Source organism: Bos taurus, chromosome 29 (genome assembly GCF_002263795.3).
Source record: "Bos taurus isolate L1 Dominette 01449 registration number 42190680 breed Hereford chromosome 29, ARS-UCD2.0, whole genome shotgun sequence".
NCBI classification, from domain to species: Eukaryota; Metazoa; Chordata; class Mammalia; order Artiodactyla; family Bovidae; genus Bos; species Bos taurus.
This window is the reverse complement of record NC_037356.1, coordinates 49,563,777-49,701,011: the sequence shown is the minus strand read 5'-3', so window position 1 is coordinate 49,701,011 and position 137,235 is coordinate 49,563,777. Positions and strand designations below refer to the sequence as shown.

Genomic DNA, 137,235 nt, shown 5'->3' with positions numbered 1-137,235 from the left:
GGTCCCAGATATTTGGTTAAACATGTGTCAGGGAGGGTGTTTCTTGATGAGCTGCTGTTCAGTCGCTGAGTCGTGATTGACTCTGAGCCCGTGGTCTGCAGCACACCAGGCTCCTCTGCCCTCCACTGTCTTCATGCCTGACCACTTGAGCTGGGACTTGGGTCCACACTGCCGCAGACCGGAGCTGCGCTGCCTGCTCTGGGGCCTCCAGCCCGGAGACCCTAGACACTGGGACTCAGCCTCCGTAATCGGGCGATCAATTCATTACGAGAAAGGAAGGTAGATTGGGATAGTCAGATATCCTATCGGTTCTGTGTCTATTGAGAGCCCTGAGCTGTACAGCCTCTGGGTCCCCAGCACCCGGGGCTGTGTGACCCCATGTGGTAAGGGGACGTTGCAGACATAATCAGCAGAAGGATGCCACGCACCTGGGGCTGTGTGACCCCACGTGGTGAGGGCACGTTGCAGATATAATCAGCGGAAGAATGCCGCCATGTGGCAATGATCTTGGATGAATGGGGGCGCCCTAAAGGTGATCACAAGGGTCCCACAAGAGGAGGGCAGGAGGGTCAGAGTCCGAGAGAGTCTGGAAGTCTCGACGCCGCCACCTTTGAAGATGGAGGAGGCCATCCAGGCTGCAGGCCAAGGATGCGGGACCTCTAGAAGCTGGAAAGTCAAAACGGGTTTGCCCTTGGGGCCTCCAAGAGAAGCCAGCCCGCGAGACCTGCGCTGGATGCCCTGCCCTGCTGTAAGGTGTCGGACCTGTGTTAAGCCTGACATTGGTGGTAACTGGCTCAGTCCCTGCAGCAAAGTGACCCAGAACCCCGGGCGGGTGACCAAACACCCAGTCAGCCGGGGCTTTTCCTGCTTTAAAAGCGAGAGCGTTTTCTGGAAACCGCTCAGCCCCGGGGCAGCGGGGAGGCGGTCACCCTCACTGGCCCCTCACCCGCGAGTCCACAGGCCGAGGGATGAATGCATCCCTGTGTGTTTACCACGCCAGGGCAGAAGGTGGCCCAGAAAGCTCACGTAGGGAGCATCCAGCCTCTGAGATGCTTTGAGAGATGGAGCCATGATACCATTTCACAGGCGTCGGAAATTTCACCCCACAGGCCGGCAAGCCCTGTGCCTGCCCCGCTCAAGACCCAAGAAAGAGCCCAGAGTCAGTGAGAGAGAGACGCGGATGGTTTAATGGACTAGGGGTTGTCCCGGAGCAACCGGCCACATGCAGTGGGCTGTGGTGGGGAGGTTACAGGTCACGTACCTGAAGCTGACGTCAGGCTGGCTCCCGGGTTAGAGGGAGACCAGCAGAGGGGCGTGACCCCCCTGCCCTTCTGACGATGGTCGCAATCGAGATAGTCCTGGCCTGTTAGTGAGGATAGCTCAGGCCTCACTCACTGGCCCCGGGGACAAGTATGTAGACCTGCACCAATCAAGCTGTATGATCTGAAGATGAGACCAGTCCTCACTTGCTGGGGCCAGGGCCAGGTAGACCTGTAGGGATCAGACTCTATGACTAAGAGGGAAGTTCAGTGAGGTGAGTGGGTGAAAGTGAGGTGGTGACCGGTCAGCAGGAATGTACTGAGGGCAAGAGAGCGGCCATCGTGGGCAGCCCGAGCGCCCGCCACGGGAAAGGACGGAGGCTCGGACAGGTGACGTGAGGAGCTCCTGAGCGGGGGAGTCAGGACTGTCACCCCGGCGTCTGGCTCCCAGGGCTGAGCTCCCCAGGACAGAGGGGCCAGGGGCGTCTGTCCAGCCTCCGTGCCCCTCTCCCCCCACGCAGGCCGGGGACAGGGCCTTCAGCCCGGAGCCCTCCTGCTGTGGTCCCCGCATCAGAAGCAGCCTCCCAGCGTCAACGAGTCCTCCTGCCCCTCCTTGGATGGACTCATGCTTTTGTGTTACCAGCTTTATGCCCCTTGTGATGAAGGCCAAGGGTGCTCAGAGGTTGTTCAGTGAGCGTCAGTGTGGGTTCCCTGGACGGAACCACAGCCTGTGGGCTTACAGGGTGAACACTTCCTGTCTCCCGTCCTGGAGGCTGGAATCCGAGACCCAGGTGTAGGCTGGTCCTCCTGAGGCCTACCCCCGGGCGTGCAGACGGCCGTCTCCTCCCCGCGTCCTCACAGGGTCGTCCCTCTGTGAGTGTCTGTGTCTTTGAGGACTCCAGTTCTGCGGGATTAGGGCCCAGCCCAGTGACTCCATTTTACCTTAACCCTGACTTTAAAGGCACCACCTCCAAATTGTCACTTTCTGGGGTGCTGGGGGGGTCAGGACTCCAAACGGTGACTTTTGGGGACGCGTCTCAGTCTTTCCCCATCTTTCCTCCCCCGAGGCGCCCCGCTCTGTCCTTCAGTAGATTCTTGCTATGCTCCCCTCCATGTTTCTAAATAACAGCTTGTTTCCAAATAGCAGCTATTTCTAAACAGCAGCTGGTGTTCGTGCTATTTCTGTCTGGGTCATGTGCTGACTTCCCAGGACGGAAGACAGAGCTGTGCGTTCCTCCCCGCAAGTACTCCCCTGCGCCCCTTCTCCCAGGCCCACCCGGGGCCTGCCAGTCCTCTGCTGTGCTCCCTGGACCCCCAGACTCGGGGGCTCGTCAAGGGTGACTCCGCCTCCTCCCCCTTCCCCAGCTGTCCTGTCCTCCAGAAACTCCCCAAGGACTCTAGAGTACTTGGAAACAGAGCCAAGTTCTACTTGGCTCTCCCCAGGCCTTAGGGCCGGGCCGTCCCTGCAGACCCATCCACCCCAGAGACCCTCCCCCTTGGGCCCGGGGGTGCTTGCCCCGCCGCCCTGCCCCACTCCTGTCTGCAGGTGCCACCTCCGATGCCACTCTCGCAGAAGCTTGCTCACCCTGTGAGGATGCCCTCGCGTTCCTCCTAACCGTTCCCACACTGCCTCCCCTGCACCTGCTCGTGACCATCCAACAGGCTGCACCGTGTCCCCCTCCCCGTTTTATCTGGTGCGCTTGGGACCTGCAGGAAACCACATCTTTTTAAAAACCCTTTTACCCTTGAAATCCTTATCTTCCTTTGTTTTTCAAAAGCCTTATTTATATATTTTTTCTTTTTTTCAAAATTATTTCTAATTGCTTATGGAGCTGCACGGGGTCCTTGTTGCAGTAACGCAGCCTTCGAAGCAGCCTGTGGGATCTAGTTCCCCAACCAGGGATTGCAGCCCGACCCCTGCAGCGGGCGTGAGGAGTCTTAGCCACTGGACCCCCAGGGAAACGCCTGTTTATTTTTTAACTGGAGTACAGCTGCTTCACAGTGCTGTGCTGCTTTCCTCTGCATAGTGAAGGGAATCAGCTCCAAGTGCACTCAGATCCCCTCCCTCTTGGACCGCCCCTGCCCCACCCTCCCACCCGCTAGGTGAGCGCAGAGCCAGCCGCTGTGTTGGACAGCAGCTCCCCTGGCTGGCTGTCTCCCTCACGGTGCTGCCTGTGCGTCAGCCCTGCTCCGTCAGTCCAGCCGTCGTCTCCGTCTCTCCTGGTGCACAAGCCTGTTCTCTTGTCTGTGTCTCTGGTCCTGCCCCAAACCACGTCTTCCAAGCGCACACCTGAGCATTTCCTTCCGCGGCTGCTCTGCGGGCCCACCTTGGGTCCCATGGTGTGACCCACCACAAGCGTTCTACCGCCCCGAGTCCCCTCTCCCCTCCAGCGTCCCCTCCAGCCCTGCTGGCTCCAGGCCTCCCCGGGGTGGCCTGGACTCCCGGCCCTGCAGACACGCTCCTGTCCCAGAGGCGGGCGGGACGGGGGTCAGCTCGGGGCCCTTCCTCTGCTCCCTCTGTTTCCGCATCATGACTTGGAGATTCAGGTGCCCGCCCGCCTCCGTTAGGGAAGGAGGTTCCTGCTGCTGCAGCAGCAAAGCCCCGTGTACCGAGCGGCCCGAAACAACCCAGATCTAGGACTTTGCGGATCTGGAGGCCAGAGGTCTGAATCGGGTTTCACTGGGCCTGAATCCAGGGGTCACAGGACCAAGCTCCCTCCGGGGACTCCAAGAGAAAACCTGGATTCTGGCACTTTCAGCTGCTGGGGGCCCCCATTACTTGGCTGGCGGCCCACCTCCACCCCTAAAGCCACCACTGGCGGCGGCCAGTCCCCAACCCACAGCAGTCAGGCAGTCACACGTCCCCCCCATTTCCGTCTTCTCTCCCTTACCCACTTGTAAGCCCCTCGTGATCACATTGCTCACTTGAGTAATCCAGATAATCCCCCATTTTGAGGTCAACTGCCCAGCAACCTCAATTCCCCTTTGTAACTGCATGTGATCACAGGTTCCGTGGGTTAGCATGTGGGTGTCTTTGGGGAGCATTGTTCTGCCCCCACGATCAATCTCATTAGTTTTAAAACATTTTTATTGAAATATCTTGGATCTACAACGCTGTGTTAGTCTCAAGTGGACAGCAAAGTGATTCGGTTATATGGATTCTCTTCCATTATCGATTATTGCAAGATGCTGGGTATAGTTGCCTGTGCTGTAGGTCTCTGCTGGTTATCTATTTTACATATAGTAGTGTGCACGCTTTAATACGAAACCCTAATAAATCTGTCCCCCACCCTTTTCCCTTTGGTAGCCATAAGTTTGCTTTCGATGCCTGTGACTCTCTTTCTGTCCTAGGAATAAGTTCGTTTGTATCATTTTTTTAGATTCCACATATAAGTGATATCATACACTATACATTTGTCATATATCATATATAATAGATCATATGTTTGTCTCTTTCTGACTTGCTTCACTCAGTATGGTAATCTCTGGTCGTGTCCACGTTGCTGCAAATGGCATTATTTCAGCCTTTTTTGTGTCTGAGCCGTGCTCCGCGGTGCACAGGGCACGTGTTCTGCGTATGTTCTTTGGCTGATGCTTGCTTGCGTCGTCTCCGAGTCTTGGCTTTTATGAGCAGTGCTGCCTGAACACTGGGGTGTGAACGTGTATCTTCTCAGATACGCATTTGTCCATGTCCACCACCAGGAGTGGGACTGCTGGCCGTATGGTGATCCCATTTTCAGTTTTTTTGTGGAACATCTATACTTTCTGCACAGTGACTGCACCAGCTTCCATTCCCGCCAGCGGTGCAGGAGGGTTCCTGCTTTTTGTTGACGTGTACTCCCCTATACTCGGGGCTCCCCAGGTATTGCTAGTGGCAAAGAACCTGCCTGCCAACGCAGGGGACATAAGTGATGTGGGTTCAGTCCCTGGGTCGGGGGGTCCCCTGGAGAAGGAAATGGCGACTCACTCCAGTTTTCTTGCCTGGAGACTCCCATGGACAGAGGAGCACGGTGAGCTACAGTCCTCAGGGGACAGGACTGAAGCGACTGAGCATGACTAGCCCCTATAAGAAGTTGCTGTCCTTCCGGGTAAGTGTGGCGGACCCTTGGTGGATTCCAGCTGAGGGCCGCGTCATCCGAAGCTGCGGGGACGCTTGTTGCGGGCGTTTGCGGGCACGCCTGCTCTGGGTCCTGAGTAAGTACGCAGCAGTGGGGCAGCTGTGTCAGATGCTAAGAGTGGGTAGTTTTTAAAGACGTCTTCCAGCGCTGTTTGCAAAGTGCTCGCTTCATCCTCCACGACCACTGGCCTGCGCGAGGGGTTCCGTGGCCCCACAGCCTCACAGCCCTTTTTGTGGCGTGCAGTTGTCATCTTAACTGTTCAAACAGGTGTTCGGCGGTTTCTCCTGCGGTTCCCGTTTGTATTTCCCTGATGATTCAGGAACCAGGGCATCTTCCCAAGTGCTCACCAGCCATTCCTTCTCTGTGAAGTGTTCACTCACATCTCTGCCCTGTTTCCTAGTGGGTGGTCTTATTATTGAGCAGAAAGACTTCTTTATGTATTCTGGACACAAGTCTTTGTGTTTTTGCAAAAAAAATATATGCATCGTAAGTATTTTTCCCCCCATGCCTGTGGCTTGTCTTTTCACTTCTTGAACAGTGTCTTTCAAAGAGAAGTTTAAAAAAATTAATGTCAAGTTTATTGGTTTTTGTTCCTCTTATGCTCTTTTTAACACGTTTTATTCAATAAATCTTTCCTGACCTTGAGGTCAGTAAGATTTCACCTATTTTTTTCCTACAACTTTCACTACTTTCTGTCTTGTATTAGGTCCATGAATTATTTCTCGTTTACAATGTGAGGTAAGCTGTGTTGTCTACCTTATGGCGACCTAGCTGTTCCAACACCTTCTGTCTAAAAGGCATATAATCCATTCTCTATTGAACTTCCTTGTTAGCCATGTGTGCCTGGGATTGGTTTTGGACATTAATCTGATCCATCTACCTATGTGTCTATTTTTATACCAATATCACATGTTTGGCCTTTACTGAAGTTTATTTTAATAAACCCTACTATTTTACAGGTAGGGTAAGCTGTTCATCAGTGTTCTTTTTCAGGCTTATTTTAGTCATCTTATGTCCTTTGCATTTTCATATAAATTTTGGAATCAGCTTGTCAATTTCTACAAAAAATATTCTCCTGGAGTTTTGACTCAGATTGGGTTGAATCTGTAGATCATTTGGGGAACAACACTTATTTCACTTTTTTTTTCTATTCATGAATACTGTATATCTCTGTTTATTTTATAATTTCTCTTAAATATTTTATGGTTTCAGAGTTCAAGTCTTGGTCCTCTTTAGTCAAATTATAATCTAAATATTTACTATTTGCTTTCTCTTGTGCGTGGCATTCTGAAACTCCCGTTTCTGGGGCTTCCCTGGTGGTCCAGTGTCCTGCCCTTCCGACGCAGGGGGCATCCGTTTCTGGGGCTTCCCTGGTGGTCCAGTGTCCTGCCCTTCCGACGCAGGGGGCATCCATTTCTGGGGCTTCCCTGGTGATCCAGTGTCCTGCCCTTCCGACGCAGGGGGCACAGGTTCAGTCTCTGACTGGGGAACTAACATCCCATGTGCCCTGCGAGGCAGCCAAAAATTAAACAAAATAAAAAACCCAGCCAAACCCCTTTGATTTCCAAGTGTTCATTATTAGTGAGTGGAAATGAATCTGAATGGGGCCCTGGGAGGCTCCCAGGCAGAGAGGCCTTTCTGTTCCCCTAGTTCTTGTAGGCAAGACTCCAGTCTCCATGACCTACTTTCCCTGAGTTCGAAGTGCAGATTTGAACAGTTGCTACTTGAGGGAAGAGCAGCCATGAAACCAACTGATGAGAGATAAAAGGGAGAAGAGAAGGTCATCAAGATTGGGAGACTGACCGCCTGATAAGAGATGAGTCTGTCGTTGCCAAGTCGTGTCTGACTCTTTGACATGGACCGCACGCTTCCCTGTCCTTCACTATCTGCCAGGGTTTGCTCAGACTCCTGCCCGTCCAGGTGGTGATGCCATCCAACTGTCTCAGCCGATCAGTCAGCTCTTTGTATCAGATAGCCAAAGTATTAGAGCTTCAGCTTCAGCATCAGTCTTTCCAGTGAGTATTCAGAGTTGATTTCCTTCAAGATCGACTGGTTTGATCTCCTCGCAGTCCAAGGGACTCTCAAGAATCTTTGCTAGCACCACAAATAGAGAGCATTCATTCTTCGGGGCTCAGGCTTCTTTATGGTCCAACTCGCATCCATGCATGACTACTGTAAAAACCATAGCTTTGACGATGCAGACCTGTGTCAGCAAAGAGATGTCTCTGCTTTTTAATACTCTTTCTAGGTTTGTCACAGCTTTTCTTCCAAGGAGCAAACGGCATCTAATTTCATGGCTGCAGTCAGAGGGGAGCACAAGCCCAGTTCACACCCCGATCTTTTTAGACCCCACCTTTGACCCACTGTTATAAAAACCCTCACCAAGTTCTGTGGAGTTGAGACATAGTCTTTCAAGGCAGAAGCCTGGTGTGTCTCCCTTTGTCTTGCGAAGCAATAAAGCTATCCTTTTCTACTTCATCCAAAACTCTGTCTCTAGGATTTGATTCGGCACCAGTACACAGACCGTTTCATGGCCAACAGATAGGGAGAAAGGGGAAACAGTGACAGATTTTATTTTCCAGGGCTCCAAAATCACTGCAGATGATGAATGCAGCCATGAAATTAAAAGACGCCTGCTCCTTGGAAGGAAAGCTAGGACAAAGCTAGACAGCAAAAAAACCAGAGACATCCATTTGCCGACAAAAGTCCATACAGCCAAAGCTATGGTTTTTCTAGTAATCACGTACGGATATGAGAGTTGGACCACAGGAAAGGCTGAGTGCCAAAGAATTGATGCTTTCAAACTGTGGTGCTGGAGAAGACTCTTGAGAGTCCCTTGCACTGCAAGGAGGTCAAACCAGTCAATCCTAAAGGAAACCAACCCTGAATGTTCATTGGAAGGCCTGACGCTGAAGTTGAAGCTTCAATACTTTGGCCACCTGATGTGAAGAGCTGACTCGTTGGAAAAGACCCTGATGCTGGGAAAGATTGAGGGCAGGAGGAGAAGGGGACGACAGAGGATGAGATGGCTGGATGGCATCACCGACTCAATGGACACGAGTTCAAGCAAACTCTGGGAGGTGGTGAAGGACAGGGAAGCCTGGCGTGCTGCCGTCTGTGAGATCGCAAGGAGTCGGAGACGACTCAGAGACCGAACAGTGCAACAGCGGTGTGCAGAGAGGCCGAGCTTTTGGTAACAGAGACACAGTTGATTTTTGCCTAGTGACTTTCTGTCCTAAGATCCTGCTCAATTCTCACATCAGTCCTAGTCACTCTTGTAGGATTTCTACAAAGATATTCATGTCTTCCCCTGATAAAGCCAGCTTTATTTCCTTTCCGATCTGAACGTGCTTTTCTCCTCTCCCTCATCTCACCAGCTGAAGCCCTAGGCCTCGTGGATCAGCGATGGTGTGTGCAGGCGGTCTCACCCTCCTCCTGGCCCCAGGGGGAAGCATTCAGCTTTGCACACTAAGGGTGATGCTGGCTGCACATTTTTGTTGCTGCTGTTTTGGGGCCTTGGGACTTGCGGGATCTTACTTCCTGGATGAGGCATTGAACCTGGGCCTCCACGCTGAAAGTGCCGAGTCCTGAGCCCTGGACCACCAGGGAATTCCATGAGAGTTTTCCATAGACGTCTTATGGAAATTCCACAATTCTGTGGTAGAAATTCCCTTTTATTCTGTTTTTGGGATGCTTTCCTCATGCATGGAAGTTTGATTTTGTGCAATGCTTTTGGTGCACTTTTGGAGAATTGCATGGTTTTGCTTGTTGGTCTGTTAACATGGTGAATTAAACCCACTGGTTTTCAAATGTTTAAACTACCTGGCATTCCTGGGATATGCCCCACTTGGTCATAATATGGTACCCTTTTATAGACTTTGGAATTTGGTTTGCTAACCTTTTGTTGAGGTCTCTTGCCCTCGTGTTCACCATCTGCTGCTTTCTTTCCTTCCGATATGCTTACTGTTTGTGGTGTCAGGGCAACGTTGGCCTCAGAGGATGAAGCAGGAACTGCTTTCTTTCTTCTCGTCAGTTTTATGGAACTGTTGGTGTCGAGTTAGTACTACTTCTTCTTTTAATGTGTGGTAGAATCCAGCAGTGAAGACATCCGGTCCTTGAATTTTCTTTGAGGGAAGGCTTTAAACTATAGTCTCAATTCTTTGACAGATATGGGGCCGTGAGGAATATCTGTCTGTCTGTCTGTCTCTTTTTTTTGTTGTTTAATCTTTATTTAATTTATTTGACTGTGCTGGGTCTTAGCTGTGACATTTGAGGTCATTTAGTTGCAGCATATGGGATCCAGTTCCCTGAGCAGGGATACAGGAGTCTTAGCCACTGAGCCCCGGGGACGTCCCCGTCTGTGCCTCTCTCCATGAGCTTCGGTGGTTGGTTCATTTCATCTGAGTAGCTGAATAGTTGGTTGTCGTTCAGTCGCTCAGTCAGAACTCACTCTTTGTGACCCCAGGGACTGCAGCACGCCAGGCTTCCCTGTCCTTCACTATCTCCCAGAGTTTGCTCAAACTTATGTCCACTGAGTCGATAATGCTATCCAACCATCTCTTGCCCTCAATCTTTCCCGACATCAGAGTCTTTTCCAATGAGTCGGCTCTTCATATCAGGTGACCCAATTTTGTAACTTCAGCTTCAGCATCTGTTATTCCAGTGAATATTCAGGGTTGATTTCCTTTAGGATTGACTGGTTTGATCTCCTTGCAGTCCAAGGGACTCTCAAGAGTCTTCTCTAGCACCACAGTTTGAAAGCATCAATTCTTTGGCACTCAGCCTTCCTTATGGTCCAGCTCTCACATTTGTATGTGACTAAAGGAAAAATAATAGCTTTAACTAGATGGACCTTTGTTGGCAAAGTGATGTCTCTGCTTTTTAATAAACTGTCTAGGTTTGTCCTAGCTTTTCTTCCAAGGAGCAAACATTTTTTAATTTCATGGCTGCAGTCACCATCCACGGTGATTTTGGAGCCCAGGAAAATAGTCTGTCACTGTTTCTATTTTCCCCATTCATTTGCCATGAAGTGATGGGAACAGATGCCATAATTTTAGTTTTCTTTTTTTTTTTTGATCTTAGCTTTTTGAATGTTGAGTTTTAAGCCAGCCTTTCCACTCTCCTCTTTCACCTTCATCAAGAGCCTCTTTAGTTCCTCTTTACTTTCTGCCATAAGGGTGGTGTCATCTGCGTGTCTTAGGTTAGTGGTTGAATGTGTTGGGTGGTGTCATCTGCGTGTCTTGGGTTAGTGGGTGAATGCGTTGGGTGGTGTCATCTGCGTGTCTTGGGTTAGTGGGTGAATGCGTTGGCATAACTTGTTCATTCTATCCTCCTTTTTGAGGTAAGAGCAGCCATTCTGGGGGGCCTAAGCCTGGCCACAAGGCTTACCCTTGAATGGGTCTCAGGAATAATGATCTAACGGGAACAAAAGCAGAAACTGTAGCCTGGCAAGAGAAGTAACAACATCAAAGATGAAAATTCAGCTGTAAAAGCTCGGTTCTGTTTCACTGGTGACGCTGAGCCTAAAGTCTCAGCCGCCAGACCTGCTGGTCCTAAAGGGGTGGAGATGACCTCCTCTGACCCTCCTGACTTCAATCACATAAGCCTTGGACTCTGGCGGGAGACAGTGCTTTGGGAAAGGCCACCGGTGTTCTCCTTACGTGCTCTGAATAACAAACCCTTTCTTCTCTCCATCATTGGCTTGGTTGTGCCTTTTGGCTCAACAGCTACCATGAGGCCAACCCAGTTTTTCAGGCAACACCCTTATTCTTCTCATTTTCGGAGGATCTCTTGTAACCACCACTCATTCCGGATATTCCTGATGAGTTGCGTCTTCTCTCCTTTTCTGGATCCATCTGTCTAGATTGAGTTTTATCAATTTTTTTGATCCTCTAAAAAATATCAGCTTGCACTTCATTAATTTTCTGTTTCTTACTTCATAGATTTGTACCATTTTTCCCCCTTACTTGTTTTCTTCCACCTATTTTAAATTTAGCATGTTTTTCTTTTTCTCTTATTTTCTTAAAAAACTTGAACTATAGTTAATTTACAATGTTGTGTTTGTGTAAAGTGTACAGCAAATAATTTAGTTTTATATGTATATATACATTCTTGTTCTTTTCCAACCCCAGCAGCCACACACATCGAGACTTTTACAAGAAAAATAAATCTACTTCATTAACCACTGTTCCTTGGTCTTCTGTTATTTGTATTCAAAAGCAGTTCCAACCAACCTATAACTTTCTTTTCATGTGTGTCTTCTGTGAATAACGTCAATTTGGTTGTTTCAACTTAATCCAAAAGTCTGAAAGAAGAGAATGGCTATCCACTCCAGGATTCTTGCCTGGAGAATTCCATGGTCAGAGGAACCTGGCCGGCTACAGTCCATGGGGTCACAAAGAGCTGGACACGACTGAGCAACTAACACTTTGACTTGAGAGATGTCTTCCTTTCTAACGTCACTGAAAGCTCCTGCTCTGTGCACTGGTGCTGAATCAAACTCCGGAGACAGGGTTTCGGGTGAAGCAGGAAAGGACAGCTCTATTGCTTTGCCAAACAAGGGGAGACTTCTACCTTTAAAAACTACATCTCAACACAAGAAAAAGTGAGAAGGTTTTTATAACAGTGGGTCAAAGGTGGAGTCATGGTAAATACCCTCTTCCAACACCACAAGAGACAACTCTACATGTGGACATCACCAGCTAGTCAATACCAAAATCATATTGATTATATTATTTGCAGCCAAGGACGGAGAAGCTCCATACAGTCAGCAAAAACAAGACCGGGAGCTGACTGTGGCTCAGATCATGAGCTCCTTATTGCAAAATTCAGACTTAAATTGAAGAAAGTAGGGGAAAACCACTAAGCCATTCAGGTATGACCTAAATAAAATCCCCTGCGATTATACAGTAGAAGTGAGAGATAGATTCAAGGGATTAGATCTGATAGATAGAGTGCCTGGTGAACTATGGATGGAGGTTCATAACATCGCACGGGAGGCAGTGATCAAAACCATCCCCAAGAAAAAGAAATTCAAGAAGGCAAGTGGTTGTCTGAGGAGGCCTTTCAAATAGCTGAGAAAAGAAGAGAAGCAAAAGGCAAAGGAGAAAAGGAAAGACATACCCATTTGAATGCAGAGTTCCAAAGAATAGCAAGGAGAGGTAAGAAAGCCTTCCTCAGTGATCAATGCAAGGAAATAGAGGAAAACAACAGAATGGGAAAGACTAGAGATCTCCTCAAGAATATTAGAGATACTAAGGGAATATTTCATGCAAAGATGGGCTTAATAAAGGACAGAAATGGTATGGACCTAACAGAAGCAGAAGATATTAAGAAGAGGTGACAAGAATACACAGAAAAACTGTACAAAAAAGTTCTTTATGACCCAGATAACCACGATGGTGTGATCACTCACCTAGAGCCAGACATCCTGGAATGTGAAGTCAAGTGGGCCTTAGGAAGCATCACTATGAACAAAGCTAGTGGAGGTGATGGAATTCCAGTTGAGCGATTTCAAATCCTGAAAGATGATGCTGTGAAAGTGCTGCCCTCAGTATGCCAGCAAATTTAGAAAACTCAGCAGTGGCCACAGGACTGAAAATGTCAGCTTTCGTTCCAATCCCAAAGAAGGACAATGCCAAAGAATGTTCAAGCTACCACACAATTGTACTCATTTCCCTTGCTGGCAAGGTAATGCTCAAAATCCTTCAAGCTAGGCTTCAATAGTATATGAACCATGAACTTCCAGATGTTCAAGCTGGATTTGGAAAAGGTGGAGGAACCAGAGATCAAATTGCCAACCAGAGATCAAATGGCAATTTTTCTCATAGAAAAAGCAAGAGAGTTCCAGAAAAACATCTACTTCTACTTAATTGACTATGCCAAAGCCTTTGACTGTGTGGAGCACAACAAACTGTGGGAAATTCTTAAAGAGATGGGAATACCAGACCTGTCTCCTGAGAAACCTGTATGCAGGTCAGGAAGCAACAGTTAGAACCCACATGGAAAAATGGACTGGTTGCAAACAGGAAAAGGAGTACGTCAAGGCTGTATATTGTCACCCTGCTTATTTAACTTATAGGCTGAGCACATCATTCGAAATGCCGGGTTGGATGAAGCACAAGCTGGAATCAAGATTGCTGGGAGAAATATCAATAACCACAGATATGCAGATGAGACCACCCTAAAGGCAGAAAGCAAAGAGGAACTAAAGAGCCTCTTGATGAAAGTGAAAGAAGAAAGTGAAAAATCTGGCTTAGAACTCAACATTCAAAAATCCAAGATCACGGCATCAAATCCCATCAGTTCATGGCTAAGAGATGGGGAAACAATGGAAACAGTGAGAGACTTTATTTTTGGGGGGCTTCAAAATCACTGCAGATGGTGACTGCAGCCATGAAATTAAAAGATGCTTGCTCCTTGGAAGAAAAGCTGTGACAAATCCTTGTTGTTGTTCAGTTCCTCAGTCGTGTCTGACTCTTTGTGACCCCATGGACTGCAGCAGGCCAGGCTCCTCTGTCCTCCACTGTCTCCCGGAGTTTTGCTCAAACTCAGGTTTATTCAGCCGGTGGTGCCGTCCAACCACCTCATCCTCTATTGTCCCCTTCTCCTCCCGCCTTCAATCCTAGACAATTCTGACAAACCAGTGTATCCTAAAGGAAATCAATTCTGAATATTCATTGGAAGGACTGACGCTGAAGTTGAAGCTTCAATACTTTGGCCACCTGATGTGAAGAGCTGACTCATTGGAAAAGACCCTGACGCTGGAAAAGATTGAGGGCAGGAGGAGAAGGGGACGACAGAGGATGAGATGGTTGGATGGCATCATGGACTCAATGGACATGAGTTTGAGGAACCTTTGGGAGATACTGAAGGACAGGGGAGCGTGGTGTGCTGCAGTCCGTGGAGTTGCAAAGAGTCAGACACTACTTAAGTACTGAACAATGAGAACAACCAAATTGAATGAAAACTGTTTTAAGACCCCAATATGGTCTCTCTCGGTAAACACTTTGTGTGTGTTTGAAGAGGCTGCGCGTCCTGCCGTGCGGTAGAGTGCTCTGTGCAGGTCCTCGCACTGCTTCCGTCGACAGCGGTGATCGAGCCTCTTAGCCATCCTGATTTCTGCATAGTCGTGCTCCGTATCATTGGCAGAGTTGCTCAGATCTCCTAGTATATGTTTGCAGAGTTATCTATTTTTCAGGGCCCTAATTTTTGCTTCATGGATTGGGAATGACCGCCCACTCCAATATTCTCGCCTGGAGAGTTCCACGGACAGGGGATTGTGTGCTTTAAAGCACTGTTATTAGGGGCATTCACATTAAAGATGCTGCTCTCTTGATGAATGGACCCCCTTTATCACTATGCAATGAGCTTTTTTAAGTCTGGTGATACTCTTTGCTCAAAATGTTCTTTGTACTAAGATAATACAAGCAGCTCTGATACTTTCCCACTCTTTTACTTTTTTAAAAATCAATTTTCATTGGAGTGTAGTTGCTTTGTGATTTTGAGTCAGTCTCTCCTGTACAGCACGGTGAATCAGCACACGCACACACCCGCTCCCTTCCGGGCTCCTTTCCGGTCAGCTCGCTGTGGAGCGTCGGGTCGTCCCCAAGCTGTACAGCCGGCTCTTGTTACTTGTCTCTTACACACAGCGGTGTACACATGTCAACCTGTCTCCCAGTTCATCCTGGCTCCTCTCCCTTCGCCCTCTTGGTGACCGTATGTTTGTTCTCTGTATCTCTATTTCTGCTTTGCAAACAAGATAATCTATGCCATTTTCCTAGACTCCACACGTATGTTAATACATGGTATTTGGTGTTTTTTCTTTCTGACGTACTCGTATGATAGGCTCTAGGTCCATCCACATCTCTGCAAACGGCCCAGTTTCATTCCCTTTTGCGGCTGAGTAACAGTCCACGTGCAGGCACCGTGACTTCTTTCTCTTGAATTAGTTTCTGTTGGAGCACAAAGGTGCTGGCAGTGCCGTGTTGGCTTCTGCTGTGCAGCAAAGTGAATCAGCTACACGCGCGAGTCCGCTTGTTTTTGAATTTCCTTCTTATTTAGTGTACCGCATCTTCTTTAGCTATTATGCGGATGGACACCAGATGGCTTCCAGGTCTGGGCCGTTGAAATAGTGTTGCCGTGCGCATTAGGGTGCTTGTGTCTTTTGAGTGATGTTTCTCTGGGTGTGACCCAGGCGTGGAATTGCTCGGTCACACGGCAGTTCCACTTTTAGTTTTTAAGGGGCCGCCGTAGCGTTCTCCATGATGACTGTACCAGTTCACGACTGTTTTCTCCATAGAGACTGTACGTTCTCGCTAACAGTGTAGGAGGGTTCCCTTTTCTCCACAGCCTCTCCAGCATTTGTTGTTCATACATTTTTCAGAGATAGCCATTCTGACTGGTGTGAGGTGGTACCTCGTTGTAGTTTTGATTTTCATTTCTCTAATAATCTGTGATGTTGAGCATCTTTTCATGTGCCTCTTGGCCATCTGTATGTCTTCTTTGGAGAAATGTCTGTTAAGGTCTTCCTCCCATTTTGGGGTTGGGTTGTTTGTCTTTTTGATCTTGAACTGACGAGCCATTTGTATTTTTGGAGGTTAATCCCATGCCAGTTGTTTGGTTTGCAAATATTTTCTCCTATTCCAAGGGTGTCTTTTCATCTTATTTATGGTTTCCTTTCCCTGGTGGCTCAGAGATTAAAGCGTCCGCCTGCAATGTGGGAGACCTGGGTTCGATCCCTGGGTCAGGAAGATCCCCTGGAGAAGGAAATGGCAACCCACTCCAGTATTCTTGCCTGGAGAATCCCATGGATGGAGGAGCCTGGTGGGCTACAGTCCACGGGTCGCAAAGAGTCAGACACGACCGAGCGACTTCACTTTAATGAACTTTTCTCTGCAAAAGTTTTCAAGTTTAATTAGGTCTTACTCCTTTATTTTACTTTTGTCCTCATTAGGAGGCAGGTCGAAAAAGATCCTACTGTGATTTATGGCAAAGGGTGTTCTGCCTGTGTTTTCCTCTAAGAGTTTAATAATAACCGGGCTTACATTCCAAGTCTTTGATCCACTTTATCTCCGTGTAGGTGTTAGACGGTGTTCTGCTTTCATTCTTTCACTGTAGCTGTCCAGTTTTCCCAGCACCGCTCACTGAAGAGACTGTCTTTTCTCCATTGTGTCTTCTTGCCTCCTTTATCTCAGACCAGGTGACCACAATACATGGGTTTATCTCCCATTCATTCACTTTTAATGTAGTAGTGTCTTATGTTTGAAGCAAGTTTCTTGTATGGAGTATATAGTTGAGTCTTGATTTTCTTTTTTAATGTAACCTGACAGTGTCTACCTTCTAATTAAGATTTTTAGATCATTTACATTTAATGTGATTATTAATATGGTGAATTTAAATCTATCATCTTGCTACTAGTTTTCTATTTGTTCCATATGTTCTTTCTTCTTCTTTTTCTCGTCTTCTTTTCTTTTTTTCTGCTGAATCTACTTTATTTCCTTCCATTATTTCTTAGTTATAATTCTTTGTCTTGCTATTTTGCTGGACAAGTCGGGGCTTATCTTGCGTATTTTGAATTTTTCTCTGTGTACCCCCAAGTGATGTTATGCTACTTATATGTAGTATAAGAGCTTTACGATAGCATGCGTGTCCTTGCCTCCACTCAGCTTTAGTGCTAATGACATACATTTTACTTGAATCACATTATAAACCGTACATTATACTGTTCCAATTTTTACTTCGAACGACCAATTCTTTTTTAAAGATATTTCTGCCTCCATGTATATCATTTCTGGTACACATCATTGCTTCAGGTGGATTAGATTTCCATCTGATGCCACATTCCTCCTGCCTGAAGGATTTCTTTGAAAATTTCTTGATGTTCAGGTCTGCTGCTTAGTAATCCTTTCAGCTCTTTGAAGTCTGAAAAAAAAGGGCTTTTCTTTGCCTTCATTTTTAAAGGAACTCTTGCTGAATATAGAAATTCAGGTCTACAGCTTCTTCCAGAGCTTGCTCTCCTGTATTCTAAGTTGAATTGTCTCTGGTAATGATACCGAGCAGGACCCTGTGGGGCTCCTGGGCACAAAGACTTTCTGTGTCCCCCTCATTCCTTTGGTTATAGGAAATAGGCTTCCTGCAGCCTCCACGACCTTCCCTAAGGTCCAAGGGGCAGACTCAAGCAGTTTCTGTTTAGGGAAGGGAGGGGATGTGAATCAATGGAGAAACAGTCCAGAAAAACAGCAGTTGCACTTCGGGGCAAGGTCCTGGTTCCCCCTCGAGCGATACACCTAGGGATATCTTTGAGCTGTTTGGCTGAGACCGAAAACCCCTCCAGGTGGGAGAAGTTAACTATTAACCATGGCAAGCTGCCCGCAAGCATGTAGACCCCAGGCCACTTGGAACCTGCAGGTTAATGGCTGACGCCTACTTACCTCACCACCAACCCATCAGAGGAATGCGAGACTGTCACTGCTTTGATCTTTGCCACCAACCCCTGAGCATGAGCCCTGACAGTGAGACCGCTCCCTGTTCCCCAGGGAGGGGCACAGTTTCCGAGGCGCTAGCCTGCCGTGTTCCCTCTGGCCTGGCACAGACATAAGGCCACTCTTTCCGTTTCCTCCAAACCTCTGCTGCTGTGTTCCTACTCAGCATCAGTGCGCAGAGGCCAACGTTTCGGCAGCAAAGCCTACTCGCATTGTTACTTTGTCCTCCTACGTGCATTTTTCTACAGATGCTTTGAAAACTTTCCCTCTACTCCTGGCTGCTGGTTTTAATCATGAGAAATGGAATATTTCCTGCCACATTAGTAAACAAAGGACGGCACAGTCATCGGCATTTGTAGCCACCACTGGAGAGCCCCAAGGAAACTCGGGATGTGGAAATACAGGATTCCGGTGGATGGGAAAGGAACGACTGCGGTGAGCCCGGAGTCCACGCCCCCGCATAGAAAAGTGCTAAGCTCCTCAACTGAAATATCTGGTTTTCTTTAATTCATAAATACTTTAGGAGTTCAGAGTCCCTGCCCTTTATTGAAAACGTCTATAAACCCTCGATCATCTCCTTGTCTCCCGGGAGAAATCTCTCAGTGTCACTTGAGATACTGTCTCCTGGGCTTGAAGTCCTAAAAATTCCCACTGAGCAGAACAACTCTCAGCTTTCAGGTTGTGATTGTTTTTTAAGCCATCGCGGGTCAAGGGTGTCTGGAACGCTGCTCAGTAAGGACACAGGCTGAATGGAGACACGGAGCAAGGTCAAGGTCGTCCCGGTCGGCTGGTCTGCAGGGGCTGCTCTTCTCCTGGATCTCACTCAGAGGTCTGAGAAGCGATGGAGCGGACCCTGGGCGGAGCCCTCATGCTCCAAACCCGGTTTTGTGTTTTACATGAGACCTGCTGATGGATTAGGTGAGGGTGTGTGGGGAGGGAGGTCAAGGTGTGTGGCCTGAACACCGGAAACGGTGGAACTTCCGTTTGCTGAGCTGGGAGATGCCGGAGGGGAGAGTAGGTTTGCTGGTTGGGGGCATGTAGGGTTCAGAAGGAGGCATCCCAGGGGTGATGTTGACCAGAAAACCGGATTTGTGAGTCCAGCTCAGGAAAGAGGTCTGAGCTGGACTTCAGCATTTGGGGGCCGGTGTGTCATGGAGTTTGAATCAGCTCCCTGGGGACTGAGGGTTGCCGACTCGTAAGACATGCACAAGCTAGAAATTAAGAGTTGTTTTATTCGGTGGGAATATTTAGGACTTAAGCCTGGGAGACAGCATCTCAAGTGACCCTGAGAGAGCTTCTCCGAGGAGGCAAGAGTGGGAGCCGGGTTATACAGAGGTTTTGCAACAAAGAGCAGGTAGTCTGAATGTCAAAAGTGTGTTGTTAATTACAGAAAATCTGACATCCCAAGTTAAGGAATTCAGCGCTTTTCTCAGTGTGGGAGATGCAAGCGTCTGGGCTCCCTGAAACCTCTCCTTTGATTCGCACCCCAGCTCTCCAGTGCCCGGATCTGTGCTTTCTCACCCTGAGTTCCTCAGGACTCACCAGCTCGGACATCCTTGGTTTACCAATGTGGCGGCAAATATCCTGCTTCTCAGGTGCCCAGAGCAAAGGTGGAGGCTGGGTTAAAGTGTAATTTCAAACCAGGGGACGGTGGGGTGTTGGGGGAAAGGACCACACACTACTATTTCACCCCGAGAGGAGTGGGGTGGGGAATGAGCCTGTATCTCCCCGCCCCCAGTTAAATGCCAGAGGGATCCACGATTTTAACAACAATAAGCGAAACTGCGAAAGCTTCCAGCGGACGATGGTGACCGCGGAGCAGAGTGGGTGAAGCTGAGGCTCTGAGGCCATCCCGGCTGAAGCAGGTGCGAGTGACCTCTGTGACCCTGTGAAGGTCACTTAGCCTCTGCACCTCCTGTGCTTGTTTAAAATGAAATGACGGCAGAGCGAGCTGGTAGCTTAAACAGGTAATAGGTGTTAAGCCCTTACAACGGCTGGCACTTACGACTCACCAGATGGGAGTGAGCTGTCGTTATCGCCATTATCCTCTCTTCTTATTGTTACTTTAGCATCTTGATGTGGGGAAGGTGTGACTAAGCATGACACTAAACCCAGAATTTGGTTGCCTTCATTAAAAAAGTTAAATTAGTTAAACATTTTTTTTCAATGTTTTATTGGGTAAAGCCCTAACTGTTGTTGTCGCTAAGTCCTGTCCGATTCTTTTTCGACTCCATGGACTGTAGCCCACAAAGCTCCTCTGTCGATGAGGTTTTCCAGGCAAGAATACTGGAGCAGGTTGCCATTTCCTTCTCCAGGGGATCTTCCCGACCCATGGAAGATCCTTGCCTTTGGCAGGCAGATTCTTTACTGCTGAGCCACCAGTGAAGCTCCAAACCCTAACGGGCCATGTCACAGGCTTCTGATGAACTCTGAATAAATAGCAGTCACAGAGAAAGACTCGTTGCTCTAATGCACGAGGAGCTCCTACAAATAATAACTTAAAAAAAGAACCTGACGTATCACAGAGTTCAAGTTCACTCCACTCACCACACCACAGGCCAGTTGAGGCAAGGGATGCAACTGTATTCAGAGAGCCGGCTGACTGGGAAGACGGTAGACTAACGTCTCAGAACAGCCATCTTATTCAAGTCTGGATGTCAGGTTCTTTTATAGAACAGAGAGGCAGAGCAGGTGAGGAAGCAAAGCAAAAAGGCCAGTGGTTTTGCTTGCCTTGGCCAGCATCATGGAGGGGATGGATGTGTGTAATCCCTTCTTCTCTGCAGCCATTAACAGGTGGGCAGTGTCAGAATGTCTCCTTGTGAGCCGAACAAAGGGACTTTAGTTTAACAGTCAGAGGGGCAGGGTTCCCTGAGGCGGGCCATTGTGTACCCTCATAGCTTATAAAGACAGCAGCCTTTTAGTGATTTCAAAAACAAAAGCAACGGAAAGCAAAGGTTAAAGTAAAAGAAACAGGGAGTCAGATTTTGCTTTTCTGTTACAAATTGAGACTCATGGAGAGAAGCGAAAATTCAAAAGCAACGTAGTACAATTGACCCTTGAATGACGATGGGGTGGGGGTGGCGGGGGGTGCCCTGACCCTTCTTGCAGTGGAAAATCCATGCATCACATTTTATTCCCCTAATCAATAGAATTAACTACTAATAGCCTATTGTTTATTTCCTATTTTCCAAAATCTGAAAGTATGATAACTCATTTACAGGAGACTTGGAAAACACAGGACCAATTGTCAACTTAAAGATATAATCACAGCCTGAAAGTAGAGAGGGATTTAGTTTTGTGGGAATGTTTAGGACTCCGGGAGACAGCGTCTCAGTAGCTCTGAAGAAACTGCTTCAAGGAGGCGGGGGCCGGGCGGGGGCAAGTCAGGCTATACACAAGTTTGCAACAGAGGGAGCAGGCAGTCTGACACCAAAGATAAGGTATCAAGTTAGGAAATTTAGCGTTCTGTGTGTGGGAAAATGCACGCCTCCGGGCCCCCAGCTCCTCAGCAAACACCATGGGGGGGCAGCATCCGCTGGATCGTGTTTGGAGAGCCCTCATTCACATTTAGAGGCTGGAAATCACCAACGGCAGTGACGTTTCTTATTTATTAATACGGCAGGAGATATTTTCATTTCACTATATAATTCCACTATGTATTACAATTATTTTTTTAAGTAGATAAATTAAGGTTTTTTTAACTGGAATTCCCATATCAAGCTCTCAAAAATTAATAGAATGAATAGACAGAAAATTAGAAGGATGTAGCAGACCTGAAAAGCACTGTGAACAGATTCAATGTAATTAATATTTATACAATTTCACACAGGCGGAATACGAATTCTATTCAAGTTCCCATAGACGATAAACCAGGAGACATTGGGACATGTCTAGGGACATGAGAATAGCCTGCTGTTGACCGGAAACCTTATGGACAACAAAAACCGTCAGTTCCGTGTGGTGGGGGGCGGGGGGGAGGATAAAAAGCTCTCACTCATTGTGCCCTCTCTGTAGTTTATACCCTGTGAACATATTATTAAGTCAAAAACAGTAAATTAAAATTTAAGCAAGTTTCAAGAAACTCCACTAACAGCCACTATAGAAAACAGTATGGGGAGTCTTCAAAAAATTAAAAATAGAGCCACCATGTGGCCCAGTGATTCCTCTCCTGGGTGTTTATCTGAAGATGATGAAGATACTAATTTAGAAAACTCAGCAGTGGCCACAGGACTGGAAAAGGTCAGTTTTCATTCCAATCCCAAAGAAAGGCAATGCCAAAGAATGCTCAAACTACCGCACAATTGCACTCATCTCACACGCTAGTAAAGTAATGCTCAAAATTCTCCAAGCCAGGCTTCAGCAATACGTGAACCATGAACTTCTGGATGTTCAAGCTGGTTTAAGAAAATGCAGAGGAACCAGAGATCAAATTGCCAACATCCGCTGGATCATCAAGCAAGAGAGTTCCAGAAAAACATCTATTTCTATTTTATTGACTATGCCAAAGCCTTTGACGGTGTGGATCACAATAAGCTGTAGAAAATTCTGAAAGATGGGAATACCAGACCACCTGACCTGCCTCTTGAGAAACCTATATGCAGGTCAGGAAGCAACAGTTAGAACTGGAAATGGAACAACAGATTGGTTCCAAATAGGAAAAGGAGTACGTCAAGGCTGTATGTTGTCACCCTGCTTATTTAACTTCTATGCAGAGTACATCATGAGAAACGCTGGGCTGGAAGGAGCACAAGCTGGAATCAAGATTGCCAGGAGAAATATCAATAACCTCAGATATGCAGATAACACCACCCTTATGGCAGAAAGTGAATCTGCCATAAAATCAAAAATTTCACTCTTGATGAAAGTGAAAGAGGAGAGTGAAAAAGTTGGCTTAAACCTCAACATTCAGAAAACTGAGATCATGGCATCTGGTCCCATCACTTCATGGGAAATAGATGTGGAAACAGTGTCAGACTTTATTTTTTTGGGCTCCAAAATCACTGCAGATGGTGACTGCAGCCATGAAATTAAAAGACGCTTACTCCTTGGAAGGAAAGTTATGACCAACCTAGATAGCATATTCAAAAGCAGAGACATTATTTTGCCAACAAAGGTCCGTCTAGTCAAGGCTATGGTTTTTCCTGTGGTCATGTATGGATGCGAGAGTTGGACTGTGAAGAAAACTGAGCACTGAAGAATTGATCCTTTTGAACTGTGGTGTTGGAGAAGACTCTTGAGAGTCCCTTGGACTGCAAGGAGATCCAACCAGTCCATTCCGAAAGAGATCAGCCCTGGGATTTCTTTGGAGGGAATGATGCTAAAACTGAAACTCCAGTACTTTGGCCACCTCATGCGAAGAGTTGACTCATTGGAAAAGACTCTGATGCTGGGAGGGATTGGGGGCAGGAGGAGAAGGGGACAACAGAGGCTGAGATGGCTGGATGGCATCACCGACTCGATGGACATGAGTTTGAGTGAACTCTGGAAGTTGGTGATGGACAGGGAGGCCTGGCGTGCTGCGATTCACGGGGTCGCAGAGAGTCGGACACGACTGAGTGACTGAACTGAACTGATGTACCCCGAAGTTAACGGAAGCATTATTAATCATAAGTAAAGTCCGGAAGCCCCTGAAGTGTCCGCTGGCAGATGAATGGATGGAGGTGTGGCACACACACACACACACACACAATCGAGGACTACTCAGCCACAAAGAACCAATGTCTTGCCACTTCCAAGCATGGTTGAAGTGGAGGCCATCATCCTAAGTGAAATACGCTGTGGGAATATCCTAGGTGAAGTTAGAGACAAGCACCGCCTTGTATCACGTCTATGTGGGATCCAAAAACAAGATGAACAAACAGAATTGAAGCAAGAGTCATGGATACAGACAACACACAGATAGAGAGAACAAAGCAGGTAGTTGCCAGAGTGTGTGGGGATGAGGGCAGGAGAGAAACAGGTGAAGAGACCGAACTGGCGTGAACTGTCAGTTACAAAATAGGTGAGTCACAAAAGAAAAAAAGCAGTGAGTCACGAGATGAGCCGGACAGGGAATGTGTCCGTAATTATGTAATATCTCCCCGTGCTGACAGATGGTTGCTAGACTTATCTTGTGATCATTTTGAAACATATAGAACATTGAATCACTGCATTGTGTAACAATCACACTTCAGAAACAGGCGAACAGACTCACAGCGAAAGAGACTGGATTGGTGGCTACCTGAGCTACCTCTGGTTCTGAGATAAGAAGCTGCCAGGGATGTAAATACAGCATGATTAGTGTAATTGGTTCTGCTGCATGTTATACGTGAACCTTATTGAGAGCGTCAATCCTGAGTTCTCATCACAAGGACATTTTTTTATATTTCCTTCATTTTGTGTCCATATGAGATGATGGATGTTCACTAAACTTACTGTGGTCATAACCGCACGATACGTGCAGATCAAGCTGTGCTGTACACCTCAAACTTCTACAGGGCGGTGTACAATTCTATCTCAATAAAACTGCAAGAAAAAAGTAAGCAATATTGCAACAAATTCAGTAAAGACTTCTTTAAAGATAGAAAAAATAAAGTTTTTTTTTTAAAAATATATAATTGTATTATTTATTTACGGCTGTCCTGGGTCTTCACTGCTGTGCGTGCTTTACTCTCGCGGCGAGCAGAGGCTACTCTCTAGCTGCAGTATGCTGGCTTCTCATTGCGGAGGCTTTTCCTGCTGCGGCATGTGAGACCGAGGGTCCCAGGCTTTGGTAGTTGGGGCTCCCAGGCTCGAGAGCACAGGCTCAGTAGTTGGGGTTCATGGGCTTCGTTGCTGCACAACAGGCGGGATCTTCCTGCATCGGGGATCAAACCCGTGTCTCCTGCATTGACAGGCAGATTCTTTACCACTGAGCCACCAGGGAAGCCCTAGAAGAAAGGTTTAACATTAGGTACGTAAATTTCCACCTGACGAAGCTGAAAACAAGGAGAACCAATAAAGCTGACTTTGGTAGAAGAGCTAAAGCTAAGAGCAGAAATTGACAAAAGGCAGAAAAGCGAGAGAATAGTTAAGAAGCGTATAAAATTCCCAGCTCAATTAACCAAGGGAAAGAAGAGAGAGAGAATACACATTACCACGGGCTGGACTCTGAGAGAGGGTGAGGGGAGACCACCCTACGTGGGTTCTCCCTTCTTTTTTTTTTCTTTTCTTCTTGTATTTTCGCTGCATCAAGCAGCTTGTGGGATCTTAGTTCCCCAACCAGGGATCAAACCTGGGCCCTCTGCAGTGAGAGTAGAGTCCTAGCCACTGGCCCGCCAGGGAATTCCCAGGCCTCCCCCTACTCTCTGCACACTTTTTGTGTTGTTCAGTCACTAAGTCTTGTCCGACTCTTTTTGAGCCCAGGGACTGCAGCATGCCAGGCTCCTCTATCTTCCACTATCTCCTGGAGTTTGCTCAAATTCATGTCCATTGAGTCAGTAATGCCGAATAATAATGTCATGCTCTGTCATCCCCTTCTCCTCTTGCCCACAGTCTTTCCCAGCATCAGTCTTTTCCAATGACTTGGCTCTTCGAGTATTCAGGGTTGATTTCCTTCAGGTTTGACTGGTTTGATCTTGCAGTCCAAGGGGCTCTCAAGAGTCTTCTCTAGCACCACAACTCAAAAGCATCAATTCTTTGGCATTCAGCCTTCTTTGAGAGCTTCTTTGAGCCTTCTTTGAAGGGCTTCTCAGGTGGCTCAGTGGTGAAGAATCTGCCTGCAATGCAGGAGACCCCTGGGTTGGGAAGATCCCCTGGAGAGGGAAATGGCAACTCACTTCAGTATTCTTTCCTGGAGAATTCCATGGACAGAGGAGTCTGGTGGGCTACGGTCCGTGGGGTCACAGAGAGTCGGACACAACCGAAGTGACTGAGCATGCATGCATGCAGTCCAGCTCTCACATCCAAACGTACTATTGGAAAATCCATAGCCTTGACTAGACGGGCCTTTGTTGGCAAAGTAATGCTTCTGCTTTTTAATATGCTGTCTCGGTTGGTCATAGCTTTTCTTCCAAGGAGCAAGCGTCTTTTGATTTCATGGCTGCAGTCACCGTCCACAGTGATTTTGGAGCCCCCAAAAAATACAGTCTGACACTCCCACCACCTTTTCCTTTTCTATTTGCCATGAAGTGATGGGACTGGATGCCATGATCTTAGTTTTTTGAGTGTTGAGTTTGAAGCCAGCTTTTCGACTCTCCCCTTTCACTCTCATCAAAAGGCTCTTTAGTTCTCTTCGCGTTCTGCCGTAAGGGTGTGCTAGACTATTCTTCTAAGATTCTTTGTAGAGCAAACAGCCTTGAAGATAGTGCCTCCCTGTGGGGCAGAAGGCAGATTGTCAGAGGAACACAGATACTGTCTAGCTGTAGGGTTTTCTAGGAGCTCCATATAAAATACTGGGGTTTCCTAAACTTAGAGGCCTCAGCTGGGATGCAAACCTATTTCATTCATGAAATGGTGCCAAGAAGGAAGATAAAATCTGCAGAAGGAAACAAGAGACCTAAGTGGAGAGATGAACCATCGTATTCAGTAACTGGAAGTCTCAGGGGTTGTTCAGACGTCAGTTCTCTTCAAATGCATCTATAGATTTAAGACAATTCCAATAAAAATATCAGCAGAATTCTAAAACACATGGAGAGAAAAAGGAGCTAGAAAAGCCAAAATAAAAGGTAAAATTAAATAAAAGCCAAAAGGTAAAAGTTGGAGGAATCTTACGGGGGTGCCCAGACTCGCTCCAGGGCCCCTGGGACTGAGGCCACGTGGGTCTGTAGTGGACGCACCCCCCGAGGTCCGTGGGCTAGGGACACGTCCGGAGCAGACCCACGCGGGGACAGTCGACTGAGTTTTGACAAAGACACAGAGTAAGTCAGTGGAGAAAAAATCATCTTTCCAAACAGTGGTGCTGGAAACACCGGGCACCACCTTCAACCAAAGCAAATCAACAGCTGACCTCAACTCACGCAAAGATTAAGTTAAAGTGATCGCGGACCGACATGTAGAACGTGGCACAATTTTTACACTTTTTGAAGTGTAAAGCTTTCCAAAGACAGCACAGGAGGGAAACCTCGTGAACGTGAGTGAGGCAGATCTGAGAGTCAAAGTGTAATTTGTAAATGAAGTAAGTGTTGTGGACTTGGAGAAACCGCCGCAGACTGCGTCTCCAACAACGGATTCATATCCAGGGTCCCAGAAAGCGCTCGCATCTTAAAAAACAAGCAAACGACAAAGATACCAAAGGATGCTCAACCCCGTTCCTGTCCTGAAGATCCAAGTTAAACCCTGGTGAGTCCCCACCCCTGCACGCCTGTGAGAGCAGCTGAAATAGTTAGAAGGAACACAATACCAAGTGCGTGAGCTCTCACACACTGCCTAGGAGCCTGGACACTCTGAGGCTGGGATGAGATGAGGGTCAGGCTCACACAACTTGGGTGGGAACCTTTACAGCTGCATCGTCTTCATCACGAGATGCTGTAAAACTCCCAGATGCCTTTCAACATGGGAAGCAATCAGTATACTGAGATATATGCGCAAGGGGACCACCCCACTATGTAAGGAAGACCTAGTGATCCGAGGACGAACCTCAGACGCACCAGTGAGAAAAGCCAGATGCAGAAGGCGACACGTGCTGCAGGCCGGAACATTCTGGAAGTGACCAACCTGGGGCCTGAGGCCTCAGTGGGTGCTAGGGGCTAAAGAGGGAAGGATGGACAGCACACAGGATGTTGGGGACAGAATGGTCCTATCTCTGGATTTTGGTGGTGGTCATACAGCTCTTGACCAAACTCACAGAACTGCACACAAAAAAAGTGCAATTGGCTGTTGTAAAATCTAAAATGCATTAAAATACGATCCACGGGCTTTACAACGTTGCCTGTCAGTCAGCCTCCAGCAGCCTTGAACCTCGCTCTCTCTCCTTCCCAATGTGTTATCAGCAAATATTCTATTTCCACTTTTTGAAAATCCCTACAGATAAGCTCTTTATTATTTTAACATTTGCTTACTTTTACCTCAGTGTTCACCAGTTAATTAACCCATCATTTCTTCTTCTTTTTTGTTTTTTACTTACTATTTTTTTTGCTTATTTCTTCAGCTGTACCAGCTCTCAGTTGTAGCACGTGGGATCTTCTTTTCTTCTTTTTTTAGATCATTTTATTCATTTGTTTGTTTCTGGCGGTGCTGGGTCTCTGCTGCTGCGTGCGCCCTCCCCCGTTCGCAGCGCACACGCTCCTGAGTGCGGCAGCTTCCCTGTGGAGCACAGGCTCAGCAGAGGTGGCACACGAGCTGAGCTGCTCTGCAGCCTGTGGGGCCTGCCCGGGTCAGGGGTCAAACCCATCGATGGTACAACGGATGAATAAACGTGGATATTCGTACAGTGAGCACTCCACAGCAGTGAAATGGATTACAGATGCAAACAGCATAATGGGGTATCAAACAGGCATCTGTGGGTGTAGGATGTGTGAGCTGTGTAGACGATGTGTATCCACATATGGACACGTGCACATATGAGTGTGCATGTGCGCACATATGTTATCTACTCACTGCAAATGCATATCCAGATGCATGTGTGCTTATGTAGGCGTTTTATATATTCTGTACACCCACATGTGTGTGTACATGAGTGCACACATATATGTACACACATGTGCATATCTGTGCACACACGTGCATGTGTCTTGTGTGCCCGAATGCACATGCATGTACGAATGTGTGCATGCACATGTGTGTACACGCATGGACAGACGTGTGTGCATTGCATTATGTACACATGTCTACCAACGGGCATGTATGTCAACTAAAGGGCTTGTATGTTTGTGTGCCTGTACATTCATGTATACACACGTGTGCATTTACGTGTGCATGTTGTATATGTAGTGTACACGTGTGTGCATGTATACACACATAAATGCACATGTATATGAAATGATCAACACTTCACAGAATCTGATGTACACAGACAGTATTTTAACAAGGCCAGTGGCTTTCCCAAGTGGATGCACAAATTAGCACACTCCCAGCCACATATGAGCCTGTCTGAGATTCCCCACCCTTCCCAGCACGTGGCGTTTTCAGGCTTAAATCATCATCAGTCTGATGAGTGTGTAATCATTCATTGTTGTAGTTGATAGCACTTTTCCCTACTGCCAGTCAGCACCTTTCCATGTGTTTACTGGGAATGGTGTTGTTTAGTCGTGAAATTGTGTCTGACTCTTTGCAACCCCATGGACTGCAGCCTGCCTGGCCCCTCTGTCCATGGAATTTTCCAGGCAAGAATACTGGAATGGGTTGCCATTTCCTCTTCCAGGGGATCTTCCTGACCCAGGGATCGAACCTGTGTCTCCTGCATTGGCGGGTGGATTCTTAGTCGCTCAGTCGTGTCCGACTCTTTGCGACCCCATGAATCGCAGCACACCAGGCCTCCCTGTCCATCACCAACTCCCCATCAGGGAAGCCCGTTATTGGGAATGTGGATGTGCTACTCGACCAATATCCAGAATTATCTGCCACTGCCACCTTGGTTTTCAACAGAACTTTTCAGTATACACATGTGGAGTAGTATCTTCTCCAGAGCCATAGTCTCTTTTCAGTGTTCATGAGAAATTACTGTATCAACGTTATCAGCATAGAATTAAAATGAACACAACAGTACAACTAATTTTAGAAATGTATACACTCGCTGAATTCTGCATTAGGACACAAAACCCCCCTTTTCTCTGTAAAATCCTCCATCCGTTCACACTGAGGTGTGACTATCGTCCTTAACGCTGCTGTCAACATGGGCTGCAGCCCCTGCCCCAGATCCCATTTTGACTTCCCTTGGATCTGCATTCAGAAGAGGGCCTGCTGGGGCATATGGCAGCTCTAGTTTTAATTTTCGGAGGAACAGCCGTACTGTTTTTCCTAGCGGCTGCATCGGTTTACATTCCCATAGAGCTCTTCTGTTCCTTTCTTTTAAATATTTTATCTTCCACTTGACTAATTTTCTTTTGAGCTGCGCCTAATGCATACCGCATCCATCTAACTACCACTGAGGTCTTTGTATTTCCAATTCTAGAATTTTCTTTGTACGCATTTTTTGTAGTCTTCCTGCCAAGTTCCTCCATCTGGTTGTTAGATTCTTAAACATCAGAATCGAGCTCTTACTAAAGAGACGTGAACATTCCAGCACCTGAGTCCTTGTTTTCACTCCGCTTGGTTCTTGGGCCTCTGCTCTGGCCTCCTGTTTTTCTGGGCTTGCTTGTTTCTGATTTAGGAGCAGACCTGTTACACAAACATGCCGGGAGATGGTCAGAAGCGCTGGACGACGTCACTCTCCAGAGCGCGTTTCCTCCTGTGCCTGCCAGGTGAGCAGGCCGACAGGGTGGTTACAATTCACTCGAGAATGAAGTGGGTTTCAGTCTTTACGAGGCAGGTGGCTTTCAGCTCCCCTTCCCCACTCGAGCGTGGGACTCCTGGCTCCCACCCAGACCTCCTGGGTACCCGCTGTCCTTCCAGCGGTGGGAGACGCAGAATGTCCCTCAATTCCTCCAACTCTCAGCTGCTGACATGGCTTTGCTGCTGCTGCTGCTGCTAAGTCGCTTCAGTTGTGTCCGACTCTGTGCGACCCCATGGACTGTAGCCCACCAGCCTCCTCTGTCCATGGAATTTTCCAGGCAAGACTACTGGAGTGGGGTGCCATTGACATGGCTTTAGGAATGTCTAATCTAGGCCGGAAGGGACAAACATCTGCCCCCACCACGCTTATCTCCTCTCTGAATCTTAGACAAATAAATCCTCAGGTCCTGCTAAGCCCCTATTGTCTTCAAAACCCTTTTTTGATCTTTTGATGTTTCCTCCAGTTGTTCTCATCAGGAGAGGTCAGACAGTACAGCCCGTCACTCCCAGGAGCCCGAGTCCTCCTCCCCTTTTTATTATGTGAAAACTATTATTATTTTCTGGAAAACTCAGAGGACTGTTTTACAAGCTCATTGTTGGGCATGTCTGACTGTTTTTACGGGGGAGATAGTGAAGCTTTCTATTCTCCAGGTCCCTGTAAACTGGATCTCTGTCTCTTTCTTAATTGCTTCCCGGAAGAAGGCAGAAAAGATGTTTACACAGTGCTGGGTCCCTTTGGGAGAAGGACAATCAGGGAGACATGCTGTCTCGGGGGGTCAGTCTGGGTGACAGGTCAGCACGTGCGCCGGGCGCCCTTGGAGCCACTGAAAGCAAAATTTTCTCTTTTCACTTTGACCTGAGTCTGAACGCAGTCCTGCCTGCCCTCTACTTGGCCACAGGTGCCCCCATCTGGGGATTCCTCTCCAACCCGGAGACCAGGGAGAGCAAGGCTCCCAGCACTGAGTGGAGCAGGGCCTGGAGGGGCGGGGGCTCCGGTTGAGGAGCGGGGAGTCCTGACGTCAAGGCTCCCAGCACTGAGTAGAGCAGGACCTGGAGGGGCAGGGGCTCCGGCTGAGGAGCGGGGAGTCCTGACTTCTGGGCACACTGTCCCGTGGACCCTGGTGCTGGAGAGCCCGCCAAGTGCCAGTGACGGCCACAGCTGGATGGGGCTGCGGTTGGGCTCACAGGGCAAGTCCCGGAGCCCGGGGCAAGGCGAGGCAGCCTGCGGCCGAGTCACAGGCCTGTGCAGCAAGAGTGCCCGCGCTTCCCTGGGCTCTGCCCATCACTCCTGCCACGGGGCACTCGGTTCTGCTCTGCGCGGCCTCGTGGCAACAGTGCCTGGGGCCAAGCCCAAGCAGGACCAGGATGCACGTGCTCATGGCACAGCCAGCTAGTCCAGAGCCCCGTGTGTCCTGGCCGCTTGTCGACCCCCGCCCCGGCCAGGCCCACGGGAGTGTCCCCGGGGACCAGGTAAGCGGAAGGAAGAAGCTTGTGCTCTGCTTCCCGAAAGGCTGGCTGCAGCGCACCCCAGCCACAGGTACCTTTGAAGACACTGAAGGACAGTCACCGCATGGGGAGGCTGAGAGCCGTGCACCCGCCTGCTCACCTGCGTAGGGGGGGAGTGGCCCAAGCTGAGAAAATGCAGATTCCAGGGCATGGACTGGTGGTCTGGAAGGAAGAGCCCTGAAGGTGGGAGATGGGAGCCCCTGGGGAAGACGCGGGGAGGGGCCTGAGCATGGGGCCCGCTGGCGGTCAGGCAGTCCACGGCGTGGAGTGCGGGGGGTACCCTCGAGGCGCCGTGGAGGCCTGCCTGGGGACAACACGGAGGAGGAGAGGCGTGACGTCCTTAGGGATTCATGGTGTGCACCCAATCTGACACCCCGCCGCATCCGCACTGAAGGGCTTGTGAGTTCAGGAGAAAGGGTGGGGTTGGTCAGGGTCTCTAGAGAAACAGAAGCAACAGGCTAGAGAGACATAGGAGTGTTCTCGTCTTCTGACTGCTCTGCAAGGCTGGGGGGGCTTCCCTGGTGGCTCAGATGGTAAAGAATCTGCCTGCTATGTGGGAGACCCAGATTCGATCCCTGGATGGGGAAGATCCCCTGGAGGAGGAAATGGCAACCCACTCCAGTATTCTTGCCTGGAGAATCCCATGGACAGAGGAGCTTGGAGGGCTGCAGCCCATGGGGTTGCCTGGGGTCGCCCAGAGTCCTGGATGTGACTGAGCGACTAACATCACTTTCACATCACCACGAGGCTTGCAGGCTCTTAGTTCCCTCACCAGGGATTGAACCCGGGCCATCTGCAGTGGACGAGTGGAGTCCTAACCACTGGACTAGCAGGGAGGTCCGCAGAGGCCTCGGCTCAGGCCGTCACGGAGGCGGAGAAGCCCCACGGCACGCTGGGGAGTGGGGAGTGTGGGGTCACTGGGGCCACGTCCGAGGGCCTGAGAAGGTGGAGGAGGGCAGCGCCTGAGGGCGGGAGAAGACGGGCGTCCCCGCTCGAGCAGGGAGCTCGTTTCCTCTGCCCGCCTCAGGCATTCAGGGGCTGGATGACGCCGGCTGTGCTGGGAAGGGCATCTGCCTCCTGAGTCCACCCCGTCAGAGGCCGACCCCTCCCGGGACGCCCTCAGGACAGCCAGACCACGTGTTCCCAGCTCTCTGAGCCTCCCTAGGCCAGCCGAGCTGACACACACGTCAGAGAGTGGGGGCAGCTGCTGGCCGTTGTCCCCCAGGACCCCCAGGGGCTGTGTGCTACCTGGACCCACCACTCTGGGCTCGGCACAGGTCAGAGTTCTGGTCCCCAAAGGGGGCGCTCGCTTTTGCAGGCACGCCACGTGACCTTGGCATTCGACCTTCCAGGAGGCCTGCCATGCCACCCCCGCCTCCCACCCTCTGCAGCGGAAGAGCTAAGATGACTGAGTTCTGGCTGCTGGTGGCAAGCCTGCATCCAGCAGCTTCTGGAACCTTCCCCAAGAGACAGACGTTTTGGCCTCTGCCCTCTTCCTCACCCCTGCCTTTGCCTGATGCTCAGAGCAGGACTCGGCCATCGTTGCCCATGGTGTGGGGGCCTCAGCCTGGGGACGACGGAGTGCTGAGGGCGGGCGCTGCCCTGTCTTCAAGAGAAACTCTTAAGCTGCCAGTGTGTTACAATTGCACTCACGCCTGCCCCTGCGCTTGCGCCCTGGACCGAGGCCAGTGCCAGAGCCCGCCAAGGCCCAGCAGTGTGAGCCGGTGGAGCCCGTATCTCGCATAAACACTTCCACACCTGCAGCAGCGAGCTTGGGCGGCCGAAAGGCCTGCAGTTTTAACCACACTCACTGTCACCCAGGCCTGGGGCAAAACTTCTTCTTACAAGGACCCTGGTCACACTGGGTTAGGACTCACCCATGACTTCATTTTGCCTTAATCCCCTCTTTAAAGGCCCAGCTCCAAATAGCCACATAGTCTGGGGTCGACTTCACCATGTGAACAGGGGAACAGCATTCAAACCACCGATGACTGCTCAGCACTCATGCGTGCATGCACACCTGCATACAGGCAGGGGTGAGGGGACCCCTGCACCCTCTGCCACCCCCGTCACACGCAAGGGCACAGTGGGGGCGCTCACCCGGGCCGGCCTCCTGGAAGGCTGCAGACCTCTGGAAGAGGTCAGGAAGTGGTCCGGAGCTCAGCCTCTGGGGCAGCCCCCACCTTTGCCCACCCCCAGTACGGGCCCAGCCCCAGGAAGAGGGGACTGCACAGCGACAGAGATGCTGCTGTTTCAATGTTTTATAAATCATATATGACCTTCCACTTCCTCCTTGTTTGGCTGGGCTGGGTCTTCCCTGACCAGAGACCGAACCTGGGCCCCTGCATTGGGAGCACGGAGTATCAGCCACTGAGCCACCAGGGACGTCCCAGCTGCTGCTGCTGAGTGGATCAGGGAGGCGTGGAAAGTGGCCCCCGGGGCAACCCCACCAGGTGGCAGGGGCGCCTCTGGGTGCGGGTCGGCTCCCAGGGCACCTGCCCGTGCCCCCCGCCCCAGCTCCTGGGAAGGAGACCTCCCTTCCCTGCAGACACAAGCCAACTCCTCCATGGGCCGTCTCGGGGGGCCTGCAGAGCCCAGCCCTGGAGAAGGACAGCAGGACGGCTGGAGGCAGGGTCCCCGGCCCCCCAGCCAGGAGTTTGGGTCACCCATCTCGCCTGGTCCTTCCGCTCCTTCTTGAGTCCTGCCCGCTGCCCCTCCTTCTCCCCAAACGCTCCTCTCCTTTTCTGGGGCTCCGGGTGGCTGGGCTGCTTGTTACTTGTTGCTGGAGAGCCTCACCCCAGGCCCGGGTCCTGCGATGATCATGCTGGAGTTTTCCAAGGGCCGTGGGGCCGGGAGGCTCTGAGGCCTGCCCGTGACGGCCCAGTGGCCGGGCTGGGCAGGGGTGCACATGGCCGGCCTGAGTGAGCCTGGGAGGCCAGGGAGGCCCAGACCCTCCCTGAGCTCTGCCTTTACCGGGAAGGGCCTACGGACAGCTGCGCTGTCTCCATCCATGAGCAGACGCAGGGCAAACCCACGTCCCCTGCTTCGGAAGGTGGATTCCTAACCACTGAACCACCTGGAAGTCCCAAGATGGCGAATTTTGCATGTATTCCACTACAATAAAAATAACTGAAAAGATATGAGTGCGCCAATTCTGTCCACTGAACAGGCCTAGAAACGATGACCACAGCAGCAGCAGCGAGCACCCCAGGACCAGAAGTGGGAGCCCTGAACACCCACGGAAGTCCCTCTGGGAAGGATCCAGGACCCCTGGAGAAAAGGTTGGGATGGGGCTTCTATAAGGTGAACGAGGACCTCGGGTCCTGCCTGAATGCACGGAACCTTCGAGTATCGAATCCTGCCACATCGCTGCAAAGTGGCACACGGGCAAACACAGTCCAAGGTGCGACCCCTTGCTCGCTGGTCGGGGTGACAAGTGTGACAGGCTGGACTGTGTCCCGCTAGCATCCAGAGTGACGCTGTGAGTCAGGCTTTGACACAGCCCACGTCCTCCCCTCAGCAGAGGTAGGGTCGGTGGCTGGCTCCTGACCCCCAGGCCAGGGCAGAGGCGCAGAGGTTTTCAGAGGTCACTGAGCTGACTGAGGGCGGCTCTTTCCGGTGGGCCTGACCTGCTCAGGGAGGCCCTTCCTAAGAAGCCGAAGCATCCCTGCAAGGATAGCGTCCTTGTGTCCTAATTTAAGTTTGCGGTGATTTGTTCGAGCGCAGAAAATGCACATGCTGGCTCCAAATGGCAGCGGTGCCGAGGCTGAGCAGCCCATCTCAGGCTTTTTTTCTGGGAAGGTCTGTGTGGTAGTTGCTCAGTCGTGTCTGACTCTTTGTGACCCCGTGGACTGAAGCCAGCCAGGCTCCTCTGTCCTTGGAATTCTCCAGGCCAGAATACTGGAGTGGGTAGCCATTCTCTTCTCCAGGGGATCGTCCTGACCCAAGGATGGAACCCAGGTCTCCTGCATTGCAGGCAGATTCTTTACCAGCTGAGCTGCCGGGGAAGCGTTCTGTAAAGAGCCAGAGAGTAAATATCTTTGGCTTTTCTATTATCACACAGCAGATGACCACAGACTTAGCAGCCAAACAACACTCGTTGTTTCGGCTTGTGTTTCTGAAGGACCGAGGTCCAGACGGGTTCTGTGCTCAGGACCACACAGGCTGAGATCACAGGGCCCCCCCCTGCAGGCTCTGGGGGCAAAGCCACCTCTGGGCCCAACCGGGTGGTTGGCAGAGTTCAGTCCTCGTGGCTGTGGGACTGAGGGTCCCCTTTCCGGGCTGGCTGTCAGCGGCGGGCCCTTTCAGCTCCTTCCAGCCCTCTCTGTCTCAGCCTTCCTGTGGCACCTCTTGCTTTTTGACTCTCTCTGAATTCCTCTGGCACCGGCTGAAACTCGTGTGATTTAGATTAGGCCCACCCAGGTCATCTCTCAGTTTTATTTATTCATGCATTTTTTTTCCTTTTATGGCCATGCTATGCAGCATGTAGGATCTTAGTTCCCCAAGCAGGGGCTCAACACGCGCCCCCTGCATTGGAAGTGTGATGTCTCTTGTTTTTGTGTTTTTTTTTTAAAGATTCATTAATATTTATTTTTGGCTGGGCTGGGTCTTCCTTGCTGCTTGGGCTTTTCTCCAACTGCAGTGGGTGGGGCTCCTCTCCAGCCGCGGGGCACAGGCTTCTCTCGCTGGGGAGCAGCGGCTTAGGGCGTGTGGGCCTCTGTAGCTGTGGTTCCCAGGCTCTGGAACACAGGCTCGGTAATTATGGCGCACGGGCTTTGCTGTTGTGCAGCTCGTGGGATCTTCCCACACGGTGGATCGAACCCATGTCTCCTGCGTTGGCAGGCGGAGGCTTTACCACTGAGCCACCATGGAGGCCCAGAAGTGTGGAGTCTTAACCATCATCTCTGTATTTTAAAGTCAAATGATTAGCAGCCTTAATGACATCCTCAACCCCCCTTTTGCTAGTAACATAACCCCAGCACGACAGTGAACTCTCAAGGTATTCACCGTTCTGGGAACTAGGGCAGAAAATCTGGCCAGAAGCAGGGTTTCTTAGAATCCAGCCCACCACAGCCATCATACCACGAAAGAAGCCATGGGTGGCCTGTGGACAAGGCGTCGGGGCTGTGTTTCAATAAAAGTCTATTTGCAGAAACAGATGGCCAGCTGGATGTGGCTCTGTTGTCTGCCAGCCCGTCAGCCAAAGGTCACCAGCGGCTGCTAAAACCATGGAAACTGCTGAGGGAGCTGGGTGGCCGTCGGCTCTGGCTGACCCCATGCTGCCCGCTGGTCAGCGTCACAGAAGAGACACCCTGGTCACCACGCACCTCTGGCCCTGGCGCCACAGGACACAGCATATCTGCCTTCAAAGTAGCCTTGCCCAAAAATTTGACCTCAAATGGATCAGGGCCAACAAGAAACACGGAGCACGGAAAAATGCTGCGGTGTGATCCAGGAAATGCAGAGTACTGGAGATTCTCTAAAACAAACAGCTTTGATCTTTCAACAAGTAACTGCGAGGATTGAGGGGATGTTGTAGTCATTCAGTCATTCGGTCACTCGGTCGTGTCTGACTCTGCGACACCCTGGACTGCAGCACAGGTTCTCCCGTCCTTCACTCTCTCCTGGAGCCTGCTCAGATTCACGTCCATCGCGTCAGTGATGCCATCCAGCCATCTCATCCTCTGCCCCCCGCTTCTCCTCCTGCCCTCAACCTTTCCCAGCATCAGGGTCAGGAGGAGAGCCGGTGCCTACCACCTCCTGAGGGGTCCGTCAGGACGGGAGCCGGTGCCCACCGCCTCCCGAGGGGGCCGTGGGCAGCACTTCCCTCCTCACTGGCCCCCACACAGGCGTCACACGGCAGGCGCTGCCTCGGCTTCCTGGCAGAGTGGGAGGGGGTGGCTCACTGACCGCATCCCGGGTCGCAGGTGCTCTGGTGTCTGCTCTCCGTGGACACTCAGGAGAACTTCTCACCTCTCACCAGCAGAGCTTCTGTGGCCCGTGGACACCGAGTCCCATGCTCTCTGTCTCTTGGTGTCCCCTCCAGGGATGGGGGCTTGGTATTTCCTCTGCTTTGTCTCTTGCTGAGCAGGCTGGGGTCTCAGGATGGTCTTTGGTGCTCCTCCTGGCTGTACCTCAGGGCCCCGCATCCTGCCTCCTCAGCCCTCCGTGCTCTCCAGGGTGGAGAGACCCCCCCAGAGGTTCTACCTGCTCTGATTTCAGGGCTCTAGAGGGTCTGGCTGAGTCCTGCAGCCCACTGGGCTGTTCCCCAGCATCTGGTACCTTCAGCTGATGAGGCCCAAGTATCTTTACCCAACAAAGATGTGGGGGATTTGGGGCCTAAGGGGCACCATTCTAGGGGAAGAAAGTCTCCCAGGAGAATGGCTTGGCAATTGTTACTTACTCGGGGACCCGCCCCAAGATCATCAGCGTCCTCGTGCACAAGCTCCCAAGCCCCACACACAAGATGGACTCAGTGAGAAGGAGGGAGGGAGGGAAGGAGGAAAGGGGAGAAAAATGGAAACATGGATGAATGGATAGATGGATGGATAGAAGGTGGATGGGTGATGATGGATGAATGGATGGGTGGATGGGTGGATGGAGGATAGAGGATGGATGGATGATGAATGGAGGATGGATCAATAGAGAATGTACGGATAGATGGGTGGCGGATGGATGGATCAATGGATGAGGGATGGATGGAGGATGGATGGAGGATGAATGGATGGATGGGTGGGGGATGGACGGAAGACAGATGGACACACACACGCACACAGAGGGTGGGGCTGACCGACTGATCAGGGTCCAAAGAGGCTGAGGAGATGACAGGTGTGAGCACACAGGCAGACGCCCAGCCTGGGGGTGCGGTGGCGAACATGCAGCGGCTGGAGTGAAGTGACACGGACGCTCCCACCGCCGTTCTTACTTCTTGCCACGTGAAGTCGCTCAGTCACGTCCGACTCTGTGCAACCCCATGAACTGTAGCCTAGCAGGCTCCTCCATCCATGGGATTTTTCAGGCAAGAACACTGGAACCTGCTTAAGTCCCAGCAGCCCTCAGAGAGGGCCACAGCTCTTCTTCCCAGTTACAGAGGGGAAAGTGGGGGTGTTCCTGGTCCCCCAGTTTGCTCCGGATCACAGGCTAGGAAGGTGAGGAAGCACACCAAGTGTTTCTAGGCACCGAGCAGAGACCCATAGAAACACAGGGGTCATGGGGGCCCCGGAGCTCAGCCAGACCCCAGGTGTGGGGACAAGATCGGGCCCATAAGTACACAGAGGCAGTACAGCACCCGCAGGAACAGCGAGGCGGGCCAGGAGTCTGGCCCCGCGGCTAGGAGCAGAGGTGGAGGCTCCAGAGCCTGGGCCCTGCCCGAGCCCTGCCCGAAAACTCTGGCCGCCCACCAGGGTCCTCTCGTGCCTGGGCCTGAGTGCCGTCCACTCTGGGGCCGGGCAGCACCCGCAGGGGACCCGCGTGTAAACATCCTGCAGGACGGTGAGGGAGCGTGGGAGCCAGTGGCCATCGCGGGGCCAAGACGTCCCTGCCCCACAAAGTGTGGCCGAGGTGGACAGTGCGGGGCAGCAGGGCACGCCGCCTGGGGGTGTGGGGTCCTGGGGGCCAAGGTGGCCTCTGGACAGTCAGGTCTCGGGAGCTGCGTGTGCACACGTGGGCGTAATGTGCACCGTGGGTACGGATATACATGTGTGTGTAGGTGTGCTGGGGTGTGCACTTGCCCACACATGGAGCTGGGGGCCCCCTGCACGTCCGGGGGAAGCTGCAGGCTCCGAGGCCCCAGCGGGTGCAGGGCGGTGGTTTCAGGACCGAGGGGAAGGGCCGCTCCACAGCCTCCCAGCCGGGCCCACCAGAGCCTGAGGCCCGTGCTCCCCTCCAGCCCGCCCCGAGGTGCCCAGGCGAGCTCCCCCTTCTCTGCCTCCCCCCGCCCAGCCCTTGCGTCCTCACAGCTCCTCCTGCCCATCCCATCCGTTGTTCCATCTCGCCTCGCGCCCCCCAGGGCTGCTGTTTGCCCCTCTGTCTGTGGGCCGGTGGGACGAGCTGAGATCAGGGAGATGGATCTCTTTCCCAGGTGATCCCAGACCCCCTTGGGGGCCCAGTGAGCCCACACAGAGCGTGTTTGGGGAGGGGGTGTCCAGGGTGGAGAGCTGCTCACAAGGGGCCTCAGTTAAGGCGTTCTGCACAAACCAGGCCCTCAGGTAGCGAAGCCTTTTATCTGGGAGGAGGGTTCTGTGCAGAGGGGTCTGGGATGGGGCGTCTCAAACTCAGGGTCCCGAGGCCGGCCTCTGGGAGAAGGAGGGTTAGGACAGCGGAGGGGGGCCCAGCATGAGGCCTGTGTACGGAAGGGGGCGCCCACACGCCTGCCTGCTAGGCAGCCTGCCCAGGGCTGGGCAGCAGGCTGCAGGCGGAGCTGGGCAGGCTCTGGGGAGGGAGCTGGGGTCCGGCGGGGGTAGGAGGTCAGGCCGCCTCCAGGAGCGGCCAGCGGACAGCAGGGGGAGCTTGGAACCCGGCTGATCTTAGCCCGACCACCTTGGCCCTGGCCCTGCCGTCAGGCCTCCCAGGGAAGCTGTTGATGGGCACCCCCGCTGCCCTGGGGGTGACTGCCTGGGAGGCCGAGAGCAGGCGGCATCTGTGGGAGCCCCAGGCCTTCCGGCCTCACCTGGAGACCGAGCAGGAGACCCTGGCAGGGGCCGGAGGGACCAGCTGCCCATGGGGAGGGAGGCAGGGAGACCATGGCCGGCCTCGGGGGTCCCCCGGCCCAGAGTGAGGACAGAAGGGTGGGTGGCGCCTTCCAGGGCGCCTCAAGCCCCCAGGCCCGGATCAGAGGCCCTCTCTGCAGCTGCTCCCCAGTCTCCCGCTGTGAGTCATCACGACCCGGTGGGGTCCCTGCCAGCTGCGAGATGGGCAGTCACCGCGGGCTCGGGAGGTGTCCCTGGAGGACACCCTCACAGCAGGGGCCTCCCCGCAGCCCAGGGACTGAGAGGCCATGAAGGAGGCGGAAGTGACCTGTCTGCACGCCATCCCCAGGCCCTGTCCACACTCCCAGCTCGGGCCCAGAAATGGGGTATGGGCCTCGGGGCCCACCTGGCTGACCTCAGGGCTGCCCACCCACTGGCCGATTGGGAGGAAGGCCTCAGATGCCCCCACCGACCTCCAGACCTGAGTGAAGGGGCTCCCGTGCATATTGCCAGAAATGGGGGTGGGTCCACAGTAGCCCTGGGAGCCTGGGGAAGGGTCAGGGGCTGGCGCCCGGCCCACAGAGAGCTGGAGTGGCCTGGATGGCAGTGGTGGGGGGGAGGCCAGGACCCTCCAACCAGGGGGATGCCTGGACCTCTGGATCCTGAGAGAGGAGACCCCCACCCAGCAGGCCTGCCCAGAGAATACACCGACCCTCACCCAGAGCTTGGATCAGGCCCTCATGTGGGGCCCTAGAAAGTGGGGCTCAGGTCCTGGCCCCCGTGGAGACTTCTGGGAAGCTAGCACGCTCCCTGACCCCCAGGAAGCCCCTGGGCAGGACATGTCACATGCACACCCTTTACATCCTGATGTGAGGTGGGAAGAGTGGGGTCAGCCCCAACCGGGGCCTGACGGGCCCCATCCCCCTGGGGCTGTCAGCCCTAGAGCCATGGCGGGCAGTGGCCAGGGTCATGGTGGGGGCTCAGGGGTCTGTGGCCCCCAGAGGTGGCATCCCCTGCACCCGCTCAGCCTGGGCCCCTGGGCCTGCCTGGAGGCTCCCCCCTTCCCGGGCAGGCAGCGGCGGGTGGGCCGGGGGTGGCCTGGGCAGGAAATGTGAGCTCCAAGGAGGGGTCTGGAATGCACGCTCAGCCGCTGGCAGCCCGTCCAGGACACGCACGGTGGAGGGAAGGCTCCGCTGGCCTGCTCCCAAGCCGAGGGTCCACACTCTCCCTCCATGGCCATTCCCCACCCCTGCCCCCACGGCTCCCGGTGCCAGCGATACCGGGGTTTGCATTGGCTTCCAGCCAAACCCCGGAATGCGCCTGCTGGCTGCGCGGCAGCTGTTCCTGGAATTGGGGCGACAAAGCACCGCCTGTCTCGGAGTCGGGGCGGACGGGGCGAGCCCGCCCAGCGCCACGCATGAATAGGGCACAGAGCCCCGGGCCGAGAATGAATGGGCTCACAGACGCCCAGACACCCGTGAATGGGCCCCAGGCGTCCAAAGACGCAGTGGAACTTGGAACCGGCCGTGGGGCCCGGAGACCTGGGATGTGGGGTGCAAACCTCTCAGGATCCATACTGGTGAAATCCTTGGTGAAAGGAGAACAGAGCCCCCCAACACCCAGACTCACGGCACGTGGGACTCGGGCACTTGGGAGCGGGGTGCAGGGCCCTGACACCCGGGCGAGTGCTGGACACTCGCCATCAAAGGTGCCCGGAGACTCGGAGGTGCAGGGGCCGAGGCACCGCTGTCTCAGTCCCAGGGTGTAAGGCCACGGCCTTCTGTGAACAGGGTTCATGCCCCTCATGTGCTCCAGGGACGGCGGAGGGTCCAGAGCCCCCAGAAGGAGCCTGGAATCCCTGGACCCTTGCACAGCAGGGAGCCGCCTGCCTGGAGTCACGGGTTAGCCCAGTGGAGACACCAGGCCAGGATGAACGGACTCACAGAGGCCCAGACATCCGTGAATGGGCACCGGGCATTCCAGTGGGATTTGGAACCAGCCACTGGGGGCCCGAGATCTGGGACGTGGGCCTCTGCGAGAGGCAGGCAGTGGGGTCCTGGGTCCCCGAGACCTTGATGAATGGAGATTCAGGCAACTGGAGATAAGGCCTTGGGAACTGGAGGATGGACGTCACCTAGCACTTCCAAGAATGGCCTGGCCGAGGAGGGGAACGATGGTGGGGACGACGGGAGGGACGATGGTGGGGACGACGGGGGGACGACAGGGGGGACGATGGGGGGATGATAAGGGGGAAGATGGGGGACGATGGGGGGGATGACAGGGGGGACGATGGGGGGACGGTGGAGGGGACGATGGGGGGATGACAGTGGGGACGATGGGGGGACGATAAGGGGGAAGATGGGGGACGATGGGGGCGGATGATGGAGGGGACGATGGAAGGTGAACAGTGAGGGGGCTGGACGGTGGAGGTGGATGGCCCAGAGGTCCTGGAGACAGGGGTGGCAGGGTACCCTTCAGGTTGATGGTTGGAGTCCTTGTTACCAAGGTGATCAAAGGAGTGGGATATAGGCCACCCAGATACTCAGAAAACTGTGGGTCAGAACATAACGGCAGGAGCCGTGGGTTCCTGGGGCCTGAGGCTTCATGGGAAGAGCGGACAGACTGCAGCTACACCCAGAGGGTGGTAGGGCGGGTGGGTGAGTGGTCTGGACTCAAAACAGAGGAAAGGGTGGGGAGAGTCAGAAAATGAGGCTCACGGTAAAAAAAGCGGTGGATGTGTCAGTCGCTCACTGGCCGACTCTTTGGGGCCCCATGGATCACAGCCCCCGCCAGGCTCCTCTGTCCATGGGATTCTCCAGGCAGGAGTACTGGGGTGGGTCGCTGTGCCCTCCTCCAGGGGATCTTCCTAGCCCAGGGACCAAACCCAGGTTTCCTGCATTGCAAGCAGATTCTTTACCATCTGAGCCACTAGGGAAGCCTGAGGTGATGGTACCTGGCCTGATCTATCTGGATAAACGAATAGACCGGCCGGCCTAGGTGAGCTGGTGCAGACACAGGCAAAGGTACCAGTCCCCCAAGGATGTGGAGACACACCGTGCTGAGTTTAGGCGCTGGGCTGCCAGCTGAGGCTCTGGGACAGGGCAGCCAGACCCTCCGATGGAGGAGCAGGAGACAGCGTCTCACGGGGCTGGTGTGAGCGCCCAGGACCGTGCCCATGTCGCCCGATGCCCAGCAGGCGGGCGGCCAGGTGCCCAGTGTCCTGGTGCATTTGGTCAGGACGACCGGATGACAAGGAACACATCCTGGTTCTCCAGGGAATGGGGTGAGGCCCCAGGGCTCCAAACAAGAGCCTGCCAGGACTCGCCCCCGAGGTTCCCGCAGGCTCTCGGTCTTAAAGGGACGTGGACTGGACAGTTGAGCTCTGCAGCAGATGGGACGGGGGCCTCAGACACTCCAGTAACGGGGTAGAGGACCCAGACACTCCGACCCCTGGGGTAGAGGACCCAGACACTCCGACCCCTGGGGTAGAGGACCCAGACACCCAGACTACAGGGGTAGGACCCTGACATGTCTCTCGGGTGGCGTCCAGCTCTTGGGAAGCGTAGGTACAGCCCCGGACACCTGGCCATGTGGCGAGCACAGCCAGCATGGGAATGAATAGCGCAGAGTGGGGTCAAGGACGAGGGGGCATGCACGGGTGGGGGCTGTGAATGGGGCGCGGGGCATCCAGACCGCAGGAGCAGGGCCGCGGGGCTTGAACCGGCACTCAGGCCAATGAGAGACGTGTCTGGGGGACGGTCCAGGCACCCAGGGGGCCAACTAATGCGCACAGGCTTTCCAGGAACCAGGCGACCACGGAACAGAGAGCCCCAGTGTCCAGACCAGCAGGGAACATGCCCCCGGCACCTTGGTGTGGGAGGAGAGGCTGCCAGGAAGCGCAGAAGCTGAGTGTGTCTCCAGGAATCCCCAGGAGTGAGGAAACGATGCTCTGACGGTGGGGGTGCCCCGATGAATAGATCTCCCAAGGGAATGTGAATGGGGCCCCCAAAGCTGCAGAGGAACCATGGGTCCCAGAGGCCCTTTGGAGACGCAGCTGACGCGGGGAGGGACCGGATGCCTGGGTCACAGAGAACCCCCGTGTTCTGACATGGGTGCTGCCCTCACTGCACACGCAGCTGATGCCGGGCACAGGCTGCCTCAGTCTCCAGGAGGACGGAGTGTAGTTCACCCGGATGCCCCAGGAAGCAGGGCTTGCATCCTGGGGAGACCCAGGCTCAGAGTCAGCAGCCAGGCCCTCCACTGGAGAGAGCTCAAGGAACCAGCTCCACGTGATGCAGGCCTTCAGCGGAGAGGGCAGGCTCCTCGGGCGCCTGCGTGACATGTACAGGACCCCTCACACTCAGATGATGGGGTGCAGGCGTCCAGATGAAGAAGGCACAGTTAGCCCGAGTCGAGGACCATCGGGGCACCCCCAGGCTGGGATCCAGAGGATGGGCACCGGGTACCCCAGCCCACGGAGGCCCGTGGTAAGCTGAGTGCCCACCCCGCGCGGGTCGGCGAGGGTGGGGTGCACGCGTGCTGCTCCAGCACGTCTCATGGTTCCCTGCCAACAGCTCCCGGCTCCCCCACGCTAGCGACTGCCATGAGTTCCAACCTCAAACATTCCCCCAGCAACCTCAAAGGAAGCATCCCGTCCAGGAGCCCCGCCAGGGTCTCCATGTGGCTCTTGGCTGCCAAGCCGCCGTCTCGGGGCCGCGGGGCTGGCCTGGGGCTGCCAGCTCTGTTTGGTTTTCCCCTTCCTGCCCTGGAACCTCAGACGCCCGTCTGGCCGTGGAGGCGCCCAGATCCTGGGAAAGGCACAAAGGCCCTACACAGTTGGCCTGGGGAGAGCCCCTCGCGGGGCAAAGGCTGCAGGCGGCCCCGCAGCCCCGCGCCCCTATCACGCCCACCCACGCACCTCGCCCCCGCAGCACAGGAGCTCCAGCAGGCCTCCTCTTGGCCCCAGAGCTGTTCCACTGCTCCTTTCGAGCCTGCATCCCCAGGTGGGACAGGCAGAGGGACCCGGACCTTATCCGGGGGAACACGTGCCCAGAAGGACATGCACGTTCCCAAGCGCCATGTGCCCCCAGAGCCACACGTGGCCAGCTGGGACACACGTGTGCCCACGCCTGCACACGCATCCCATCTGTGCTGTCCCCAAAGCGGCCTTGGCACCTGGGCCCAGTGTCCCGGAAGTCCTGCCCAACGAGCCCTGCGGGCTGGCTAAGCATTACCCAGCCCCACGTCAGGCCGTGGGTTGATAATGGGTTGGGAGACACCCTGACCTGGGTGGGCCTGTCGGAGCTGGACCCGGGGAGGGACCAGACCCGGAGTGACTGGACCAGATAAACTGGCCAGAGCAGAGTGGAGCTCCGATGACCCGCCCTGCTGGGCCCACTGAAGCAGGAGGCACGGAGGGTAGAGTGGAGCAGGACTTCCACCCGCCACCTCCACAGCCAGGGCCAGAGGCTCGAATAGAGTGGCCTCCAGAAGGCTCCCCGGGCTCTGGAAACCAGCAACGGAAGGGCCGACAGGCCCGGGCAGTCCCCAGGGAGGGCGCCTGGCCCCGCTCACTTTGCTGGGTGCCAAGTGCCCCCGGGTTCAGCTCCAGCGGACCCAGAAAGTCGCTCGCCTCCAAACCCAGGCGTCCTCCTGACTAGGAACACATCCCCCGGTGTAGACAAACCTCATGCAGCCCGATCTCTCCACTGTCCCACCTGAAGGTCAGCCCAGAGGGCCACCGCCACCCCCGGCAGGACCTTTGGGAGGACCTGCGATGCCCCAGGGGAGTCCTGCGGGTGGGGGCCTGGGAGGGGCCCTCCTCCCAAGGGAGTTTCCTGGCCCCTGAGGGCCAGCAGTTCCGGCCCTGAGGTGGGGCTCCCCGAAGCCCTGCCTCCCACACCCCGCCACCCCCCAACCCCACCCCAAGCAGAGTTTCCAGCCACTGGAGGCTGAGCAAAGCCGCGCGCTCGGGCACTGTCTTCCAGCGCCCAGGGCCGAGGGGGAGGCCGGGAGGCCAGACGTCAGGTGAGAGTGTGTGGAGGCCGGGTGGGCCTGCCGCCCCCGAAGTCCGGGGGAATCCTGTTCTTCTGGACGGAGGTGCACAGAAACTTTGTTTCCGGGAAGAATCAAGCATTCCAGTTAGACCAAAGGTGGAGGGGTCAGTCAGCGCAGCTTCGGTAGGTGCCCGGCCCCAGGTTGACAGGGAGGCCCTCCCCCAGGGACGGCGGGCGTGCCCCACTGGGGGAGGACACAGCGTGGAGCCCAGCGTCGCTCCTGCGGGTCCCAGGGCCCGGAGTGACGGGGAAGGCTTCCTGGAGGAGGGGGCTCACTCAGGTCTCCGAGGCCAAGCAGGATGGGGAGGGGGCGGCAGTGGGAAGGTCATGGAGCAGGAGGAAAGCTTGGCAGCTGGGGGAGCAAACGGACCTGTGCCGGGAGGTGGGGAGGAGGATGCACACTGCCCAGAGGGAGAGAGCAGGGTGGCCTGCAGGGAGCCATGGAGGAGGTGGCGGGGGCTGAGACGCCGCTGAGACACCAGCCCCCGCTTCCTGGGAAAAGCGGCCTCAGCACCCGGAGGCTTTCCCCAGCAGGGCCGCAGAAGGTACACTCCAGGAGGAACTTCCTGCCTCCTGAGTGGCTGGTCGGGGGTTGGGGGGGGGCACTGCCCAGGCAGAGAGGGCATCCAGAGGCCGATGCGGGGACAGGGAGGGCTGAGCGGGGCCCATGGGGCCGCCCCTGGGCCACCTGCCCTCCTGGGGCCCCCTCGAGTGCACCCCAGGACCCCAGGCCTGGACACAGGCTGGCGGCCCAGCCCGGCCGGTGGAGCAGACAGCGCCACCTGGTGGCCGCACGCAGGCCGGAACCTTAACCACCGCGGGAACCGGGCAGTCCAGGGGGACCCTGAGCCTGCCCAGGCCTCAGGGCCCCCATCGCTCGTGGCTGGTGTGCCCAGGGGCCCGCAGTCCTCTCGGGTCCGCTCCCAGGCCCCTCTTGCAGTTCTGGGACTCCCCTTTCTTCAAATCCCGGCGGTTCGAGGTCCATGGCTCTCCGGTCAAACAGGAGGAGGACACCAGCCAAGCGGGGTGCGGGGAGGGCACACGCATGCACACTCACGAGTATGCACATGCACCCACACACACACACAGGTACACACACAGATGGGAATTCTGGGCTGACAATGACCACCAACCCCGTATTCTCAACCATGAGAATCACGAAGGAAGCTGTCTTAACCCCAGGACGCACTTTGGCTCTGACATTTCAGCAGGTAAAGGTGGGCTTTCAGCCCCACGTGGGAGCTGGGACTCCACGTCGACCGCAGGGCTGCTCCAGGGGCCTGCGGGCCTGCGGGCCTGCGGCTCTGGCCAGCCCACCCAGGGCACTCCACCAGCCGGCACAGGAGTGGTCAGAGGGGCTGCCCGGTCCTGTGAGCACCCCGAGCGCCCCTACACTCCACCACCAGGGCCTCACCAGTGGCCCCCCAGCCAGGACCGGCTCCACAACTGTGGGGCTCACGCAGGGCTCGTGCGGCCTCTTGCTCCACACCTGAGCTCACCAAGCTGGCAGCGGCGGGAATTAGAGCAAGCCCGGCCTCCGCTCTGAGCCCCGGCTGGCCTGACGTCCCCTCCTCATGTGGGTGGCTCCCGGGGGCTGGGGCCTGCCCGCTGCGGTTGGACAGCTCTTGTGGGGACGAGACAGGCGCATTCGGGGGGAAGCGGAGACAGCCAGGCTGTGCAGCAGGACCCCCGCAGACAGGACACCCTGCTTTGACTGTGGCCCCTCCTTCAACAGGTTGGGCCGGTGCTGGCAGGGGGCGCTGAGACTGTTAGATCTCAGTGGGGCCCTCTTCCGACCTTCCCCGCACTTTGCAGCAGGGTGGGTGGGGGGCATGGTAGTGTGAGGTCCAGCTCTGATGCCTGCCTGTTCCTGGGGGGCTGGGGCTGGGCTGGGTCCTATGATGAGGCCGCCGGTGCCCCCGGAGGAGGGGAGCCCAGGACAAGCTGTTGCGGGGAGACTCTCATGGCCTGAGGTCTCAGTGTGCGGGCTGTGGAGGTCCCTGTGGGGGTCCCTGTGGGCGTGCTCCTCCTGAATGGTGGGCTGTGCCGGCCCCGCCCTCCACCCCCCCAGCAGCAGAGCTGCTGAAGGGTCGGGGACAGGTAGGCGGGCAGGAATGCCGGCCTGCGCCCGGCTGCACCCTGCCCTGCCTGCCCCCACCTCGCTGTGCCCCTCGTGGCACGTCCTTTGGCCCAGAGGAACCCCTGCTGACCCTGGGGGTCCGAGCCCCACTCCCACCCCTCCTGCACCCCGTGATCCTAGCACAGCCCCGGCCCCCCATTTGCTCTGGGGCTGGTGACCCACAATTGAACACGCTCCGCCCGTGTCACCAGCAAACCGTGGTGGGCTCAAGGGAGCCAGGGCCCAGGGAGAGTGGCCAGGTGGGAAGGGGCTTCCTGGAGGAAGGCGGTGGAAGGCTCTCGGGAGGCCGGTGGGGGCAGGGTTGGGCTGCCCAGGCTGGGCCTGCTTGCGGGGCTGGGGAGGGGGTGGTGGCTGGAAGGCTGGGCCCACAGGGGCGAAGCCAGCTCTTTGGCCAGGGCCCAGAGCCTCCCTCCACCTGGCGCCGCTCGGAACGCTCGCCCTGGCCACCCCAGACAGCCTCCGTGCCCGGGCAGACCGAGCTGGCTGCTGCTGGGCAGATGGGATGGTGGGCAAGGTCCCCATGGGTCACCCTCATGAGTGACCTGACCGCCCCGGCCATTCGCTCCAAGGCAGCGGGACCAGGAGATGGAGCACCCTCCAGACACCCACAGTGCCCGCACCCCGGTGGGCACCACAGCCACGCCTGGGCTCACACTGGACCTCGCTACCCCTATCCCCTGTGAGTCTGGGGGCCTGTGGGGGACAGTGCAGACGGCCCAGGGGGTGGGGGGCGGTCACTGTCCACAGTGGCATCTCAGGCCGTCTCTGCGCCACCCCAGGGCTCCGCTGGGCTCTCGTGGCCGCTACCATCGTAGCGGGCGTCCTCCTCACATCCTGCCTGCTCTGCACCGTCTGCTGCTGCCGCCGTGGGCGCCACAGGAAGAGGCCCAGAGACAAGGAGGCTGTGGTCCTGGGCACCACCGGGCTCACCACCACCACCCACCTGGTGAGAGGCGGGCACCCAGCTCCCTGTGGGCCAGGGCCGGGGCAGCTCCGCCCCCAGGGTGGTCTGGTCTGCCCAGGGCAGAGGTGGGGGCCTTCCCCGCAGGGGAGGTGACGAACAAAGGTGTGAGGGGCTCGGGCCACGGGGAGCCACAGAGGTTCCGGAGGAAGGCCGTGGCCTGAGAGGTGGATTGGGGGGCATGGCGGCCAGTCTCACAGGGCTGAGAGAAGGGTGGCCTTCTAGTGGCCTGGAGGTCTGCTCTGCCGTGGACCTGCTGCCTGCGGGGCGAGGGCTCCGATGGGCACAGGGTGCCCACACAGCGGTCAGCATTCTCGTGACACCACTCAGGTGCAGCCGGAGTTGGGTAACGTGGCATCTGGACCTGGGGGTGCCCAGCAGTGGGGTGCCTGCAGCTGTCCCTGGAGTATGACTCTGGAAGCCAGGAGGTAAGGGGGTCCCAGAGGATGCGTGGGATTTTGGAGGGGTGACGAGTGAAGGGCGGGCGCCCAGTGCTGGGTGGCGCAGGGCTGACCGGGGAGGGGCCCCTGCCTGCTAGATCAGGGTGGGCCTCAAGCAGGCTGCGGACCTGAGGCCCAGGACCCCGGGCGGCACAGCGGACCCCTATGCCCGCCTGAGCCTGTCCCCGGACGCCGGGTGCACACATGAGACAAAGGTGCACCCTGGCACGCTGTGCCCCGTGTTTGAGGAGACCTGCTCCTTCCACGTGAGTCCGGGCTGGGCCCGGGGGGCTGGGCGGGGTGGCCGGGCGGCTCTGCCGAGCTGCTGCTCCTGGCACAGGCGCCTCTCCCAGCACGGGACACTGGGCACGCTCAGCCTGCCACTGGGCTCCGTGGACCTGCAGCACGTGCTGGAGCTCTGGCGCCCGCTGGGCCCACCCGCCGCGGCCGAGGTGAGCCCGCCTGCCCCCGGCTCCCACCCTCCCACCCGGCTCCGCGTGCTGGGGGGCAGCTGAGGCCCTCTCGTGCCACCCGCAGCCTGAGCAGACCGAGGAGCTCTGCTTCTTGCTCCGCTACGTGCCCGGCTCCGGCCGGCTGACCGTGGTCGTGCTGGAGGCCCCAGGCCTGAGCCCGGCGCTGGCAGATGAGAGCTGGACCCACCGCTCCACGTGGACAGAGGAAACCCAGGGCTCAGCCCTCAGACCTGGGAGGCCCTCTGACCCCTTTCGCTCTCCCAGACCCCTACGTGAAGGTCCAGCTCCTGCTGAACCAGAGAAAGTGGAAGAAGAGAAAGACATCGGCCAGGAAGGGCACGGCCACCCCTTACTACAACGAGGCCTTCACCTTCCTCGTGCCCTTCAGCCAGATCCAGGTGGGCTGCCTGGAGGAGGGGGCGGGGGGGGGGGGCGGTACCTCACTCAGGGCCAGACTGACCACTGTCTCTCTCCCCTTCCTCCCACACCTCTGCCTGCTTCTACCCAGAGCGTGGATCTGGTGCTGGCCGTCTGGGCCCGGGGCCCACAGCTGCGGCCCCAGCCTGTCGCAAGGTGCTGCTGGACTCCCAGCGCTGGGCAGACATGCTGGCCCAGGCCCGGCGGCCAGTCGCCCAGTGGCACCGCCTGCAGCCAGCCAGGGAGGTGGGCCAGGCCCGGCCTTGCAGTCCCGCCTGCATCTGCCCTTGCCCGGCTGCTGAGGGCAGCCCTGGGCCTGGGTGTCCCCGTGCGCGCTGCCCCAGGGCCCGCCGTAATAAACGCCTCCCCCCTGTATCATGTGTCCTTCCTGAACTCCGCAGGCATGGCAGGGTCAGGGGCTCCTGACACCGTCACGGCCCCTCCCGTGGACAGGGAGAGGGTCTCCTCTCGTGGCTCAGCCAGGCCTTGAGGCCTCTGACTGGCGCCTGACAGCTGAGTGAGGGCAAAGGGGCCCCTCCAGGCCCACGGGGAAGACCCAGGAGATGGGGCCCCCATCTGTGACTAGACAGTTAGAGCTGGGCCCCTGGGGACACACTGGGCAAGAGGCAGACGTTTGGGGGTGGTGACAGTGGGCGGAGGGAACCCCACTTCCTGGGGCCACCCCAGTCTCCCACAAAGCCCCCAAACTGACGACGGTGGTGCGAGGCCTCCCCTGCACGCGCAGCAGGGGGCAGTAGTCGCCTGCAGAAGCCACCCTGGGGCCTTTGGGGGCTCAGCCTGGCCCAGAAAGCGGCTCTAATCCCCACACATCTGGACGGCTTTAGCTTTCCCTGACCCTCCCCATGGCCGAGAACCCCCAGCTCGGAGGATGCCAAGTCATGGTCGTCCGGATGCCTCTGCTGGGTGGGGGCCAGGGCGGGGGGCCGCAGGCCCAGGGCTGGGGTGAGGAGGGTAGAGCTGGGCCTGCCTGAGCAGCCAGGCGGGCCCTGGGCTCCTTCGGGTCAGGGAGAGGTTCCCAGGCGGGTGGCGCCGAAATCCTGAGTTTGAAGGACATATTCCGAGCAGTGCGGGGAGCCAGCCCAGGGGCAGGGTGGTCGGGCAAGGCTGCACGTCCATCTGGGGCCTCCATCCTGTTCTGGGAGGAAGGTGGGATCCAGCCCCTGGAGGGCAGTCCCCCAACCCTAAGCCCAGAGCCCCTAGTGCTGCTGCAGGCCCCAGACACGGCCTCTGGTCCAGCCTGAGGCAGGGAGCACGTGAGCAGCTCTTGCCCAAGCCGCCCACTGGGCTAGAGGGGACTGTGGGCAGCAGAGTGTGAGCAGGCTGCTGTTTCCCGGGGGCCCAGAGGCCTGGGGAAGCCGAGGGGCCCCAGAGAGGACCCTGAATCTGGGCAGACGGGGCTGGGCCGGAGTGACCCCTCGGCTGACCTCTGAGCCGGCACCATGGCTGCTGAGGCCATCACGCTGTCCTCAGGCTCCTTGCAAGATACGAGGGAGGCAACTCGAAGTCGTCACCTCGCCCTAAATAGACCAACCCAGCCTCAGCACCCCCTCCCAAGACTTCTTGGCCTGGATGGCGGCGGCGGTGGCGGCTGGGCCAGGCCAGGCGGCTGGGCAGGTGGGGAGGTCCCTGTGCCCCCATTGGTCTGAGGAGGACTCCATGCCCTTTCTGAGCGGGGGCCCAGCCCGGGGGAGGCCATTTATAGCCCTCCCCTGGACCCACCAGCCCGACTCGCCGCTGCCGGCCTGACCTCGGTCCCAGCACCGCTGCCCAGACGCGAGGTGAGGCCGGCCCGGCCCGCCGAGGCCAGCACGGGCGTGTCTGGGGCGCGCTCGCAGAGGGACTTCTCCAGGGCTAGGGTGGAGGTCCGGGGTCTGAGGGCTTCTGCAGAGCAGAGGGCTGCAGGGAGATGCCTCTGGAGGGGGCTGGCGTGGCATGGGGTCCTGGACGGCACGGTGACAGCCAGGCCTCAGCTGTGGGCTGTGGGAAGGGGACTTCACAGTGTGAGGGACCCCAGGCCCTACCGGGGGGCAGCATCTTGTGTGCACTTGGGCCAGAAGCCGAAGGAGCAGAGTTAAAAATAACCGGCGGCTCAGGCGGCCACCTGTGCTGGCCAGACCCACCCTCCCGTGGGGACAGCTGCAGCAACTCCAGGCCCGCGGGGACATTTCGGGCACACTTTCTCCTCTTACTGCCCACCCCCCCCCCCACCGCCCTGGGGAATTCCAAGACGTGGCCCTGAAGGAGGTGGGGGTAGGGGGCGGGTTGGGGCTCTCCTGGCCCCACTGGGTATAGGGCTGGCGGGCAGGGGCCCTGACCCCCCACCTTTCTCTCCCACAGGCTATCAGCTCAGGAGCGCACGATGGGGGAGTAAGTGTAACCCTCAGCCCGCTGCCCCCAGGGCCCCCACCCCCCAGTGCTGGGTGGGGGTCTCCGCATGTCCCCACCTGGCCATCCCGTGTGCCCACCCATCCCATCACACAGCCCCATGGCCCTAACCTCTCTTCTCTCTCCCCCACCCCCTGCCCGCCCTCTGGGGACAGTGAGGAGGTGAGTACCGGCTTTGGGGTAAAACGCTGAGGGGGTGGGACCCTCGAGTCAGGACAGGCCTGAAGCTGGAGCTCCAAGGCCCAGGGAGACTGCCTGTCACCCTGCGGGTGACACTGCCCCACCCCACCCACAAAGACACTGGCAAACAGAGGAAGTGCCTCCTCTCTGGCCCCTCCCACGGGCCAGGGGAAGTGGGGCTGTGGCCTGGTCACCGGGGAGTCGCTTCTTCTTTCTCATGGCTGCACCCCGCCCCCACCCCTGGTGCCTGAGGTCTCCCCTGCCCTCCTCTCGCCCTCCCTGTCTGAAGTCTCTTCTCCAGACCCCAGCGCTCCCCACCAGAAGGGCTGCCCCAGCAAAGGGTCACCAATGCGGCCTCGTGTCCCGGGCTGGTGTCCGCCCACCAGGCCCAGGCCCCGCCGTACCTCGGGCAGGACGCAGGGCTGGCCGGGTGGGCAGGAAGGGGTGCGGAGTGCTGGGACCCCCCACCGGCTGGCCCTGACTGCGCCTCCTCTCCCCTGCCCTGCAGAAACGCCACAGGGCCATCACGGCCCGCAGGCAGCACCTGAAGGTAGGTGCCGGCCCGGGGAGGGCGGCCCAGGGGCTCGGCGGCCTGGCCAGCTGCGCCCCTCACCGCCCGCTGCCCGCCACCCCACCCCCAGAGCGTCATGCTGCAGATCGCGGCCACCGAGCTGGAGAAGGAGGAGGGCCGCCGGGAGGCGGAGAAGCAGAACTACCTGTCGGAGCACTGCCCGCCGTTGCACCTGCCCGGCTCCATGTCTGAAGTGCAGGTACCCAGGGCCCCCCGCATCGTGGGCCCCGTCCCCAGCCTGGCCCGGCCTCCCCCTGGGTCGGGAGGACGAGCGGGGTGGTCAGAGCGGGTGGATGCCAAGCATGGGGTCGCCTGCCCACCCACCCGCGACCTCCGCCGCCAGGAGCTCTGCAGGCAGCTGCACGCCAAGATCGACGCGGCCGAGGAGGAGAAGTATGACATGGAGATAAGGGTGCAGAAGAGCACCAAGGAGGTGAGGGCAGGGACGGCGCATGGGCCCGGGGCGCGGGCGCCCTGACGGCAGGACCCAGGGGTGCGGGCACCCTGATGGCGGGGAAGGCGCGTGGGGCCTGGGGCGCGGCTGCCCTGGCGGCAGAACCCATCCCCGACGCCCGCCCGAGGGGCAGGGAAGGCGCGTGGGCCCGGGGCGTGGGCGCCCTGACGGCGGGACCCAGGGGAGCGGGGTGCCTTGGTGGCGGGACCCAGTCCCCGACGCCCGCCCGCCCAGCCCTGCTGCCTGCCCTGCAGCTGGAGGACATGAACCAGAAGCTGTTCGACCTGAGGGGCAAGTTCAAGCGGCCCCCACTGCGACGCGTGCGCATGTCGGCCGATGCCATGCTGAAGGCGCTGCTGGGCTCCAAGCACAAGGTGTGCATGGACCTGAGGGCTAACCTCAAGCAGGTCAAGAAGGAGGACACTGAGAAGGTAGGGTGCCCCCGCCAGCGGCGGCAGGCTCAGCCCCGGGGGCCTGCCTGCAGGGCCGGACGTGGGGGTCAGGGAGGCGGGGCGCCGCCCTGAGCCCTGTCCCACCTGCAGGAGCGCGACCTGCGGGACGTGGGCGACTGGAGGAAGAACATCGAGGAGAAGTCGGGCATGGAGGGCCGCAAGAAGATGTTCGAGACCGAGTCCTAGGCCCCTCACCCCCGGCCACCGCCCGGCAGCCCTGCAGCCCGCGGGGGGCCCTGAGGCTGACTTGGCGCCTGTCAATAAAGGATTCCAATCCCCACGCCTGCGCCTCCCTGCCCTGGTCCGGCGCCGCCCTGGCCACAGGCCGCCCTGGGAAGGCCCTCAGACGGTGCCGGGGCTTGGCACTGGGGAGCCACACGCGGGCTTTGGGGGTCCCGGCTGTCCTGGGAGGGCCATCTCCAGGCCAGTAGTCCTCCTCCTCGCCCTTTCAGAGCGACACCCTGAGATGAGCGTGCGTCTGTTGTTGCTGTCGTCACAGAGGCCCCCTTGGGGCCCAGAGACACTGTCCTTGAGGCCCTGGTCCATGCAGGAGCCTGGGGGGCCTCCCTCCCTGTGCACGCAGCCCATTCCTACCAGCTGCCCTTTCCCAGGCCCCAGGCCCCAGGCCCCCACAGGGGCTTGGGGGGCGGTCCTGGACCAGACTCCTGGGGGCCTCAAGGGGCTGGGGTCTGTCTCCCCCTGGAAACTGGTGACGGAACAAGCCGGCCCTCTCTAGGCCCAGCAGGAGGCCTGGCCCTCCTTCCTGCCTGCCCCGGCCCTGTCCACCCCCACATCAGGGACGATGACCCTGGCAGGCCCAGACAGGACTGTCACAGCAAGGCCGCCTTCAGCCTCCTCTTGAGGGATGACGGCGTGGTCTGCGAAGGCCCTGCACTCAGATCTCTGGTGGGGAGGCCAGGCCGCAGTGGTGATGGAGTGGCTGTCCACCCTGCCCTTGCCCTCGGGAGGCCCCCGTGACTGATGTGTAGGGCCCCGGAGCCTTGAGCCTCGAGGGAGGGACGTCAGCCCGCCCGAGGCCTTGGCCAGTCCTGCTGCCCGGCCCTGCTGCTGCAGCGCGGGGACTGGGCTCCGTCCTGCGAGCACCTTCCTGTGGGCCCTCCTGCTTGGCTACCCTGTGACTCGGGGCGGGCCCAGCGCTGGCGCTCCCGACGGCGGGAGGCTGCTCGCCGAGTGCGGAGCCCAGCACGGGCAGGTGGCAGGCAGTGGGCTCCAGGACTGGGTGGGCTGCGGTGGCCAGAGCTCCCAGGGCGGAGGCGGTACCTGCCCCCCACCCCGCGGGGCTGAGGGCGGGGCCCCCCAGGGATGCAGCCCCCACAGGTGGGACCTACTCCGGTGGGTTTGGGGAATGATCTTCTTGCAAGCAAATGCCAAACACGAGGTTCCAGAGGGTGACTCCCTGGGCTGGGGGCAGTGGGCGTGACGTGGCGCTTGGGGCAGGGCAGTAGATTTACGGGTGTGTGCGCTCACTTGGGTCCAACTCTGCGGGACCCGCTGGCGTGTAGCCCGCCAGGCTCCTCTGTTCACGGAATTCTCCAGGGAAGAATACTGGAGTGGGTAGCCATGCCCTCCTCCAGGGGGTCTTCTCAACCCAGGGATCGAAGCCACATCTGCATTGGAGGCGAACTCTTAACGGTCTGAGCCACCTGGGAAGCCCCCAGACTTATGGGTACAGAGGGCCACGGGAACTGAGCCAAACCGGCAGACACCCACCCAACGCAGCTTGGCTGGCCCCACACCCCTTGCGACCCCCTGAGGGTGGCACCCCTGGGTGACCTCACTAGCCGTGTGGACATGGGCCCAATCCAGGAAGCACATAGTCCAGCAGCGGGCAAGTATTGAGGGCTCTGCCTTCTAGAAAGTTCTCTGCAGCGTGGAGAACAGTCGAGGCAGGATGGGAGCCGCTGTCACTCCCTGGGGGCGGGGGGAGAGCGGCTTTGGGTGCAGAGAGATTCGAGAGGCAGAGCCCCCAGGACGTGGCGGACCAGGGAGACGGGGCACCCAGGCCTGTGCCCAGAGCGGCTGTGGGGCTGGCTCTGCGGGGGGGAGGACGTGGCTGCTTCCAGACAGACAGCTGGGCACAGGGGCCCGGGCTGAAGACGGGGTCTCAGCGTCCTCAGCTCTGGGCAAGGTCCCTGGCAACGGATGGGGAGAGGCAGCGACTCCTAGAACGCCCAAGCTAGACGCTGCCCAGAAGGAGCCCCGAGGGCAGGAGGAGGGCAGCAAGACATGCAGAGGACGTGCCCACCCGGGGGTGATGCTGGAGGTCAGGGAGGGACGCGGCCACGGCAAGTCCCGGGGGACCTGGCTCGGCTGGGCCGGGGGTCCGGGTGAGGCTGGCGGAGACTGGCTGGGTGCTCCCTGGTGGTGCGGGGTGTGTACGGGTTTGGGCCTGCAGCTTGCTCCATCCTGCCCTTGCGAGGGTGCCCAGACACCAGGGCCTCAGTCCCTACACCAGCCTCCAGGAAGTGACCAGGGCTCAGGGGCGGATGGCTGAGCCCAGGGGCCATGGGTGCACAGAGACCCAGGACCGTCTGGGGGTCAGAAAGGAAGACGGCAGAGCGAAGACAGAGCACAGCAAGTGAGGGGAGGTGGTCGGCAGGCACGTGGTGGCCGGTCAGCGCTCGGCGGTGGACTGAGGTCGAGTCTGTGCTATGGTCAGGGGAGAGAGCTGCTCCTGTTTTAGGAAAGAGACCGTGAGTCCTCAGGAGTAGAGGAGGCTGGAAGAGGGACAGAGAGATGGCAGGTGGCGGAGCTCAGGATGCGCAGGGGCTCTGAGGGTCAGCCTTAAAACTTTTCTGCCTGCTTGAAATAATTTCCTCCCAATTAAACCGTTTAAAAAAAAAAAAAAAAGTCAAACCAAGAAAACTCTTAAACAATGGCAAAATGGTTGTTCTTCAGTTGCTCTGCTGTACCTGACTCTTTGAGACCCCATGGACTGCAGCACGCCAGGCTGCCCTGCCCTTCACTGTCTCCTGGACTTTGCTCAAATTCATGTCCATCAAGTCAGTGATGCCATCCAACCATCTCGTTCTCTGTTGCCCCCTTCTCTTTCCCAGTATCAGGGTCTTTTCCAATGTGTCGGCTCTTTGCATCAGGTGACCAAAGTACTGATGCTTCAGTCCTTCCAATGAATATTCAGTATTAATTTCCTTTAGGATTGACTGGTTTGGTCTCCCTGCTGTCCAAGGGACTCTCAAAAGTCTTCTCCAACACCACAGTTTGAAAGCATCAATTGTTCGTCACTCAGCCTTCTTCATGGTCCGACTCTCACATCAGTACATGACTACTGGAAAAACCATAGTTTTGACTATATAGATCTTTGTTGAGAAAGTGATATCTCTGCTTTTTAATACCCTGTCTAGGTTTGTCTAGCTTTTCTTTCAAGGAATAAGCACCTTTCAGTTTCATGGCTGCAGTCACCATCTGCAGTGATCTTGGAGCCCAAGAAAATAAATCCGTCACCTGATGGTGGGAGGTGGGGGACCCAGACAGGGGTCTTGGGAGGGTCCCGGGCCCACCCGTCTTCAGCAGGTCGGGCGAGTGCGGTGGGCCGAGGAGACAAGGCAGGGCAGGAGGTGCCAGCCTCAGCGACAGGCGCTGCCAGGGGCCACTCGGGAGGGGACAGAGCCCTGTGGACTAGGACGGGCTGTGGCCCCTGCGTTCTCTGCACCTGAGGCAGGCTTCCCGCCCCCTTCACCTGCACCTCACCCGGCCAAGGGAAAGCAGAGGGGCGTCCACCGGGGGTCCCACGGGGCTGCACCTCCTTAGCTTAGCCCCTGGCAACCTGTCCACATCTGTCCCCCTGGCCCCCAAATAACAGCTTCATCTGCGCCCAGACCTGCTCCCCCTCCAGCTCCAGCCCTGGGCCTCCTTGTCACCCTCCTCCCTAACCTCCACTCACTCTGCCTCACAACAGCTTGGCCTCGGTTTACCCAACTATGAAATGGGTTTGCAGGTGAGTATACCTGCCTCACAGGACGGACAGGTGAGGACGGAGCTCTGACTCCTTCTGGGAGTCTTCCCAGCTTCCCCAGTCACTGCTCCATGACGCACCTGACTCAGCGTCAGGCCGGGAGATCTCTCTGTCCTGGACTCCGCTAAGAAGCCTTCGGTGAGCCCTCGGGGCTGAGGGCACTCGGTCTGGGCCATGATGACCTTGTGTAGAGGGGAGATACCCTCAGCTGGGGCAAGAATTTGCATGCCTGCTGTCCACACTGGGCCCCCAAGGCTCTGCTCATGTCTGGCCCCCACTCCCGACCACCCCATCACCAACATCCTTGCTGGACTCCTGGCCTTCGTCCTCCGTTGTCCTGGGGGGTCTGGGGAAGACCCCCAGATGGCCTTTCCTCGCTGTGAATCAAGATGTCTGGGACAAATATCAGTAACCTCAGATACGAAGATGATACCACTCTAATGGTGTTACCGTGGACCCTCCACGTGGAATCCTTCATGGCCAGCCTGGGGGCCTTCCCCCTCCTCACAGCTTCTCCTTCCAGAGGTCTGCTCCTTGAGGTTCTCGTTCCGTCGCTCAGCCATTTCCAACTCTTAGGGACCCCGTGGAGTGCAGCACGCCAGGCTCTCCTGTTCTCCTCTATCTCCTGGAGTTTGTTTAAACTCATGTCCATTGAGTTGGTGATGCCATCCAACCATCTCATCCTCTGCCCTCCCCTTCTCCTTTTGCCTTCAATCTTTCCCAGCATCAGGTCTTTTCCAACAGGATGTCTCTTTGCGTCAGGCGGCCAAAGTATTGGAGTTTTAGCTTCAGCATCACTTCTTCTAATGAACATTCAGGGTTGATTTCCAAGGGACTCTCAAGAGTTTTTCTCCAGCACCACAGTTTGAAAGCATCAGTTCTTCGGTGTTCGGCCTTCTTTATGGTCCAGCTCTCACATCCATACATGACTATTTGAAAAACCATAGCTTTGACTATTCAGATTTTCGTCAGCAAAGTGATGTCTCTGCTTTTCAATCACACTGTCTAGGTTTGTTATACGTTTGCTTTAAACAAGCAAGCGTCTTCTAATTTCATGGCTGCAGTCACCATCTGTGGTGATTTCAAGCCCAAGAAAACAAAACTGGCCACTGCTTCTCCCACCCTTCTATTTGCCATGAAGAGGTGGGGCTGGATGCCACGGTCTTCATTTTTTGATGTTGAGTTTTAAGTCAGCTTTTTTACCCTCCTCTTTCACCCTCATCAAGACACTCTTTAGCTCTTCTTCTCTTCCTGCCATTAGAGTGGTATCATCTGCATATCTGAGGTTGTTGATATTTCTCTAGGCAATCCTGATTCCAGCTTGTGCTTCATCCAGCCCAGCATTTCACATGATGTACTTAGAATATAAGTTAAATAAGGAGGGTGACAACATACAGCCTTGATGTACTCCTTTCCTGATTTTTAACCAGTCTGTTGTTCCATATCCAGTTCTAACTGTTACTTCTTGATCTGCATGCAGGTTTCTTAGGAGACAGATAAGGTGGTCTGTTAGTTTCATCTCTTGAAGAATTTTCCACAGTTTGTTGTGATCCACACAGTCAAAGGCCTTCTTGTAGTCAATGAAGCAGAAGTAGATGTTTTTCTGGAATTCCTGTGCTTTTTCTATTATCCAACGAATGTCGGCAATTTGATCTCTGGTTCCTCTGCCTTTTCTAAAGCTCATACATCTGGAAGTTTTTGGTTTACATACTGCTAAAGCCTAGCTTGGAGGACTTTGAGCATGGCCTTGCTAGCACGTGAAATGAGTGCAACTGGACGGTGGTTTGAACATTCTTTGGCTTTCTGGCAATTCCAGGCTCACTGAAGCTGCCTCCCTTGCAGGGAGACCCAGCCAGGTGCCCAGGGGTCCCAGCCACACCCCTCGGCCTGACCCCCAGCCCCCATCAGGGGTCGCGTGCGTGCACAGACACCCTTATCTGTTCCCCTGTCTTCTCAACCCTCACCTGTCTCCGATGGCTCCTGTAGCCCACCTGCCGCTCCTGGGCCCCCACCTGACCTGGCCTCTCGGTGCAACTGCTCAGTGTGGACACACCCTATCTGCCCGACGGTCATCCTCCCTGGCCTCCCTCTGGCCTGCCCCGCTCCCGCTTGCAGACTCCCTGGCCCTTTCTGTCCCCAGGTCAGGACCCCAGGGCCCAGCTCACCTGATGTGGGAGCACGGGGTCGGGGGAGCTGCACCACCAAACCCTGAAGCCTCTCCCGAGTAAAGCCCTCCCAGCGTGCGCGAGGAAGCCTGAGAGCAGGAGGAGGTCACAGTGCAGCTGGAGACCCCGGGCCTCCCTCCGGCCTGCTCACCGCCACCCGTCTCTCTCCCAGCATCTCCCTGCTGTGCCCACACCCACACAAACCCCACAGACGCCTCTGCTGGGGTTTCTGCAGTTGGCATCCGTTCCAGATCCTCCTGAGACCCGACCTTCTCCCGCCTCCTGTCTGTGCTCACCCATGCCATGCCTGGGTCCCCAGCACCTCCAGGAGCCCCGACTTCTCAACCCCCATCCCCAGCCTCTCTCATGGTCTCTCCACTCCTCCCCTGCCAGCCGATACTCCGAGGTCCTCAGAGGAGGGGCCTGGGGCCCCAGGATGAGTGCGGGCCCCCTCCCCTCCCACTGGATGGGGCTGAGAGTGAAGCACTCTCGGCGCTGAGCCCCGAGGTGTGGGGCTGTTTCTTACAGCCACTCCTTCCTTCCCTGGCTGGCACGTCCCTGAGTCAGCGTCCAGGGCACCGACAAAGGTGAAGCACAGCCCGGCAAGTCCAACAGCAAGACTCACGTCTCCAGGCCTGGAAGCCAGAATCCCAGATCCAGGTGCGGGCGGGGCTTGCCTCCTGAGGCCCCTCTCCTGGGTGTGCGGGTGGCCGTCCCCTCCCCGTGTCCTCCAGGGTCGCCCTCTGAATGTGTCTGAGCCCTGACCACCTCTTCCTACAAGGACACCGTCAGCACTCCCACCGGATCAGACCTGCATCACCCTCTTCTGCCTTGACCTGGCCCTCCGCCGACCACTTCCCTGATTTTGACCCCTGCTCCTCACTCTCCCCACCCACTCTCTCATTCACCACCTGCGCCCCCAGCGTCTCATCACCGGGTCATTGGAGGGTGTGGTCCTGACCCTGCTTTCCCCAGGCCTCACCTGGGCCTCAGAGGCCGCCTCGTCCGTGGCGCAGCCTCCCCGGGGCGGTCTGCCTGGGCGTCCCACAGGCAGAGTCAGCGCACCTGGGCCCTTCTGCCCCCGTCTGCCTCGCCCAGACCTCCTCCCAGCCAGCCCCTCAGGACCTGCACACCTCGGCTCAGCACCTCAGGGGCTAGAGGCCTCCCTGGTACCCACCCCACCCTCCCGCAGGACTCATTGTTGCCCCCGGTCCCTCTTTGTGTCGCTGGAGACTGCGCTGGGCTGGAAGCGAGCAGGGGCTGAACGTGGCCTCTGCCTCCTGAAGGCCCCTCTGGAGTCTGTGTGATCGACGGCATGTCTGCTTCCTGGGTGGACCCTGAGCTCTTCCGAGGAAGGCCAGCTCTCCTCACCTGCCCCCAAGTGGGGCATAGGGGCCCTCGGACTCGGACGCTGGGTCACCAGGGGTGCCGTCTGCCTCTCGCACATGGGCTGGACCTGGCAGAGTGGAGGAGGGGGTGGAGGTGTGAGGTGGGCGGGCCCGGGGCATTTCTGCCTGGCACTGTGAGGTTCTAGCACACGCACGCAGAAACGGGGTGAAGGGAGCAAGGGAGGCTGGAGGCATGGTCAGCAACTGGCCGGCCCCGGGACATGGGGGACAGCTGAACGCGGGGTCGGGCAGAACCTCAGGGCAGGAGCTGGACCTCAGGAGGGAAGAGGGTGGCAGAGCGAGATGCAGCCAAGGAGGAGAAACCTGGTGAGCGAGGGGATGCTGCCCCCATGGGCCCCAGAGCCCCGGGGCACCCTCGGGTGCGGCTGCCATGGGCCCCCACCTCCCAGGCGTGGAAGCAGGGTGTCTCTCACCCTCCGGCTTCAGCAAGTGTTGGGGCCTCTTTGCTGGACACACAGCAGGAGGCAGGGGTGTGAGCTCCTGGAGCGGCTCCCACACCTCCTGTCCTGGAGCCCGAAGGTGGGGACCCAGTTGTCACAGGGGCTCCTCCTGGCCCCTCCCCAGTGGCTGGTGGTTTCCTGGGGCTTTTCGGTTTGAGACGCACCACCCCCACCTCGCTTTCATCTTCAGTTGGCGTCTCCCGACAGGCCAGAGCCTGCCTCCAAGTTTCCCCTTTCTGTACAGACATCAGTCATCCTGAATTATGACCTAGTGACCTCATCTTAACTGACTGCATCTACAATGACCCTATTTCCAAATAAGGTCCTGTTCTAGGGTGCTGGCCAGCGGGACTCCAGCCTACAGGTTTGGGGACACAGTGCAGCCCCCCCCACAGGAGGGGTCCGCTGTTTCTGGGCCTTCGAGTGTGGGGATGGGCAGAGAGGACGCGCTGCGGAGGGCCCCAGGGTCTGGTGAAAGCTTGGTGGTGCGGGCCAGTCCCGAGTCCCCCAGCCACGGGGCCTGGCAGAGTCCAGGGGCAGCAGAGAGGCCCCGACAGTTGAGGAAAGTCAAGAAAACTGTGAGCAAACACGGGGGTGGGAGAGGGGGCACCTGTAGGCAGGGCAGCTCAGGCTGGGCCCCAGAAGTCTGGAGAGCAGGGAACGAGGGGTGAGCCAGCCGATGGCCCAAGGCTCGGGAAAGGGGACCATGCTCTGGGCGTGCACCCAGGAGATGCCACCCGGGGAGGTCAGCAGACTTCACGTGGAGGCTTTGGGACCGGGCCCTGCCCTCTGCCTGGGAACAGCAGCCGTGCAGAGGTGGACTTCGAGGCCGGGACTGCGGGCTGGTGGGGGGTTCCCGTGCGGGGTCCCAGCCCCCACACCCTGCACCTGAGCCTCACCTCCGCCTCCGGGCCCTCCAGGCCCCTGCAACTTGCTTAACGCTTCCTGGTGACTCGTGTTTTTTTTCTCTTCTCCTCTTGCAGCAACAGATTAGAAAACAACACCCCAACCCCAGCCCCGATGCGCTCCAAACCTCAACCTGCAGCCGGAAGGGGGAAGTGAAACCTGGCTGGGGGTGGGGGCTCCAGGGCGGCCGCCCCAGGAAGCGCCCAGAGCTGCAGCTCACACGCACAGTGAGGACCGATGGCGGAGGCTCCCGGCCATCCCGGCTCCGAGGAGCGGCGGGAGCTGCTGGCGGAAGAAGACACAGGGTAAGGCCCGGCCGGGCCACACACACGCCCAGGCCTGCACAAGCCTTTGCATCTGCATGTTGTGGGGCTGCGCTTAACCCGAGGTCTGTGGCACCGCGCGTCCGGATGCAGCTCACAGGCTGCAGGGCGTCTTCCTGGGTCCCTGTCCCCACCCCGCCCGGGCAGCTAGATGCCTCTTCCGTCTAATGCTGCAGCTGGGCCTCGCTGGGAAAGGGGGGTTCACCCACCCGCCAGCGGGATGCGAACCGGGCTCCAGGCAGGCTGGACGCCCAGGGAAGAGCCCGGGCCTAGGGCAGGCAGGGCGGAGACTGTGAGGGCAGGAGGTGGGGTGGGTCCTGTCCAGGAGGCCTGGCCAAGCGGGGGTGCTCAGCCTCGGGAGCCTCGAAGCCTGTGCTGAGAGTCTGACCAGGCCCTCTCCCAGGCCACCCTGCTCCGCTGGGGGTGAGGAGGCAGAGAGCACTGCCGTGTCTGAGTGTCCGGCAGGCGGGGCTTTGGGTGGGCTGCGCGTGGGCACAGCCGGAGATGGGAAGGGACGCTGGCAACCCAGGCATCTGCAGGAGGCCTTTGGGCTCTGTGGAGCACCCCCACCTGAGATGGGGGTAGGCAGGGTCCCTGGCTGTGGGGGTCTGACTGTCCTAGGGTGCAGGGGCTGCACACAGGAGTGGCCAGGGCTTGTGGGCGGACAAATGGTTGAGGCCTGGGCAGCCGTGTGGAGAGAGACCACGGGCCCAGCGGGAGGATGGCAGAAAGGAAGGAGCAGAGGGAAGGGGTGAGACGCTCAAAGCCACAGGACTGAAGTGGACCTGACCAGCCACCCCGACTTGCTCCAGAGCCACTGCAGGGGGTGGGCGAAGGGAGAGCCAGCCGGCCCACTAGGACCCCCGCTGGCCAAGCCACCATAGGCTGGGCTCCCCGCGGCCGCAGGGCTTCCTTGCAGAGTGGGTGCTGCCCCCAGCTCTCCCATGGGAGGCTGGAGGCAGTGGTACCCGGTTCCACGATGATGCATTTATTGAGGAGGAAGGGATGCTGGAGCTGATGGTGAGGCGCACGCACAGGCAGGTGGAGGCGGTGCGAGGGCGTCTCCTCCCGGCCGAGTTCCAGGGGAGCCCTGGGTGGGGGCGTGGGGCTGAGTCCTGGGGGGCAGGGGCAGCTGGGGTCTGGGGGGGTCAGGGCGCACCTGCCCGCCCTGGGCTGTCAGGGTAGCCGGGGGATGCCGAGCAGGACCCGCCGCTTGCCACAGAGGAGGGGAGAGAGGCATGACCCAGGCTTGGCGCCCCAAGGGGGCAGCCCGTCCTCCTGCGGGGCCAGCACGCCGCATGGAGCAGGTGATAGGAACAGCTGTGTCCTCGCTCGGGAACGGCTCTTCACGTCAATGCCACCCAGCCCGGGCTCCCATGCGCCTCCGGCCGCCGCATGCCCATAGATGGGCACGACTTGTGCGGCCTGGCAGGGGCCTGCCCACTTCTTGGCCCCATCCTTGACCCCTCTCCTCAGCTGTCGCGGAGGAGAGGGGGCAACGGAGGCAATGGCCACTAGCCCCGGGCTGGGCGGCTTGCCGGGGCCTGTCCCTGGGGCTCGGGGTCTGCCGGGCGCTTGGAGGGAGGACCAGTCCAGAGACACCCCCTGCCCAGGAGCTGGGTGCCCCCAACATCCACCCCCTGGCACGGTGCACGTCCTGACCTTTCAGAATGAAACTGAGACCCAGGGCGGAGGGGGTGGGAGGGGCGGTTCTCGCTTCACAAGGTGACGAAGGGAAGCGGGGATTTTTCTGTCTGTGGTGACAGAGAAGTCCCCGACGCCTAGGCAGGGGACCTGCAGCTGGGAAGCCCCTCCCGGGAGCCCCCCGGAGGGCCAGGGTCTGCTGGGACAGAGAGCAGAGCTCAGAGATGGCCAAGGTCTGTCTCCCAGCCCCCACTGGCTGCCCACAGCAGAGCCATCAGGTCGGTGGGTCCAGGGCAAGCCGTCCCCTCAGACTGCTCTAGCACAAGACCGGCTGCCTCAAACCACCCCAGACACCTGGGAGCCCTCCCCGAGGCCAGGCCGGAGCACGCTGGTCCTCCCTGTGCCTGCCGCCACCCGCAGGCAGCATCCCGGGCCCCTCCCCACCTCCCCTGCATCCCCCAGCTGCAGCCCTGCGCCTCCCCTATTGGCTGGGACACAGGGTGGCCTGCAGACCCCTGCCCCTTCCCTGGCCACGCTCTTTGTCCACAAGCCATGGGACCATGTCCTTCCACCGGTGGAACCGTGTGCCACGGAGCAGCATGATCCATACCCTGGGGTGGCCACTGCTGCCCCGGTTGCACGGCCCTCACTGCCCCACAGCCTGGCCTTCCCAGCCCTTCCGCATTCTGGAAGGTGCCGGAATCATTGCAGGGATTTTTTGAACAGGGTCCTTTGAACAGGACCCTCCTCAACCTCCCTGGCAGCCTCACTCCCTCTCCAGGCTTCCAAAGTTTCCTCTGAGCTCCCCTCCCCGGGTGGCCCCTACCCCAGGTTCCCTTTGCATCTGCCACTGCCCACAGTGGGGGCCCACGTAGAGCTTGGGTCTGTCCCCTCCTCGGGCAGGGCTGGGATAGGGTGAGCGGGTGTGTCCCTGACCCCCAGGCCACTGTCCCCCTCCAGATAGGGTGTGACCCCCACCCAGGTGACGCTGCCCCCTCACTGCTCCGTGTGCCCAGCTCAGGGGGCAGGCGGGTGGCGGGGGGACAGCCTGCAGGCCCCCTCTCTGGGCCATCTGTCTCTACAGGCCCTGTCGAGCCTGCCCTCTGCACTGCAGGATCTGCAGGACAAAGGCCGCTGGTCCCCATGAGGCAGCGTGCAGTGGAGGAAGGGTCGAGCTGGCCCGGAGGCCTCGGACATGTCCGTCCGGCCAAGGGAGCCAGGGTGGGAGGGGCCCGTGGCACCGGAGAGGCCCTGGGTGGGGACCCCCAGGCATCCCACGACTGTCCCCGTCACCCACTTGCCCTCCCGGCAGGCCCAGCACCACCTGATACAGTTGGGTACACGGCCTGGAGCAGCGAGTGGCGCCAAAGCCCGCTCAGGAAGGCGGACGGCCCCCCTCAACTGCACGGGCTGATGGGGCGGAGGGATGGGGGCCACACACTGGGGCTCCTCTCCCGGCCTCCGGCCCAGATCCGGGGGCGGCAGTCAGAGCTGGGTCAGGCCTCAGGACCCCCAGGTGGGCCTCATCTCCTCCTCCCCCAGGTCAGGGGTCTCGGGCGCCCGGAAATTTCCCAGGGGAGTGGGAAGGCTGAGCTCAGCGCAGATGATGGATGCCTTCCTTCTGCGCCTCCTCCCGCCTCCATCTGGACCCTTCACATCCCCTCCTTGGTGCGGGGGAGGGAGAGGACCTTCTCACACACTTGGGGAAGTCACTGCAGGGCCCACCCTGCAGACTTGGGAAGCCGGAAACCCTTCCCTGCCTCCCCACCCCCTTCCTGGTCCCCATCTGCCTCCTCAGAGAACAATCCTGGAGCCGCAAGGGCAGAACCAGGGGGGTCTTGGGGCCAGGATTGGCGGCCCCTGCCAGAGGGGTACCGTGGGTCAAAGCAGAGCTGGCCTCCCCCCACGCCCCCCACCCCAGCCCGCCTCTGCAGCAGCACCCCTCGCAGGGCCCAGAGCGAGGGCCAGCCCCCTGGGCAGTGGCAAGAAGCCCCCTGGCCCACCTCTGCCGCAGCACTTCTCGGAGGGCCCAGAGCGAGGGCCAGCCCCCCTGGGCAGCGGCAAGAAGCCCCCCGGGCCAGCCCTGAGCGTTGCCTTTGCCTTCCTGGGTTCTGACCCAGGGCAGGGGCTGGGTGGGCCCCAAACCCCAGGGCAGATGGCACCAACTGCTGCACCTGGCCTGGGACTTTCTGGGGTGACTGCACCCCACCCCGAGGTCTCAGTTTCCTCAAGGGCACAGTCTTCACTCACACCCTGCACCGGCCTCGTTGAGCACTGGAAACCAAGATGCTCACTGCCCAGCCAGGCAGGCCAGTTCCAGGGCCCCCTTTCCACAGGCAGAGCTGAGGCTTGAGGGCTGCACCCACTGCTGGAGGGCATCTGGGCACCAGCTCTGAGCATCTGCTTTCCTGCCGGGGTCCAGGTCCCCTGAGATCCAGTGAGGAGTCAGGGGGACCCAGAGCTGGCTGGGATGCCCTCAGAGGCCCTCAGAAATCCCGCACACTGGTGCCTCCTGAGTTTTCTGGGACGTGGAGAGCCACCCCAAATACAGCACAATTCAGAAGACACCCTGGGGTCCATCCCCAAAGCAGAGATGGGGTTCAGCACCGGCAGGGAGAGCAGGTCCTCTCCAGGGCCCCCTGGAGAGGTGCCCACAGCTTCTCCCCCAGGCCCAGCCCCAGCCCTGTGCATCTCGGGGTCCTCTTTCCACTGGCTGCTCAAGGCCTTCTTGGAGAAGTGGGTGGGGAGGGGGCCTGGGCCACAAGGCCACCAGTGAGGGCAGTTCCCAAACCTCCCCAAGCCTGAGTCAGACTCGATGCCATGATGAGTGGAGATCCAGCAGGGAAGGCACAGGCGGGGTGCAGGCCCTGGGAAAGCTCAGCCAAAGGGAAGCCCCTCACACCTCCCCTCACACACGCGAGCCTGGAGGGAGGGGGCTGGGCCGGCCTGTGAGGGTGTGGAGTTTACAGGAGATAAGGGGATGGGGAAAATCAGGCCTCCTCACCGGCCAGCACGGCCCTGCAGTGCCAGACACAGGCAGATAAGGGGTGGGGGGTGATGGGAGAGGAAAGCCCTGGCCCTTTCCTGGGGTCAGGCCCGTCTGTCAGCTCCCCGCCTCTGAGCCAGGAAGGTGGGAGCGGGTGGGTGGAGGAGGGAGCACTGTCTGGTCCCCTGGCTGGTGGGGAGCGGCTGTCTGGGAACCTGGGAGCTGGGTGCGCCTCGCCCCGCAGGAGCCTGGAGCAGGGCCAGAGCCGGGGGCAGGAGGACACAGTGGTCAGCAGGCAGAGCTGGCAGGGAGTTCGGGGGGTGCAGCCTCAGCCTCCCCACTGTCCCCCGGGTGAGTGAAGACTGGGAGGGTCGCTGCCTGACCCTGTGCCTGGGAGGTGGGGCCTCAGACGCTGCTCCTTTCCATCCCCTGGGGGAAAACACAGCCCCTCACTCCAAAGGGGTCTGTGCCCCTCCGGGAGAGGACCTGCTCTGCAGACGGCTTCCCTTCTGGGTCCCAAGGCTGCCCACGCACCCTCTCCTCTTTAAAACAGAAGTGGGACTTGGGACAGATGGATCCAGCCAGTTGATTCTAGCGGGGTCTGGAAAGAGCGCGGGCCTTCCTCCTGGTCCCAGCCCCTCCCCAAAGCCCAGCCTCATGGGATTCCCACCACAGCACGCGGGCCCCTCTGCCTTGCTGGACTGAGGCACACATGAGAGATGAGCTCCCAGGAACACTGCTGCACCGAAGTCACCCAGGGGCCACTGCCACTGAGACCACCAGCCCTGACCCCCCTTCACACTCCTCCCTCACGGACTCTCACTGTCTGGTACATCTTTTTTAAAAAAAGTTCACTGATCTGGCTTTACTGGGCTTAGTGGCAGCACGCAGGATCTTCAGTGATCATGTGAATCTTTCGTTCTGGCGCACGGACTCCCCAGGCAGCACATGGGCTCCGGGGCCTGGGGCTCAGTAGCTGCAGTGTGGACTTAGTTACTCTGCAGCATGTGGGATCTTAGTCCCTGGACCCGTGACCCCCGCACTGCAAGGCGGAATCTTAACCACTGGACCACCAGGGAAGTCCCCGACGCACCTTTCACTGAGATACAGCTCTGTAAGCATGCGTGTGTGTGTGTGTGCGTGTGTGTGTGTGAGAATGTCTAAACAAGAGGACAGATCCCTCCCTCCCCAGTCCCTATTTAAGTTCTGTTGTGGCACTAACCTTACTGGGGAGAGGGTATGCGCCTTTATCTTCTATAGCCACAAGTTTATGAACCACGTCTTAGTCACAGAAGAAAGAAAAAAGGATAAAAAGACTCAACAAGAGAAAAGTATAAATGAAAAGAAAGGTAGGAAGCAGGAACAACTAGCTGGTGGATGGATGAATAGATGGATAATAGGTGGACGGAGAGATGGATGGATGAGTGAGGAGTAGATGGATGGGTGGTGGGTAAGAGGATAGAGGTGTGGATGGATGGGCGGATGGATGGGTGGATAGATAAATGGTGGGTAGGTGGGTAGATGGATGGATGGATAAGTGAATGGATGAGTGAATGGGTGGATGGAAGGATGAGGGGTGGATGAATAAATGGATGATGGGTAAGCAGATGATGAGTGAATAGGTGGATGGAAGGACAGATGGACGGACGGATGAGTGAATAGGTTAATGGATGAATGAACGGCTGAGTGGATGAGTGGGGGTTGGGTAAATGGGTGGGTGGATGAACGGGTGCAGAATGGTGGGCTGGCTGGCTGGGTGGATGGTGGTTGGATGAGTGGATGAAGAGTGGGTGGATAGATGGATGTCGAGAGGAGGGATGGTGGGATGAATGGACATGTGGACGATGGGTGAATGAGGGGACGGAGAGAAGGAATAAGTGATTTATGGATGAGAGAACAGTTGGATGGGTGGGTGGATGGATGGATGGATGGATGGATGGACGGATGGATGGATGGATGAGCGAATGAGTAGACTGATAAATGCATGAACGGAGGGATGTCTGGATGGATGGATGATGTGTGGATTGATTGGTGGGTAGGTAGATCGCTGGATAGCTGGATGTAAAGATGGATTGATCATGGGTGGGTGGATGGATGAATGAATAGGTGGGAAGATGGAAGTTGATTAAATGGATGGGTAAATTATGGGTGGATGGATGGGCAGATGGTGGGTGGATGAGTGTGTGGATAGATGTGTGAATGAATGGATAGGTAGATAGATGATGGGTGGATGAGTTTGCAGATAGACGTAGGAATGGCATTAGTGTATGGGTAAATAAATGTAACGTTATAGATAAATAACTGGACAGATAAATGCAGATGGATATACACAACTGGTAGATTTTTATGAGTGGCAAATTTAATTCAAATGACCGTTAGGTTTACTACTGTGGGCAAGAATCTCTAGAAGAAATGGAGTAGCCCTCATGGTCAACAAAAAAGTCTGAAATGCAGTACTTGGGTGCAATTTCAAAAATGACAGAATGATCTTGGTTCATTTCCAAGGCAAACCATTCAACATCACACTATGCCCTAACCACATCTATGCCCCAACCACTGATGCTGAAGAAGCTGAAGTTGACCAGTTAGCACTGACACCAAGAAAAGATGTCCTTTTCTTTACAGGGGATTGGAATGCAAAAGTAGGAAGCCAAAAGATACACGGACTAACAGGCAGGTTTGATCTTCAAGTACAAAATAAAGCAGGGCAAAGGCTAACAGAATTTTGTCAAAAGAATACACTGGTCATAGCAAACACCCTTTTCCAACAACGCAAGAGACAATTCTACACATGGATATCACCAAATGGTCGATACCAAAATCAGATTGGTCATATTCTTTGCAGCCAAAAATGGAGACGTTCTCTACAGTCAGCAAAACAAGACCTCAAGCTAACTGAAGCTCAGATCATTAGCTCCTTACTGCAAAATTCAGGCTTAAATTGAAGAAAGTAAGCCATGCAGCTATGACCAATAGGTCATTCAGGATTGACCTAAACCAAATCCCTTATGATTACACAGTGGAAGTGACAAATAGATTCAAGGGATTAGATCTGATAGACCGAGTGCCTAAAGAACTATGGACAGAGGTTCATAACATTGTACAGGAGGTGGTGACCAAAATCATCCCAAAGAAAAAGAAATCCAAGAAGGCAAATGGTAATCTGAGGACGCCTTACAAATAGCTGAGAAAAGAAGAGAAGCTAAAGGCAAAGGAGGAAAGGAAAGATATACCCATCTGAATGCGGAGTTCCAAAGAATAGCAAGGAGATAAGAAAGCCTTCTTCAGTGATCAGTACAAAGAAATAGAGGAAAACAACAGAATGGGAAAGACTGGAGATCTCCTCAAGAAAATTAGAGATACCAAGGGAACATTTCATGCAAAGATGGGCTCAATAAAGGACAGAACGGTATGGCCCTGACAGAAGCAGAAGATATTAAGAAGAGGTGGCAAGGATGCACAGAAAAACTGTACAAAAAAGTTCTTAACGACTCAGATAATCACGATGGTGTGATCACTTACCTAGAGTCAGACATCCTGGAGTGTGAAGTCAGGCGGGCCTTAGGAATCATCACTACGAACGAAGCTAGTGGAGGTGATGGAATTCCAGTTGAACTGTTTCAAATCCTAAAAGATGGTGTTGTTAAAGTGCTGCACTCAATATGCCATCAAATTTGAAAAGCTCAGCAGTGGCCACAGGACTGGAAAGGTCAGTTTTCATTCTAGTCCCAAAGAAGGACAATGCCAAAGAATGCTCGAACTACTGGACAACCGCACTCATTTCCATGACAGTGAGGTCACGCTCAAAACCTTTCAAGCTAGGGCTGAGCATTACGTGTACTGAGAACTTCCAGATGTAAAAGCTGGGTTTAGAAATGGCAGAGGAACCAGAAATCAAATTGCTACCTGTTGGATCATAGAGAAAGCAAGGAATTCCATAAGAACATCTACTTCTGCTTCATTGACTACAAAAAAGCCTTTAACTGTGTAGATCACAACCAACTGGAAAATCCTTAAAGAGATGGGAACACCAGACCACCTCATCTATCTCCTGAGAAACCTGTGTGCAGGTCAAGAAACAACAGTTAGAACCTTACATGGAACAGCTGATTGATTCAAAATTGGGAAAGAAGTATGTTAAGGCTGTTTATCGTCACCCTACTTATTTAACTTATTCAATTCAGTTCAGTCACTCAGTCGTGTCCGACTCTTTTCGACCCCATCGACTGCAGCATGCCAGGCTTCCCTGTCCATCACCAATTCCCGGAATTTACTCAAACTCATGTCCATTGAGTCAGTGATGCCATCCAACCATCTCATTCTCTGTTGTCCCCTTCTCCTCCTGCCTTCAATCTTTCCCAGCATCAGGGTCTTTTCTAATGAGTTGGCTCTTCGCATCAGGTGGCCAAAGTATTGGAGTTTCAGCTTCAGCATCAGCCCTTTCAATAAATATTCAGGACTGGTGTCCTTTAGGATTGACTCGTTGGCTCTCCTTATAGTCCAAGGGACTCTCAAGAGTCTTCTCCAACACCACAGTTCAAAAGCATCAATTCTTCTGCACTCAGCTTTCTTTATGGTCCAACTTTCATATCCATACATGATAGGCAGAGTATATCATGCAAAATGCTGGGGTTGACAAATCACAGGCTGGAATCAGGATTGCTGGAAGAAATATCAATAACCTCAGGTACGCAGATGACACCACCCTTATGGCAGAAAGTGAAGAGGAACTAAAGAGCCTCTTGATGAAAGTGAAAGAGGAGAGTGAAAAGTTTGGCTTAAAGCTCAGCATTCAGAAAACGAAGTTCATGGCATCTGGTCCCATCACTTCATGGGAAATAGATGGGGAAACAGTGGAAACAGTGGCAGACTTAATTTTTGGGGGCTCCAAAATCACTGCAGATGGTGATTGCAGCCACAAAATTAAAAGACACTTGCTCCTTGGAAGGAAAGTTATGACCAACCTAGATAACATATTGAAAAGTAGAGATATTACTTTGCCAACAAAGGTCCGTATAGTCAAGGCTATGGTTTTTCCAGTGGTCATGTATGGATGTGAGAGTTGAACTTTGAAGAAAGCTGAGCGCCGAAGAATTGATGCTTTTGATCCAACCACTGCATTCTGAAGGAGATCAGTCCTGGGTGTTCATTGGAAGGACTGATGCTGAAGCTGAAACTCCAGTACTTTGGCCACCTGATGCAAAGAGCAGACTCATTAGAAGACCCCGATGCAGGGAAAGATTGAAGGCAGGAGAAGGGGATGACAGAGCATGAGATGGCTGGACGGCATCACCGACTCGATGGACATGAGTTTGGGTAAACTCCGGGAGTTGACGATGGACAGGGAGGCCTGGCGTGCTGCGATTCATGGGGTCGCAGAGTCGGACACTGATGGGGAAAATAATGGATAAATATGCGTGTGTGTGGGTGCATACTCGGTCGCTCAGTTGTGTCCAGTTCTTTGCAACCCTGATGGACTGTAGCCCACCAGGCTCCTCTGCCCATGGAGTTTTCCAGGCAAGAATGCTGGGGTAGGTTGACAGTTCCTACTCCAGGGGATCGTCCAGATCCAGGGACTGAATGCACACCTCCTGCATCTCCTGTACTGGCAGGTGGGATCTTTACCACTGTGCCACCAGGGAAGCCCAAATACGTACACGAGAGGACAAACACATATGTTCTCATGCACGAGTGGATGAGGACTTGCTAGGTGGGAGGGTGGGTGGGCATACGGATGGATGGATAGGCAGATATATAAATGGAGATACGAATGGGAAAGATAGCGAAATACTGATATTAAATGAATGTAAGTGCAATAGAATGTTTAGAGAGAGAGAAGGATGTATAACAGAATAGCAAATAGTTCACCAGCTGGGTACCAGGGCAAACGGATATACAAATTGGTGAACGCATGGATAATAGTAATTGACATATGCTCAGCAGTTATTTTGTTCAGAATGGAGGGATACCAGCTAAATGCTTCTTTTAAGGGTTTTACATGTTTACATTAAGACCTTTAAGTACATGGATGGATGGACTTATGGGGCATGGATGGATAGGTGATGGATGGATTGAGTATGGATGGATTGATGTTGAACGGAAGATGGATGGACAGATGAATAGGTAGATGATGGATGGATGATAGATGGTGGAGGATGGATGGATGGAAGGATGATGGACGGAGGACACATGGACAGGGGGACGGATGGATGGATGGAGAGAAGCGGCGAAGCTGACGTCGGGTGCTCTGCCCTGTGGTTCCTGTTGGGACGCGCCCCAGTTGTGAAACTGTGAGCCCTCGCCGCGGCATTTCAAGTTCTGCTCTTGCTATTAATCCCTCCCACCCATCAGTCCAATAAGTAATTGTGCAATTCTATTTAAGTTTCAGGGACAGGAAACTCCCACCACCCCAAGGCAGCCCTTTCCCCTGTGGAAATATTTTTCCTTCTTTTGAACCGAAATATGCTTTGGCACATTTCATTCCTGGCTGGCTGTGGCTGGGATTCCAGAACTAAGAGCAGGGGGCAAGGAGGATATGGCCAGTTGAGATGGGAACAAAACGCAAGCTTCCTTTCCCGGGGTGATCTGGCTCAGCCCGCAGCCCAGCCCTGCCGTCCCCCTCTCCCCCTTCCTCCTCGCCCCACCAGCATCTGGGGGTCTCTGCATCTCTGGCTGGGGGCTGGGACGCACAGTGGGCACAGAGGCCTCTACAGCACACCCCGCACAGTCTCCAGCCCCTCCTGGCTTGTGCAAGGGAGGCGGTGGGTCACAGGACGCAGCCTGATGCGTGGGGGCCGGTCTGAGCCCGAGGGCCCACCGCAAAGTCTCCAGCGGCCAGCACCACACCGGGTTACCGAGGACCCGTGGCCCACGTGGAGTCTCTCCGAAGGCTGCTGCTTCCTCCAACACACAGGGATTCACCCCACGTCCACCCACTCTTTGGTCTGATCCCAACCTTACTCTTCGTCCCCTCGCACATCCGCAGGAGCTCCCAGCCCCAGCAGCCCGGTGCAACCAGAGATCAGACAAGTTAGGGAGGCAGAGGCCGTGGAGTGGCGCTGGGGTGGCTGGCAGGCTCCCGGTGGGCTTGGTTCTGGCTCTGCTGGGCCCTGACCTCAGGTACCAGTCTGAGCCTTGGTCTTCCCACCTGGGGCACGGGTCTACGGTGGCATCTGCTTCTCAGGGTGGTCGAGGGCGTGGGTGAGCCTAGGGAGCTGCTGGATACGAGGCGGCCCAGCCCAGAGCTGGCCCTCGGTGACTCCCAGAGGGCGAGCTGGGTTGGGCCCTCCCCGGTCAGGCCAGTTGCCCGCTGCGCTCCGCAGTGAGTCACCAGGGGCGCCTCAGCCCAACCGGAGGAACAGTGGGCTGGGCTGCTGCTCCTGGGGCCTCGGCCAGAGCCCGGGGGGCAAGGGGGGCTGCCGGCCAGGCCACCGCGCTGACCTCGTGCCACTGGCCACTGGTGGGGAGGACGGCTGTCCCGCCCCGACGGGCGAGCCTGCAGTGGCCTCAGGAGCCTCGGTGCCCTGAGCCGCCTGGGGCCGTCTGTCAGAGGCAGGGGTGGGCAGCAGCCTCCCTACCGGGGAGCCGACGGCATTCCTGGGGTGCCCTGGCCTGCCCCTCGAGGTGATAACAGGAGCAGAGGGCTGGGAAGAAGCAAAGGGAACATGGAGACCGGGGAGGGACAGGAGGAGGGTAGGGAGGACGGACGGGAGGAGGGATGGGGAGGAGGGAGGGAGACAGAGATTGAGAGACACCAGTGGGGAGAGAGGAGGCTGTGGGGCCAGGGGGCCGGAGGGCATCGAGCAGGAGGCGGCGGGGCCTGGCCTGGGACGGCCGGGCGGGGGGCGAGGGCAGGGAGCAGAAGGCCAGGGCCAGGCCCCGAGAGGTGGGCGAGGATGGGGGCCGGGGCACAGGGGCAGGGGGCCCCAGGAGGCGGGGGGCGGCTGGCAGGGGGGCGAGGGCAGGAGGGGGCACCAGGAGGCGGGGGGCGGCCGCCTGCCCAGCACAGGCCTCCCAGGTCTTGCTCAGGCCCCAGGCTGCCGCGTGGCGAGGGTTTCCCTCTGACATTTTTACTAGTCTCAGAAGGAGCCAGGGGATGGAGGTGGACGAGGCCGAGGCGGGTGGAGAAGGGGGCTGCGGGGGACCAACGTGAAGCAGCTGCTGAGTGTCCTGGTGCAGGAGAGAGGCCTGGAGCCCCGGAGCCCATGAGGCCGTGCAGACAGGGCCATTCGGGGTGCCTGGGGCAGCCAGCGGGCAGCCCACCCAGGTGACCCCCAGGGGCCAGAAAGGCCAGGACAGACGGATGGAGGGTCACAGACCTGCAGACAGAGAGAGGAGCAGGGAGGGGGTGTCAGAGCCGGAGGCCAGCCGGCCAGACAGAGGGAGAGACAGAGCAAGAAGGGCGTCGGGTGGGTAGAGAGAGGAGGGCAGAGGGTCCCAGGGCAGGAGGAGCCAGGGCAGCGGGAAGCAGCCTCTGAAGAAGCAGCCGCAGCCTCTGGCCCCAGGGCGGGGGTCAGGCCAGGTCGCCGGGCAGCCGGGCACCCACAAGCATCATGAGCAGCTCTGCGCTCCTGAGGAGAAGTTCTAGGAAACAGGGCCGGGAGAGCCTCCTGAGGTAGGTCCCTCCGCCCAGGCCGGGGCGTGGAGGGCAGGGCAGGGTGCCCGCGGGTGCCTCCCCGGGCGCCTGCGGCTCCGACCCGTGTGTGTGGGCACCCGCCCGCCTGCCCACCGTCTCCTCCGCCGCTGTGTCCTGCCACCAGCTCCGCACCCCCTCCGGTGACAAGCACGGCCCCAGTGAGGCATCCCCCACCTTCTCTGGTCCTGCTGGCCCCGGGGACCATCAGGTCACCCCTTACTTTGTAGAGGGTGAGGCTGGACTTGGCCCCACATCCCCCGCCCTGGCCGGCCCCTGGCGCACCTGCCCCGGGGGCAGGCACCGCAGGCCGCGTGCACGCTTGGAGTCCGGGCTCCACAGGCGGAAGCCGGGTCGGCGTCCGTGGACTTGGGGCCAGCGCCCTGCCCTCTCTGAGCCTCAGTCTCCTGCTCTGCACAGTAGGGGCATCGTGGCGCCTGCCTCACAGAGTCCTGGAGAGCAAGCAGAAGCGAAGGGCCATGGGTGGGCTCAGAGCCCCCGCAGCGCTGGGGCCTCGCCTCACGTCCCTGTGAGCCGCCCACAATGCTCTTCTCCTCCTCCACCCTTCCAGGCACCGAGGCCGGGGAAACGCGGCTTTCTCCACCTAGCCCGCCTCTGCTTCTCCCGAGCAGGGAGGGCCTCCTGCTTCCACAGGGCTGCTGGCCTGCTCCCCGCCTCCTGACAGCCTGTTCTCCCTGGGCAAACTGCTCGCTCCTGGGAACATGGGTGTTCCTCAGCACCCCAGGTCCACTGTGGCCCTGACTTGGGATGGGGCAGGGGCGAGGTGTGCGGGTGGGCTCCGCAGCCTCTGAGCGGAGCCGGGAACCCTGGCCCGTCCTGCTCCGGCTCACGGGGTCTCTGCAGACACAGGCATGGCTCTCTCCCCATCCCGCCCGGCCGGGCCTGAGGGCCACAAGGCCAGAGTTGGGGCCACGCAGAGTGCTTGCGTGCCCGCGGAGCTCGCCGAGCAGGCAGACCCTCGAGGGTCCGCCCCTGGCTTCACACCTGCCCGTTACTGGCTCTGCTGGCCTCCCTGGTGCCACTCACCAGGGGCCCCTCAGGCACGTCTCGGGGAGGACTCCTGGGCAGCTGGGAGGAGTCGCCACTGTCCTCCTGTGCCCAGCTTGCGGCCCGGGGGTGAAGGGGTGCCTGTCGGTCCTGGAGGTCCAGCAGTAACAAGCCTGTAACAAGTGGGGAAACAGGCCAGGAGGGACATTGTCCAGCCCGGTGGGGCGTGGCAGGGCCTGCCTGTATGCACACCTGTCATCCAGGTGTTTCTTTGGCTTCATCCCCAAACCCAGTGCCAGGTCGCTGCCCCGGGCATGCCGGGGCACGCTGGAGGTGCTGCTGGAGCTTGGACGGTGCAACGGGGCCGAGTGCACAGGCAGGCCTGGGTGTGAGCCCCACAGACCTAGACGGCGAAGGCGGGCCTGTGGGTGACCGGCCGGGGCGGGGACAGAGGGCAGTCTGCCTCTGAACCCCCTGGGAACGCCTGCCGTGGGGGGCGGGGAGGTCCCTTGTGAACGGTGGCGGAGATAGTCTGTCCACCCGGCCGATGGCACAGGCCTGCATGCCCTCTAGGCCCTGACCCAGTGCACGTGGGCCCTGATACCTGCACGCCCGTGTGAATGCCACTCCCAACTCCGAACCTAAGAGGCTTCTGGCTGGCAGGCCCTCGCCTTTGGAGGGCGACAGAACCAGACTCACAGAGGCTGCGACACCACAGGTGCCCCCACGAGTGGGCAGCCACCCGCCTCGCCAGGCCAGGCGGGTCACCCTGGGCCCTCTCCCAGGACGCCTGGGAGCAAGGGACGGGGCCGCAGAGGGCCCCGGACGTCGCTGTCACGAGCGCTGGGAGGGTGTGCTGGGCCAGCTGCGGCCAGGGTGCCGGGCAGCTGAATCCACCCGGATCCTCAGCGAAGCCTGGCTTGTCCTGGCTGCGGCCGCGAGGCTGTGTAGAGAGCCAGCAGGAGGCTTCAGGCTGGGGGGCCGGGACCCCGGGGCTCACCCCCTTTCCCTGCTGTGTGCCCATGCCAAGCTCTGCCCCTTCCCAGGTGGCAGGGAGTTACCCCCAACCCTCCAACAGCCCCTGGGGGTCTCAGTGCCCGCCTCAGGCCCATCTCAGGCCTGGCCCATGCGGTAGACCGTCAGGGACAGCCAGGGTCCCTGGGCCCATGCACTTCCAGAGGACTCTTGGACTCAGGGCATCCTGTGGGCCATGCAGCCATCCAGGGCCTGGCCTTGTAAGGCGAGGCTGAGCTGATACAGGGCCGGGTGGCTCCCAGTCTGCCCAGGGAGACCCGTGGGGCGGGCTGTCCGCTGCGCTCAGCGCACATCCGTCTCGGACGCGCCGGTCATTCCCACGCCCGGCTCTCCCGCCTGAGGAAGCCTGGCCCAGGAGGCCCTGAGGGGCGGCCAGAGGGCAGGGAATGTGGCCACTGCCTGCCGAGCTGGCCCGAGGGCACTGGGAAAAGCCAGGCCTGCAAACCACAGCGTGCGCGGGGCGGGGCTGCCTCAAGCCCACTCAGGGCCCCGCGTCTGGGGGTGGGCGGCCCCTGCCCTGGCAGGGCTGGGTGCCCGGGGGGTGGTGCTGTTCCGGCTGCAGGTGGTCTGGCGTTCAGAGCGAGTCCTGTCCCAGGAGCCTGGTGAGCCAGCAGGAGGGGGTACGGGGATGGAGCAGCCCAGCCCCTGGGCAGGCAGTCAGGGCCAGAGCCCAGAGTGCCGAGGCTGAGGCCAGGCTCCAGCCCTGACCTGCAGACCAGCTGGGGTCAGAGCAGCCAGTGAGCGCGGCCAGCGTGCCGGGCACCTGGGGCTGGCACCCCGTCTCCCCGGGAGCCTCAGGAGAGCGCCTCATGGCTCCTGGGTATCAGAGATGGCCAGATGGGATGTGGACCCTGGGGGCATCTCCTGGGGCTTGGAGCAGCTCAGTGCAGGTTGGTGGGGGGGGGGGCTGACCCCCTGTAGGTGACGGTTCAGGACAAGAACCCCAGGCGGCCTGTGGACCGGTGGGGTGTTGGGGCCCTGGCCACGTGCAGCCGCTGAGGGGGACAGACTCTGGTCCGCCCAGGAAGGCGAGGGCATGGGGCTGTGAGGGCTGGCCGCTGCCCACGACATGCGGGGCAGTTCTGAGGCCATGGAGGGGAAGCTGCAGCCAGGCGCTGTGTGCCCTGCGGTCCCAGGGCTCCTGTCCTGTTGGATGAGGGGAGCAGATAGGAGCGGAGAGATGGACCAGGCAGGGTGGGGGCAGCGGGACCTCCGTGAAGACAGAGAGTGAGTGGGAACAGGAGGGGTCAGGGGGCACAGGGCCGTGAGCAAGAGGACGGGGAGGCCGCAAAGGAGGGGCCGCTTGGGGCGGGAGACGGGGTGCTCGAGGGGTCCCAGGACCCCTGGGCCAGGCTGTGTGTGTGCGAGTGCAGGAGGTGGGGGCAGCCCTGGCCAGCCGGGAAGGCGGGCGGGGCAGGCCGGCGAGAGCAGGATGGGAGTGGGGGAGCACACAGAGAAAAGCCCACCGTGCGGAGGGTGGGGGTCGGGGGCCCCTCCCGCCCTTGGGCGAGACTGCCTGGGTGCTGAATGGGGACTGTGGAGTTGGGACCCCGGCTGTGTCTCCCGGGATGGGGGACCCCCAGTGAGTCTGCGCCTCGGTTTCCTTGCCCCTGGAGGGGTCACTTTGCCCCTCTAATGGGGCCATCCCGGCATAGCCCCCAGATCCCGGCGGAGCCCTTGGTGGGCAGAGGGCCAGGGCAGGGCCTGCAGGCTGGTGGAGGCTGGCTCCAGGCCCCCATCTACGTGGACAGAGAGTCTGAGGCTCAGGGAGGTGGGGTCTTGTCCCTGCCCTGGGGCACAGGCCATGGGGTCTGCAGGGTCAGAGGACGCGAATCTGGGGTGGCAGGGCAAAGCGAGCATTAGGGCCAGTTCGGTGGCAAAGCCCCCCACCCCCTGAATGACCCACCCCGAGGGGTCAGGGACAAGGTGTCCTTTGGAGGAGGGGCTGGGGGCCGGGCAGAGGCTCTGGTGGCAGAGACAGCGAGGGTCCCGCTGCTCCACATGCTTGGGGCCCCAGGGCCCTGCGGGAGGGCCAAGCCGGAAGCAGACAGACAGGCGGCCCGTGCCAGGCTGTGCCTGCCCCCCAGGGGGGCAGCCGAGTTTAAACAACAGGCAGACCCCTGGACTCTGCTGAGCACATGAGCCCCTTTAGCATCGACTGCGGGCAGAGTCGTGTGTGGGGGCGTTGGGGAGTGGGAGGTGGACCCGTGGCACCAAGCAGGAGACGGGAGGGGTGGCAGAGGCTCCAGCCGGTGCCAGCCACCGGTCGCGTGTCCCGGAGCGTGCCAAAGCCTGGCCTCGTGAGCGCTCCGAGGTCTGTGCCAGGCAGTCCCAGCTGGCTTGGGAGCGTCCGGCTCTCCTGGAGGGCTGTCCAGCACCAGGAGGAGACCGGGCCGGTCCCGGGGCTGCAGCTGGAGCTGCTGCTCGGTGGGGGTGCTGGGCGGGCGGGCGGCCCCCCAGGCCCGTCCCCCGGGAAGTCGGCCCGGGCGAGGCGGTGTGTAGGCGTGGGGGTGGGCAGGGCGACTCACTGAAGGGTGGGGCGGGGGCGCCCGGGGAGGTCTCCTGGGCTGCCTCGGCCCCGGGCCAGGCCCCTGCAGCGCTGTGGTCAGTGACTCGGAGGAGAAAGGAGGGACCCAGGCGTGCGGGGCGCGGGGCAGAGGAAGGAGCAGCCTCAGCCCTGCCGCGCACCCCCAGCCCAGACGGGCAGGCTGGTGAGAGCCGACAGGGGCAGAGGCGTGGGAGCACCGTGGCACGGAGGCTGGGCATGGAGCGCATCACGAGAGGTAGGGCGTGCAGCCAGGGGAGGTGACGGGCTGGGCGCCGGGGAGCCCGGCCTGGGGGTCAGAGGGGAAGCCTGGCATCTGGAGGCTCAGGGCCCGAGTGCCCACTTCCCACTCTTGGCAGGGTCTTCCAGGGTCACGTGTGGCCAAGCTGTAGGGGTGGGTGAAGCCCCCACAGGGAAGGTCACAGACACCCTTCGACGGGAGCCTGAGCACCTGGGGTGCCCGATTCCCATCAGGACAGGACACCCTCACCATTCGGGTGTCCGGGTGGCTGGTGGGAGTCTGCCTGGCCTGCCTGGACAGCTCTAGGGACGGCGATGTGGTGGGTAGGCCTGACCTGCGGTGCCCCCACCTGCCAGCATCAGAGCCCGGACCCCCAGGAGCCGCGTGGGTCCCGCGTCTGGGGTGAAGAGTACAGCAGGAGCCTCAGGCAGCAGGACAGTGGGCAGTGGCTGTTAAGAGGGGGCCGGGGTCTTGTCCAGAGTCCGGGGCCGGGGGTCTTACACCTCTGGCACTGCTGCCTCGCAGGCAGTGGGCAGCAGCCAGGCAGCCACCCCCCGGGAATGGCAAGCAGCTCCAGATGGGGGGCTGGGGCAGGAGCAGGGAGCCCCATCCACGGGGACAGAGGCCCCTCCCACAGCGCTCTCCTGGAGGGGCAAGGACCAGGGAGCAGCCCCTAGGAGGCACCAGGACTGTGCGTCCCCCGGGAGGGGTGGGCCTCCCCCTGGGCTCTGGGGAGGATGGACGGGCAGAGGCAGGGCCATGGGGGTCCCAGCTCTGAGGCCCACACCCGCCCATCTGAAGGCCCCTTGGCCGCGACCTCCGTCGTGTCTCCCGGGCACCACTGTCTACTTGCTAACCCGCCCCCTCCCAAGGGCCTCCTCCCACCATGGCCCCTTGTCCCTCCAGGCTGGGTGCAGGCACGGGGTCCTTCATCCGAGAGGATGCCCCCCTAAATGAAGCTCAGAACAGGGGTCCTCTTCTGAGGCCCTGGAGCCACGCTGTGGGGCCAACATGGGCTTTCCTGCGTCCTCTAAGGGCAGCGAGGGCATCTCACCCATCGCTGGGTCCCCAGCACCTGACTAAACAGAGTGCTGGCTAAATAGAAGGGGGGAGGGAGACCCCGGCAGGCCGGGAGAGCGGGCTGCGCTGGCTGGAGGGAGGTGATGGAGCAGGTAGCAAATGCTGGGGTGTTGTCTGGGGGTCCCGGCCGGGGCGAGAGGCCGGGGCGGTGCCGGGCAGCTGTGGTCCCCTCTCCCACCTTCCCAGGGAGACCACAGGCCCTGCAGCCTCACGCCTGCCCTATCTTCAGCTGTAAGTGGGCACTGAGTCTGCTGAGACCTCGGCAGTGGAGCCGTCCTGCCTGGAGACGGCAGAGGGGGCCCAGGTGCCAGTGGGGTAACGGCCTAGAGGAGGCGTGGGGTGGGGACTGGGCTTGGGGGGGCCCTGGGGCTGGAAGGCTAAGGCAGGGGTGACTCCTCCCTAGTTTGCCCGAGGGGCTGGCTGGAAAGTCATGCAGAAGGGGGTCCGAGGCTTTGGGAGCTCCGGGTGGGCAGGCAGCCACGGGTCCCCCAAGCGAAAGGCCACCGTGTGCCGCCCCCTGCGGGAGGATGGAGGGTGACAGGCAGGGAGGCTCCACCTGGGCTCTGAGAGGCAGCGGTGCCCAAGGGGAGGGGCCAGTGCTGGGGGGCGTCTGGACTGGGGGTGCTGGCGGGGAAGGGGCCCATCCACAGGGGCCAGTGCTGGGGGGCGTCTGGGCTGGGGGTGCTGGCGGGGAAGGGGCCAGTCCACACACTGCTCTGGCCTCGTCCCCAGGGCAGAGGGCCCTCCACTCCCTCAGGCGGGGCAGCCAAGGTCCTGGGGAGGGCAGGTCGCTCTGCCTCTGTCCCTAGGCCGCCCTCGGGTGCTGTGGAAGCCCTGCAGGGCTGGCCTCTCTCCCGTGAGCTTTGGGCTCCCATAGGTTGCAGCTGTGCCCCCCACACACCGGGGGTGCAGGCTGGGTGCCCTGGAGACGTGGCAGCCCCTCCTGCACCCACAGTCTGCACCTCTGTGGTGCCATTCTCTCTGTGGCTGCGGGGAAGCTAGTTTGCAAGCTGATGCCTCCTCCTCCAGGGAGGCTTCCCAGATGTGACCTGCCCACGGGGCCAAGAGGACATGCTGTGGGTGGGGGGGTGGTGGGAAGCCCGGACCCATGAGGGCACTTCAGCCTCCTTCTTGGGGACAGGGTCTGCCATAGTGCCAGCCGTGAGGAGCGGGAGCTGGGCCCGCCTGGCCAGGGCTGTCCTCAGTTCTCACCTTGCCAAGTGGGGTCAACATCCCTTTTCACAGCTGGGGAGCTGGAGACTGGGCCTGGGGTCTGGCTTGGGAGGAGGGTCAGAGAGGCAGAGTTACAGCTCCTCCCCAGGGGCCGGCAGCTGCCCCTCCTGAGGCGGCCTGGGCCCTCCCCACCCCCGGGGGGGCAACAGCCCACCTTCCGCACCCCTGAGGCCTCCCCGGTCACCCCAAGGGCGGCAACAGGCTGCCCACCTCCCGTCCCCTGCTCGGAACCCTCGGTATCCCTGGGCCCACAGCTTAGCCTCTGCACTCAATCTTGCCTGGACCCCCCGCGGCCCCCCACCCCTGAGTCCTGCTCCAGGTCTTGCCCCCCAGTGCTGGGGGCACAGCCGTGGGGAGAGTCAGGAAGAGCTGGCACCCTGCACCCCAGTAGAGGGGGCACCCCGAGGCCCCCAGTGGCGGCTGGTGTTGCCAGCTGGGCCTCAGCTGTGGACAGCAGGCCCTGGAGGTGCCCGTGGGATGGGCGGGGCCGGAGGGAGGGTGGCAGGAGGGGCTCTGCCTGCGGTCACCAGGAGCTTGGCACCCCCAGCTTATCGCTCTCCGGTTCCTCCGGCCGCCGTAGGGGCTGCTTATCCCCGGGTAGGCCGGGGCACCCCATCTGCCTCCCTCCCCACTGCCCTGTCTCTCTGAGATCCCGGAGGCCCCGAGGCCTGCCTTGGCGACCCCCAGGCTGACCCCTCCCGGGTTCCCGCGTCCCCCCTCCGGGGGCCTCTGGACGCCTGCCCCTTTGCCTTGTAGTCCTTCCGCCTTCCACCCGCCAGCTCCCCACCACGTCTGCCCCTTCCTCGCAGCCCAGCTGGGCCTCCTTCCCAAATGCTGGCCTGACACCACCTGTGCCGCTGTGGGCTCACCTGACTCTCCCCAGGGGACAAGGGCACCGCCCCCCAGGCACAACCCCCACCCCCCTGCCCCAGCCTGGCCACTCAGCTCTCCTGTCCCCCCCCATCTCTGCTTTTCCCTCAGCCTCCGAGGCCCGCTCTCAGACCCCTGCTCTCATCCTCCAGACCCAAGCGCAAGGCCACCTGCTGAGCGTCCCTGAGCAGGGCTCGGGGCTGGCCCTGTGGGGTGCCTCCCAGGTCTAAGGCGCAGCACAGAGACACCAGGAAGGTGCTGCTGGGGGTGGGGGGTGGGCCAGGAGGGGCTGGACCCGCACCAGGGTGGTCAGGAGGGTGGGGGCCCGGTGACCCGCCGCTCCATGCCAGCCCCCACCGGGGCAGTCGCCCTCACCGTGTGCCACCACCTGCTCGGGGCTCCCGCGTGCTCCGGGCTCAGCCCTCACGCTGCCGCGGCACCCTGGGCCCCCGCGGACCCTCCCTGAGCTACACCCAGGGAGCGGCTCCCCTCGGGTCATGGGGTGCAGGTGCTGCCCAGCCTCCCGCCCCGTCCCGAGCCCCCCGGCTGGCCCCGCCCCTCCTCTGGACCATCTGGCTGGGGGCGCGTGCAGCCCCCCAGCCTGGAAGCGGGCTGAGTGGCCTCCGAGTCCTTCCACCTCTGTCACTTGCACGCATGGGCTCTGCGGTCACTTGAGGCACCAGTTGCTCTGCGGCATCCACCTGGGCGAACGAAAGCCCGGGGAAGGGGGTCACTTGACGGGACTGGACGCCTTGGTGGTCACAGGCACACAGGCTGACCATCCCAGCTCCCCAGGATTCCCACCCGTGGTGTCCAGGGGACAGTGGTCAGGCGGGTACTTTGCGGGTCTCTAGAAGGAAAGGCCCCCCACGTCAGCCTGGCCCAGCCTGGCCATTGTCCCTTGAGCCCCGGGCCCCAGGCCCCCAGCTAAGCCCCTGGGCCTTCCCAGGACTCTGAGCTGAGCTTTAGGGCCCAGAGATGGGCGGAAGGTGGGGGGCAGACAGGAGCTGCCTGCAGGGGGCAGAGCTGAGACAGGACCGAGGCTTGACTGCCTTCTGGAGCCGCCAGGCAGGCCGGGGAGACCAGAGCAGGCCTGGCATCGCCGGAGCCTTGGTGGAGACCAGGGGGCTTCGGAGGAAGGGGAGGAGGGGCCCCCAAGGTGGTGGACGTGGCCAGCGGGGGCAGCTGCTGGACTTGGGGACCCCCGCTGAGAACGGGGCCTGTACACGCTCATGCGCCTGGAGGGGCGAGGCTGCTTAGTGGAGCGTGACCGGGCTGGGGAGCGGAGCCCCGTTCCGCGGCCCCTGGGGCTGAGCCCTGGGCGCGCCCGGAGCCAGAGCAGACGCAGGAAGGAGATAATTGCGTTTGTGCAGGAACACCAAATCCCTCACAGCTGCGCGCGGGCCGAGCCAGGGCCACGGGCGGCCGCGCCAGCATCCTGACAGCTCCGCCTGGCGTGCCAAGGGGTCTGGGCCGCCGGCCGGGGGCGCCTTCCCAGGCCAGAGGCCCCCACCCCACCCCAGGAGAGCCGCCCCCCTCTCAGTTCCCAGAATGCGGCCCAGCTGCGGAACAGCGAGGGGGTGAGGTCATGGGAGGGGCCCGGGCCCCATGACTCACATCCTGGGGTGGAGGGAGGGGGGCCGGAGGGAAGGGGCCCGCGCCACGGGTCAGGGCCCGGGGCAGCGCGGCCTCTCCCCCAGCAGGGGCTGTGGGGAGCCCCCGAGCCCCCTACCCTGCGTCCCCCAGTCTGTCCCTGCCCGAGGGCTGGGGAGTCACGTGCGGACCGCCGGGAGCAGGGCTGACCTTCGGAGGGGCCTCTTCTCAGGAGCGCAGTTCTCAGAAAACATGCCTTGGCCTCGGGCCAGGGCCGTTGTCAGGACGATGGCGGGAACAGTAAACATGCTCTGGGGCACCCTGGCTGGGCTGGGGGGCCCGGCCTGCCACCTGGCTCTCACCTGGTTCTTGGGCCTGGGTCTTGTGGCACGTGGACCCCGGCGTGGGGTGCTGGGACCCACGTGGGCCCGAGGGTCCGGCTTAGGAGGAGGTGCGTGCACCCACTGTGTGCCTTCCTGCCGTGTGTGCACGTGTGTGTGTGTGGCAGACAGGCCCGTCGTGCTGGCGGGCCTGGGACCAGGATGGGGCACGGGCGGCGTGGGGCCTGGTGGCCAGGACACATGGCCCGGCTGTGGGTGAGCAGTCTGCGTGGCCTCTGCACTTAGCTGTGCCGGCGAAGGGTTCCTGAGGCTCGGGGAGGGGGCTGGAGTTACAGCCTGAGAGAGGCCCCACCTGGGTGCATTCACCCCCCACCGGGGCCCACGCACACACATTCAGCCCCACACGAACACACCATGGGTGCGTGTGCGCAGCAGCCAGGGGGCCCATGGCTGGTCTCGCCCCTCCGAGGAGCACCCCAGCCCCAGCGCCTTCAGGAGGGGTCTATGGACACCTCTCCATCCCACGGCCGGGGGCCCGGCCCCGCTCGCCTCCCACCCTCAGCCTGGGGACTGTGGGTGCTCACGGGAGGGAGGACCCCTGGACCCCGGCCCCCCATCCTCAGGATCACCCAGGCTCTTCCCCCTGACAGGACGCGGCCCCCGGCCCCCGCCGAGGGCCTGGGGCGGGAGGCTGGCTCTGCTGGCCGTGTGATGGGGCCAGGTGTGGGGGATTAGGGGCTCCCTGGAGCTCAGGGGGGGAGTCGAAGGCACTTCGAGGCGCGGGGGTAGGCGGGCGGGGGGCGCTGAGGTCTGAGCGGGAGGCTGGTTTGCACGGCTGGGGTCCCCTGCGGCTGCCGCGGGGGGGAGTGGGCCTGGAGCTGGGGCTGTGGAGGGGCCTGGCTTTTGTCTAGGAAGCTCCGGGGAGACCTAGGAGAGATTAGATCATGTGTTGGCAGGCCTGCCGAGACCACAGAGCCGGCCCACCCTGGCCAGGGGACGGGGCCCTGAAGGAGCGGGCTGTGGGGTCAGGCGGGGGACACAGCAGGGAGGCGCTGAGACCCTGGCTTGGGAGACCCAGGACCCTCCTCTCGGGTTCTGGGGGAGCCAGGGCCGGCAGGCTGGGTGCCTTCTAGGTGCCAGCAACTCGAGAGCTGCTGGGCCAGGGCCGGGGTGGCCAGGCCCCAGGCCCCCAGTCTCAGGCCTCCTTGTGTAGCCTGGGTGAGGGACCCTGGGAACACGGGCTCAGCAGGCCGGCGGGAGGAAGCTCTCCGGGGCCTGGCTCCGCGTGGGCCTCAGTTTCTCATGGACAGCGCGGTCTGGAGTGAGCCTGCACCGGGGCCTGAGGTAGAGGGTGGCCCTGAGTGGGCTGAGGGGTTCAGGCCCCAGCTGAGGGCAGCCCCTCCCAGATCCTTTAATAGGGCCTCCCTCTCCCGATGCCTTTTACTCATGGTTGGAGGGGGGCAGGAATGATCGCCCCCTGCCCAAGAGGGTCTCCTGAGGGGCTGGGCTGCCTCTGACCTGACCCGCCCAGGCTACCAGTGCCTGACTGACCGAGGCTATGGCCACTTGACTCAGGGAGAAGGAGGGACACCAGCTGTCCAGCGGCCACAGCCAGCTCTTTGCACCTCGGCTGGAGGTGAGGTGCCACCAGGCCCTGCCTGGAGCCAGAGCTGCACTGGCCAGTGTCCGGCTGTGATGAGGGCCAGGGAGCCATGCTGCTGGCAGGGGCGGAGGGCCTGTCCCCGTCCCTGGGGCTCCCCAGGCCCATCTGACTGTAGACCCCTCATCACCAGGAGGCACGTGGACGTCCAGAGGCCAGCTCCACTAGCCGAAGGCACCTTCCTGACCCTCTCTCGTGGTCTCCGCTTTAGAAATGGGGAAACTGAGGCCTTGAGGGTCCCCAGCGGGCCTGCTTGGGTGGGAGGCGGGGGCCCCCAGTTGACCCCTTCTCGTGCCCCCAGGCTCGCCGCTCAGTGGAGTGTGGAGGATGAGGAGGAGGCTGCCTGTGAGCAGCACCGGCGCGACACGGAGCGGCAGCTTCGGGCTCAAGACGAAGACGAAGGAAGCCCGTCCCCGGAGCAGTCGGAGCAGGAGAAGCTGTGAGCCGCCCCCCACCAGCTCACCCGTCCTGCCCTGCTGGGCAGAGGGGGCTTCTGGGCATCAGGACCCCCCCAGGGCTGGAGACCCCAGAGCAGAGGGGACAAGGAGGCAGGGGGAGGGCTGCCCCGGAACCTGGGCACGGTGGGGATGTCCTCGGGGTGAGGGTCACTGCAGTGCCGGGGGCCAGGGAGCACTGCTGCACGTGGGCCGCTGCCCCCTCCCCACCAGCCTCCCGGGGCCCTGACTCAGCCCCCGTCCCCCTGCGTGGTCCCCCTGCTTGGACCGATTCTGAGCGCAGCTGTGGGGCCCTGGGCCCCGAGCCCCCTGCCCCACTCCTCGCAGCCAGTGACTCACAGAGGCCACGTCCAAGTTGGCGGCCGAGGCCGGCTCGTCCCCTCCCGGGGCCCGGGAGGCCGCTGTGGCTGGGCTGGGCTGTTTTTCCAATAATGTCCCCCCCTCCTCCTGGCCCTGTTTCGTTCCATTTTCTCTGAGTCAGCAGCTATGGGTGGGGTGGTGTGTTGTAGCGGTCAAGGCCCTTCGAGCCAGGTCCCGTCCTAGCAGGCAGAGACCACCGTGGCCGGGGACTCCAGCCTGAAGCAGGGAACAGGGTGCGGGGCTCACCCTGCTGCCCAGGGAAGCAGCCTGCTGCCAGACCCTGCTGGCTCAGCTGAGGGAGCAGAGGGGGGCTCCTCACCCATACTTGGAGACCCCAGGCTGAGGGGGGAGGCCCGGCCCAGCACTCGGGGAGCCCCAGACTGATGGGGGAGGCCGGCCCAACACTCGGGGAGCCCCAGACTGATGGGAGAGGCCCGGCTCAGCACTCGGGGAGCCCCAGACTAATGGGGGAGGCTCAGCCCAGCACTCGGGGAGCCCCAGACTGATGGGGGAGGCCCAGCCCAGCACTCGGGGAGCCCCAGACTGATGGGGGAGGCCCAGCCCAGCACTCGGGGAGCCCCAGACTGATGGGGGAGGCCAGCCCAGCACTCGGGGAGCCCCAGACTGGTGGGGGAGGCCCGGCCCAGCACTCGGGGAGCCCCAGACTAATGGGGGAGGCTCAGCCCAGCACTCGGGGAGCCCCAGACTGGTGGGGGAGGCCCGGCCCAGCACTCGGGGAGCCCCAGACTGATGGGGGAGGCCCAGCCCAGCACTCGGGGAGCCCCAGACTGATGGGGGAGGCCCGGCCCAGCACTCGGGGAGCCCCAGACTGATGGGGGAGGCCCAGCCCAGCACTCGGGGAGCCCCAGACTGGTGGGGGAGGCTCAGCCCAGCACTCGGGGAGCCCCAGACTGATGGGGGAGGCCCAGCCCAGCACTCGGGGAGCCCCAGACTGGTGGGGGAGGCCCAGCCCAGCACTCGGGGAGCCCCAGACTGATGGGGGAGGCTCAGCCCAGCACTCGGGGAGCCCCAGACTGGTGGGGGAGGCCCAGCCCAACACTCGGGGAGCCCCAGACTGATGGGGGAGGCCGGCCCAGCACTCGGGGAGCCCCAGACTGGTGGGGGAGGCCAGCCCAGCACTCGGGGAGCCCCAGACTGGTGGGGGAGGCCAGCCCAACACTCGGGGAGCCCCAGACTGGTGGGGGAGGCCCAGCCCAGCACTCGGGGAGCCCCAGACTGGTGGGGGAAGCTGGCCCAGCACTCGGGGAGCCCCAGACTGATGGGGGAGGCTCAGCCCAGCACTCGGGGAGCCCCAGACTGATGGGGGAGGCCCGGCCCAGCACTTGGGGAGCCCCAGACTGATGGGGGAGGCTCAGCCCAGCACTTGGGGAGCCCCAGACTGATGGGGGAGGCCCAGCCCAGCACTCGGGGAGCCCCAGACTGGTGGGGGAGGCCCGGCCCAGCACTCGGGGAGCCCCAGACTGATGGGAGAGGCCAGCCCAGCACTCGGGGAGCCCCAGACTGGTGGGGGAGGCCCAGCCCAACACTCGGGGAGCCCCAGACTGATGGGGGAGGCCGGCCCAGCACTCGGGGAGCCCCAGACTGATGGGGGAGGCTCAGCCCAGCACTCGGGGAGCCCCAGACTGGTGGGGGAGGCCCGGCCCAGCACTCGGGGAGCCCCAGACTGGTGGGGGAGGCCCAGCCCAGCACTCGGGGAGCCCCAGACTGATGGGGGAGGCTCAGCCCAGCACTCGGGGAGCCCCAGACTGGTGGGGGAGGCCCGGCCCAGCAGTGGAGTGCTGCGTCTGTGCAGACGGGGTCTCCCACGCTTGGCGCCCAGGGTTTGAGAGCCCCCGGCCCACTTTCAGCCCGGCCCTGAGACCCTGCTTGCTCTTCCAGCCTCAGCCCGCAGCCCTCGGAGGCTCCTGAGCTGGACGAGGATGAGGGCTTTGGCGACTGGTCCCAGAAGCCAGAGCAGCAACGGCAGCAGCACTGGGGGGCTGGGGAGGCCCCGGATGCTGGGGACCCCTCTCGGGGCGAGAGTCTGGAGGGGACGCAGGAGGACGACAGGCAAGTGGGGGTCACAGCCTGGGGGCGGCGGGCTCCCTCCAGCCCCCTTACCTGCGTCTGGCCTGTGCCCTCTGCACCCCTCCCCAGCAGCCCCCCAAAACGCCCCTGCGGCTGTGGGGGCAGGAGGAGGAAGAGAGAGAGACGGGGGCGGCGGGTGGGGCTCACTCCGGGCTCCCAGGGCCCCGGCCCGTCCAGACCAGCTGCGGCCTGATCAGCACGTGTGCAGCCCGCTGACGTCAGGGAGGCCCCGCGCCCCCGGGCCCCTTCCTCCCTGGGGGCGGCGCGCTCTGTTCCCACGGAGGGGAGCAGGTATTTCCAGATGTTCGAGGCGGCCTGGGGGACAAGCTTTCCAGATGCACAGACGCTGAACCGGGGCCGGCGGGGGAAGGGGGCCTCGCCCCCACCCGCCTCAGGGGGCTCTGAGCCGGGCTCCAGGCCCTTGGCCGTGGCCAGGGCCCAGATGGGCTTGGAAGCTCCATGCTTGGGGCCCTGGCCCCCTCCCCGGGCCATCTCCGGTCCCCCCCACCCCGAGGTCCCTAAGAGCCCGAGCTCTCACTAAGACCACCCCCCACCATCACTCAGTCACCCCTTTTCCTCCTGCAAGCGGCCCCCACAGCCAGAGCTGGCTGCCTGGCGGGGCCCTGGTCCTGCTGTGGCCCTCTGGCCAGGACCACCCTCCAGGCCTCGGTTCCCCTCATCTCTGCGAGTTGGGGAGCACCCTGCATTTCTGAGCTGGGGTCGGGGGCAGCAGGGAGGCCCACCTCCACTGCTCTTGGAGTGGTCGCCAGCTCCCTTTGTCCCTGGCTGCCTGGCCACCAGCAGGGGGCACTATGGCTCTTCTGTGGACCCTCCTGGGCGCCAGGCCTCCCTGCCCCCCGCACCTGCCTGGCCGCCCGCAGCCGGGGCTGAATGGGCCTCTGTGAGCCTGCTGCTGGCTCCGACCCCGGCGCACCTTGGGTGGTGGGTCTGGGTCTTGGCTGGCACGAACACCAAGGGGCCTGAAATCATGGAAAATGCGAGAATTTCCCATCTTCTTCTCCAGGTTCAGTCCCGCTCAAATGCAGACCCGCATGGGCTGCCAGCGGCTGGCCTCCCCTGCCCCCAGCCAGCCGTGTCCGGCCCGCTCCTCTGGGCTGTGGTCCCAGCTGTGACCCCAGTTCTTTCCTCGTCTACCACTGCACCAGCCCCCAAACCCCCCTCAGACCCCTCCTCAGGCCCACTGGACGCCCAGGCCTGTCGCCCCCACACAGAGCAGGCAGGAGCAGGGACCCCGCCTAGGCCGACCAGGCGGACGCTGACAAGCAGGACACAGGCCCGGCCTGGGGCCTGGGAGTAGCCTCAGTGAGCCAGTGGCCCTCTGTCCATGCGGCAGTGGTCACTGGTCACCACGGGGCAGGCGCTGAGGTCCTTGGCCTCACTTCCCCAAAGACACCAGGGTCTTGGGATTCCTTGGCACTCGGCTGGTCTGAGGGTCCCGACTTACAGACGGGGAAACCAAGGCTCGGACCTGGGGAGGCCCTCAAAACAAACCATCGGATGACATCTGACTGATCGGATTGCCTCCCCCACAACCACAGGCCCCACCAGTGCACCTCTGGGAGCCAGGGTGGTGACAAGCTGAGTCCAGCTGAGGTCTGTCTGGAGGAGCTGCACCTGAGCCCTGACTCAGAGCCCCGGGAGGGGCTGGCACCAGAGGCTTCAGAGCCCAGCGGGCCCCAGGAGCCCATGCAGGGCAGCCCAGGGCTGGCGGAGACCAAGGAGGCAGAGGCACAGGTGTGGGGGCTCCCACAGGTCTGGGTGGCACTCTGGCCCCGAGCTGATTCTTTCTCTGCTGTCCGCATGCCCTGTGGGCCTCACGGGACGGCCCAGAGGGAGCCATCACCCCGCCTGCAGACAACAGCCCCTGCAGCCCTAGAAGGCGGTGGGGCTGGGGACCGTGGGATGGAGCAGCACCTTCCTGGACTCACCAGCTCCTGTGGCAGAGAACTCAGAACCAGAGCATGTCAGGGCGGGAGAGGACCTGAGGAGGCCCAGGGAGGGGCAGTGTCCACCGGGGCCCTGGGGGGGCAGGAGCGGGGGCGAGGGGGCGGTGGTCCAGCCCTAACCCCGGACGTTCTGCTCCCAGCACCAGAGCTGCCAGCAGCCCAGGACACCCAGCCCCCTGGTCTTGGAGGGGACCGAAGTGGGCTCGCCTCCCCTGAGCCCCAGTACCAAAGTAGGTTAAGCACCAATGCCTTGCCTTCTGTCCTGCACAGGCTGCTGAATCCCTGCCATGCGGTGTTTGGCAGGGCCTGTGATGGGCATAAGCTGGGCCGTGGGACTGGGAGGGGGGCGCGGCACGCAGGGGGAGCAGCTGCGGGGCGGGGGCTCTGGGCCCCGCTCCGGCTTCAGAGGCTCCATCTCCGCCTGCCCTCCACAGCTCAGTGACAGGACCGAGTCCCTGAACCGCTCCATTAAGAAGAGGTATGTCTGGCTGCTTCCTAGGCAGGACCCAGTGTTCTCCAGGGGAAGAAGGACCCAGGGTTCTTCAAGGGGAGGCAGGACCTAGGGTTCTCCAGGGGAGCAGGGCCCAGGGTTCTCCAGGGGAAGAAGGACCCAGTGTTCTCCAGGAGAGGCAGGACCCAGGGTTCTCCAAGGGGAGGCAGGACCCAGGGTTCTCCAGGGGAGCAGGACCCAGGGTTCTCCAGGGGAAGAAGGACCTAATGTTCTCCAGGAGAGGCAGGACCTAGGGTTCTCCAGGGGAGCAGGACCCAGGGTTCTCCAAGGGGAGGCAGGACCCAGGGTTCTCCAGGGGAGCAGGACCCAGGGTTCTCCAGGGGAGCAGGACCCAGTGTTCTCCAGGGGAGGCAGGACCCAGGGTTCTCCAGGGGAAGAAGGACCCAATGTTCTCCATGGGAAGGCAGGACCCAGGGTTCTCCAGGGGAAGCAGGCCGCAGGGTTCTCCAGGGGAGCAGGACCCAGTGTTCTCCAGGGGAGGCAGGCCCCAGGGTTCTCCAGGGGAAGCCAGGCCCCAGGGTTCTCCAGGGGCACAGGACCCAGAGTTCTCCAGGGGAAGGCAGGACCCAGGGTTCTCCAGGGGAAGCCAGGCCCCAGAGTTCTCCAGGGGCACAGGACCCAGTGTTCTCCAGGGGAAGCAGGCCCCAGAGTTCTCCAAGGGAAGGCAGGACCCAGGGTTCTCCAAGGGGAGGCAGGCCCCAGGGTTCTCCAGGGGAAGCAGGCCCCAGGGTTCTCTCCAGAGGAAGCAGAACCCAGGGTTCTCTCGAAGGGAAGGCAGGCCCCAGGGTTCTCCAAGGGAAGCAGGACCCAGTGTTCTCCAAGGGGAGGCAGAACCCAGGGTTCTCCAGGGGAAGCAGGACCCAGGGTTCTCCAGGGGAAGCCAGGCCCCAGGGTCCTCCAGGGGAGCAGGACCCAGGGTTCTCCAAGGGGAGGCAGGACCTAAGGTTCTCCAGGGGGAGCAGGACCCAGGGTTCTCCAGGGGAAGCAGGCCCCAGAGTTCTCCAGGGGAAGAAGGATGCAGTGTTCTCCAGGGGAAGAAGGACCCAGTGTTCTCCAAGGGGAGGCAGGCTCCAGGGTTCTCCAAGGGGAGGCAGGACCCAGGGTTCTCCAGGGGAAGCAGGCCCCAGGGTTCTCCAGGGGAAGCAGGCCCCAGGGTTCTCTCCAGAGGAAGCAGAACCCAGGGTTCTCTCAAAGGGAAGGCAGGCCCCAGGGTTCTCCAAGGGAAGCAGGACCCAGTGTTCTCCAAGGGGAGGCAGAACCCAGGGTTCTCCAGGGGAAGCAGGACCCAGGGTTCTCCAGGGGAAGCCAGGCCCCAGGGTCCTCCAGGGGAGCAGGACCCAGGGTTCTCCAAGGGGAGGCAGGACCTAAGGTTCTCCAGGGGGAGCAGGACCCAGGGTTCTCCAGGGGAAGCAGGCCCCAGAGTTCTCCAGGGGAAGAAGGATGCAGTGTTCTCCAGGGGAAGAAGGACCCAGTGTTCTCCAAGGGAAGGCAGGCTCCAGGGTTCTCCAGGGGAGCAGGACCCAGGGTTCTCCAGGGGAAGGCTGAAGAGGGGGTCCATGAGGTGGAGATCTGGGGCCTGAGAGAGCTGTGGCGGCTGCTCAGGGTGAGGCCCAGAAGCTGAGTGAGGGCTCCTGGGCAAGACCCTTCTCTCCTCCAGTAACAGCGTGAGGAAGTCCCAGCCGGCCCTGCCCATCTCCAAGATTGATGAGCGGCTGGAGCAGTACACCCAGGCCGTCGAGGTGGGTACAGGCGCCCGCACTTTCTGCTGAGCCCTTGCTCCATCCAGCCAGAGTCCCTCCACTGATCCTACAGCCCCCAGCCAAATAACACCCTTTTATTCAACTAACCATCTTTCATCCGACCAACACTACTCCACCCTTCCACATTCTTCCATCTAGCCCTTTATCCATCCAACCAAGGTTCCTCCATTGATCCTATCTCCACCCCCACCACCCCCATCCAACTAACACGTTGTTTATTCAACTCTCTCTTCCATCCAATCTACACCACTCCTTGCAATCAACACCCCTTTATCCAACCAATGACCCTCCAGCCAACCAATGCCACTGTGTCCAACCAACATCCTTCCATCCAACCAACACTTTTCCATTCAAGCGATGGCCCTCCATGTTCCTCTATCCAACCAACACCTCTCCATGTAACCAATGTCCCTCCTCTAATTCCACACCCCTCTATCCAACTAACACCCTTCCATACAATCTGCTCCCCTCCACCCAACCAATCCCCCTGCATTCAGCCACTGTCTTTCCACCCAATTTCTTTGTTCAATGGACGTTCTTCTATGCAACCAACGCCACTCACCCCGACCCACACACCTCCATACAACCCGTATACCCTTTCACCCAACTAACTCCCATCCACCCAACCATCACTCCATCCACCAAGGCCCTTCCGTTCAAGCCCTGCTCCTCCAACCCCATGCCCGAGCAGAGCGAGGATGGTCCTGTCTCCTCTGCAGATCGCCGGCAGGACCCCCAAGCTCACCCGCCAGCCCTCCATCGAGCTGCCCAGCATGGCTGTGGCGAGCACTAAGAGCCGCTGGGAGACGGGAGAGGTGCAGGCTCAGTCGGCCGCCAAGTCCGCCCCCTGCAAGGTAGGCGTCCATCCTGGGGCGGAGCCGGGCCCCCTCGGCACAGCGAGCGCGGGCCGTCCGGGCTGAAGAGCGGGCTGCAGGGCCCGTGGTGGCCGGCCTGGTCCCTGGGGAGGGCTGGGGGCGCGGCTTCCGGGCCTCCTCCGTGGGCGCTCCCCGCAAGGGGGCACGTGGGCCGGCCCTGCGGCCCTGGACCTGCGAGGCCGGCGGGTGACGTGCCCGGGGCTCCCAGCTCCCCCAGCGGGGGCCCGCAGCGACGCGGCTTCCTTCTGCCCCAAGGATATTGTGGCCGGAGACATGAGCAAGCGGGATCTCTGGGAGCAGAAAGGAGGCCCCAAGACTTCGTCTACGGTCAAGGTGCGTCGGAAGGCGGCAGACGCAGGGGGCGGGTCCAGTGGGTGGGCTGGGAGAGCGGCTGTCTCCCTCCGCGGCTCTCACCTTGGCCCCGGGCCTTCTTCCTGGCAGAGCACCCCGTCTGGGAAGAGGTACAAGTTTGTGGCCGCCGGACACGGGAAGTACGAGAAGGTGCTTGTGGACGAGGGCTCGGCGCCCTAGGCCTCTCTGTCTGGTGAGTCCGCAGCAGCGGCCCGCGTGTGATGTGTTGTGCCTGAAATTTGCTGCCCGGGCGCCTGGTGGCAGAAGCCAGGAGGAGGCTCCTGAGGGCAGAGCGCCCGGCTCAGGGCCGGCCGGAGCCTGCCCCTCTGGTCCCCCTGCCCACCCCTGTCCTGGGGTCCTGCCCCGCTCCCCCTGACAAAGCTCTGACTCCCTTCTGGGAGGAGCCATGATGCCCTGTCTGCACCGCTTGGGCAGGCGAGGCCTTCCAGGGCACTGCAGGGCGAGCGTGGCCGGAAGGGGAGTCCTGGAGGCTCGGTTCCCGCCCATCAGTGGGCTCAGGGTCTCGGAGGGGCCAGAACCTTGGGCGCTCCCTGTTATCTCAGTGGGAGCTGCTCCTGTGGCTACCGCCCGCCCCATCGCCTGGTGGAGGCAGAAAGACGACCGCAGCGTGGTCATGCACACTTTTATTAGTGGCCTGGGTCCCAGGATCCATGTACAGCTCCCGTCACGTCCCCCTGCCAACCACCTCCTTCCCTGCCGAGTCCTGCCCACAGCACCTCCGTGTTTCTCCCCCACTGCTGGTCAGAGCCCCAGTGGTCCTGAGTCAGACCCCCTCTGAGGGCACAGTGCGGGCCCCACGGCTGTATGAGGCCCTGGGCCCCCTTCCCCACCTGTCCAGGCCACGGCTGGTCCTCGCTGGGCCAGGCTGCTCTCCCCCAGTCTCCTCATCCAGCCTCGAGGCTGAGACCCACCTCCTGTCTCATCAGCAAATCCTCCCTGAACTCGGCCCTCAGTCTGGGGGAGCAGAAGCCACAGCACAGGGCGGCAGTGAGGGGCCGGCTCCCCCCCCCGGGCCTCGACCTGCTCCCAGCGCTGGCCAGGGCCCTGTCCTCGGGCGGCACAGCCGCCAGGGCAGCCCACGGAGGTGACCCCGCCCAAGCCCAAGCCCCCAGCCACTACCCACCCCCACGGAGATGCAAGTCTCCCCCACTTTCTAGGCAGAAGGGAGCGGCCCCAGAGTCCTTGTCCCGGCACGTGTCAGGACTCACCACCCGGAGCTCCCGGGGTTAAACCCAGCCCAGCTCCCTGGAGCCGGGCAGACCCTCCTGAGCAGCCATGGCCCCTCCAGGCTCTGCTGGTGACCGCCCCCTGCAGCCCCTGCCCCAAGCCCTGTGCAGACGCCCAGGCTGGCCCTGCCCTGCGAGGTTACTCAGACAACCCTGACCTCGAGGCGGCCTCCTGAACTGTCTGCCTCCCCAGAAGTTCACCCCCAAAGCCCCCACACTCTACCGCAAAGCAGACCTCTCTCTGCTCCTCTGCACCATCCAAACCCGCCTCCTGCTTAACCCCCTTCTCCCGCTGTGGTCCTTCCTGCTCCCGTCCGCCCCACCGCCCCTCCGGACCCCCAGGCCGCCGGGTTCTTCTCTTGAACAGCTTCAGTTTCCCAGCTGGACACTCAGCCCCTCTTGTCCACCCCACAGCCCTGGGGTCACCCAGCTGTTCAGTGGAGCCTCCAGCCAGCCGCCGTCCGGTTGAAGTTCTTGGGCTGGGGGTTCAGGACCAGGACTGGGGAGGTCACAGGATGGGGTCGGGCAGCCACCTCCTGCAGCTTCCGGGCGTTGAAGCGAGGCCGGTAAAGGAAGGGCAGGCGCCTGAGACCGGCCAGGGTGCACACCCCAGCTCCAGGCCCCGCCTGGCCACTGCGGGACTCGGCCACGGACACGCGGTAGAGCACCGCGTCCCACATCTTGGAGGCCCGGGAGGCGGGGGGCCGGGGCTCCAGGCTGGCAAGGGTGGTCTCGCCCTGGTCCACCTGCCCCGGGCTGGGCTCTGGCCCTGGGAACTTGGGCTCCTCCGGCTCCTCCAATAGCTGCTTCTTGAGGCGCATCCAGCCGCTGAGCTGGGGCCTGGCTGCGGCTCTGGGGGCCGGGCAGGGGTGGGGGCCTGCCAGCGGGGCGGGGGGCGAGGCCCCGCGGGAGCTGGAGACTCTCTCAGCCTCAGTGGCAGGGCCAGCTGTGGGGGGCTCCTCCAGGCGCCCGGGTTCGGGGGTCCCAGAGCCTGGCCTGAAAGGCGAGGGTCCCGGCGAGCGGTAGGTGGGGGTGATGGGCACCACCACCCGGGTGCCAGCCTCCCTGGGCACCGAGGCCTGCAGGCCAGAGGGAGGCCTGGGCACTGGGGATGCCGCAGGCCAGGGACTGGCCACCTGCGTCCCAGTGGGCAATGGGCGGATGTGGGCCACGGGGATCAGGGGCTGAGCCCCGGGAGGGCAGGGGGCCATGTGCTGATCCTGGGGGGCTGCCGGGGGGGGCTCGGGGGTCCCGCCCTGCGGGGATGGCACCAGTCGGACATGCACTTGGCTGACGTGGCTGCCCCTCACTGCAGGGGCCACTACCTGGGTGAAGCCGCTGGGGCACCGCGCGGGTTCCGGGGCCAGGGCTGTGAGCTGGGGGCCCGTGGCCCTGAAGTGGGAAGCCAGGCTCCTGCGCTGGGCGAGGCTGAAGGAGAACGTGGACCTCTGTGTGGGGGAGGCTACGTGGTGGATGACAGGGGTCGGGGGGCAGCGGGGTGTGGCGGCCACAGCCACTGGGGCCTCGGCAGGGTGTGGGGCCTCAGCCGGATGGTGGGCGTCAGTGGGGTGCGGGGTATCAGAGGGACGCATGGCCTCTGCTGGACGCGGGACCTCCACCGGATGCGGGGCCTCCAGGGGATGCAGGGCTTCGGCCAGACGTGGGGCCTCTGTGGGATGCAGGGCGTTGGCTGGGCGTGGGGCCTCCCTGGGATGCAGGGCTTCGGTGGGGCGTGGGGCCTCGGTGGGGCGCGGGAGCTCAGCTGGACGCGGGGCCTCCATGGGACGTGGGCTCGGGGCCTCCTGGTCACGGCTGGCCTCGCTCACGGGGGACAGGGAGGTGCGGAAAGCCCCGGGCGGAGCGGGGGGCCCGCCCCCGCCCATCCTCTTCCGGGCCGCCTTCCTCAGGAGCTTCTGCAGGCGCAGGTTGTCCTTTCCCGGCTTGGGCAGCAGAGGTGGTGGTGGTCCAGGGGGCCCCGGGCGGCACGGCCCAGCCGTCCCAGGGGCCACGGAGGCAGCTGAGATGAACATCACTGCTCCCTGGGGCGGGAAGGAGGAGGCGGTGATCCCAGCCCTCTGCCCGCAGGTCCCGCCCCTGAGGGGGGCACACGGCCCCCTCGTCTGCAGGGGGCCCCCAGGTGCACTCTAGGCGGCATGTGTGCAGCATCCATCAAAGGGGCGGCCCCAACATCACCCCCAGACTAGAAGTGAGCCCACCGCGGCCCAAGGTGCCTGGTGGGCACGCAGAGGGGCCGGGCCGGGAGACCCACGGGCGGGCGCTAAGCTGGGGCACGTGCTGGGCCGGCCGCCCGCAGAGGCAGGAGGGGCGGCCGCCCACAACCGTGAGAGCCGCCTCGCCGTCGCCGGGCTGACCACAGGCGCGTCCGCTGCGAGCCGCGGCGAGGTGGCGGCCAGCGGCCGGGAGGCAGGGGCAGCGTCCCGAGCGGTCGGCTGGGCGGAGGCGGGAGCTGCTCCCACCGAGCTCCGGCTAAACGGGATGTTCCCGCAGGCCTCCCGGCGGGCTGGTCCCGGCCAAGCCACCCGCCCTGCTTTGTGGGCGCCACGTGCTCACAGGGACGTTGACGGATGGCGCCCGGGCAGAGCGGGGGCCACTGGCTGGGAAGGGGGAGGCCAGGGCTGCGGCCGCGGAGCCTCTCTGTCAGGCAGGAGCTGGGGGGCCCGGGAAGGGGTCTGCTCCTGGCTGCTGCCTGCAACTGGAGGACTAGGACCTCCTAGGGAAGAGCAGGGTGCCCAGGCCGAGTCCTTCCACCCTGCACCCTGAGCAGGGTCCGGGCGGCAACGTCGGGAGCCAGCCTCCAAGTTGGAAGGGGACCAGGGAGGCTGCTCCTGGCAGCCCGAGGGGTTGGAAGAGCGGCCCCCAGAGAGAGGCTGCAGGCTGCAGCGGGCAGGGTGGTGGGCCCTCCTGGGCTGCGCCTGACGCCCTCCCCCCCCACACCTCCCCATGTGTGTTTCAGCTTTCCCAGGAGCAGGGCACAGGCAGCAGCAGGTCCTGCTTCCCCGTCCGCACGCCCAGGGGAGAACCCGGCCAGATCCGCCCCCCGCCCCCCGAACCCGACCTTGCCGAAGAAGCTGCTTCTCACGCCTGCCTTCGCCCCGAAACCCTGGCAGCTCTTGCTGCGGGGCCCTCCGACCTCGCCCTCCAACATGGCACTCACTGCCCCCCACAGTTCCAGGAGGAGAGGAACTCTGGCTGTTGGTTGGTGAAGGGACGCCCTCCAGAGAAGCCGCAAGCTCCCAGGGAAGGCGCCGTCAGTGCTGGGAGCGGCCATGTGCCGGGGTCTCCAGGTCAAGAGCCACAACCCCTGCCCTGCCTGCATTGCCCCCCGCCCCCCGCTGGCAGCCCCTCCACCCTGTCCAGTAAAGCTTCCATGTATCTCCACGTGCTGGCTCTCTGGGCTCACTGACGGGGGCGGGGAGGGAGCATGGCTGTCTGGAAGGGCCATCCACCTTGCCCAGTGGTGGGGTCCAAGCCTCTTGTCTTCCTTCAGACTTGGACCCTGTCCTGTCCAGTAGCCTTCTGCGCGTGGGGCTCTGGGGTCTGAGGGGTGTGGCGGCCAAAGTCAGGGTGCAGCTGACCGTGGGCTCAGTCCTCCTCCGGCGCATCTGTGGCGCTTGCCCCCAGAGTCTGCAGCCCCCGAGACCGGGCACATGCCACTGCGCCCCTAGGCTCGGCCTCCTCTGAGGACGAGACGTTCCTTAGGGTTATCCCCATCCCGGTACCCAGGAGATTTGGTGGATAGGTGGATGATGGATGGTGGATGATGGACGGATGGAGGGTTAAGACGCATGGACAGATGGAGGGATGGATAGATAGGTGGAGGGAGCGATGGAGGGAGGGATGGATGGAAGGAGGGTTAAGGTTGACAGACGGATGGATGGGGAGGGAAGGAGAGGTAGGTGAGTGGATGAATGGATGGATGGAGGGTCAAGGTTGATGGACAGATGGAGGGATGGATGGATGGATGGATGGATGGATGCATGGGGAGGGAGGGAGAGGTCAGTGGGTGGATGAATGGATGGATGGAGGGTCAAGGTTGATGGACAGATAGATAGAAGGAGGAGGGGATGGGTAGGCAGATGGACTGGTATGGAAACGAGAGGTGAGGCCTCCTTGGGTGATGGATGGCTGGATAAAGAGCAGGTGGAGGGCGGGCCTATAGAAGGATGAGAGGTAGATGGCAAAAACACCACTGTGCAGAATAGACGGCAGAAGAGACAAGGCAGTCAGACCATGCCTGCTTCAGGGGCACCGGCGGGGAGGACGGGCAGGCGGGTAGACGGATGGGTGGGCGATGGGAGATGGGAGTGAAGGAGGGAGGGGAGCAGAAGGCGACTGTGGCGTGAGCGGGCACCGAGTGCATGGATGGGCGGGGGTGGGGTGCAGGCTGGGGCTGTCCTTCCGGGCCCGTGCCCGCCCCCCGGCCTGCATGCGGGCCCACCGCGGGGCCCTGCTGCCCTCCGTGTCAGGGGAGCCCCTTTGAAGAGCAGGCCCCCTGGCCCTCTGGCGTCCCAGGCCTGGGTCTGCTCAGAGTCCGTTTTCTGAGGTCTCCTGAAGGGGAGCACAGATACGGGCGGGCCAGGAGGGCTAGAACCTGGGCACGTCACATGGCCTGTCGCCCATGGCCCCTCCGAGAGGGCGTCCAGGGCTGTGCCCACCAGCTGGGGGGGCATCTCCCAGGGAAGGAGGGCTTCTCGTCCACCCGGCTGGATGGGACGTTACGAGGGCCACAGGCAGAGGCGGCCCCCTTGGTCACTGGTCAGCGAGTGGGGCCCCGAGGGCCAAGGGGTGGGCAGGGCGGGGCAGGAGAAGCAGCCGGCCACTCAGCCCACACTCAGCCCAGCCCCTCTCAGGGTCCTGGCCTCAGGGGCAGGAATCCAGGGCTTGTCTCCTCTGCTGCAGCAGCATTGTCAGGGCCTGCCCACCGCAGCGGTCAAGAGGCTCGGAGGGGCCGCCACCCGGTGTCCGGCCTCTGCCCTCCATCTTGACTGCCTCAGTGGCCCCCCAGGCAGCCCCCTGCTCCCCAGTTCTGAGCACGGAGTGCCAGCCCCACACAGCGCAAACCAGCGACCCACTACAGAGCCCGCAGAAGCGCTCGGGGTATGTGGAGGTGGCCGCCCAGGCTGGGAAGGGCTCACCCCGAAGTGCTGTGTCAGCGGCTTCTATCTGGGGCCTGGCAGGGCCTGAGCCCATGGGCTGGGCTGACTGGGAGCTCAGACTGGCACTGGAGTGGGCACCCAGGTCAGCTCAGGGCTACCAGGCGAGGTTCAAGGTCTCTGGGCCCCACCATCCCCAACCATGCACATGGGGGGCCCTTGCCCTCCCCCACACAGCTGGAGGCCAACCCTGCAGGAACCTGAGGGGGAACAGGCCCCCCACAGCCTCCTCCCTGCTCCGTGGCTCAGCTCAGCTTTGCTTGCTTGAGAAGCCCACCCCAGCCCACCCTACTCTGTCCCTGGGCCGAGGCCCTGCCCCGTCAGCCCTCAAACTCTTCCTGGGGTTCAGTCAATCCCTTGCTGCAGCCCTGCGCTGGGCTGCCCAGTCCGTGCCTCCAGCCCAGGTCCCCAGGCCCAGGGGGAGCCCAGCCCTGCCCCCTCCTCCTGGCCTGGCACATGGGGTGTGGGTTACCTGTTGCAGGCCCTGGGCAGCCGGCGGCCGTACAGCAGCACCCGCTCGACGCCGTCCTGCAGTACCCCCGGCCTGGCGCCCCAAGAGGGAGGTCGCCGATACCCAAAATAAAACCTGCCGCGTCCCTCTGACCTCAGCGCCCGCTCTCTGGCGCTGCCTGCTCATGGGCGCGCTCCTGCCAAGGCCAAGGCCGCTGAGCGGGCAGCCACCCTCCTCTGCTGGCCGAGCAGGGTCACTGCAGGGCCGAGGAGTGCCCACCTGCGGGTAAAGACGCCCCAGGCCTGGGCGAGGTGTGGCCAGCCGCTCCGGGCACCGGCGGCCGGTGGGGCCAGACGCACACGAGCCCCTACTGTGCTCACCCCAGCGTCTCCCTGCATCTGTGTCCAGGGGGATGGGGTCACTGTCAGCAGAGCATGGGGTGCCCGCCTGAGAAGGGCTATCAGCCCCCACCATGGGGAGCAGATGGGGCAGGGGGCCCCCAAGAGCAGCCCAGGGCTCTCATTCAGATGTGTCTTTACAGCTAAGCCTGCTGGACATAGAGTTGGTCAGCATTATCCCAGGGTCAGCGCTGTGTGTGGCCTGTCCCAGGATCCGGGCTGGAGGAGGGGTTCACAGTCCCTGCGAGGGAGGCAGGACAACCCGGCGCCTCTGCTTCGGGGGCTCCCCACCCCCAGGGGCTCTTGGGGGGCGGACAGGATGGGGGCTCCATCCACCCCCTGGCTGAGGATGGCGGGCCCACCCTGCCTGTCTCGAGCCCCACGGCCTTATCTCCGGCTTGCAGAAATTGGATGAGGTGCTGAGGGAAACCTTCCAGAAGGCTTGGGGGACCGGAGCAGGGCGCAGAGCCAGGGGGCTCCAGGGCTGGGGTGTGAGGGCGGCCGTCCTGACACCCCTGGCCCTCAGCCTCCGGAGGACAGGACCCTCATCTGAGTCTGCTGGGGACCACCCCCCGGCCTGGCCCCTGGCCCACCAGCCTCGGCTCTGGGTCAGGCCAGCATCCTCGGAGCAACCACGGCCCCACCGAGCCTCTTGGATCTTTCAGACCCCTCTCCCCTGCTCTGCATCTCGGCTCCCCTACCCAAGGGGCAGACCCAGAGGAGCATGTGGCCTCACTGGCCCACGAGGGACCGTGGGAGGCTGTGGGCACGACGTCTGCCGACTGGACGGTGCCGCCTGGAGTCGTGAGGAGAGAAACAGCGGGCTCCACGGGCGAGTGGTGGAGCCCGCCGTGGGCAGCACGCGGAGCCCAGCCTGTGGGCAGGAGACCCGCAGGATCTGGACCCCGAGGTGGGAGCTCCTGGGCCGACTGCAGAGATGTGGCCCCTGGCACCGGGAGGTGCCAGACCCCATGCGTCAGACTCGGGCGAGCATCTCGCTCGCCTGCTGATGCTGTGTGTTCTCAGCGCGTCACCCAGGGGACCTGGTCTGGCCACTAAATGGGCTCCAACCCACTGGGGGCCTGGCCGAGGACTCAGGCCCTCCATTCCACGAGGGTGCGGAGACCTCAGGCCGGCCCCTCCGACGAGGAGGCTGGGTGGGCCCGGGGCCTGGCTGGACAGACAGCAGACCCCCTTCCTGAGAGGACCCCCTCTCTGGGCAACTCCTTGGAGGGAGGGGCAGCTGCCTGGGAAGTCAGGGCCCCAGCCCTGGGGACTCCAATCCAGCCAGGCCCAAGGAGAGTCCTTGGCTGCCTCCTCAGAGCCACCCAACACCTTCTTCACCCTCCTCAGCCCATCAAGAATGTGCCCGCTGTCGGGGGAGTAAAAATAGAAGCTGACACTTGGCGGGGGAGGAGGGCGCCCCCGACTCTTCGGACGCAGCCCCCTCCTTGGGCCTCCTCTGCTATTCCCATACTTGGTCGGGGGCCTTGCGGCACGGCCCTGTCCGCCCGCACGCGCCCGGCCACCGAGCCCGGCCAATGGGCTGCCAGGCAAGATCGAATGTCACTATAACTCGAGGGCGCGCGGCCGGCGGGCAGTGCCTGAGCCGGTCCTGTCCACAGCGAGCTCCTGCCCGTCTCTCCAGACCCAGCCGCAGGTCAGTAGAACCACGGGCAGCCCCGGGCCTGGGCCGGCCTGCTGTGTGCTGGCGGCCTGGGGTCCCTGGACACGGACACCACGCCTTCCAGCCTCTCCACTCTAAGCACAGCATCTCAGAGACACCAGGAAGCCACCCCGGGGTCTCGAGGGTCTGGGATGTGGGCACTGTGGGGTCACATTCACTGAACACTGGATGTAGAAGAAGCTGTTTTATACCCAAGCACAGGATCTGGGGAGGGCCAAGAGGGAGGAAGAAAGGGGACCCCTGGAAGGCCCAGGGGGCAGTCCCCAGGCAGACAGCTAGAGAGAGCTGAGGATGTGGGTTGAAGAGGCAAGAAAGGGGCTTTGTCCAGGCTTCAAGGCCACCCGCTGCGCTGGGGCCACTGCTGCCCAGTTGGCCTTGGCCAGCGTTTCCTCGGGGGCTCAGGCTCTCGGCCCAGCGGCCACTGCCCCCGACGCCGCCATCCGTAAAGACGAAGATGAGGGTGGGGCTTGTGTGATGCCCTGCAGAGCAGGTCTGTGCAAGTGGGCGGCCGGGACCCCTGCAGCCCGGGAGTCAGTGTCCAGTGGCCAAGGCCAGGAGTGGACAGGACGGGAGGAGCAGGGCAGCCGGCATCTGTTCCGCCCGCCCGCCTCGGCCTGGGCAGAGAAGCACGTGCTCCCAGGAGCCCCGGCCCGAGCTCCCCAGCCCCGGCGCCCCCACCGCCTTTCCTGTGCCCCCTGGGGCTGGGGCCCAGCCATCCTCCTGACGTCATGGGGTGGGGCGCCCTCGCTAGGCAGCAACCTTTCTGGTGCCCTCGACCATTCTGGGAGGAGACGGCTGGGGAGCCACAGCCACACGGGACGGCGGGGGCCCGGGGGTCATGGAAGAGGGTCAGGGTCCCACGGCGAGCGAGCGGCAGGGCCTCCTGGCTCCCCGCCCACCCCCACCCCCCCCTTGTCACTTGGGAAGGAAGGAAGGAGGAGGGGTCCCCGAGGAGCAGTGACCTCAGAGGCTGTTTGCACAATGGCCCCTCTGAGGGCAGGACATGAAATGGACAGCTGGTTTCCTTCTCAGCTGTCGAAATGCCACCCTGCCCCCAAGCACACCCCACCCCGGGCCCCTCCCCAGCGGCAGGGGATGGGGGGTACGGAGGAGCCGCGGTGTCACCCCCAGGGCTTCACTGGGCAGAGCAGCAGGGGCCCCGAGGGCCCTCAGTTTCCCTGTTTGGAGGGTGGGCACCCTGCCTGGGGTGCAGGACGGAGTCCTCCGGCCCAGAAGACAAGAGGGCGCAGGGCCTGCAGGGGAGCTGACTGAGGGGTGGGCGGGCCAAGACCTGAGCCGGTGGATGTTCGCAGCCCCCCTCCCAACATCTTGGGTTTCTGGGCAGAGGTGTCTTGGCTAATCTGGGTGCCTATTTCTGGACGCCTCAGCTGCCACTGACTCCTTAAAAATAACCCACCCTGGACGCCAGCCATGACCACCCCTCTCAAGGCGGTGACAGGTGTCAGGCGCTGCCAGGGGGAGAGGTGGGCACAGCCAGGGCATGACGGCAGCCTGGGTGGGGCGGGGGCCCAGCACCCAGGGACAGGGCTCATGGAGGGCCGTGGGAGCAGTGTGCTGGAGGAAGCAGGAGGCTGTGACTTGAGGGGGCAGCAGAGCCCCAGGAAGGGAGAACAGGCTGGGAAAGCGCCGCTTGGCTTCCTGGAGGGGGTTAGCAGAGACCCATCCGCTGGTTAATTTTGCATGGAGCTTAAATTGCTTTGGGAAAATTAACATTCTTGACAGAGGCTTCGGAAAACTGTTCCCACCTTAGCAATGCGATGTAAATGCATTTTTCGATGATGAACTGGTGTTTTTCTTATACAAAGCTCCCGGGGGGACCAGAACTATTGTCTTCAAGTGGGCTGTAGCGTGTTGTCATGAACTCTGTTTTTCAAAACCCCGGGCCAACATTCTGATGCAGCTGCCCCGAGTGTTCCCAGGCCCTGGCTGCCTCAGGCCTGCACGGAGGCCAGCTCACGGAGAGATGGTCCCCGAGCGCGCTGGCCCAGAGCCGGCCGCACCTGGATGCACACAGCCAGGCCCGGGCAAGAGCTTCTTTGCAGACGTTGACAAATTCAAGAGCGTCTTTGGGGCCTGGGAAAGCAGGCTGAGAAGGAACGGGGTTGTTCGCTCAGTTCTCAGAAGGCATGTGGGCCTGACAGGGGCGCCAGGCTGGGGAGGGGTGGCTGCGTGGACATTCAGAAACAAACCAGACCCATCCCGGTGAGCTCAGGGCTCAGTCTGCTGGGGCAACAGGAGATGGGAGGGAATGGATGCCTAGTACTCTCTCGTGATTTTGAAAAGGGCTCTGCAGAGGGCCGTGAGGGAACCCAAGGAATCCCTGGGTGCCCCCATCAGAGGACGCAGCATCCTCATGGGAAACCGTGAGTGGGAGAAGGCAGCATGGCTCATTCCCGCAGAGTGGGCCTTGTAGGGACGGCAGGCGGGCAGGCCAGGGAAGGTCCACGTGGCCCATTCTGAGGAGCCAAGCTCTGCAATTCAGAGGCTGCCTGGGAGCCCCCTCCTCTCCCGCCCCACCATCTAGACCGAAGAGCAGAGACCGCCAAGAGGGAGGTTTTGAGCAACCTCAGCAGGGCCTCGCTGGGGCCCGGAGCTGCCAGGAAGGGCCCCCCGCCCCAGCCTGCTCAGCCGCGTGCTTTCTGGATGATCCTCCTTGGGGAACGCTGCAGAGAGCATGTCGGCCCAGCCACCACCTCCCAGCTCCCGCCCAGCTCCAGGATTCCAGGCAGCAGGCCGGAGCCAGGCCCGGAAGGGGGGCGGAGGGGGATCGGATCTGGGGCGAAGAGGGCTGGGGGCCTGGGGCCTCGGAGGAAGCAAGGCAGCCTGCCGAGGAGGCCCTGCGCGGGTGCAGCCCGCCCAGGCCAGGGAGCTGGCCCTCGACCCCTGTGCAAGGATGGCCCCCCACAGTTGGCTTGCTGAGCCCACCCCCACATTCCTGCACCTCGAGACCCAGGCAACTCCTCACTCACACCCTGTCTCCCCCCACCCCCTGCAGAAAGCACCCAGCCGCCATGTCGGACGAGGAAGTGTGAGTATCCGCCAGCTTCAAGACCCCCGGGCCTCGTGTGCTCAGAGGCCAGAGGAGACCCCCCCTCCCTGCAAAGAACTGACCCCTCACCACTCCCCTTCTCCCCACAGCGAGCACGTGGAGGGTAAGTGTGGACGCCAGACTCTCTCTGCATCGGCTCTAAACAGAAAGCCGAGGTGGGACGGGGCTCTCCACCTGCAGCCAGCGCCTGGCCCGGGGAGCCCCCCGGAAGCCGCGGGCATATGGATGCCCCTCTGCAAGCAGGCCCCCACCCCTGCCCCTGCACCTCTTTTCAGAGGACAGATCCCCAGCCCATGGACACCCTGCCCCGTGACACCCTGCTTGCAGAGGGGAGACCGCGCTCCCACTGCAGGACCAGGCCTTCGAGGCTCAGAGCCCTGCCCACGAGCCTCTGCGTCTTCGCGGTCCTCCCCTGACAGGGGGCGAAGGGCAGGCTGGCCCCCGCCTCTGTCCAGGCTGGCCCCCCGCCCTCTAACCGCTTCCTCTCCTTTGTTCTACCCCCTTGCAGAAGAGTACGAGGAGGAAGGTAACAGAGGTGACCCCCAGGCGCCCTCGCACCCCAGGCCCCCGCCCAGCTCACCCATTAACCGTCCACCTCCGTGGTCATTAATCCCCACCTCCTGCACCCCTAACAGCCGCCTCTTCCCTCCATTGAGAGGCGGTCATTAATTGTTCATTAATACTCCTGCATTATTATGTATCACTTATACGTAATAATCTCACGGTAGCCCTGGTGTGTGAGGTTAGCTGGGATTTGGTCATGAAGACACTAACAGCAAGCCTGGTGTGCGCCCACCTGCCTCTCGCTCTGCCTCTCTGTGTCTCTCTGTCTCTCTGTCCCTGTCTCTCCCAGCTCTCCCCCTCTCCCTCCCTCTGGGAATGGGGACCCCAGGTGGGTCAGGAGGCCCCTCCCGGTGGGTCGAGCCCCTGCAGGCGGGGAGCCCAGCCCCGGGAAGAGTGTGCGGGGTGGTCCGCAGGCCCGATGGGCACCCCTGGGCCTTGCTCTGCCGCGGCCAGGCTCTCTTGAGCTCCATTGGGCCGGCTCTCCTGTGGGGTGTTCTGAGCGCTGGGTTTTGAAACTATTTTGAAAACACTTGGCTACCCTAACAACACGAGCAAAACTCTTCTTTTTTCTGCTGAAAAGGTGGAGAGACTTCTTTCTGAGAGGGAACCACAGTCCCGGGCGGTGCCCTCCCAGGGGAAGTCGATGGGTCGTGTGGGCAGGTCCCCCAAGTGGGCTTCTCCAATGCCTGCCTCTGCCGCCCGCCGCCGGGCCCCATGAGGATGCCAGCCCACACCCGTCTGGGTTTTCCCCTAACACCTGTCCCCACCTCTGGGACCTTCAGGGTCTGTTACTTAGCGAAACCCTCCGGAGTACAGACACCTCAGTCCAGCACCCGCTCCCCAAGGAAAGGGGAAGGCGGGACCCCCAGGACCCGGAGCAGGCTGCGCTGCAGAGGCCCTGCGGGCCTGCGATGTCTGCCAGCCTCTCTGGTGCCTGGAGCGCCCACTGCCCGCGATCCCCCTCCCTGGGGCTCCTCCCTTCCCGGCCGCCCCGTGCTTGGCCCCTAACGACTGTCTCATTCCCTCTCTCCCTTCTGCTCCCTTTGGTTCCCACTGCAGAAGAGGCCCAGGAGGAAGGTAAGTGGGGTCCAAGACCCCGGCCCCCAGCCACCCGCCAACCTTCTGTCCCCTGACCCCGCGTGCCCCACCCTCTAAGGGCGTGCAGTGCGCTCCCGGCCTAACCTCTCCTCTCTCCTTCCACCCTGCACACCCAGCGCCCCCCCCGCCTGCAGAAGTCCCTGAGGTCCACGAGGAAGGTACGTGGACGCAGGACTTCTGGGCCCCATGTGGGGCCCGGGGCTGGCTGTGGCACAGCAGGCCGGGGAGGGGGCGGTGAGGTGCCAGCCAGCCAAGGGGCCCCCACATGTGGCCCCCACGTAACCCACTAACCACGGCCAATGCTTGACCAGAGTGGGCCGGCCCCCCGAAGGGCCAGCACTGACCCCCCGACATGGGCCCAGGCGCCCCCTAGCCCAGGAAGTGTGGGTCAGTGAGGAGACCGCTGGACCAAATGAGACCTAGCTGTCCTGGGGGCATCCCTGAGGCCTGCCTCCTGCCCCAAGCTGGGTACCTGAGAGTCCTCGGCACCTGACCCCTCCACGGGGGTCTCGGGGCAGCCCAGGGCGATGGTGGAAAAGCCCCTGCAGTCTGTGCCCCCAGCCAGGCAGCAGTGCCCCGCACGGGCCCCCTCTAGCCTGCCCCAGGGAGCTCCCTCCCGGGTCAGGGGCGGGACTGGGGAGTGGGAGGGTTGGGAACCCTGGGGTTGGCACAGCAGACAGGGCAGCTGAGAGCTGGTACCCAACACTCAGGCTCCTCCGTGGGCACAGAGAGAAAAGGCAATGGGTGCCCCGGCCTTGGGCCGGTAGGAAGCTTCCCTTCCAGGCCCTGGGGGACCACCCTCCAGGCCACAGCCCTGCGCCCATGGAAGTCCTCGGGGGCCTGAAGGAGGTGGGAAGTGGCGCGGGGCGGGGTGGCCAAGCGAGGCAGGACCCCAGTGGCCCCTCAAGCAACAGGCGTGCCCTGAGATAAGCGAAGCCCGGGGGCAGGCAGGGACAGGACGGGGGGCGCTGCCCCGGCCAACATTGACCTTGTCTCGCTCACTCCCCGCACGCTCCCCACCCCCGGGCCTCGGCCACTGACCCTCCCGTGGCGACCGGCTGTTTCCATTAACCCGGGATCCTTTCTCCTTTGACCTCTGACCCACGCGTTGCCTCTTGTTCCATGGCCCTCCTTAGTCCATGAAGTTCATGAACCAGGTATGTGCCATGACTTCAGTCCCGTGTGGGTGCGTGTGCACACGGGGTGTGTGTGGGTGTGAGCCGCAGCCTGGCCGACAAGGAACAAGAGGGGCCACATAACCCACTCACCTGCTTGCCCACCGCCCGCCCTCAGCCTCTGCCTGAGGTTCACAGTGGTTCTCTCTCCCCCGCCCCACCCCCCCGGTGCTGCTTCTACAGAGGAAGTCCAAGAAGGTACGCTCGCTCCCCATCCCCTGCTGAGGCCTGAGCACCCCTGCGCCTGCCTGACCCTCCCCGCTGCCGTCCGGAGGGCTGGGGCCTGGTGGGACGCTTAGGCCAGGGATGGGGAGGGTGGCTGACAGAGGGTGTCAGACGGCTGACAGGCAGCGAGCGTTCAGGGCTGAGGGGGTGAGGCTCCGCCCGGGGTCACCGCAGGAAGGTGGGGTGGCCAGGCCCGAAGGGCCTGACAGAGGGGTGCTGGGAGGATGGTACTGGGGTCCATTGGGACCCCCTGGACCCACCAGGCTAGGTGGAGAAGGGCAGAGGGGGAGAGGCAGGGCCCCAGACACCAAGGAAGGCAGAGCGGAGAAGTCGTGGCGAGGAGGGAACGGTGGGAAGGAAAGTGGGGTGAAGCAGAAAGTCAGGCTGAGGCTGAGGTGGGGGCCCACGGGCCTGGAAGCGCCGGGGCCCCCTGGGTGGAGCATCGGGGCCCAAGTCAGAGCCCCCCGCCTTCACATGGCCCTCGCGGGGCTGCAGAGGGCCTCCTCACGGGGCCTGCACCCAGAGCACAGGCTCCACACTGTCTCCCCTCCAGGGGCCTTGGGGGGACCCCCTGCAAGACAAGGGGCCGGCGGGGCCCGAGGGCCGGGAGGCCACCAGGCCACCCTGGAACCAGGCCTGGGGCTGACAGACCAACAGACAGGCAGGCTGGGGATGCCAGCTCGCGTCCTGCTTGCCCGCCGGCTGGGAGCTTTGCCGCCTGGCGCTTTGCCGCCCCCGCTCCTCGCCCCCCTCCCAGTCCCCCACCAGGTGCCGGGGGGTGGGGGGCATTGACGCCAGGCCCACCTGGAAGCCGAGCAGCCCCAGTAGGCGCAGGAGGCTGCGCAAGTGCAGGCCGGTTGCTAAGCAACCTAGGGATCCGCGCGCTTAGGAAGGGGATGCAAGGGAGACCCTGACCACAGCCCACCCGCCCTGGCCAGGCCTCCAAGACGGGGCACTGGCAGCTCAACGTGGACCGCCCTGTCCTCGCCACCAAAGGCCCAGGAGCAGGGGCGGGCGCCTGGCCCGCAAGGCCGAGCTGATCCAGGCTCCTGCGCCCCTCGGGGCTGAGCCTCAGCGCTCTCGTCCCCTCGGCTTGGGACCTCAACTAGCCAGGCTTCCGCAGGTCTGAGGCCCCAGTCTTGACCAGCATCAGGGTCGAGGTGTGTCATAGCTTTTCTTCCAGGGAGGCCACCCCCAGTGGAAAGGCTTAAGGAAGCCCGCAGCCAGCACCCACGGGCCCCCAGCGGCCCCTCCAGCTACCGCTGGCCTTCTGGGGCTGGGGGTCTCCCGGGCATCCTGGCCCCGCAGTTAGCTCTCGCAGACCCTCCCAGACAGAAGCCCTGCAGCCCTCAGCGGGGTCACCGACGGGGCCCAGGCCAGCATCCACCTAGGGGAAGCGGGTCCGGGCGTGCCCGGCTGCCCGCCCCCAGCCCGCGCCCGCGCCCCGCCGCTTTCTCTTGCATGTGCGCTTCCGCCCGAAGACGCGGAGCAGGAGGACTGGGAGGACCAGGCAGGTAAGGCCAGGCCCCTGGCCGCACACGGTGCCCGTGTGGAGTCTGGACAGACCCTGGCAGAGAGGGCCGCCCACCCGCCCGGGGTCTGTCTCGAGGGCTCTCCGTGCCTCTGCTCGGCCGCCTGCCCACCCGCCCGTCCTGCTCGTCTGACGCCGGGGCCTCCAAGGGCCAGGCCTTGCTGCTTCGAGCTGCGTCTGCCGCGGGACTTAGCTCTGTAATGTCCTGAGCTTCCGCCCCACACTGACACGCGGGGGTCAGCAGGGGCCCAGCGGGCACGTCAGGAGGCGGGCAGGAAGGCGCTTCCTCCACCCGGCCCCCAACCTCAGTCTTGTCTCTGCCCCGAGGGTGTGGCACCCCGGGACCCCGTCTCTCCTCTCCACTTGCCCTGCCCTGGGCCCTGCACCCACTCTCCTCCTCAGAGCCCACAGGGGCTCCCGCGTATGGGCCCTGGGGGGGCAAGTCCCCAGCCCCTGGCGGGCAGGGAGGGCAGGTTCACTGTAGGGGGCCCCGGTCAGGCGCGCGGGGACCTGTGGGCTGAGCGAGCTGCCCTCTCACCTGGTCTCTCGGTCTCCTCTCTCCCCCTGACGCCACCCTGCTGACCAGAGGAGAAGCCGAGACCCAGGTGAGTGCAGGGCTGGGCCGGGCGAGGGGGGCCTGTGAGGCCTGGCACTCGGACGGGGCCCGGTCCCGCGAGAGAGGCCGTGAAGCTCGTTAGGCCCTGGGGACCCAAACCCTCGAGGGGCCACAGCCACTCGTTTGCTCCTAAATTCGGGGTCCTGGATTCAGGGTGAGGCTCGCCCAGGGAACGGGGTCTCAGGGCAGCTGGTGCACTCCTCCGGGGCAGGCTTCACCCTGGGGACGGTAGGGATGGACTCTGGAGGTCCAGTCCATGCCCAGACCATGCAGACTAGAAAGGATGGCTTCCTGCAGGAGGAGGCCCTGGGCGAAGGAAGAGAGGGGGCAGGAAGTCGGGGGAGTTGGGCACAGAGAGGGAGGCCCCGTGGAGCCCCTGTGGCCCTTTCCGGTGCCCAGCCTCCTGGCCACACTGCCCCCCGCATCTCCCGGGGCCCTCGATGTGAGCAGTGGGGTGCTGGCAGGGAGGCTCTCGGCCTTGAAACCCGCCTGGGAACAAAGCCTTGACCGGAGCCCCAATCCTCCCCTTCGTGGGGACCTTGAGCCCCCGGGGGAAGCTTCGACCTCGTTCAAAGAGGCTTTCTCTCGCTCATTTGTCTCGCGTGCTAGTGGTTCAGAGGTTTCTTGTTTTAATCTGGCGTTCCTGATTTTCTGTTTCTGATAAGTACATGTGAGCCCACGGCCCTCTGTACGTGCTTCACCCCCCGTCCTCGGGGGACACGCGCCTCCCCTGCTCTGCAGGGGAAGGCGTGTCAGCGCCTCTGAGCGCAGGCCAAGTGCTCGCTCCCACTTAGGGGAGCCCTGCGGACTCTCCACAGAGGACTGGAAATATGTGAATGTGTAGCCAGCCCATTTCCATCCGTTACACTTTATTTTTCAGCAATTTTAAAGAAAGCTGCCGGGTCACAAGATATTTTCTAGTTTTAAAAAAATGTTTGTGTTTTCATTATGAAAATAAAACACCTCATTAAGGAAAATTTGGAAAATACGTAAAAGTCCAGTGAAAAAAAAAATCATCTATAACTCTCCTACCCCGCCAGCCAGACTGCGGAAAAGAGGAGAAAGAAATAAAAAGGCTTATTTCTTCCTACTCTTTTTCCATGCATAGGACTCGGAAAAAAGGATTGAAACTCTGAGCTGTTTTTCAAACATCGTCTTGTCTATACAGACTTGAATTCTGCTTTTCTAAAATACAGCGCTGTTCCTAAGTATTTTTCCATGTTTTTACATAGTCTTCTTAAATATTTTGAATGGCCACATAATATTCCATCAATTGGACAAACCATAATTTTCCTAACCATTCCTCTATTGCAGGATATTAAGGCTTTCCCCAATATTTTACTATCATAAATAACGCTGGGTGGAAAGCATTTTCTGTCTTTCGGGTTATTTCCCTAGGCCGCATTCCCAGAATGGAATTACTGGGTCAAAGAGTAGGAACGTTCTTAAGGCTTTTGATGTCCTCTGCCAAAAGGCTTCCACGAGGGCGGCCAGCGCGGTCTCCACACCGCATGCCCGGGCCCGCGACGTGCCTGCACACGGAGCCTCTGACGGGTGGATGAGAAACGGCCTCTCTGGCTTGTTTTCGTTCACATTCCTTTGATGGCTCGGGAGCCTCTCCCACGTGTGTTGACTGGTGGTCTTTCTTCTCGGGGAGCTGCTAGCGTTCACCCTCTGCCCATTTATCTAACGGCGGGGGCGTCTCTATGTTTTCTTAATCATCAGTTTGCATAAGGATATAAGTCTTCTCTGTATTTGCTGAAAATATTTTTCTAGTCTGGTTTTCCCCCCCTTCCACGCTGTGCCTTTTTCCATAAGTTTTTCATTTGTATGGACTCCTCTGGCCATCTTTGCCTGAGTGGGACCTTGTGAGCTCAGAAAATCGCTTCCCTCGCCAGCATGCCGATCCACGTTCAGTCCCACTCTCTTCTTTTTTGAAGAAGCTCTTGTTTCTCTTGTGGATTTAACTCTTTGCTCAGTCTGAGATGTATGGGGGGAGAGGGAGGGCCATGGCCGTCCCGGCCGGAGGGATTCGAGAGGGATCTCATTTCTCCTCCGCACGGTGTGCGTTCTGCCCAGCACTCCCTCCTCTGGGTCCCCAGAAAGAGAGGTCAAAGAGTGACCAGAGAAACGCAAAGGGTCAGCCGAGATGGCCGTTCCTGACCGCAGAGGCCAAAGACCCGGGAACGGTCTATGGTGGCCGCCTTGCCTTCTTTTGTTTGAGAAAGAGAGCAAGGGTGAGCAGGGCTGAAACAGCCCTTGAGAGGCCCAGGAGTGGGCAAGACAGAAGGACACCAAGAGGCTGTAAACTTCTAGAAGGGTCAAGCCACTCTGGGGACTGTGGGCTATATAGTTGATAAGAACAAGATCAGGCCATATGCCCTCAACTGGGTGCCAGGATGAAGGGCAGGAGGGCCAGCCTGGGGCCAGGCCAGGTTGGGTCTAGTCAACCATCATGGTGGGGACCTGCTCACTGTACTCATGAGCCCCTCTCTCTTCTTCAGACTCACTGCTCCTAAGATCCCGGAAGGGGAGAAAGTCGACTTCGATGTAAGTTTACGGGACCCAGGTTTACACAGTCTCCCCAGAACCCCAGCCTTCAGCTCCAGGCTAAGCCTGAGAAGGTCACATCCTCTAGAGCAGCCAGAACTGGGGCTTCCTAGTTCCACGCAATCCTGCTGTGATTCATTCCCGGATCAGAGGGAACTCGTCTGGGAATAACACCTTTCTTCCTTCCTCCCCACTCATCCATCTCCCCATGTCCCCATCTCTCCCCATCCATCCAACCACCCACCCAACTATCCATCATCGATCTGTGCCTCCTCCCATCTGTCCATCCACTCATCCATCCACTCCCATCTACTCGCTCATCATCCCCCACTCACTGTTACACCCATTCACCCACCCCTCCATCTATGTATCCATCAGACTGCCTCGTTCCCCAATTTCCTCTCTGTCCAACCCACCCAGGCATCTCTGGGCTTAACAATGAGGCCAAGTCAGAGGTAGTCCATAGGGGTGCTCACTGACCTCAGGGCTCTGCATGGCCTGGACTCAGCCACAAGGAGGGTGCCACTCTGACCCCGTGGCTGAGGGAGCAGGCAGCCCAAAGTTCGAGAGGAGGGCGGGTGTGATGGGCCTGTCCCCACAGGACATCCAGAAGAAGCGCCAGAACAAAGACCTCATGGAGCTCCAGGCTCTCATCGACAGCCACTTTGAGGCTCGGAAGAAGGAGGAGGAGGAGCTGGTTGCCCTCAAGGAGAGAATCGTGAGTCCAGTCCTGCGGAGTCCAGTCCTGTGCCCTGGGCGGAGGGCAGGCTGGTGGATGTGGCCGGGGGTCCAGGGGAGGGCCAGGCCAGGCTGACCCGCTCCCCTCTGGCCTCAGGAGAAACGCCGAGCAGAGAGAGCCGAGCAGCAGAGGATCCGGGCGGAGAAGGAGCGGGAACGCCAGAACAGACTGGCGGTGAGGCAGCCCCCCACCCAGCCTGGCCCCCCGCCCGGCCCCCAGGCTCCCGGGCCTCCCCATTTCTGACATTCCCCTCGACACTGGCCTAGGAACCCAGACCATCAGCCAAGTTCCCCCCGCCCCGCAGAACCCCTGTGAGAGGGCAGACCCGACAGGGACCGGGACCTTCCAGAAGGTTCCCAGCCCAAGCAGGTCCTCGACCGCTGCGCTGAGGTCTTGGTTGGGGGCGGGGGTGTCCCCGCAGGAGGAGAAGGCCCGGCGGGAGGAGGAAGACGCCAAGAGGAGGGCTGAGGACGACCTGAAGAAGAAGAAGGCCCTGTCCTCCATGGGCGCCAACTACAGCAGCTACCTGGCCAAGGTGAGCACGGGCGCGGGGCCACGCTGCCCACCGCGGCCCGGGGCCGGCTCGACGCGCCCCCTTCCGCGTCCCCGCAGGCAGACCAGAAGAGAGGCAAGAAGCAGACGGCCCGGGAGATGAAGAAGAAGGTCCTGGCCGAGCGGAGGAAGCCCCTCAACATCGACCACCTCAGCGAGGACAAGCTCAGGTGAGGGTCCACCGGGGCAGGGGGTGGCGCCCAGACCCTCCTGCCGGGGCTGACCCGCCAGCCCCTCACCCACGGCTGCCCCCCAGGGACAAGGCCAAGGAGCTCTGGGACACCCTGTACCAGCTGGAGACCGACAAGTTCGAGTACGGGGAGAAGCTGAAGCGCCAGAAATACGATGTGAGTGTGGTGTCCTTGGCCTCACCCGCTGGCGGGCACCGGGTCCCCGGACCCCGACCGAGGCCCCTGCCCTGCGGGGGGCCCTGCCCAGGCTGGCCTCACGTCAGCACGGCGCTCAGGGCCAGCGGGGGGTGTGGTGGGGCAGAGTGCCCTTGTTTCGGGGCAGGGGTCTGGAGACCTGATGTCCTGAGCCCACCAGGGGGGCACTGAGTTCCTCTGGGGAGGGGGTTCTGCCTCACCCAGCCTCCTCTGCAAACCCAAGTTCCAGCCAGGCCAGCCCTGGGGACTCAGAGCTGGGGAGCAGGCCTGGCCGGTGCCTCCTCCACCCTGGGCTCACAGCTCAGGTCGGCAGCCCTGGGTAGACAACCGCCTTGGAGTCAGCACAGGCCGGGGGTGGGGCTGGGTATGGACCCTGATGATAGACCCGCGACAGACCCTTCCCTCCAGCCTCCGGTGTCCCCTGAGGAGGACCGTCCACTCTCAGGGCCCCTCTCCCACTGGCCCCTGAGACAGAGGGTGTGGGTGACCAGTGTTGACAGCTGGAGGAGTTCTGTCTCCTTCTCAGGAGCCTGGGGTCTTTGGGTGGGTTGCCTGGTCCTCCTGCACTTCAATTTCCCCACCTCCCTCTGGGGAAAGACCCTCCCCCAGGGGACCAGGTGAGGGGCACCACTCTCTGTGCCAGTGCTCCCAGCTGGCTCTGGAAATGGGCTTCAGAGGGTCCAGACTGGCCGCACTCGGGCTGAGCCAGGAGAGCAGGCCCTGACAGTGTGCACAGTGGTCCCTGGGAGCTTGGAGAGCCTCGAGGGCCTCGGACCAGGCTGGCCCCGACACACAGGGTACCGAAGCCTCGGCCACCCACCCCGCCCCCTAACCATCTCGGTCTTTCTAGATCATGAACGTCCGGGCCAGAGTGGAGATGCTGGCCAAGTTGTAAGTCGCCGGGGTCCCCCCGGACCAGGCTCTAGTGTTCATGCACGGCGGGCCTTGCGCATGGCGGAAACCTGGGTCGTTGCGGGTGTCGGCGGCAGCGGGCACGGAGACCCTGGAGGACGTCCCTGGGTCCTCCCGCCCGCCTCCTCCCCCTTGCCTGCCACCTGGGGGCTTCCGAGGCTGACCCACTGCCCTTCGTCGGCAGCAGAGGCTGGCCCTTGCCTCCTGAGCCTCCCCCGGGCGGTCAGCAGGAGGGAGCAGCTGGGCCAGGGAGTGAGATGGCCACGGGGCTCTGAGCTCCAGCGGCCAGGCGGGGGCTGTACTTGCGAGCCCACCTCCGACCCGTGCCCCTGCCCCACATCCTGCAGAGGTGGGCAGGTAAGTGGCCAGCTCTGGCGCTGTGGTGTGTCATGGCCCAGGTGTCCAGCTCAGTCCACCAAGAGTAAGTCAGAGACACAAGTCTAAGCTCCTCCAGACCAAAGGAGCCAGGACACAGTAAGAGCACTGAGGCCTTCCAGGGCCACCGAGGGGCCTGCGGGCAGGAGGCCATCATGCAGCCTGGCCCTGTGCAGATGTACAGGTAAGTCCCCTGTGTTGTTTGCAGATCACCAACCTCAGGAGCCGCATCGACCAGGCCCAGAAGCAGTGAGTAGCCCTGCCCGCCCCATGCTCTGCTCCAGGCACGCAGCCTCACGGGGTCGGCTGCCACTGCCCCCAGGGGCCTGGAGATGTTAGCCTGTGCTGGTGGCAGGCGGCCCTCAGCAGAGCAGTAACAGGACTAACCAGCCGGTCCCTTGGGCCAGCATGTTGGGCCCTGTACCCCGGACCTGCAGCCTCCTGTCTCCCCCATCCCCAGGGTGACCTGCGCAGGGACTCAGCAGCCCCTGCACAGCCTGGCGTGAGACCCCTGGTCTGGGGTTGATGAGCCTGCTGGGTCCATGGGACCCTTTGCAGCAGCTGTCAGGAAGGGCTGGAGAGCGTGGGCCCAGGTGCCGCCTGCTGGGGTTCAGTGCCCGAGACTGGAGGCTGAGCTGGGGCCACCCCAAGGGCTGCAGAGAGGGCTGGCAAAAACGCACGCCCTCCGCCCCGGGCTCTGTGGTGTGAGGCCGGGGTTCTTACGGGTCACTTGGCTAGGTGTCTGTGTGTGCATGAGCGTGCAAGTGTGTGCATGTGTGTGGTCCAAAGGGCTCTCAGGCTGGCTTCCGCTGAGGGACCCGGGCTGTGAGCAGGGTCCTCAGAGCCAGGCTTCCCGCTGAAGCCTTGGGAGCCGCAGGGCCCATTCCAGCCTGAAGCTGCCCATGAAGAGCGCGGATGACCGCCCCCTGGCGGCCTGGCTCCCCGCCAGCTCCTGGCTGCCTGCTGCGCACAGGGCTCAGACAGATGGGGTGGGCTCCTGAGGACCCCCGTCGCCCGAGGTCCTGTTCTCACTGGTGACCGAGGGGCTGAGATTCTAGAACAAGACGGAGGCCTCCCAGGTCCCGAGTCTGTCAGGCTGGACTGCTGGCCTGGAGTGAGGAACCGGAGCCGCCCGCTGCCCCTGCCCATCCTGGCCGGGGGGTGGGGGGCCCGGCTCTTTTCAGGCCAGAGTTACTGGGAGAAAGGCGGCTACCAGCAGGGACAGCTGCCCGGGCAGGCTCGGGTCTGCCTGACATAAGGCCCCGTGCCCTGAGTCCCTCAGGTGGGGAAGGGAGGGAGAGGGGCCCAGCTCTTGCCAGCACCCCCTTAACCTCACTAATGCCCCCGGTACAAAGTCACCCAGGCCCGCGTGGGCAGGCACAGGTGAGTCACTGTGGCTGGACCAGGGCTGGGGATGCCGCTGGGCTGCTAGGGCTGGGCTGGGCCGAGCTGCCAGGGTCTGGGGTCTGCTGGGGGCTGGGGAAGGGGTCGGCTAGGGTCCCAGACTCCCTCATGCTCAAGACCAACTTGCTTCCCATTTACAGCAGCAAGAAGGCCGGGACCGCGCCCAAGGGCAAAGTCGGCGGGCGCTGGAAGTAGAGCGGCCAAGGAGGTTCCCAGAGGCAGAGGCCCTCAGCCCGGGGGTCCACGCAGCGGCGCCCGGCCCCCAGGGGCTCCCCGCGTCCCTGTCCTCACTGCGTCCATGCTCTGGGGCCTGCGAATAAAGCGAGCAGGCTCCCCTCCACTGCGTGTGCACTGGCTCATCAGTGGGGCCTGCGGGTGGGCAGGGCGTCGTGGGGGCTGCTCTGCAGCTTGGGGACCCAAGGGATCCAGGTGCTGACCTAGGGGTTGGCCCAGGAGACCCCCGGCGGTGGTCTTCTACGCCCCAGAGAGCCCCAGGTGCCCACGGGCTCTGCCAGCAGCTTCCGCTTGTGTCAGCAGACCATCGCCCTGTCCCCACCCCGCGTGCGAGCCCACTCTGCTGGCCCCCAGCCCCCCCGGGTCTGCTCTGAAGCCAGTGTGGGGCAACAGAGCTTGGCTTTTGCAGAGCATCCAGAAGGCAGGCCTGGGGCACGAACGTCCCCCAGAAACAGGGCAGAAGGGAGCCTGGAGCAGGGGATGTGCACACGGCCCCAGGGAGGGGGGAGAGCACATCTCAGGGAGAAGTCGTGGCAACACAGACCGTTCTTTCTATATTATACGAGAACAGAGTGCTCCCTGTGTAATAAGTCTGAAAGGCCTGACCAAGTAGAATTACGGAAAATATAAATCACAAAAATTGGATCAAGACACAGAGCCTTGCTCAGCCAAGTATTCACGGAGGAAGCTGCCGAGCCCGGATGGCCCCCTGGGAGGGCTCTGCGGAGTGGAGGGAAGTGGGGAGCATCCCGGCTCAGGCTGCTGCGGGGCGCCAGGCCCCCGACAATGAGCTCGCCCACCCGGATGGTACGTGCCCATACACAGCGTGCACCCCAACACACACACACACGTCCACAGACCCTTGGGCACCCCACCCCCGCACGACAGGGCTACGTGCAGTCAATGTGAATACTCTGCGCCCGGCCACTGCGCCCTCCTGCAGCGGGGGACTCGAGGGTGAGCAGCACCTCCATGTAACAAACAGCGAGGTCCCCCGAGCCCAGCACTGTCCCTCCACGTCGCACAGGAACGACGGGACGAGAGCTGCCCTGGGGGGAGGCAGTCAGCACATGGGGGCGGGGGGTTCAGCTCACGGAATCGCGTAGGTTCAGAACAACGTGAGCTGAGTCACAGATGGTGGGAACGCTGGGGAGGAAGAAGTCGGGGACGGGAGCAGGAGAGTTTCAAGCACATCTAGGGGTCAGGGAGTCAGGAAGATGGAAGGCGTGGGGGTGGGTGTGAGAGCTCCGAACAGAAGAATTAGGCCCGACTGAAGGACGCCGACCGGCCACCGTCCCTCTGAAGGAGAGTGTGCGTGGGAAACATGGCAGGAGCAGGCTATAGACGGGGCTTTGCAGCAGCTTCAGGCTCTAACGGATGTCTCAGCGAACAGTCAGCCCTCTGCAGCCAGTCGGAACCGATGGCTGGCAGCTTATGAGCGTAGGTTTAGAAATGCAAAAATGCACTCTGAATAGTTGATGGATCCCAGAGGAGATGGGGAAGACACTTAGGAAGCACCTTAGAGCACCGTCACAGAACAGATCCTGCCGACTCGGGACCTACAGTGAGAGGTCGGGCCCGACATCTTCTGTTAGAAAAGGGAGGGGAAGAGCCACGTTTGCAGTGGGTTAAACGGCTTCCCGGTGGCCCAAGTGGTAAAGAACATGTTCACAATGCGGGAGATCTGGGTTTGATCCCTGGGCTGGGAAGATCCCCTAGAGAAGGGACTGGCAGCCCACTCCAGTGCTCTTGCCTGGAGAATCCCATGGACAGAGGAGCCTGGCGGGCCACAGTCCACGGGGTTGCAACGAGTCAGACACGGCTGAGCGACTAACCCTGAAACGTCACAGCCAAGAAGTTAGCAACCGAACAAAACACAAAACCCGAGGAGGAGAGAAGCATGGATGCGAGTAAGGAAGACAGAAGAAGGCAGTAAAATAGACAAGGTCACCAGGGAACGTCAGCAAAGTGAAAACCTGGCTCTTCTGAAGGAGGCTGATAAAATGTCTGGTGTGAAAACCGAGACGATCAGGCAGGAAAGGGAGAAGGCACAGACCACGCTGAAACAAAGAGGGAGCATGCGGCAGACGTGGCAGAGCAGTCTATGATGCCTTTTCTGTGATACAATATTTGAAAATGAGATACAGTGGTCAGTTTCCCGGGGAGACGAACTTATTTCATTGAGGCTTGAAACTTGAATAGGCTGATTTCACGTTAAAAATGTTGAGCCAGTGATGAAATCCCTCCCCACCAAAAGCTTTAGAAAACTACAGCATGACCAAGGGGGATCCCCTTGAATGCAAACATAATTTTATACTAGAAAACTGAGCAATGCGACAATTTATGACACACAGACATAAACCACTCAAAGGCTGGGAAGAAAACTGGGTGCTCCGGGGCACGGTCCATGGCTCCTTAGTCAACCTAGAAGGCAACTTCCTCACCTTGAGGAAGGCGTCTTCCAAAACCCTACAGCAAATCATCCTAATAGTGGACGCTTGGAAGATCACCCTGAGGATCAGGAGTAAGGCAGGAACGTCAGCTTCCCTGTTTTCTTGCCTACTAATCCCTGCAGAGAAATGACCGTTCATCACAATCAGATAACTGTCTATAAAGAAAACCAAGGAAAACTGCTATGTTAAGTTGTGGATGTGACTGGTGATGGAAGTAAAGTCCAATGCTATAAAGATCAATATTGCATAGGAACCTGGAATGTTAGCCCCATGAATCAAGGTAAATTGGAAGTGGTCAAACGAGGAGACGGCAAGAGTGAACATTGACATTTTAGGAATCTAAATTTAGTGAACTAAAATGGTCTGGGATGGGTGAATTTAATTTAGATGACCATTATATCTACTACTGTGGACAGGAATCCCTTAGAAGAAATGGAGTAGCCCTTATGGTCAACAAAAGAGTCCAAAATGCAGTACTTGGGTGCAGTCCCCAAAATGACAGAATGATCTCTGTTCGTTTCCAAAGCAAACCATTCAATATCACAGTAATCCAAGTCTATGCCCCAACCAGTAATGCTGAAGAAGCTGAAGTTGAATGGTTCTATGAAGATATAGAAGACCTTCTAGAACTAACATCAAAAAAAGATGTCCTTTTCATCATAGGGGACTGAAATGCAAAAGTAGGAAGTCAAGAGATACCTGGAATAATAAGCAAGTTTGACCTTGGAGTACAGAATGAAGCAGGGCAAAGGGTAACAGAGTTTTGCCAACAGAATGCACTGGTCATAGCAAACACCTCCTCCCAACAACACAAGAGGCAACTCTACACATGGACGTCACCAGATGGTCAGCACCAAAATCAGATTGATTATATTCTTTGCAACCAAAGATGGAGAAGCTCTACAAAGACAAGCAAAAACAAGCTGACTGTGGCTCATTTCCGATCATGAACTCCTTATGCAAAATTCAGACTTAAATTGAAGAAAGTAGGGAAAACCACCAGGCCATTCAGGTGTGACCTAAATCAAATCCCTTATGGTTATAGAATGGAAGAGACAAATAGATTCAATTATCAGATTAGATCTAATAGAGTGCCTGAAGAATTATGGACGGAGGTTTGTGACATTATACAGCAGGCGGTGATCAAAGCCATCCCCAAGAAAAAGAAATGCAAATAGGCAAAATGGTTGTCTGAGGAGGCCTTACAAGTAGTTGAGAAAAGAAGAGAAGTGAAGGGCAAAGGAACTCTGAATGCAGAGTTCCAAAGAATAGCAAGGAGAGATAAGAAAGCCTTCCTAAGTAATTATTGCAAAGAAATAGAGGAAAACAGTATAATGAGAAAGACTAGAACTCTCTTCAAGAAAACTAGAGATGCCAAGGAAACACTGCATGCAAAGATGGGCTCGATAAAGGACAGAAACTGTATGGACCTAACAGAAGCAAAAGAGATTAAGAAGAGGTGGCAAGAATGCAAAGAAGCACTATACAGGAAAGATCTTCATGACCCAGATAACCACGACGGTGTGATCACTCACCTAGAGCCAGACATCCTGGAGTTCAAAGTCAAGTGGGCCTTAGGAAGCATCACTACGAACAAAGCTAGAGGAGGTGATGGAATCCCAGTTAAGCAATTTCAAATCCTAAAAGATGATGCTGTGAAAGTGCTGCACTCAATATACCATCAAATTGGGAAAACTCAGCAGTAGTCGCAGGACTGGAAAAGGTCAGTTTTCTTTCCAGTCCCAAAGAAAGACAATGCCAAAGAATGTTCACACTACCACATAACTGCACTCATCTCACACGCTAGCAAAGTAATGCTTAAAATTCTCCAAGCCAGGCTTCAACAGTACGTGAATCATGAACTTCCAGATGTTCAAGCTGGATTTAGGGGAAAAAAAAAAAGAGGAACCAGAAATCAAATTGACAATATCCATTGCATCATAGAAAAAGCAAGAGAGTTCCAGAAAGACATCTACTTCTGCTTCATTGACTACACTAAAGCCTTTGACTGTGTGGATCACACAAACTGTGGAAAATACTTCAAGAGACAGGAATACTAGACCACCTGACCTGCCTCCTGAGGTCAGGAAGCAACAGTTAGAACTGGACATGGAACAACAGACTGGTTCCAAACTGGGAAAGGAGGACGTCAAGGCTGTATATTGTCACCCTGCTTATTTAACTTATATGCAGAGTACATCATGTGAAATGCCAGGCTGGAATGAGGATTGCAGGAAGAAATATCAATAACCTCAGATACGCAGATGACACTGCCCTTATGGCAGAAAGCAAAGAGGAAGTAAAGAGCCTCTTGATGAAGGTGAAAGAGGAGAGTGAAAAAGCTGGCTCAAAACTCAACATTCAGGAAGCTAAGATCATGGCATCTGGTCCCATCACTTCCTGGCAAATAGATGGGGAAACAAAGGAAACAGTAACAGACTTTATTTTCTTGGGCTCCAAAATCACTGAATGTGGTGACTGTAGCCATGAAATATAAAGACACTTGCTCCTTGGAAGAAAAGCTATGACAAAGCTAGACAGCATGTTAAAAAGCAGAGTCATTACTTTGCCGACAAAGGTCCATATAGTCAAAGCTATGGCTTTTTCAGTAGTCACGTATGGATATGATATTTGGACCATAAAGAAGACTGAACACTGAAGAATTGATGCTTTTGAAATGTGGTGTTGGAGAAGACTCTTGAGAGTCCCTTGGACTGAAAGACGATACTAGTCAATCCTAAAGGGAATCAATGCTTAATAATTGTTAGATGAACCGATGCTGAAGCCGAAGCTCCAATACTTTGGCCACCTGATGTGAAGAACTGACTCATTGGAAAAGCTCCCGATGCTGGAAAGATTGAGGGCAGGAGAAGGGGACGACAGAAGATGAGACGGTTGGATGGCATCACTGATTCAATGGACGGGAGTATGAGCAAGCTCTGGGAGTTGGTGAAGGACAGGGGAGCCTGGTGTGCCGCAGTCCATGGGGCCGCAGAGAGTTGGACACAACTGAGTGACCGAGCAACAACAAGTTTTAGAATTTAGGGTTAGGATGTGTGTCAGTGAGCACAGGAAAGAAAAATTGAACGTTAATAACAGGAGGTAAGGTTCCCAGATGTCATTTAGAACAGAAATGTAAGAAACACAATAAGAATAAATCTAACAAAAGACACACAAGATAGAGGGGTAATAGAATCCCTTTGTTGAAAAGTATCGCAGACGATCAACATTCCTGGAAAGGTCACCCCTGCTCGACGAGAGGAAGATGCAGTATCTTTAAAATGTTCATTATCCCTAAATTAATATGTGAATTCAGGGCAACTCACCCACATTCCAATATGGATTCCCAGATAAACCGACATTAATTCTAAAATTCCTGTGGAAGGAAATAGGGCCTGGCCATCAGAAGACTGAGGTCGGGGGAATCTTTCCTACCAGCTACGCTTCCGTGTAAAGCTGGGTCCTCTAAGCCGGTGGAGTGGGTGTTCCTCGATGGACACAGAAGTGTGGAGCCCCACACACAGGGAAACCTGATGGGCGGGACAGGCGTGGTAGCAGAAGGAATGGGGACAGGATGGGCCGTGTGGGCTGAAACAGGAACCTGCAACAGATTATCTGTGACTTTCAGTTTTATTTGGGGGTTACTAAGGACTGGGGGCCCACGTGGCTCAGTGGTAAAGAATCAGCCCGAGCATGTAGGAGACGTGGGTTGGATCCCTGGGTCGGGAAGATCCCCTGGAGTAGGAAATGGCAACCCCCTCCAGTATTCTTGCCTGGGAAATCCCAGGGGTGGAGGAGCCTTGTGGGCTACAGTCCATGGTTTGAGTCGGACACAACTGAGCGTGCACGGTTGTACGTGTGTACACACACCTCGCACACACAGCCTGAGCAGCAGCCTCGCGGCAGCTCTGAGGAGCTGGTCCCAAGTGCTGGGGGTTGGCGATCAGTATAGCCGTGATTTTGTCCAAGGGTCCCTGCAGCCAAGCTCCTGTCTTGGTAGAATGTTGCTGAAGGTCATGAGGAACAGGTATCTGAGTTACCAATTCTAGTGCTTCTCTAAGTATGAGGAGACGCAAGAATCCGGGTTCATAAATTTTCTCCTGAAAATGTCTAACTAACTGAGGGCCTGTTCTGCCTGTTTCCCCAGAGCACAGAGTGTCTCGTTCCTGGTCTCTGCATTGAATTCCTTCCAGGGTGTGTTGTAGGTGGGACTGGGTGGTGGGCAACATTCTTCTCAGCTGAAACAGCCGCACACCCACTGGGAGCAAACCCAAATACCAGCACTGCCCTCCCTCGTGGTGGTTTGCGTTCAGTCACTGCCTCGCGTCTGACTCGCTGTGACCCCGTGGACCACAGCACAGCAGGCTCCCCTGTCCCTCACCATCTCCCAGAGCTTGCTCAAAGTCACGTCCACTGGGTCAGTGATGCCATCCAACCGTCTCATCCTCTGTCGCCCCTTCTCCTTCTGCCCTCAATGTTTCCCAGAATCAGGGACTTTTCCAGTGAGTTGGCTCTTCTCATCAGGTGGCCAGAGTCCTGGCGCCTCAGCATCAGTCCTTCCAATGAACATTCGGGACTGATGTCCTTCAGGATTGATGGGTTTCAATCCTGGTCACCGAAAGCTCTACATCTAATAAAGAAGACATTTGAACTTTTAAGAAAAAAGTATAGGAGAATCACCAGGAAGCTCAACTATCAAGGAAAATGTCTTAAACAGGCACAAACTCCACAAACTGTAAGACAAAAGATCAATACATTCAACAAGAATAAGGTTTAAAAAAATAAACTTCTCTGCATTTAAAGACACCACAAATGAAAACGCAAGGCATCTCTTGGGAGGAGGTATTTGTAACACACACACCGGTGATGAAGAATTAGCGTTCAGTGTGTACAGTAGGTCTGCCTCTGGATTCAACCTGCCTCAGATCGAAAATACTCAGGAAAGAACATTCCAGGAAGTTCTCAAAAGCAAAGTTTGCATCGCCGCATGTCAGCAGCTATTTATGTCCTATTTACAGCTAGTCACACAACATGTACCTTGAGTTGTTGCTGTTGCTGTGGTTCAGTCACTAAGTCGTGTCTGACACTTTGCAACCCTGCCAGGCTCCTGTGTCCATGGGATTTCCCAGGCAAGAATGATGGAGTGGGTTGCCATTTCCTTCTGCAGGGGATCTTCTCTACCATGGGTTCGAACCTGTGTCTTGCACATCCCCTGCACTGGCAGGGGGGTCCTTTACCACTGAGCCACCAGGGAAGCCCTTCCCATTGTATTCGGTATTATAAATAATGTAGAGATGATCTGCAGAACATGGGAGCATGTAGGTAGGGTGTGTGCAGACGTGTCACTGTTTTATATAAGGGACTTAACCATCCCTGCATTTTGATATCTGTGGGGTCTCAGAACCAATCCCCCTCACACACCGAGGACCGCTCTGCAAGAACTTGAGGACACCGTCAGGAAGGCAAGCAACTGCACAGAAAAGTGGGCCAAATTGGGAGTAGTCAGCCACAGAAAAGAGACCCTGAGCGATCACAGCAAGTGGAAAATCAAATATAGATGAGCACCGATGTCAGCTCAGACCAGCGAGATGAGCAGAACACAGATGCCAGGGAGGGGAAGGAACGAACGCAATCCGTCAGTGCAGAGGGAGTGCTGGACGGAGGGGCTCCTCTAACGTGATACCTGACTGAGGCAAAGGCCAGCACTGGCTGCAGACGCGCCTGGATGAAAAATCAGCGCGCACAGAACACTGTCTCCGCGTCACACCTGCTGATGACTTAGGCTGACAGAAATATGCGCACCATCTGCCATGGGCACGGAAAGGAATTCCGAGCCAAACAGAGGACTATAGCCCGGAAGGCAGCCTCTCGGATGACGCTGACAGACCGCTGCCCGGAAGCGTGTTTTTCAGCCCCGTTTTATGTCTTCTCAGAACAAAGAACATCAAACGAGTCAGGGGTACATTCCTTCAAGGTTTCGAGCAAAAACAGACCAGCACGCACGCAGTGAGTCAGGACGGCCTTGGCGCCTGGGAAGGCGGTCTTATCACCAAAGGAGCGCCGGCGTGGGCATCCCCGGGAAGGAAGTGCTTGTCTTTATCTGTAACATGGACATTCTTTACCTCTGGTCAATACGCCCTTTTCTCGAATGATTAAAGCAGATGCGCGGTGCCTGTGGCATAGGCCACAAACAGGCCGTTGTGACTGAGCATAAAGTTTAAACTGAGTCGTGCATAAGCCGGAATCATTTCTCCCAACCCTGAATACGCCAAAATTACTTTCATTATTTCTCTCCTTGGATCGTACATGTCTCAGCAGAAAGCATCAGTAACCAAGTATTTGCCCCTTGATGGCAGGACGCTCACTGTCCACCCTGGTCCATCCTGCCCCCACGTTAGGCCTCTTTGTCCATTTCCATGTGTGTAGAGATTTGCTTAGCTACCCGCGTAGGGTGGACACTAATCAGCCTCAGCAAACAAGCAAAGAGTCTTGCTAATGGGGAAACATTTCACAGGCTATGCATTTTATCAACCACGCTGAACGGTCACATAAACATTTAGCAGTAGACTTGTGTCATGAACGGATTGACAGGAAAAGACTGATAAATACATGTTATGAAAATAATAATTATCTATAAAGCAGACTGGGAAAAAATTGCTCATGCCTGCAAAGAGCCAGCTAAGCAGGTCATTTAAGGGGTCAGTTTTTCTTACATCTTGGGAAATTCCTTCTAGGCGAGTCTCAGCTGCTCCGGAGGTAAATGTAACAAGAAGTTTTCTCCGTAGCACAGACGCCCCCCGTCCTGCCAGCATCCAGGGCAGCCCTGTTATCTAATATGACCCGGGCGAGGGAGTGGAAGGATGTCTGTTTTGCTTCAATGCTTTTTGCAGCCTCCTCAGCTATTTGACCAGTGGTGCCTGATGGGTTTCTGATCATGTTTACACACATTCCTGTGTTAGGAATTCGTTTTTCTAAGAGACTTTGCCACCACTGTCTTGGTATCCTGCTGACACAGATCTCTTGACTCTGTAATGGGGAGAGTGAGGAGGACCGCTTATTTCCTTGTGTATTGACAGTGGGGGAACTTAATAAGCCAGTGGCCATAAATCTGTTTGCCAGCTGTTGAGATGTTTATGTGCCCATCCTTGGCAAGGTGGATCATTTCCAGCACCACACGTGAAACAGAACCCTGGGAAATGAGCGTGATTCCTCCCCGAGAGCCCTCATTGATAGCCTCATTAATTGGGAGTTTTGTTAACACGGTGTTAAGCCATGGGTCATTTCCTCCACAGTCTTTCCAAACGCCATCTGCGATGGTGTTTGACAGGAGGAGTTGCTGGCTTCATTTACTTGTGTTTTTCTCTTGACAACACTTGTTAATTAAGAAAGGGTCAGAGTGGGGCTGGGGGTGTCCTAGGGAAGTTGTGCTCGGTCTCTTAAGAACAGAGGGAAATATCAGACAAGAGGAGGACACATTCATATGCTGAAGAATTTGAACCTGAAAGGTCAGGCCAGAGGGAGGTCTGTCTAGCTGAGCGGTTATCTGCGGAGCATCTGAAATGTCAGTGACAGCTGCTATGAGACGCCTACCTCAGTCTTGCGCTGACCAAGGAATTCGATGACAGGTCCGATGGTCAGTTACTTTGCTCGCCCTAGAGGTACTTACTGACAACTTTACCAAAGAATTTTCTTTCCATCCCGAAATTGGGGTAAAAGCATAGCCAGAACAATAACTTCTTCCTTTGCTAGGGAGACAGACATTTGCATGGCAGTTCAACGGAATTAACAGGGTGGGTCGTGCAGGCCTGGCCCGGATTCCTGGGCAGCTGTCCCCACCGCAGTCATAGGCTCTTGTCCTGGTGGCCATTTCAAGGTGAGTTCGAGGTCAACAGTCCTCTCTGCAGACCAGCCTGATGCAGAGGCCTTTGTAACGTGGGAAATGCAAACTCAGGAGTCGATTCCCTTCAGTCTCACTGTGCGTGAGCCCGTGAAGAGTGCCTGGTGAGGGCTCTTCCATCCAGGTTGGAGAGAAAGTCCTTTAAATGATGTCTTTTTCAGTCTACACAATCTCCTGGGTGTGGGGCATAGGGTGTCTGACCTTCATCCAAAGTTAATCAGCCTCAGAAAGCAGCTTAGAACATCCTTTTAATAATTTACTTAAACTTTACAATTCTGTGACACAGTAGCAAGGAGTCATTTAGGAAATGAGTTTTAAGCAGAAAATAGCAAGCCTCAAAGACAATAGCACCAGAACTTAGCATCCACAAAGGTATTCTGTTGAAACATGTCTTGTCTCTAAAATCATCCTTATTTCCATCAAGTGTAGGCAGATTAAGACTGTTTGCAAAAAATAAGTCTGGTTTCAAGAAACGTGGCCTGATTATTTACCTACAGTTAATTGAACACACAGGCTCTCTTTTTTACTGAGGGTTAGTTGATTTGCAATATTATATTAGTTTCAGGTAGGCAGCATAGTGATTCATCATTTCTATAGATTATACTCCACTCACAGTGATCAAAAATAGTGCTTGTATTTCCCTGCGCTGGACAGTATATCCCTGTTGGTTATCTGCTTTCCACTTTTTTCTTTGCCACACTGTACTGTTAGTGGATTCTCAGCTCCCTGACCAGGGCCCAGCCTGGGTGCCCTGCGTGAGCCGCACGGAGCCTCGACTACTGGACTACCGGGGAGACCCTGGTGATTCACTGCATTCTCAGCAGTCTGTGCCTCTGAACCCCATGCTTCTATCTCGCCTCTTCCCACTGATAACCACTAATTTGTTCCTTATATCTGTGAGTCTGTTTCTGTTTTGTGATGTACACTCATTTGCTGTATTTTTAGGTCCCACATAAAGATGATGCCATAGACTATTTGTCTTTCTTTGTCTGACTTATTTCATTAACCATAAGATTCTCTAAGTTACTCCACATTGCTGAAAAATGGCAGAAGTTCATTTTTATGGCTGAGTAATATTCCACGGGGGCTCCCCTGGTGGCTCAGTGGTAAAGAATCCACCTGCTAATGTGGGAGAGGTGGATTCAATCCCTGGGTCAGGAAGAGCCCCCTGGAGAAGGAAATGGTAGCCCACTGCAGTGTTCTTGCTTGGGAAACCCCATGGAACGAGAAGCCTGGCAGGCTACAGTCCACGGGGTCACAAGAGAGCCGGACACGACAACAACAACAAAACCTTCCACTGTGTATATTAAATATATAGAATACATACATACCCCACATCGTCTTCAGACACTCACCCACTGGTGAACACTTGGGTAGCTTTCATATCGTAAACAATGGTGTTACGAACACTGGGGTGCACGTGTCTCTTCTCATTCTGTGGATATATACCCAGAAGTGGAATTGCTAAATTATATGGAAGCTCTATTTTTAGTTTTTTTAGGAGCCTCCATACTGTTCTCCATAGTGGCTGTACCAACTGACATTTCCACCAACCAGGCCTCTCTTTCTGCCATGTCTTTGCCAACCACTGTCGCTGGGGTCTTTTTGACGATGGCCATGGTGATGGGGGCGAGGCAACGTCTCACCGGGGTTTGACTTCTGCTTCTCTGGTGACTGGTGGTGTGAGCACCTTTTCATGTGCTGTTTGCCGACAGTACGTCTTCTTTGGGGTTAAAGTGAAAGGCGCTCAGTCACGTCCGACTCTGTGACCCCATGGACTACACAGTCCATAGAGTTCTCCAGGGCAGAATACTGGAGTGGGCAGCAGTGATCCCCTTCTCCAGGGGATCTTCCCAACCCAGGGATCGAACCCAGCTCTCCCACATTGCAGGTGGATTCTTTAGCAGCTGAGCCACCAGGGAAGCCCTCTTTGAGGTTATGGGCACTTTCAAATTTGGCTGTGTTGAAACTAACTCATAAAGAATCTCAAATTGGACTTCTCAAAGGCCTCCCGTGGCCAGGAAAGCTTTGCCACCAGACTCTGCCAGCAGCACCTACAGGTTTGTGTGGACTCCTGTCTTCTCGAGGTCCAGAGAGTTTTGAGGTTGCTGTGCCTGCCAGGAAGTGGCCTTCCTGTTCACCCGGAAAGGCTGCTGGACACTTGCGAGTTTCCTAATGCTGAAGGGATCAGGTAGAGAGAAGAGATCAATGCTTCAACTCTGTTTACAAAGGTGGTAATTCACAAAATTGTTTCCAGTCACAATAAGCTTAAGGGGAGAGGCTCTTTTCCATCTGGAAAACAAAGATTAAAAGCCAGTAACATGTCAAACAAAAAGTCATAAAAATTGTAATCATACTTATCAGGTCACTCAATGCCTGTAGTTAGTTTTTGTCCTGTTTGAGTCCAGGTTTTCCGTTAGCTTTGTTGACCTCGCCTGATGATTGAGGGTGATAGGAATACAGATAATTTCAAGACGTTTGTGAGGCTTTTTTTGTTGTTTTTAAGACTCGTATGATTTGCCCAGTGAAGCGGGAGCCTTGATTACTGGAGATTGTGGAAAGGAAAGGCCAAGAGGAACACACATTCTTAAACTGTTTCTTTGTCATCGTGAGGCCATAAGCCTTGCGTCAAGGGAAGGTTTTACTCCATCAAATGAAAAATAGGGTTTGTCAGGGAGACGGGAGGAAGCACGCGGCAGTCTTGGGTTTCCCACAGCCTGATTGTTCACTTAATTTACAGCGGTTGTTTACCATCTTGGTTTCTCCGATTCAGGAGCAGGTTATTACCATTTTACAAGGTCATCAGGATGGGAAACGTCTGACGGCGAGGGCTGAGTTTTGTAGACGCAGAGTGGACTTTGTCTACACGTGCCATAAACTTTACAGATTCTGTTTTTTTACCCTGATTCTTGGGTTCAGCCCCTTCAGTGGGAGCCTCAGTTTTTATGTCAGATAACATTTTATGTCAGGACACACAAGGCTTCCAGGAATTTCATGTAATTTCTGGAACACATAATGTATAATATATTTATATAGACATAACATAAAGAAGGCTTAATGTTGTTCTTTGTTTGATAATATTTCCCATGTAATTTAACATCCTAATAAGCCTAATTAGTTTAACGTCTTTATTTTTTAAATTTATTTATCTTTAATTAAAGGATATTTGCTTTACAATATTGTGCTGCTTCCTGCCACACAAAAATCTCTCTTTGAAATTCTTCAGGACAACATCACACTCTTTGCCCTTAATTTATTGCCATTTTTCATACCTTATTTTACTGAAAACATGCATCTTATTATTTTCCTTTGTAGTTTCCTCCTTGTGTGCTGAAATGTTTCCCTTTTTAAAGTAGCTTTTTAAAAATGTATTTATTTTTAACCGGGGGACGACTGCTTCACAACGCTGTCTGGTCTCTGCCGCACGGCGACACGGGCTGGCCACAGGCATACGTGTGTCCCCTCCCTCCGCCGCCTCCGTCCCCCCCCTCCAGGTCGTCCCGGAGCGCCGGGCTTGAGCCCCGGCCTCACGCGCGGCGGTGTGCACGTCTCCCGCCTGCTCCGTCCACGCGTCCCGCCCTCGCGTCCGCTGGGCCCACAGTCTGCCCTCTACATCTGCATCTCCGCCGCTGCCCTGAGAAGGCTTCATCAGCACCATCTTTCTGGACTCCACGTACCCGCGTTGATATACGATAGTTGTTTTCCTCTCCTGGCTTACTTCACTCTGTATAACAGGCTCTCGGTTCATCCACCTCATTAGAACCGACTCCAGTGTGTTCATCTTTACGGCTGAGTAATATCCCATCGTGCGTATGTACCACAGCTTCTTTGTCCGTCCATCCGCCGATGGGCATCCGGGTTAAAGTAGCTTTAATTATATATATACTATAATTTGTAGCCCTTAAAAAACCTGAATCTTTAGCAAAAACCAAGAAGCAAGCCATCGTGAACTGTTCGTCATCACGATGTCTCCTGGCAAACTTGTAAACCTATTCTGTAACCTCTAGAAACGTCCGTTCCCCCTCAGCACGATTTATTTTCTCAGTGTGGTATAAGACGTGTGTCCAGGAAACGCAAACAGCTTTAGTTCTCTCTGCTAAGAAGACGCAGCAGGTAAACTCGGACTCGCTTAGCGGTTTTGTTTTAGCGCTGTATCTCCGTTGGAAGCGGTCTGGCTGTGTCATGAATTCCCATCATTGAATGTAATCCAGCAAAACTAAAGTTTCAAACTACCGAAATCTGGAGAATCTGTTTTTAAGTAGACATACCATAAAACACAATTATCCTTTTTCTTGATTTTTTAAGTTTTAAATTTGTGGCTGCACCCCACAGCATGTGGGATCAGACCCACACCCCTTCCACTGGAGGCACAGAGCCCTAACCACTGGACTGCCGGGGAGCCCCTCAGGTTTAAAATGAAGTGTAGTTGATTTACAGTGTTACGCCAATCTCTGCTGCACAGCAAAGTGACTCAGTTATACGCACACACAGATTCTTTTCTAATATGCTTTTCCATAATGGTTCATCATAGGCTATTGAATGTAGCCCCTGTGCTAGCCCGCAGGGCCTTGCTGTCTATCCATTCTCTGTATAATAGTCTTCATCTGCTAACCCCAAACTCACCCTCCATCCCTGCTCCACCTCCCTCCCCCTCGGCAACCAGAAGTCTGTTCTCTTAATTATACTTAATGTCCATGGCCCTAAGGACATGCCTGTGGTAATCAAACCAACAACTTACATTTATCTTCATTTATTGAAGATCAATCCTATATCACATGATTCCTTCTAAAAACTTAGATTAGTTTTTTGTTAATTTAGAAATATTTACACATTTAGTGTGTAAGCACTCGTGCGTGTGTGTATGTTCAGTTCAGTCGCTCTTTGCGACCCCAAGGACTGTGGCCCACCAGGCTCCTAAGTTCTTGGGCTTCTCCAGGCAAGAGTACTGGAGTGGGTAGCCTTTCCCTTCTCCAGGGGGTCTTCCCAACCTAGGGATCAAGCCCAGGTCGCAGGCAGATTCTTTACTGTCTGAGCCA

The 137,235-nt window shown here is 59.0% G+C and overlaps 5 protein-coding genes and 1 long non-coding RNA gene across 26 annotated transcripts in view; 4 read left to right on the top strand and 2 right to left on the bottom strand.

Moving 5' to 3' along the window:
• Positions 1-46,400: 46,400 nt before the first annotated feature.
• Positions 46,401-51,514, top strand: SYT8 (synaptotagmin 8). Its single transcript, XM_059883135.1, is given in 10 exon segments — positions 46,401-46,618; positions 49,205-49,314; positions 49,415-49,581; positions 49,927-49,978; positions 49,981-50,024; positions 50,135-50,488; positions 50,574-50,685; positions 50,774-50,907; positions 51,018-51,075; positions 51,078-51,514. Coding segments are annotated over 9 exon segments (1,290 nt in total). The 5' UTR covers positions 46,401-46,618; positions 49,205-49,220; the 3' UTR covers positions 51,353-51,514.
• Positions 51,515-52,671: 1,157 nt separating this feature from the next.
• Positions 52,672-55,270, top strand: TNNI2 (troponin I2, fast skeletal type). Of its 2 annotated transcripts, NM_001192094.1 has the most exons (8): positions 52,672-52,725; positions 53,285-53,314; positions 53,488-53,494; positions 54,021-54,062; positions 54,154-54,282; positions 54,427-54,516; positions 54,792-54,968; positions 55,080-55,270. In NM_001192094.1, the coding sequence occupies exons 2-8, from the start codon at positions 53,307-53,309 to the stop codon at positions 55,173-55,175; spliced, it is 549 nt and encodes a 182-aa protein (NP_001179023.1). In that variant the 5' UTR covers positions 52,672-52,725; positions 53,285-53,306; the 3' UTR covers positions 55,176-55,270. The 2 variants fall into 2 exon arrangements, with proteins under 2 accessions (NP_001179023.1, XP_059738782.1); XM_059882799.1 differs by having other exon boundaries at positions 52,673-52,725; positions 53,488-54,062; positions 55,080-55,269.
• Positions 55,271-64,108: 8,838 nt separating this feature from the next.
• On the top strand, positions 64,109-102,107 carry LSP1 (lymphocyte specific protein 1). 7 transcript variants are annotated; one of them, NM_001075374.2, is made up of 11 exons: positions 64,109-64,208; positions 89,396-89,533; positions 91,809-91,979; positions 93,557-93,752; positions 94,105-94,194; positions 94,399-94,442; positions 96,133-96,214; positions 96,955-97,089; positions 97,366-97,443; positions 97,552-97,654; positions 101,683-102,107. In NM_001075374.2, the coding sequence occupies exons 1-10, from the start codon at positions 64,141-64,143 to the stop codon at positions 97,639-97,641; spliced, it is 1,092 nt and encodes a 363-aa protein (NP_001068842.1). In that variant the 5' UTR covers positions 64,109-64,140; the 3' UTR covers positions 97,642-97,654; positions 101,683-102,107. The 7 variants fall into 7 exon arrangements, with proteins under 7 accessions (NP_001068842.1, XP_005227383.1, XP_059738810.1 ...); XM_005227326.2 differs by lacking the exon at positions 64,109-64,208 and adding an exon at positions 76,858-77,470; XM_059882827.1 differs by lacking the exon at positions 64,109-64,208 and adding an exon at positions 80,354-80,421.
• On the bottom strand, positions 98,091-104,668 carry PRR33 (proline rich 33). Its single transcript, XM_002699448.6, has 2 exons — positions 104,355-104,668; positions 98,091-100,747 (listed from the first exon to the last, which is right to left on the bottom strand). Exons 1-2 carry the CDS (start codon positions 104,517-104,519, stop codon positions 99,143-99,145), a joined length of 1,770 nt encoding a protein of 589 aa, XP_002699494.5. The 5' UTR covers positions 104,520-104,668; the 3' UTR covers positions 98,091-99,142.
• A 1,662-nt stretch (positions 104,669-106,330) lies between these two features.
• On the top strand, positions 106,331-121,955 carry TNNT3 (troponin T3, fast skeletal type). 11 transcript variants are annotated; one of them, XM_010821199.3, is made up of 18 exons: positions 106,331-106,391; positions 109,435-109,467; positions 109,578-109,591; positions 109,997-110,014; positions 111,112-111,129; positions 111,267-111,308; positions 112,287-112,307; positions 112,509-112,523; positions 114,032-114,064; positions 114,668-114,686; positions 117,202-117,247; positions 117,849-117,965; positions 118,083-118,160; positions 118,408-118,521; positions 118,599-118,708; positions 118,795-118,885; positions 120,420-120,460; positions 121,756-121,955. In XM_010821199.3, the coding sequence occupies exons 2-18, from the start codon at positions 109,451-109,453 to the stop codon at positions 121,808-121,810; spliced, it is 849 nt and encodes a 282-aa protein (XP_010819501.1). In that variant the 5' UTR covers positions 106,331-106,391; positions 109,435-109,450; the 3' UTR covers positions 121,811-121,955. The 11 variants fall into 11 exon arrangements, with proteins under 11 accessions (XP_010819501.1, XP_010819502.1, XP_010819504.1 ...); XM_010821200.4 differs by lacking the exon at positions 120,420-120,460 and adding an exon at positions 119,775-119,815; XM_010821202.4 differs by lacking the exon at positions 109,997-110,014.
• Positions 121,956-136,933: 14,978 nt separating this feature from the next.
• The window catches only part of LOC101902793 (uncharacterized), a 14,849-nt gene continuing 14,547 nt past the window's right edge, over positions 136,934-137,235 (bottom strand). For all 4 annotated transcript variants that reach the window (XR_003033320.2, XR_009493388.1, XR_009493387.1 and 1 more), the window contains one exon: positions 136,934-137,235. This exon is cut by the window's right edge and continues 1,336 nt beyond it. This is a non-coding gene — a long non-coding RNA (uncharacterized lncRNA).

Coding starts and splice junctions, on each gene's coding strand:
- TNNI2 (NM_001192094.1), top strand. Junction 54,283..54,426: donor GCTCCATGTCTGAAGTGCAG/GTACCCAGGGCC, acceptor CTCCGCCGCCAG/GAGCTCTGCAGGCAGCTGCA. Junction 54,969..55,079: donor AGAAGGAGGACACTGAGAAG/GTAGGGTGCCCC, acceptor TCCCACCTGCAG/GAGCGCGACCTGCGGGACGT.
- LSP1 (XM_005227324.5), top strand. CDS start 80,601: ATGCGGGGCAGTTCTGAGGCCATGGAGGGGAAGCTGCAGCCAGGCGCT. Junction 93,753..94,104: donor CCAAGGAGGCAGAGGCACAG/GTGTGGGGGCTC, acceptor TTCTGCTCCCAG/CACCAGAGCTGCCAGCAGCC. Junction 97,090..97,365: donor CCAAGTCCGCCCCCTGCAAG/GTAGGCGTCCAT, acceptor TTCTGCCCCAAG/GATATTGTGGCCGGAGACAT.
- PRR33 (XM_002699448.6), bottom strand. CDS start 104,519: ATGAGCAGGCAGCGCCAGAGAGCGGGCGCTGAGGTCAGAGGGACGCGG. Junction 100,748..104,354: donor CTGCCCAGGGCCTGCAACAG/GTAACCCACACC, acceptor TTCCCGCCCCAG/GGAGCAGTGATGTTCATCTC.
- TNNT3 (XM_010821199.3), top strand. Junction 111,309..112,286: donor CCCTGAGGTCCACGAGGAAG/GTACGTGGACGC, acceptor GGCCCTCCTTAG/TCCATGAAGTTCATGAACCA. Junction 118,161..118,407: donor AACGCCAGAACAGACTGGCG/GTGAGGCAGCCC, acceptor GTGTCCCCGCAG/GAGGAGAAGGCCCGGCGGGA.